General features: G+C 34.6%; 1 protein-coding gene across 8 annotated transcripts; it reads right to left on the bottom strand.

The window, feature by feature from the left end:
* Nucleotides 1-27177: 27177 nt before the first annotated feature.
* POT1 (protection of telomeres 1) lies at nucleotides 27178-107680 on the bottom strand. 8 transcript variants are annotated; one of them, XM_041728038.1, is made up of 20 exons: nucleotides 107633-107680; nucleotides 106649-106832; nucleotides 97225-97297; nucleotides 93918-94009; nucleotides 82486-82599; nucleotides 81651-81698; nucleotides 79416-79530; nucleotides 64050-64180; nucleotides 60334-60624; nucleotides 56048-56203; nucleotides 50848-51017; nucleotides 49690-49778; nucleotides 45065-45121; nucleotides 42564-42720; nucleotides 40825-41030; nucleotides 37327-37462; nucleotides 34060-34148; nucleotides 32107-32198; nucleotides 30323-30428; nucleotides 27178-28052 (listed from the first exon to the last, which is right to left on the bottom strand). In XM_041728038.1, exons 2-20 carry the CDS (start codon nucleotides 106769-106771, stop codon nucleotides 27940-27942), a joined length of 2358 nt encoding a protein of 785 aa, XP_041583972.1. In that variant the 5' UTR covers nucleotides 106772-106832; nucleotides 107633-107680; the 3' UTR covers nucleotides 27178-27939. The 8 variants fall into 8 exon arrangements, with proteins under 8 accessions (XP_041583972.1, XP_041583975.1, XP_041583973.1 ...); XM_041728041.1 differs by having other exon boundaries at nucleotides 106649-106829; nucleotides 107633-107672; XM_041728039.1 differs by having other exon boundaries at nucleotides 107566-107634.
* Between the last annotated feature and the right edge of the window lie 36499 nt (nucleotides 107681-144179).

Raw genomic sequence — 144179 nt, forward strand, 5'->3', positions numbered from 1 at the left:
GAACTGGAATCTATTTTTATAAGTCTAATAATGACCTTTTTTGTTTCCATTTACTCCATCCTTTAAAGGAAGGCGATACCCAAAATGAGGTCTATCAGACCTTGGTGCAGATCCCTGTTTGAATCTTTTGGGTGCAAAGGAAGAGGAAAGGGAGAAATTTTAGGTTATACATTTACTTGACCAGCTAAGAGATCCAACAGACTGAAGCAAATAAAGAGGTACATACTTCTTCTTTTAAGATACTGTTTTTCTGCTTTGTTTGATTGGAAACCAGCAATCAACTAGCATAAAGCTCTATTTTTGTGTGTACAATAAACCAGGACACATTAACTCTGGAGGATGCAGCATACTCATGGTGACTTAAGCACTGAATAATGCCACAGGCTCCCTAGATGGTGAGCATCAAGGGCTTCTTTGAGATGTTCTCCACTTATTCCCAGGTACACTTCATTATGAAGTGGCAGTCTACATTTGCCTTTCACTCTTCTTCTTGCTCTCAATGGAGAAAAATCTGTTTCTGGAGAGTAGCCCTCACTATTCTATTTTTAACTGCACTGGTGAAGGGGTCCTTTTCTTTTTTTACATTTATATATTTGCTTAAATAATCCACTGTTCATTTTAATGGCAATCTGCACAGAGGGAAATAGATACATGGTAATGTTACCATCTTAAATCTAAGACTCTTTTGAGGAGATTGCCTTCATACATTTTTAATAAAATTTAAGTCTTTCAAATCTAGCAAATGTATGTGGGAAATTCTGTGAGGGCTTTTTCTGTTGTTGTCATGTTTGAAAGCCTAGAGGATATCTCAAAGTACTTTTAAGTACATTGTATTACTGCAAGAATCAGACTGTAAGATCAGACTAGAGATCATGTGTTTTGGAGCTGTGCCTAAACATTCTCACAACTAATCTAACAGTCATGGACATACACTTATGACGGCACTTCCTTTCCTTTCTCAGGATTTCCAGCCCTCTTCTCGCCTTGAACTCCTTTGCTTTTGGATTTTCTCTTCCTCATCTCTATATACTTCTTGGATCTATTTTTTATTTTTTTCTTCAGTCTCTTAGTTTATCAAGCACTTTCATTGTGTGTTTCTCCCAGTCTTCCTTCCCTTTTATATTATCTGCATTTATCCTCTTATTTTCTTTTTGCTCATAATGCTACTTTCCTTTTGCATTTTCAAGCCTTATTGCCCACATTCCCTGTTTTCTCCTTCCTGACCTCAACTGCTCACTTTAGCCCTCTTCTTTTTTCCCCAAGAAGTAGTGCTATCATTTTACCTTACTTCCCATAATAAGTTTAATTTCTACTCTAGTTTTTTTTTGCTTTTATAGTTCTATTTTCTTTCCAATGAATAAAAAGGAATAAACATTGAATTCACAGGGAAGATTTATCATTTGCTTTCATATTAATTATCTTGGCATTTCCCCCTGATTTTCAATAAGAGAACAATACTTTATTTGACCATATAACATGCATTCAATTTATATGTTCCCGAGTGGATCTCCAAGTAAATTGCTGATGGGAAGCAATTTTTTTGTTATAATGTAAACTGCACTCTTCCTGGGAGGCACATATTATGTTTCCTTCACACAAGCCAACCTTCTTACACTACTGTCTTAGCTCTTGATCATACCTCCATGCTCATCAGACTAGATTCCTGTCTCATCCTTCGTGGCTCTAGCAGCCCCAGTATCACTCTGGGCTGACCTTACTCCTGGGAACTCTTACTGTTTACTCTGAGGAAGTCCTCACATCTTGTCTCTCTCAGAATTTGGCATCCTCCTGCTTCATGGTGAACTCAGAGGGCTTTCAAGTTCTATACCTTGAATGGACCTTTCAATGCCTACCTGACCTGGCACAAAATTGAGGAATAGAGTAAAAATCTGAAGTGAAAGCAAGAACATGAGGACATAAGTGACAAAGTTAGCTTTATTATCAGTGGTTTCTGACAACCCTTCCATAGGCCTGAGTAGAAGGAAATGGGAAGTAAAGCATGCTGCCTAAACAGTGTATGGACCCCAGTATACTAAACACTCGAAGTAAAGAAGAATGAGAACTATATCCTCTCTTTAGAAGACAAAAACAAAGAACTTAATGTCTTCATTGAGGATTTATAACCATTAGCAAGCTTTCACCTGAGCCTCTAGTCCGAGTTATCACTTTTGTTGTCTGAAGAAAGTCTGAATGGGATAATTTTCATTTGAAGCACTTCTGGGTTTAATTTAAAAAATAGAACTTTAAGAAATGGAAAAAGCAAATATTAAAGAAACCCAATAAAAGGATTATATAGCAGATTAATTGTTCAATGAATCCCAAGCAGAAAATGATAAATTGACATCTCTAAATTTTATAATACATGTAAAAGGTCCTGTCTTCCCCATTTTATAGCATTTATTTTTGGACTGAGAGGCCATCATGATAATTGTTTCTATAAATATAATTTTGCCCCTCCATCACACTTTTCTTTCTCCTATGTCCCTGTTAACAGAAAGATTAACTCCAGCAGAACTTTGGTTTCATTCTGGCTCCAGTAAAGTCCTAAAAATCCAGAACCTCAAGCATAGCAGTCTATTTAAAGCAAGGTAGAGACTAAGCACCTCTCTTCTCAAGGCTGTTCTTTGTGATTCTCTAACTTCCTATATTTTCAATCTTAGTGCTTATCTACATCCATCCTGACTACATTGTACTAATATGCAATTGTCTATACATCTTGACTACATCTGAATACCTAGCTGCTCTCTTCATCATGAATTCATCTTCTTACCTTCACAAAGAATCATCATTTCTATAAGCCAAAATTGGAACACAAAAACTATACAGGCAGAATGACCATTATCCCCTATCTCAGACCCCCCAACACACACACACACACACACACTCACAGAGGCACACATGCTTGAACAGATTTCCAATGATCTATACATGTTAAAATAGGGGAAAACAATAGAGTAGGACTCCAGGAGGACTGGGATTCAACAAGATCCTATAATGGTGAATCAGCAGAGGCTAAGTGAGGTAGCAATGTCAAAGATGTAACTAGGCAGTAAAAGCAACACTGCACTCATCAGCTTCCATCTGGGAGACTTGGCAAGCTAGAGAAAAAATGTCACTGAAGGACAAATTTTTCTGCCTGTTCTGAGTTATATAGACAGGCTTCCTTCCTACCATGTCATTCAGTCTATACTAACCTCTATGCCTCCTTACTTCTGTCATCTACAGACTTCCATGTAACTCCCTCTCATTCACTGAAGCCTTTAGTGTCTGACTCATGGTTTTCATCTAAGCCTCAATTTTCTTTTTAAAATTGAAAAGAAATGTGGAGATCTCTTCTAGTGCTACACCTACTGCTTCCTTGGCTCTCTGCCTCCCAAGACCTTCTCTTCCACTTAACTTCAGTCACAAGCTCCCAATGCCATATCCTGGGATTTATCATCACCTGACATTCCTCCATCTCTGAAATCTGGACTTGAAAGCCCCACTCTGAGCACCGTCTTACTCTCCCAGCTCTCTCAATCTGTTACTTTCCTTAAACATTAAGTTTTACTTCATAGTGACTTCTGTTCTCTTGAAACCACTTCTATGAACTCCTTTTGATATTCATTTCTTTTGTAACACTTTAGCTTCCAATGACTTTTTTTTTTTTTAATAGTACAAGTCCTACAAGTCTATCACTTACATAGTTTGGGAATCAGCACTCCTCTTTCCATCCGACTTCACCACCAGTGCATTTCAAGTCACCATTACCTTGCACACAGATTAACTAACAGTATCCACATAGGTCTTCCTGGCCCTGGTGCTTCCAAATTTCCCTCCAGCCCGTTCTCGAAACTGTAGCCAGAGTGATCTTTCTACAATACACATCTGATCATGTCAGTCCCCTCTTTAAACCACTGAATGAATTGTAGTTGCTTCAAGAATAAACTGTAGGGGCACCTGGGTGGCTCAGTGGTTGAGCGTCTGCCTTTGACTCAGGTCATGACACCAGGGTGCTGGGAGTCCCGCATTGGGCTCCCTGAGGGGAAGCCTACTTTCTCCCTCTGCCTATGTCTCTGCCTCTCTCTCTGTGTCTCTCATGAATATATATTTTTAAAAGAATAAACTACAAATTCCCAAGTATCACTTCTATCTACATTTTTCATGATCTAGAAACTACTTTTTTCACACCTTTCTCTCTCTAATTAACTAACTTTCTCACTCCACCTTACTCCATATTTCAGGTGGACTGAGTTATATTGGGTTTACTGAATTTGCCATGCCCTCTCCCATCTACAGGCTTTTGCGTGGCTGGCTTCTCTTCCTGGAACATTCCTCTGTACTTTATTCCCTTCCTCGGTTAAGTCTCAAATCCTAACCATTCTTCAAGTTTCACCTTAGATATCACATTTCTCAGGAAGCTTTCCCTGACCTCCCAAGTCTGAATTACACACCCTTTCTTATGTGCTTGTCCTTCCTTATCACAGCACTTAACACAGTATCTCAGGACTCTAGTTTGGCACATCCCATTACATTGAGAGAGGTAAAGATGGGATAGAATCCCCATGGCCTAGCAGAGTATGAAATCCATTAGCTATTGAATAAATATTAAGTGAATGAAAAATAATCCCAACTCAAAGAATCAGAAATGGAGACATAGAGACATTAAATCAAGTAAACATGACCCTAAATCAGGATATTAAATTAAGAAACTAAAGGATTCCTATGAGATCATGTACCTGGAAATAGAGAGTCTTATCTGCCATCCTTGAAGGTTACTGGAAAGAAATCAGTACTTCCAAAATGATTATTAAAATTAAAGAAGCATTTATAATCCCAGAATTCTACCCTTTTTAAAATCCATGTTGAGAATTGCATATGTAATCTCCCTGTTCAGCATGTGTACATTATTACCATTATAAATCACTCTCATGATTTCAAATCAGTATATTTCCTGAAGAGATTTCTTTTACATTTTTGCCTCAACATGATGGAAGGTGACATCTAGGGCACAAAAAATGGGCTTATATCAAATCTCTCATGACTTGCCTGATGATATACTGCAGGTCCCATTGGACTGTCTAGGATTTCTTTCTTTCTTTCTTTTTTTTAATAATAAATTTATTTTTTATTGGTGTTCAATTTGCCAACATACAGAATAACACCCAGTGCTCATCCCGTCAAGTGCCCCCCTCAGTGCCCGTCACCCATTCACCCCCACCCCCCACCCACCTCCCCTTCCACCACCCCAAGTTCGTTTCCCAGAGTCAAGAGGCTTCCATGTTCTGTCTCCCTTTCTGATATTTCCTACCCATTTCTTCTCCCTTCCCCTCTATTTCCTTTCACTATTATTTATATCCCCCAAATGAATGAGAACATATAATGTTTGTCCTTCTCTGAATGACTTATTTCACTCAGCATAATACCCCTCCAGTTCCATCCACGTCGAAGCAAATGGTGGGTATTTGTCGTTTCTAATGGCTGAGTAATATTCCATTGTATACATAGACCACATCTTCTTTATCCATTCATCTTTCGATGGACACCGAGGCTCCTTCCACAGTTTGGCTATTGTGGCCATTGCTGCTATAAACATCGGGGTACAGGTGTCCCAGCGCTTCATTGCATCTGTATCTTTGGGGTAAATCCCCAACAGTGCCATTGCTGGGTCAGAGGGCAGGTCTATTTTGAACTCTTTGAGGAACCTCCACACAGTTTTCCAGAGTGGCTGCACCAGTTCACATTCCCACCAACAGTGTAAGAGGGTTCCCCTTTCTCCGCATCCTCTCCAACATTTGTGGTTTCCTGCCTTGTTAATTTTCCCCATTCTCACTGGTGTGAGGTGGTATCTCATTGTGGTTTTGATTTGTATTTCCCTGATGGCAAGTGATGCAGAGCATTTTCTCATGTGCATGTTGGCCATGTCCATGTCTTCCTCTGTGAGATTTCTCTTCATGTCTTTTGCCCATTTCATGATTGGATTGTTTGTTTCTTTGGTGTTGAGTTTAATAAACTCTTTATAGATCTTGGAAACTAGCCCTTTATCTGATATGTCATTTGCAAATATCTTCTCCCATTCTGTAGGTTGTCTTTTAGTTTTGTTGACTGTATCCTTTGCTGTGCAAAAGCTTCTTATCTTGATGAAATCCCAATAGTTCATTTTTGCTTTTGTTTCTTTTGCTTTCGTGGTTGTATCTTGCAGGAAGTTACTGTGGCTGAGTTCAAAAAGGGTGTTGCCTGTGTTCTCCTCTAGGATTTTGATGGAATCTTGTCTCACATTTAGATCTTTCATCCATTTTGAGTTTATCTTTGTGTATGGTGAAAGAGAGTGGTCTAGTTTCCTTCTTCTGCATGTGGATGTCCAATTTTCCCAGCACCATTTATTGAAGAGACTGTCTTTCTTCCAATGGATAGTCTTTCCTCCTTTGTTGAATATTAGTTGACCATAAAGTTCAGGGTCCACTTCTGGGTTCTCTATTCTGTTCCACTGATCTATGTGTCTGTTTTTGTGCCAGTACCACACTGTCTTTCTGACCACAGCTTTGTAGTACAACCTGAAGTCTGGCGTTGTGATGCCCCCAGATATGGTTTTCTTTTGTAAAATTCCCCTGGCTATTCGGGGTCTTTTCTGATTCCACACAAATCTTAAAATAATTTGTTCTAACTCTCTGAAGAAAGTATATGGTATTTTGATAGGGATTTCATTAAACCTGTAAATTGCCCTGGGTAACATTGACATTTTCACAATATTAATTCTGCCAATCCATGAGCATGGAATATTTTTCCATCTCTTTGTGTCTTCCTCAATTTCTTTCAGAAGTGTTCTATAGTTTTTAGGGTATAGATCCTTTACCTCTTTGGTTAGGTTTATTCCTAGGTATCTTATGCTTTTGGGTGCAATTGTAAATGGGATTGACTCCTTAATTTCTCTTTCTTCAGTCTCATTGTTAGTGTATAGAAATGCCATTGATTTCTGGGCATTGATTTTGTATCCTGCCATGCTACCAAATTGCTGTATGAGTTCTAGCAATCTTGGGGTGGAGGCTTTTGGGTTTTCTATGTAGGGTATCATGTCATCGGTGAAGAGGGAGAGTTTGACATCTAGGATTTCTGACAGATTCTCAATCTTTCGCACAGCTTTGGTTTTATATAAGTGTAGTAAGTGCCACAGTCTTGTCTCTGTAAAGCCTCAATGCCAACCTGCTCAGGCCATAAATGTGTGAGTTGACAGAGAACACTGATATTCCCTTGCAGAGTCCTTTTCCTGCAAAAATGGAAGTGTCAGATTATGATAATTCTCTCTCCATCAAATGACTATAAAAGGAAGACAAATTGAGGGAAGATAAAAGTTAGCAAGCAGTATGTAAGAATAAAAGAGAAAATATCAAGCTGTTAAGCTCTCCAAGGCTGTCGTAACTGCTGTCATTTTGATAACATAGTTCTTGCAGACCATCAGGCCATATCCAGCTTCTTCCAGCTGACAAGTCTGAGGTTCCTGCTGCTCTTACAATTGAGAGATGTGTCTGTGTGTAGAGAATAGCCCAAAATGGCCTTGTCCTCTTATCATAATCACAAGTAGTTTGGGGAAGTCAATCGACATCAGTAGTTTCAAACACAAGAGATCATATTTGGGGGAAGTGGGTGTTATACAAGTTCCTGAATCCCACCCCCTAATTCTGAATCACTAGATCTATTTTTGTTCATTTTATTTTGTATTTCTCTAATGTTTTTATTAAAGTAAAATTTTATATAAAATGAAATGCATAAATTTCTTTCTTGCCCTCCTTTGGGTTAATTATTAATTATCATTCTATTTCAAATCTTTTCGTCTTTTGGCTTCACCTGTTTTTATTTTTTTAGTAATTTATATATAATTACCATATAAATCTTTATCAGTTGACTTTGAGTTAATCTTTTTCCATTTGAATTAAAATGCTAGAGCCTAACAGCATGACTCCATTTATCTCCACTTTATCTGTTATTGTTGACATATATTTCAAACCCATATACATTATAAGCCCCACAATGTAACCTTATAATATCTGTATCAAAATGTAGTGGTCTTTTTTTTTTTTAAAGGTTTTATTTATTTATTCATGAGAGACACGGAGAGAGAGGCAGAGACACAGGCAGAGGGAGAAGCTGGCTCCACGCAGGGAGCCTGATGTGGAATTTGATCCCAGGACCCTGGGATCACGCCCTGTGCCAAAGGCAGATGCTTAACCGCTGAGCCACTTAGGCATCCCGGCAGTGGTCTTTTAATACAAAGAAGTTAAAGGAGGAAGAAAAAGATATTCTTTCACATATATGGACATATTTATCTTTTCTGCTGCTCTTCCATCCTTCCTGAAGATCTGAGTTTGCTTGTTACTATTTTTCTTGAAACTGAAGAAAATCCTTTACCATTTCATGTAGTGCAAGTCTGTTGGTAAGACGTTATCAGCTTTTACTCATTCGAAGTCTTTGCCTTTATTTTTGAGAAATATTTTTCTGAAGACAGAATTCTGAGTTGAGAGAATTTCCTTTCAGCACTTTAAAGATTTTTGTTGCATTGTCTTCTAGCCTCCACTATTTTTGGTGGTATTTTAATCATCTTTGGGTCATTGTTTCCTTTTATATAATAATATTCCACCACCACCACCACCACCACCACCACCACCACCACACACACACACACACACACACACACACTACTGACTTCTTTCAACATTTTCTCTTTATTTTTGTTCTCAGCAGTTTGATTATGTTGTGTACACTTACAGTTTTCTATGTTTTAATTATACTAGGAATTCTTTAAAATTTTGAAACCTAAAGTATATGTTTTTCACCAAATTTGGAAAATTTCAGACATTATATTTTTCATACATACATATTCCTCCCCCTTATCTCTCTTCCTGTCAGCTGTGATTTCATGTATACATACAATAGATGACTTGATATTATCCCACATATGTCTGAATGTCTGTTTCTTGTCTTTAATCTTTTTTTCTCTTTGTTCTTTAAACTGGATAATTTTTAGTGATCATCCGCCATCTTTAATCTACTGCTTAATCCATCGTGTGTCATTTTTATTTTAGATATTTTAGTTTTCAGCTCTAAAATTTACAGTACATTCTGTCTTAGGGTCAGCATTTTTTTGCTGAGATTTTCCACATGTTCACTCAGTATGCCTATATTTTTCATTCAGCCCTTGAACATATTTATGAGTTTTAAAGGTGCTTTAAAGTTAATTAAAATTAAATTTTATTTAAATAAATTAAAATTATTAAAATAATTCCAGCATCTTATCTATCTCTGGGCCTGTTAGTCTGTTTCGATTGGCTGCTTTTCCTCTTGATTTAGTGTCATAATTTTATTTTGCATATATGGTTATATTTGTTATATTCTAAACATGGTGGATAACACATTGAGAAACTGGCTTCTATATTATTCTCTGAGTGCTACTTTTTACCCCCCTAGCAGTCACATTATTGGTTGCTCACCTTGCACTTGTAAATGCTTGCTTTTACATATTGTTAAGGTAGGCCTAATTTTAGATTGTTTATGTATCAGGGAAAATCCCAAAGGGAAAATCCTACAAAATACAGTTTTTATTCTGCAAGTATGGTGCTTGAATAAAAAAACCCAAGGTATTTACTAAACCTTTTAATTTGCCACCTGATTCTCACTCCAAATATTTGTCTTCCCTGTGGTAGGCAGCAGCTAACATCTCCACTGAGCCTTTCAAACTTCCAAGCTATTGCTTACCACTCATCTCCTTGGACTTCCCTTATGCTTACACAGTTACCAAGAATTTTAGAAAAGTTTATATTTATAATGTGGTGCTCCCTCCTTTATAACTCTTTCCTTACTGGGGGGACATTCTCAGACACACAGGCAGCCCTACATCCTGTCTCTTGACACACAAATCAAGACTATTGCAGCTCTCTGCTTGAGAGCTGTCTCTTGCTACCCTGTACTATGCAAAGTAGTGGAAAAGAATGACAAATACAGTCCCCTTATGTCAAGGGTCATATTCTGCTTTGGTCGTTCTCCAGTGGCTTCATCATTTTTCTTTAAGGTTTTGTAATTTATAACTCTGTGAGGTGATAGATATTAAGCAAAACTTATGGTGGTAATCATTTCACAATATATACATATATCAAATCATTCTGCTGTACATCTTAAACTTATATAATGTATTTAAATTATATTTCAAAAAACAGGAAAAAAAGATTTTATAATTGTTACACAAAGTGTGGTAGGGTGACTGTGAATCAAATACAACCTACTCTACCATTACCATATTCAATTGGTCAATTGGCTGGTTGGCTTTTCAATAAAGCTTCTCTTTTCTTCATTCATCAAACAAATTTTTATTCGCTGGGCACATCTTACATGCTGGTCACTCTTCCTGATTCTGCCCATGCAGCAGTGAACAAAATAGATAAATTCCCCATTTTGAAAGTTGAAATTCTAGTGAAGAAGGGAGACGCTGTATTTTCATTTTAGCTCAATTGCTCCATGTGTCACACATAAGTAAAACTGTGAGTACAAGAACCACTAAGAGAATAAATATATAGATTTCTTAATTAGAGAATTCTTTTGTACTACCATAGTCCAAAATTATTCCCTATGGCTATTGCTAAAGTGCATGATGAAGCAGTAATGTCTGTTTTGTTTTTGTTTTTTCAAAAATAAGCTATGGAAAATAAGTCACTTTCTATATGGCTTGGTTTGTGTGACAGGATGCAATATTAGATCGATGAGACAACTGTTATTGATTTAAGCTCCAAGGGGCTCTGCCATTATTGCTGCATTCCTCCCTTTTGTGTCCCACAGGATGAGAACAGCGAGGGTTAGGTACTCACAGGAGAAGCAGCATGGGCTACCCAGTGCAAATCCATCCCTACTTTTGGAAACAACTTGAATTGCATGCCCTTTGTGACTGCTCTGGTCATGTTTGCCCTTGTCCTTAGTTCTGCTTTGTATCCAGGGAGTCTGACCCCTGCAGTCTGCTTTTCTCAGACTCCAAGACCAACTGCAGAAGGAAGGGAAAAGCCAAGGAGCTCCACATATTGCTTGCCTAAATAAATTATGAGATTTTATATCATCAGCATTCCTTCCTTTGTAGATTCAATCACACAATGCCTGCCACATAGTAGGTGCTAAAAGGTGTATTACTATAAGTGATCCAATACATGAACTGACATGGCCTATCAGATACATGTTCTGCGTTCTCCTAAAATTGCTAGTAAAAACATTGCAAACAGTTCAGAATTGCAGTAAAACTATGTAAGAGCTTCCAATAGCTTTTAAGTTAACCCAAATCTAAAATTGAGGTTATAAATAGGAAAAGAAACAATGAATGGACTCATACACCCACTCAAGCTTACTAATGAGAGATAAAGACAAGAAGGCCTCATTCTTTCTTATCCATATTTTTAGCACACATTTGCCCTTGATTAAAGTATTAACTATAAGAAGCACAAGTTTTTATTTTTAAATTTGTAATTATTAAGGTAAAGTGAGTATTATAGATAGTCAAACACATTTTTAAAAATCTATTCCTATTTTTGGGTGGATTTTCGGTGATCCTACAGGACTTGAATGTTCAAGTAGTCCTATTAAGACCTGTTTTAGGAACAGATCAGAATTCATTATGTAGAAAGCTCACACAGGCTTATTTTAAGAGCCCCTCTTAGGTCTTCAAAACCAGTGCATGAAAACTTGGCAGACAAGCCATTTTTGCTTCCTATTCAGTCAATGCTCCCCTGAGGAAATGAAATGCAGAACTTGGATTTACTTAAATTGTGGATGATAAGTCAGTGGGGGGGAGGGGGCATAAATAAAAAAGAAACATAAATCATAACCTCAAAACATTATCCAGCTTCAAAAATATTTACTAAAACTAATGATTTGGGAATAATTAAATTTTGTTCTGCCGATTTACTGAGTTGTTTCCATTAGTTATAATAATTTTCCAGTTAATTCTTGGATTTTCTAATATAGAATTTTTTGTATGCATTTAAATTTTATATATTTTTTTATAAATTTATTTTATTGGTGTTCAATTTGCCAACATATAGAATAACACCCAGTGCTCATCCGATCAAGTTTCCCCCTCAGTGCCCATCACCCAGTCACCCCCACCCCCCGCCCACCTCCCCTTCCACCACCCCTAGTTCGTTTCCCAGAGTTAGGAGATAAATTTTATATTTTATTTCTCTATGTTTATACTACTGGATCTGCTTCATAACTTAATATATCAGCCACAATCACCAGAATCCTAAAATGCTATAGAATGATTTCATATATTTTTCCTAAATAAAAAGATTTCCTATAATTCTCTATTGGTTATGATGTTTATGATGTTAACTATAGTTATGAAAGAGAGAGTCTTTATTATAAGAGATCAATAGAAAGGAATAGAAACTTTGGTTACAGACAATATACAGGATTTTATTTTTGTTTTGGTTCAGTTTTACATACGCTAGGGGTGGCATTCTAGTAAACTGGGAAAATTGCAGTCTTAACTCAGGTCTTACACCAAAATATAGTCTAGGTAGATCAAAGATATAAAAGGAAAGGATTAGACTATCAAAGTCCTTAAATAAAATTATGGGATAAATACGCTTTTCTTAGAAGTCTAAGAAATTTCTAGATATGATATAATATCAAGTTATTTAATCCTAGATAAGTATTGGAAAAGATTATACGATGTAGCTTCTCATAATGAATTTTAACCTGATTTATTTTTAAAATGTATTATTCTTTTTTTTTTTTTAAGAGAGTCTTTTTTTTAAATTTTTTTTTAAATTTATTTATGATAGTCACAGAGAGAGAGAGAGGCAGAGACACAGGCAGAGGGAGAAGCGGGCTCCATGCACCGGGAGCCCGATGTGGGATTCGATCCCGGGTCTCCAGGATCGCGCCCTGGGCCAAAGGCAGGCGCCAAACCGCTGCGCCACCCAGGGATCCCCTAAAATGTATTATTCTAATTCCAGTATTAACATACACTATTAGTTTCAGGTGTAAATATAATGATTTAACAATTCTACAGAATTCTACACATTACTGAGTGCTCATCATGATAACTGTACTCTTAATCCTCTTCACCTATTTCACTCATCCCCCACCAATCTCCCCTCTGGGAAGCACCAGTTTGTTTTCTATAGTTAAGAGTTGAATTTTTGTTTGGGTCCATTGGAATTCCTTCTTTACTCCTCTCCCCTCCATATTTTAAGTATATGGTGTCATCTTTTACATCCTTTTGTTTTGTGAATTCCTTGACTTTTAAAGATTTATTTTTAGAGGTGGGGAAGAGCAGAGGGAGATGGAGATGGAGATAAAATTTCTGGTGAACTCACCACTGAGTGAGGAGTGCAATGCAGGGTTCTATCCCATCACCCTGAGATCACTACTGGAGCTGAAATTGAAAGTTGGATGCTTAACAGATTGAGCCAATGAGGTGCCCCTTCCTTGATCCATTTTTATAGGTATACTTAATTTTACTGCTTTTGTGTTTCCTACTTTTCTTATTCCTGCTTATGGTCTTTCCAAAGAATCTCCCTTAAACATTCCTTGTGAGGCTGGTTTAGTGGTGATGAATTCCTTCAACTTTTGTTTGAGACACTATATCTCTTCTTCTTTTCTGAATGAAACCTTGCTGGAGAGAGTATTTTTGGTTGTAGATTTCCTTTCAGCGCTTTGAACATTTTGTGCTGCTCCCTTCTGGCCTTCAGTTTGCTGAAAAATCAGCTGACACAATTACGGGATTTCCCTTGTATGTAACTGCTGCTTTCTCTTGCTGCTTTTAAATTTTTCTTAATCACTGTTTTTTGCCATTTTAATTTCTACATGTCTTGGTGTGGACCTCCTTGGATTGATTTTGTTGAGGGCTCTCTGCCTCCTGGATCTGGATTTCTGTTTTCTTGGTGTGGACCTCCTTGGATTGATTTTGTTGAGGGCTCTCTGCCTCCTGGATCTGGGTTTCCGTTTCCATCCCTATTTTTGGATAGTTTTCAGCTATTGTGTCTTTAAATACATTTTCTGCTCCCTTTTCTCTCTCTTCTGGGATTCCTACAATGGGAATATTAAGCTTAATGGTGTCACTGAGTTCTATTTTCATTTATTATTATTTTTTCTCTCCTGTTCAGCCTGGTTGCTCTCCATTACTCTCTTTTCAATGTTACTCATTCATTCTTCTGCTTCCTCTCGCCTATTTATTCCATCTAGTGTATTTTTAATTTCCCTTGAGTTCATCTTTTTTGTTTTCTTTTTGTTGAGGGTCTCACTGAGGTCCTCCACTCTTTTGTCAAGTCCAGTGAATTATCTTCATGACCAATACTTTAAATATTATCTGTGTTTTATTTAACTCTCATACTGTGATTCTTCCCTCTTTTTTCATTTGGTACATATTCCTCTGTCTCATTTTATTTAACCGTGTTTCTGTGTTAGGAGAGTCAGCTATGTCTCCTGATTTTGCAACTTAAGTGGCCTAATAAAGAATAGGCCCTATAGTGCCTTGCAGTGCAATGTCTCCTGATCATTAGAACCTGGTGATTCAGTGGTGTTTCATGTTCCTTGCTATTGAGGCTGATCTGTATTTGCCTTCAGCCCTGTCATCCAATGGTTCTGTTTATTGTGGGCAATAGTTTGGTCCCTGTGTTGTTAACGGGTCAATCTAGGGCCATCTTCGGCTTGAGTCAGATCAGGCACCTGCCAGAAATGCAGTATTACTGGATTTCAGGGAATTTTTCCTGTGTTGGCCCTTGAGAAACTTTTGTTGGTGGGTGGGGTCTGCAGTCAGACCAGATGTCTGTCCCCAGCCCACTGCTTTGGCCACAGTTGGACAACTGTCTGTGGTTATCTTTCCCTCACCACAAGGCAGGAGTCACTTTGGAGTTATGCTGGCCCTGTTAGGGCTGCTTGCTTTCAGCCAGATTTGTGACACTCCTTTTGATGGGCTCCAGCCAACAGTGTATCAGAGTGTATCACTGCTGGAGAACACAGGGGCAGGGCACATGTTGTGAGCAAGTTTTGTGCAGGTCCGTTGTGAGATGGGACCTCAAGCTGCTTTAGAAAACTCCTGCCCCAGGGTTGGAGGCGAGAGTCTTCAGGAGAATATGGGGGCAGGGCACAGAGTGCTAGCGAAGTCCTTGCTAGTTTGCTGTGTGAGGAGAAAACTCCCACCAGGTGCTGGATTGGAGAAGGCATATCCACGGGGCACACTGTTAGCAAGCTAGGTGGAGTTGTGGCACTGAGCTGCTTCCCATAGGTGTCTATTGCTAGGCTGGGGGGAAGGGGAGGGATATGTGACCCACCAGCTCCTTTGTTCCTCAAGTTTCCTAAAGTTCCCTGTTCCTCTGGCACATGCTCTGAGATTAGTAAACAAATCTACCTTCCATATAGCCCAGGTATTTTTCAGACTTCTATGCTGTTTTTCTGGGGGGGTATTTGTTGTGCTATTTCTTTAAGTGGGAACTCAGTTTCCTCTCACCTTCTAGGCTCTCCCAGAGCAGAGCCTGCTCATTTTTAAAGCTCCATGTGTTAAGCCCCATAGATGGTGGGGCTGCTTTTCAAAACCAAATGTTATAGATTTGTCTTCCCTGTACCTGGGGTGTCTGGCTTGAGAATCTGTCCTCTCCCCTCTCCAAGTCTGCAGCATCCCTCTGTTATTGACAGTCCCATGGGTCCCTTTTGCTCTTGACCACGTCTCCACCATTCCTACCCACTTTATGTGGCGTCTTCTCTACATTTAGCTGTGTAGAGTTTGTTCTGCCAGTCTAGGGCTGAAAGAAGAGAATAACATATTGGGGAGAATCAGAGTTTCAAATAAATACCTTGAGACAGGAGAGAGGTCTCATCAATTGTTATGTGTGGTGAGAAATACATAGAGTAATTGATATGATGAAGGTGATAACTAATGCTATGGAAGTAATCATTTTGTAATCACACATCAACACATTGTACACCTTAAATTTACATAATGTTATATGTCTGGACTTTAAAAAAGGATGACTAAAGAACAAATAGGCAACCATCAAACTAAATTAGACTATCTCTGCCTCTGCTCTTTTGAAATAGTCAGTATTAAACAAATTAACTTTTACACATTTTTTCTTATATGAAGGAACACATCTGTAAAATATTTTGCTATTTTGTTTTATTACTACAGAAGACCAAAATATGGTATTTAGGACAAAGTTGCAAATCATTTTTGTTATTTTGATTTAATTTGTGTGGGAAATTTAAAGACCAAATATATTTGCATGTGGGATCAGAAAATGAAGATTTCTAAAACCTTAAGAAGGGTTTTCTGCTGACCTTAATTAAAATGGTTTGCGCTAATTTTAGAAAGATACCCTGATCAGTTTTACAAAAGCATCTTTAATTCTTACAAAAGTTCACTGCAGAAGACAGGTAGTTAATAGTGCTTGAAAAGATGATAAATATATTTATACCCGAACCTGGAAAAAAATGCAGCCCTATGGAATCAAAAGTTCCTAAACTCATTTAAATTCATGCCTCGCTTTCAAATTTTAGACGAATACTGGCTTTCCAATAGACACAGTTTGTTGTTGTTTTAGACTACTTATCAGGATAAGAATGGGAAAGAACAAGGACAATTTGGTTTGTGTTTAGTGCAAGACTAATCTCATAGAACTTTAGATACTTTTACTCAGATTTACTTGGGATCAAAAGGAGTTGCTCTCTAAAAAGATATGGAGAATGGCTATATAGAAAAACTGGTTAGTATTCTGACATTCTTCATCATACTCATGGCTTGAATGTTATACATGTGATACAAAGTCAGTATGTTAGAGCTTGCAGTCTAAAACATATCTCTGTTACATGTACAGTAAGTTTTTATTTAACATCACAAGCCCAAATTCATCCCCTTTTCCTTGTGGAAAGCAATTTCAAATACATTTCATATGGAGGAATAAAGAAATCCAAAGTATACAACTCATATACATCTGCTCAGTATCAGTGAAACAGAAAAAATTGAGTATTGCAGAAAAGATCTATCTAATGGATTATTTTCTGCCTATCAAATTCAAAACTGCTAAAGTGAAGGCAATGACATATCAATTATCATAATTTTATGAGTAAGGCTTAAATGGCCTACTGCAAGCAAAAATTTGAATTTCTTTGGTTATTTCAAGTGTAAGTGTTATTTTCTCTGTAGCATGATTTTGCTATCTATTTAAGGGTGTAGCAAAATTTAATCACTGAAATCATGGCCCAATTCACATAAAAAAGGCAGCAAAAATTCCTGTCAAATCTCTTAAGATTAACTTGAACATCTATTCATCCACGAATTCCTAACAAAAATTAACCCTTTCACGACCAAGGACATAAGAAATAATAAATTCTGCTTAATGTTAATCTTATAAAAAACGTGTTTCTCATTTTACACAATTTTAACTTAAAATCAGCAATGGTTTCCTTGAATTATGCAGTACATATAGAAGCCCAGTGGAATCAAGAGTTTTTCTAATGATAATTGTGAATTGGTATTTCAACTATTTAATAACATCTTTAAATGGGATTTTCAGTATAATTAAAAATGATAGACTATACATAGTATTCTACTTTATTGAATAGATATTAAATTAGTGATCTTACATAAGTTCTGAAGAGCCAAAGCATTAGCAATATACTAGAGTTCTTGCATTTTCTTATCAATTCTCTCTGGAGACATTTGATTCATTTTAACATAATGCCTCTTGGTTGAAAAATGGAAATACCAAAAACCAGAGTGGTCTTTTTATTCATTTCTCTCTTTATCTTAGAGAGTAGCAATATGTGAAGACTACCATAAATGCTGATACATTAAGATTGCTTTTCTCAAGCTGCTTCAGAAAACTACTTTTATTCTGCTAGGGTCTCTTCTCAACTATGCATAAAGTCAGTAAAGTTACAATATGTTTATGCTTTAGTCTAAATATGAGTTGACACATGATCCTCCTAGGATTCTGAAAAATATAAACAGGTTCAAAAAAGGAAACAGAGACCAAAATCCAAACTGTTAGCATTCTGATTGGTTCTGCCTGTAATTTTTGGCATGTCTGTGATTTTGAGGGAAGAGACTGCTTTGTTTACTGCTGCATTCCCAATTTTCTTCTCATCACAGTGCTCTGAACAAAGTAAATGCTCAGTGAAATTTGCTCACTGAATAAATGCATTTGATTTACATACTGAGATGGGGCCAAACTCTTAATACACTTTTTTCATGTAATGAGAATGTTCTAAAACATGATCTTTGAAGGTTGTATTATATTCTTTTTTTTATGCGATCAGTAATTTATCTAATCAGTATTCTGGGGACTTCATAGTTGTTTCTATTTTTTTCAACATTATTTTTTGGATATTATAGTCATTCTCAATTTTTCATAGTTCATAAAAGAGGAAGAACTGACAGCAAAGGACAGTTTTTAAAAAGCTCTAAATTAGGACGTCTGGGTGGCTCAGTGGTTGAGCGTCTCATCTCCCCTGGCTAAGGGTGTGATCCCATGGTCCCAGGATCCAGTCCCACATTGGCTTCCCTGCATGGCGCCTGCTTCTCCCTCTGCCTACATCTCTGTGTCTCTCATGAATAAATAATTAAAATCTTAAAAAAAAATAAAAAGCTTTAAATTTGTGCCACTTAATAACTTTACAGAAAAAGTTCAACTCCTAACAATATATGAAGGTGTTTTTTAAAGCTATATCTTCAGAAAAAGAATTTCTAATACATACATGGGAACAAGTGAACACAGTACTTTTTATCTATTGTCACTAGGTGAAGGGCCTTTTGAAGGTTTCCTCATGACCCCCTAAACTGGAAAGAGGTATATTCTAAATAAATATTGTAACATATTTATCTCCTTATCTATTTAATTCATACCACCTACCACATACATAGAATCATATTTTTGAATTCTTTCTACAAACAGAGAAAATCAAATTAATTATTGTTCCAAGGCTAGACGAGGTACCTAAGAGAATCTGGAGCAGGTTAATATCACCATCTGGACACTATAGAAGTGCATTACAAATTGTAAAGGGTAATTCAAATATACATTATTTATTTAAGACTGCAATTTTCCAGGGACGCCTGGGTGGCTCAGTGGTTGGGCATCTGCCTTCAGCTCGGGGTGTGATCCTGGGATTCAGTATTGGGTCCCTGTATTGGGCTCCCCGCAGGGAGCCTGCTTCTCCCTCTGCCTGTGTCTCTGCCTATCTCTCTTGCTGTGTCTCTCATGAACAAATAAATAAATAAATCTTTAAAAAAAAGAAGACTGCAATTTCCATTTAAAGTATTGCCTGCTTCTTAAATGAACTGCCAGGAACTTAAACTTAATGATTACATTTTGGTTGGCCAGAATACTAGTGTTTGACCTACTAAGATTGAAATCAATAGAAAAACAAAACAAAAAAAACCTCCATTCAGATGAAGAAGGAGCTAAGTAATTGATTGTCTTCTTCCTTAAAACTGAAATGACTGTGAACAATTTAAAGTTCTCCAAGAAAGATCTTTCGGATGTAAACAGATATTCTCTTTTTGGAAAAATAAATAAATAATTTTACAAATCATGATTGACTGGTTTACAATCTGAATTTCTGAACTATTGGAGGACTTTCAAAAAGCAACAGGTAGAACGGGAGGTTTTTAAATTATGTTCAACATTTCAAAAAGCTTTAAAAATTGTACAATTTCCCATGAGAAATCTGATCTGACTCCTTGCTTTTGCTTAGGATTAGATGGATTTAATTAGTACTAGTTATATTAATCAGACCAAGAGGTACAAATCAGGTTACAAATGTTTGCAGAATTGGCTTCTCTTTATAAAAGAAATAACTGGATTGTACCATGTAGTTTAACGTCCTCTGCCATGATCCTGCAGGCATGGTCCTGTTTGAAAGATTTGTCTTATCACAGTCTTAGGATAACCAAATGTATCATAAAGCCTGAGGAATACATGGAAGCCAGGTTTCAGTAAATTTGAAGTACCTACCGTGTATCCTTATAAGAACCAAATCTTATTTTCTGAGGCAGATAAATTATGATATATGTGACATGCCCTTTCTGTGACCTTAGAGTAGAAAGTAATTTTGCACATTCAATATTGGAAATTCAGTGCTTTCAAATAGGTGTCAGTTATGGTCTGTAGAACCATAAAATAAGCATTAAAGTACTCACCAAATATCCTGGCATAAAAAATGCATCTTGATTTGCATTTAGATTTAACTAAAACCATAGGGACTCAACACTAGTAGTGTATTACATCATTATTCTTTGTTTAAATCTCTATTATAAGAAGAGACAGGTACACGGAGTCATATAAGCCTATTCTAAAATTAGATTCTACCAAATGTTAAGAAAAAACTTCCCTGATGCCTTTCTGAAAAACAGGTGATGGCTAGTAAATTACATTCAATATAATTGCTTTTGAATAATAAAAGCACTGGGAAATCCATAGCTTTATTTGTATTTTAGTTTTAAGCGACTCAAATAAAAATGAAGAGATTTTTTTTTTTGAAGAGATTTTTATAAACTGACGATACTGCCAAAGAATTTCCACGACATAAAATTTACACGTGACATTTTCTTCCTTTTTTACCATTGTTTGACTTGTTTTTTAATCAGAACAAAAATATTTTCATTCTTTTTTAGTGCTTGCACACTGTGCTATTTTCAGATTCTTCCACTTGTTACTCAGTCAAGCTATCCTCTACTTTAAAGTACTGGCACACAATGATGAATGTTTATCTTGAGTTTTTTTTTTATTTCTCTTCCTTTCCACAGTAAGAATGAGATATTGAGAAAATGGCATTTGAAAAAAAAAAAAAAAAAAACTATCCAAACTGACCACCTCAAGAGAGGATGCTTTGGTCAATTGGAAATGTAGCCATTTCCCTTGTCACTGCAGCAGCTAGGTTTGCTTGGATATTAAGAAATCAGCAAAATAGAATAAAATAAATCCCAAATCTTCTTTATAAGAGAGTAGCAGTAAAGATGATTTTTCTCACCGAAACTTAGTAATCCTATCTAAGCCTTTATGAGTGTCTCCTGTGTGCCAGAGTCTAAGTGTTTTACACATATAATTTCATTTCATCTACCTTGGACCCTCTATGGTCTTCTGAGGTAGGCACTATGAGTATTCACAGTTTCCCAGAGAGGATAACCAACTTGCCTAAGGTCAAAAAGCTATTAAGAGTGTAGCCAGAGATTGAATCTGTGCAGTCTCAAGCAAGAGCTGAGGGTGACATACCAGGATCTGCTACTTTGAAAGTTCCTTCTCAAGATGATTAGAATATGAAGCCAAGGTTAAGGAACCAATGGCTGATCCAGATGCTACATCAAGGTACTTCAACTCAAATGCTTTCAGGATCAGGCAGGTTAATATAATGTTTGAAGCACGCAGATACAGAATTCATACTCTGAACTTCCAGAATAATGGTACTAAATCTTTTACCTGCCAAAGAACCACCTGAGGAGATTGTTAAAAATGTAAATTATTAAACCTCAGCCCCATAAAATCTTTTTTCAGTCTGCAACAAAATTACCTTGGTTTTATTTTTAAATGCAGTTCTGGGTCTATGGTAACCACTGCTCTAAAATCACTTTACATGCTAATTACATTCTAGAATTCTCAGATTTTGATTCTGGGCTGTCTAATACGAGATGATCATTTTATTCATTCTAGAAATAGGCGCTGGGTAATAGCAAGGAATAAATCCAACTCCTTTCCCAAGGAGTTCATATGCTGCTGGGGAAGGGAAAAAGTATGAGCAAATAAATATGTATCACATGGGTAGGTATAATGGAGAAAAGTAAGTCAGGGGTAGGTTTTCTGATAAGGTCACATTGGTACAAAGGATGTGAGAGAGTGAACCTGCAACAGCTCAACAATGTTCAGGCTAAGGTAACAACAGAAAAGTCTGTGAAGGGAGACTTTGCCTGGTATATTGCAAAAACAAGGAGACCAGTGTTTGGACAAGAGTAAGAAAGGAGAAAAGTAATGGTATAGGATGACGGAGAAGTAGTAAGGAAGTAGATCACATGGAGTGCTAAAGGCCATATAATTTCAATTCCATGTGACACTGGAAAACAATGAAAAATTATATTATCTGCTTTATGTTTTAACAGATCAGCCTAGCTACAGTATAGAGGATATACTGTGTGAGGAAACTTTGTAGGAGCAGGAAGACCAATTGGGGAGCTATGGCTGTAGTTAAGGCAAGAAAAGATGGTAGTATGGCCAGCATGGTGGTAGAAGTATTAAGAAGTAGTCAAATTCTGGATATATTTTAATGAGTGCACCATGACAATTTTTCAAATGGATTGGATATGAGCCATGTATAAGAGGGATCAAGGATGCCTAGATCTAATGTTTGGGCATTCAGAGATTAATAAATTTGGCATAGGTAAAATACTCTCTCAGCAAATTCCTACCTGGGCACCAGTGTGAAGTTTGTTTTACGACTTAGGCAACACCTTCCATGGAGCACCGAAGGCAAAAGAGTATATTATCCTCTAAATAACCGTGATTCATTAAAACACAAATTCTTCCTGACAAGAAACATTGAAAATAAGACAATTATTTCATTATCAGTAATTAGAATAGGAAAAGGTAAGATTTTCTCAGTGATATTTATATGACTTTTAATACATATTTTGCACTCTGTACTTATTCCTAACTTCCATTCAAGCTTTGATCATTGTGTAGAAATATTTGTCAATGATTCCAAAATTTAAGTGCAAATTTATTGCTCCTAACCTAATCTAATGGGAATAAACATACAGGATTTCCTATCCAGCCAAATAAAATCACAACCATGCCTATCCACTGCAAGCTATGCTTTCATGTGACTCACAAGTTAATACTTTTTCTTTCTTTCTTTTTTTTTTTTTTTAATGCTTTTCATTTTAAAATATGTTGTCTTTCCTACTTCCTGTTCTGGAAGCTTGAGACAGAAAGTCATTTAAAGACAGCTAACTTGGTACAAAATTTTAAATTCTAGGACTGTGCCCTCAAATGCAGGACAAAAATCTGCTGAGGGATACAGTCATATATAAAAACAAACCAGCTTTTATCTGCGAGTTCATATTTCAAAGAAGGGAAAAATCATTCTGAAGATATAGGAGAAAAGAAAAAGAAAGTATATACCAGAGATTCAGGCTTGTATATAAAAACTCTTGTTTAGAAACTGTACAATATTTGATGGAATATATAGATAGATGATAAAGAGGTTTTTCAATGAACACATGCTCCAAATCTTCAGAATACTGTGAACAAATGAAATAAAAGAGAAGCTGAAAATGTCTCTCTTTGGTAGTTGTGGACTAGGTTGTCAGATAAATTCTAATATAATAACCTGCAAAGTGAATTCAAAGAGAATAAAGCAAGCACTTGCACTCACATACACATATATACACGCACCCTATGCCAATGTGCCTTTACGACCTAGACTTCAAGGGGAAAAAGATAGACATTCATTAAGATGCTGCTACAGTCTAGAAATAGCAGAAGAGTCCCTGAACTATCCATGTTTCACCAGCTGGCACATCTGAGGGAGAGCTCCCATATACATTAATGCATTATCCTTATCACTGTAATTGATACCTAACACTTCTCAACCCATCAAATGCAGTCCTGAATGGAAGGACATTTATCTCCATCTAAGATGACCATCACTTTGAAACCCTAAGTGATCTCAAATTTCTTAACAGCTTAAATCACAATACTGCAGAGAAAAATAATACATGGTGCTACTGATTCATTTCCCGGCTGCCAAATGAAGATGTGATCTCACATACCTGAGCACACTGGTGATGACTTCCTGTTTAGTGAGTTCTGATAACATTTCCAAGTATCAGAGGGAAGAGAAGAAAGATCACTAAGCCCAGATTTTACCTTCACAGACTACTACTAGCTCTTTTTCCTGGAGTGGGTAGGAAGCTTTGATGCCATCCAGTGATCTTGCAGGGCAAGCACAGGAAGAGATATCTTTATTTCCACTCAAATGATGTTTTACAACTTTAGGGTGACTCATCATGGCTGGTTCTATGACGTAATGAAAAGCATTATGGGACTCATTCTCCTTTCTTACATTAACATAAACTCATTTCTCTTACAATGACTCCTTTGAAGCATGAAAGAACATTTCAAGACGATTGTGTCATGGTAGAGTCCTAATCTGTACCAGGAGTTGGACAGGTCTTCAAAATTATGATCATCTAAGAACCTCCAGTAGATATAATGAAACCAGGTCCCAGGAGCTTCAGATTTACTTAAAGGGAAAATAACACCAGACAAAAGACTAAAAGTAATAATAATATTATTATGAATAATGATAAGGCAATAAAATCAACAAAACAAGTAATCTGAATGCACTCCTATAAAAATATAAAATTCCAAAATTGTTACAATAAGAAATAGAACACTTAAATAGGCCAAAAACCACAATAAAAATAGAAATGAAATCATCAGAGAATTCCTACTTATGCTGAATAATTACAAATAAGTTTGTCCTTCTCTGTGTATTTATATAAAATACAAAGTCTACTTTATAAAGTGACAAAAGCAAGTTGCAGAAATATATTTATAGCATGATGCTATTTTAAAAAGCATATATACATGTATTTACCCATTCATAGGGAAAATAGTCCGCAAAATTATATACCAAACGCCCTCTGCAGTACTAGTTAGAGTAAGAATTAATGTTCAACTTCATATGCTTTATATTGTTTCAATTCATACCAATACAATTACTTTTAGTTCAAGAAATTCTGGATACAATCAAAACTTAGTGAAATACATGGTCAAAATTCAAAACACTGAAAATAATCAGAAGAATCTAGCTATTTTCCCAGATAACAAGGAAAGGTGCCAAGAAAGTGTAGAAGAGAATCATCTGGCTTGAGAGTCACAAGTCATGACAAACTCATGCTTTGACTTTGGAAACACCAAAGCACAGCTGGTTAGATTCTGGCCTATATCTGGGACCTGCAAGTAGCTACAACATGGGAGCTACACGGACTCAAAAATTGTGCAGCCAGTACCCTATTGTGTGGAGATTGCTTTCTTAGGTAGACAGAGGTGTATTTAGCTTCTATTCCATTAACACCAGTCTTTCTATATTCATTCAGAAACAATTCCCAACATGCAACATGATCAGGGGTAAAAAAAAAGGGGTGGGGGGAAGAAGGAATGATGCATCTCATCTTGGCCTGTGTAGTTCCCTTAAATAAAGCAGTGTAAAGGAGGGTAGGGACAGAAAGAGCCTCAATGTCCATTGAAAGATGAATGGATAAAGATGTGGTCTATGTATACAATGGAATATTCCTCAGCCATTAGAAATGACAAATACCCACCATTTTCTTCGACGTGGATGGAACTGGAGGGTATTACGCTGAGTGAAATAAGTCAATCGGAGAAGGATAAACATTACATGGTCTCATTCATTTGGGGAATATAAAAAATAGTGAAAGGGAATAAACGGGAAAGGAGAAAAAATGAGTGGGAAATATCAGAAAGGGAGACAGAACATGAGAGACTCCTAACTCTGGAAAACAAACTAGGGGTGGTAGAAAGGGAGGTGGGCAGGGGGTGGGGGTGACTGGGTGATGGGCACTGAGGGGGGCACTTGATGGAATGACCACTGGGTGTTATTCTATATGTTGGCAAATTGAACATCAATAAAAAAAAATAAATTTATTAAAAAAAAAAAGCATGTGAGCAGTGCATTTTTCATTATTGTGTAATTGACTACCTCAGATTTTCTAAGCTACGCCGTCTCTTCCTCATATAGAACAGTGCAGGGGTGACAAGAGACAATCCAGTAGTAGCTAATGGATGCTGCAGAGACTGGAAATTGAGCAAGAAGTTGTGCACAAACTACATTCTTAAATTTATGTAATTTTAAATCTGACACGAAGACTACTGGTATTCACATGAACAGGAAAGAGGACATGGCTCAAATCAGAGCATAGTGAACTACCATCTACTTGTTCCAGAAATAGAATTCTCCTAGCATTCTGCGTTCCTGCTTCAGATAAGGTGCATACATCATCACTGTATAAACACTAGGTGTTGACAGACCAGTTCTTGTTCCAAGCTGAAAGGTTAAAAAACAAACAAATGATGACAATGTGGGGGAGTTTATTTAAAAAAAAAAAAAAAAAGAAAAGAAAGGAGATGGCACCGTGACCTGCTGTACCTTCTGACCCCTCCTCTTCTAGACTGGGTGTTTCCTGAAGAGGAAATGGCTCTCTCGCCTTTAGATCCCCTGCATACTGATACTGAAATCGATCTGTTCTTTTATACAGTTCCTAAAACTTTTCTCTGAAGATGTTTTGAACCAAAGTTTATATCCCCAAACCAGCAGCATCAGCCTCTTTTTCTACCATCTCCCACAAGCTGATAATTCAGTGATGAGAGATGGGTAATTAGGTCTGGGGATGGGCTAATGTACTCAGAAACTAGAATTTGGAGTTATTATGAGCAGAGGAAATCAGATGTTTGACCCTTTTTTGGCCAATAAAATGTTAAAAGCCTTTTGATAGTCTAAGAAAACATAACACGGACTCCTCTCATAATTTATTTCCAATGTTACTTCAAATTTAAGGAAGGTCTCATTTGTAGAAAATCCCATGCTAGCTTTTGCCCCAGAATCCTGGAGTGGTTAATAGTGCAGCCTCTGAACACATTACCTGAATTCGAGTACTGACTAGCATTTAATAACTGTGTGAACTTAGTGAAGTCAGCTCCTCAATCAAGCCTCAGTTTTATCAGGAAAATGATTGTTGTGAAACTCAAATATAGTTAAATGCTTTGCACAGTACCTAGTATATAGACAGTTTTAAATATCTTCTATATGGACACTCCTGTGTGATTCTTTGCCTCCAATCATGCTTCAACTCAACACAGAGCAAATAAAGAAAACAGGTGTAATATGTGCATTAATTTATTCTTCACTAATATTGAACTAGGTAGATCTGTATGTCTCAGTATTTACCAAATAATATACGCAAGTCTATACATATATACAAATATTTGTATATTTGTATAAAACTGAATATTCATGATTCTAAATTTCACAACCACTGTCATATAAAAAGTAGACTACCATATAAATATCTCATTCCATGTTCAATCTGAAATATAGATATATATTACACAAGACAATTTTAAAAAGGGTAATATAAGTAAGTCACTAACACTGTAAAATCTGACTGCTTTATTAGATCAAGGTAGACTGCAATACCTTCTAATACCATGTAGAGACGCAAGCAATCAGAAGTACATAATTCAGGTCCTAAAAAAAAACGGATTTATCCTAAATTGGTTTACAGCACTGAAAGAAAGCAATCCTGCCACATACACTAAAGTGAATCAGTCCTGTAAGCATGCTGTCATCAGTCAGAAGAGCACTTCTCAGCAAGAGTACTTCTTTAAGCAGATCCGTTGTACAAAACCAAATCAAACCACTAGCCGCTACATGCCTCGCACTCAGTAAAAGCTGAATGAGTTAATGTAAGGACATTTTCTAACCCCATATCCATGCTAAAATCATTAACACTGCTGATATAAAAATCAGGGCAGGAAAAGAAGGTCAAGTATAGATAGAGGCTGGCAGATAAATCACTGGCTGATGCGTGGAAAAACCAATAAGGAAAGTGATTTTTAGTGTAGGGTATCAGAACAATTTCTCTGAAAGGGCTACTAGGGGTAAACAAAGACAGTCCTACTTATTCCCCTTTCTCCTTTATGCCCCTAGCAACCACCATACTGGAAATTTTGAGCAAAAGAAACATTTTTAACTTACTCACAAGAAGGCAGTAAGATAACACAATGTCTATTTGTGGAAAAAAAAATTAAATGTGGTTAAAATGGAAAGATAAAGTATGTGTTTGATAACAATCTCACAGAAAATTATGTTTTCTAAAATTATAATATTTTACATATGCTAAGCTAAATGACAATATTAGATTATATCTTCTGCAACTGTGGTGTCAAAAATCTGATAGCAAATTTGCTGCTCCGTTCCACTTGTGACATTATACGACTTGATGAAGCATTCCAACCATGGATATGCATCTACAAATGAGAAAAATAATGTTATTTAACCATTAAAGTTAAACAAGTATCTCTGAAATATGTATCTAAGTATAATGCTTAGCTAGAAAAAATTTAATTTAATTTAGCTTGAAAAGTACATAAATACACTTTAAATTTAATATTATCTACTCTTCCAATACACACTGGGTTCTTGTTACTGTTTTGCAACAATCCTAACTAATTTGATTTTTTTTTTCCCAACAGAAAACAATAATTAAATGTGGGGTTTTCCAAATGTTTGATAGCAAAGGTAGCAGTCATCTCATTCTGAACTTTTCTTCCTGCTGCTTACTGACCTCCCCAGATTTTTGTTTTTTGCTTTTCCTTTTTTTTTCTTGGTTGACTGCAAAGAAACTGATTGCGAGATTCATATCAGCTGCTCAGGCTCTTAGACTTGTCTATCTGAAACTCCCATCAGGTACCAGGCTCTGAGTTCAGACAATGTTGGCACCTGAGGTGCTATTTCCAACCTTCGGTCATGACCACAGTAAATCTATTTAAAACTTCTAGAAAAGTTTCTTAATGCTTCTTCATATTCAAGTTTGAAAGACACTTAATATGTCAATACTGGCAAGAGTCAAGCAAGACAGGCATTCTCCTCTCCTTATACTTCTGGTAGAACTATAAATAGGTAGAATATTCTTGAAAAGCAACCTGGCAACATTTATCAAAAGCCTACCAAGCCTGTGCTCTTTGATATGAAAGTTTTATTTCCAGAAATTTATCTAAAAGAATTAAAACCAAAAATTAAAGCTGACATCAAATAAAGTATGTAAGTTAAACCTAGCTACAGATTTATATAAAAGCTATCTTTTTGGAATTGTTATAAAATGCAGACTGACCAGGGGATAATAAAGTCTGATTAAAAATAACCTAAACAGGGCAGCCCTGGTGGCCCAGCGGTTTAGCACCGCCTTAGCCCGGGGTGTGATCCTGGAGACCCGGGATTGAGTCCCACGTTGGGCTCCATGCATGGAGCCTGCTTCTCCCTCTGCCTGTGTCTCTGCCTCTCTCTTTCTCTCTGTGTCTATCGTGAATAAACAAATAAAATCTTTAAAAAAAAAATAACCTAATAAGTTAAAGTGACAGCAGCTAAATCTGCAGCTGGTGAAATTTGTTATTGATGAGAAATTGTTAGGGGAGTCAAGCTGTTTTTCTATGATGGAGGTCCGTAAATTAATTCCTCCCCTTTCCCCTTTCCTTTCCTAAGATTTTATTCATTTATTTGAGAGAGAGTGAGAGAGGTAGAAGCAGATTCCCTAACTCAGCAGGAAGCCTGAAACCATGACCTGAGCAGAAGGCAGATGCTTAACTGACTGAGTCACCCAGGTACCCCTAAGGTCTGCAAATTTCAAATAAACAGAAATGATAGCCACAAAAGGAAGTCAGTGGCAGTAAATGTTGTAATCAACATGCTTTGATCTGAAGATCTGTTTAATGCATAAGATGTTATCCAGAGAACAAGTAAAGCTGACAGAAAACAATAAAATAAAAATGTATAAAATCTATAACTAGTTCCTACTAAGCAGAAATTCATGAATGAATTAAACTGGCTAAATGAAGTGTTATAGAAAATGTCTCTTGCCCGGGATCGAATCCCACGTCGGGCTCCTGGTGCATGGAGCCTGCTTCTCCCTCTGCCTGTGTCTCTGCCTCTCTCTCTATCTCTCTGTGACTATCATAAATAAATAAAAATTAAAAAAAAAAAAAAAAAAAAAGAAAATGTCTCTTGTCAAAATTTCATCTCTTGGTATAATCTCAACAAAAATATTTGTATGCATAAACACAGTATCAAATGTGCTTGTGATCAAAACTACCTCCCTTTTATTATATTTCAAAAAATTTTAAAAATCTTTTCATTTCATGAATTCTGATTCTTACCTATTTTCTCCCTGCTGTCTTCATCAAAAGGTAAACCAGACAATAGATTATTTAGATCCAGACTTCAAGTTTTCATTCCTCTATTTTCTTCTAGTTAAACATTTTATTTATTCATGAGAGACACAGGGGGGGAGAGAGAGAGAGAGAGAGAGAGGCAGAGACACAGGCTGAGGGAGCAGCAGGCTCCATGCAGGGAGCCCCACATGGGACTTGGTCCCGGCACTCCACGATCACACACTCTGTCCCGAAGGCAGACGCTCAACCGCTGAGCCTCCCAGGCATCCCCTTTTCATGTCTCTAAATCTACATATTAGATACAGGTCAAGTACTGTTTCAAAAAAAGAATGAATGTTAAAAATATTGCCTACCAATTTTTATTCCTGAAGGACAAAACATATCCATGATCGTATCCATACTCTGCTGAAGGTCATCATTGATAAGGACTTCTGATGCTGGGATCTGGAAGAATTTGTCCTTGAAAAAATTTACAGAGGAAAAAAGGAAATTAATCTTTTTTATTTTTTTAAGATTTTATTTATTTGAGATAGACCACTGGGGTTGGGTGGAGGGAGAGGGAGAGGCAGGCTCTGCTGAGCAGGGAGCTGGACGAGGCCTTGATCCCAGGACCCTGAGATCATGATTCGAGCCAAAGGTAGAAGTTTAACTGACTCTGCTACCCAGACGCCCCAGAAGTTAATTTTTTAAAAAGTTATAATAAAAGTATTTCAATATTATCTAATTAAAATAATCTAGACTATTTTACTCTACCAATATTGTAGAATTCATAGAGTTCTTGTCTGAATTCTTAAAATCTGATTTACTACTGGAATCTAAAGACAGCATAGAGATGTGTGTGTGTGTGTGTGTGTGTGTGTGTATAATCCAATTAAACTGCACTGACTTAATGATAAGAATAATGGTATTTAGGAAAGAGTGGGGTCTATCATTCTCTTTGTGTATAGGAAAAAAATCTAGTGTTAAGTTTAAAAGAGTATAACACATGATGAGGTGTATTCATTTTTCCCTCCTCTATCAGATTATAAGATTATACTTTCTTAAAAGAAAGATTTTGTTTGCTTTGTTTTGTTCACTGTTATAACCTCATCACATATGACAGTACCTGGCACATAGCAAGTGCTCATTAAATATTCATTCAATAACTGGATAAATGAATTGTTTAAGTGGGAGGGAAAATTCTCTCAACGTTACCCCAGACTGTTTCCCAATGTGTGCAGTAAAAATATTCAACCTTACTGCTAACAGAAATCTGGCCTCTGCTGTTGGCTTCTGGAAATAATCTCTCAGCCTTAGAGCCTGTTAGGAATGTCCATGTTTGTTACACTAGAGGTTTAGGTTGGGAGTTTGGGGCATGTGGTATTTACTTGATCTTTGAGGGGCTGAAAACTGAGATCAGCCATATGGGCTATTAACCGTGAAGGACAGAGTCCCAATAAAAACTCTAGACACTAAGGCTCAGTGAGGCTTCTCTGCTGGCAAAACTCCATGTGTAACATTACACATCATATAAGGCTGGTAACACTGTCTACTACTCCATGGGAAGAGGACCACTAGACGCTTCATGTTTGGAACTTCCTGGACTCTGTCCTATGCACCTCTTCCCTTGGATTTTAATTTGTATCCTTTAGGTATAATAAACCATAATAGCACAATAACTTAGAGAAAGTACAGGAGTCTTTCTAGCACATTATCAAAACTTCAGGGTGGTCCTAGGAACCCCCAAACTTAGAACTGTTGTTAAAAATGAGGGAGGTCTGTGGATAGCTCCCTAGCTTCACACAATATAACCATCTCCCTTCTGAAGTAATTTAGTTCTTTCTAATATGGACATATGGAGACTTCAAAAACCTGGTAAAATGGTGCTAGATAATGTCTAGAAGTTGTGGTCATACTTCTGCCTCTGGCTCCTCCTGGAGTAAACCTGAAGACTCTCTCTTCAAATTCCTATTCTTCAATTTTTCATGATTTGAGCAAGACAGGATAAATATATAGACACTTCAAGATTTATGTGCTTGTATTTTATTTTTTTAAGTTGCCTTAATCCTCTCAGTAATAAAGTAGGTATGAATACATACATTAGAATTTAAAAAAAATTTTTTTTGTTATAAATACCTATACCAACTCTGTTACTTACAGAATCCATGAGATAAGCTTCCAATACTCCTGTTCCATCATCAAGAGTAAATGTCATTACAAACACATGTTGAAGGGGTACAATACCCAGTACTAGTGAAGGGAAAAAAAGATCAAACTATGTGAATCTTCTATTCCTTATACTCAAAGTGAAGTAAAAATTGTCTTATGCTGTTATGTTTTGTTTACTAAAATAATTTAAGGTAAAAAGTTATATATGTGACTTTCGTTCTTTAATAACAGTATATTATATTCATTTAGCAGGTCCAATTTAGAACATTACATTATACCTATGTAGGGACAATGACTCGTAAGCAATTGCTTCTTTTTTTTTTTTGATTAAATATTAACATAATATATCATTAAAATGAGTTGCTAACTTGATAGAAAACAAAAACTGATTCATGAACTACAATTCACTGTATGTCTGCCTCATGAAAGACAAAATTAAAATTCAGAATGTTCTAAAAAAATAGTATACAGTTTAATACTTATGATTCTGTAACATGTCTCTCCCCTCTGTATTATAAACATGGGGATCACTTATTTTTTAAGATATCATCTGGTTCAATGGACAAAAATATCAGAAGATGAGATTCCATAATTTGGTAAGATGAGGAAGAAGAAATTAAAGAGAGATACTAAATGATATGAAAATTCATAGGTTAAAATGGTACTTTGTATTTGGAGATAGACATTTAAAATTTATAAAATGAAATACTGTCTTCCATTTGTGGAATCCATATTTAAAAGGAGTAATTAATTAAGAATAAATTAGGATAGAGAGAAATGAATTACGGCATGCAGACATGACAAAAATTGTTACTATAGAAGAACTGATTTTTAGGATTCTAAAGGTCTCCATAGGTTAAAACTGAGCTAAAACCAAGAAGGGTGACCATAAAATCCACCCTGAGGGACCTACCTAAACAAAGAACTGCATTAAGAATGGGATAGGGAGACCACACTGTAAAGCAGGGAGCTCACATGAAAGTTACCTGGAATTGCATGGACCACAAACAAAATGTGAGGTAGAAATATCATATAGCTAGATTACAAAAGAAAGAAAATAAAACCAAGTATACAAATAAATATCTACACAATAAAATTTTCAGGCTAGTAGAAACAAAGTGTCCAATTTTAGAGAAATAAAGGTTTTCTTTATATGCTCAACTGGCCAACATTTGCAGCCCTATTTGCAGCTTTAAATGACAAACTTTGAGAAGAACAGTGGTAAAGTGAAATGTTTACTAAGGAGGAGAAATGAAATAGTAAGGAATGTGAGAAAATACCAAATGAAGTGAGGGTATGTACCTAGCTGGAGAAATAAAAACTTGGTGAAGGCTTGATGGGGATCTTTAAATGCACAAAGCCGGTTAATCTTATTGAAGACATGTACTCTAATTCTAGTTGACAGAACACGGTTTATATTAAAATTTTAAAGAGGCAGATTTTGCTTAAAAATTAAGGGCATATGTTGCTTTGCAATGTAATGAGTCCTCTGTCACTGAAAGAGTTTTACGCCACAGCTGGATGATCACAGTTGAAGAATATAAGAAGCTTTTGTTCCAGCTAAAAAATGTGTATTGGGTAAAGAGCTGTGTAATAGCCATCATTAAAACTGTTTTTAATCCTAAAATACTGTGAACTGAAGAGATTTTTCAGAATCTGTATCTGTAATTAATAATTAAAACTGAAAAAAATTATTGAACATTAAAATATAATGGCTAAAGATATTGGTAGATGCTTGAAAGCAAGTTTTCAAATATTTTAAACTTCACTTTATACTTTTATTATAATCACTGATAAAACTGGTTATAAAATCACCATAAAAATGGTTTTGCCTAAGTAAAGTTAAACTATAGCTCAGTCTTTGCTCTGGTTTTACTATACCCACAAACACTGAAATATAATCAGTGAGGTCACAGTTGCACGACACAGAAATTTAGCTCACCTTCAGCCACAGAAGATGGAATCCATTGTGTTTTATCAACCAAGGAATTTAGATTTTGAATTGGTCTCAAAGTAGAACATTGTTTACATCTGAAATTAATGACAGAAAAAAACCACAGGCTTTTAAAATTATTATAACTCATTTATTATACCTTATTTTTGTTGTTCAAACAAGCAATTTAAAAAGTTAAACAATAGTGTGGTACGTTCCCTACTGTAATGCACAGAGTATAAGCCGAATTATAAAAATATAAGCTTTTTACAGTAGAAGCAATTGAAAAGAAAGAATGGTTCAGAATAAGGAACTGGGTTGAGAATAAGAGAGAGGGTCCAGATCCAGATTGTTAATTTGGCTGATTTCTTTATTTGGTAAAATGAAAAAGTGTGAAAGAGACAATCTCTAAGGACTCCTTCATTTGATGGCTCTGTGATAATAGTTACGGTCTTAGGTAAATATAACCAATAGGAAAAAATCATTCTCACTAAAGAAGTCAGTGAGACTTTGGGTAATATATTCAGTGAGCACATATTTAGATTTAGAGGTTCACAGTTTCTAACACCTACTACAATACTTATCTTTCATAATAAAATCAATCTGAAATTACACAATCTACTAAAACTGCACATTATTTAGTACAGGTATTTTGCTTTATTTATATACAAACATACTTTAAGTACAAATAATTGTTTTTTTATTATATATCATCGTAAGATTAGGAGATGTTGATAAGAAAATATCCTTGAATAAAAATATAAAAATCAATGTCCAAAAGGTTCATGCAGACTTTTTTTTTTTTTTTTTTTGCAGACTCCTTTTCACTTGTAATCTAGGGAAAGGTAGAGGGTATTTATATTAAATATTATCTCCTCCCACCCTTCAAATACATAGATATTTCTTCAACAGAAAAAGGGAATATTGAATGAAGGCATATTATTTCCTAAAAAATGGGCTGTGATAATAACTTTAGACATTGATAAAGCAAGTATGCAAATTAAAAATTAAATATACAGATTAAAATATAAGGGTAACATAAAAATTAAGTACAGAATTCATTACTTCCAAAGTAATAAAAGAGGAAAAAGGGGAAAAATCAAGAACATTTTTATAAATAAATCTAACAGAATACTAGAGGGAAAAAAAAAGCTAAATAATAACAAAAAAAGGTGGGGAGGGGAAAGAGTAATAGTTTAAATAGACAACAACATAAAATGTAGAAACAAAACCTAAATATATCAAGTAATTAACATATTTTAAACTCATTTAAACATATTTTAAAATAACTAAAATCTAGTCCTAATTATTTATGAGACTTCCTAAAATATTACAAAGAAACATGAAAGCTAACCAGCAAAGAGCCCTGAAATCTACAAAACAAATCCTGATAAAAAAAAAGATCATAAACCTACAACCACTGAGGATATTAAGCAATCACTCTCTCAGAAGTGATTAAATAGACAGTTACAAAGGAAAAAGAAGTTTTAAATATGATTAACAAGCTTGTCTACTGGACATAACACTATTAAATACTAAACACAATTACTAAAAAATACATGTTCTTTTTAAAATATAGGCAATATATACAAAATCTGAACAAACATCCTGGGATACAGCAAAGCTAAGTGAAGCTCAAAGAATCATTATGAAATGTATCAAGCTATGTGGTTAAAAAGTAATCCAAGTAAAATACAAAAAAACAGAGCACCTAAAATGTGTGTGTAAAGATTTAAAAATACACAGCTAAATAATTAATGGGCCTAAGAAGAAATCACAATGAGAATTAGGAAACATTTAGAAGAGACAAAACACAACAAAAACACACAAAAAACTCAAATCCTGGGTTAAAGCTATGGCCATTTTCTCAGGGGAAATATTAGGGGCCTAAATGTAAATATTGAAAAATATACTAAAAATTAATGAGTTAACTGAGGTAAGCATTCAATTAAAAATGCTTGAAAAAGAAAAACTGAAGAAATCTTAAAAAAGCAAATGCAGAAAATAAAAATATGAACAATAATAAAACAATAGAGAGTGTCAACAAAACAAAAGCTATTTGCTTTGGCAAAAAAGGTCAAGAAAAAAAGGTGGCAATAATATTAAGTGGATTCAGGAACAAAGTGGAGATTTAAAAATCATCAAAAGCACTATGAACAATTTTATGTCAACAAATTTAAATTTACATGAGACAAAAACTTTCCTAAAAAAATTTCATTAGTAAAAGAGTCAAGAAATAAAAAACCATAAAAGATGTGTTACTGTTAAAGAAACTGAAGCATTAGTTTTTAAAAAATATTTCTATTTATTTTTTAAAGATTTTATTTATTTGAGAGTGAGAGAGCACATGAAAGTGAGCAGGAGCGGGCTGAGGGGCAGCGGGAGGAGGAGATGATGGGCTTGACATGGGGCTCAATCCCTGGACTTCAAGATCATGACCTGAGCCAAAGGCAGATGCTTAACCAACTGAGCAACCCAGATGACCATGAAGCAATTACTTTAAATTCTGCTTTTTTAAAAAGAATCAGGTCCAGAAATCTGAGTAAAGTAACTAAAACCTAAGTAAGTAAAACCTTTAAGGTTTCACAAACATTTTGATAAATATAATATTTTAAATTTGTAAAACAGAAGAAACTATAAAGTTAAAAAGGTACAAGACAGACTACAAATTACTTGAAATGCAGGCCTGTTTCTAGTTCCTAATATATCCTGATTATCTTCCAGTTCCTCAGTGGCAACTAATCTGGAACAGAAATTTTGGAATTCAATCACTTAAATTCTAGTAGGATACAGCTCTAAACCATTCTTTGCACGAGTATCTAAATCTTTGTGAAAGAAAACAAATGAATATTAGCCTCTGGGTTAGCCTTATACTTGGCACATTGTAGGTAATTGACGCATATGCTATCAAAAGAATAAATATGGGGATCCCTGGGTGGCCCAGCGGTTTGGCGCCTGCCTTTGGCCCAGGGCGCGATCCTGGAGACCCGGGATCGAATCCCATGTCAGGCTCCCGGTGCATGGAGCCTGCTTCTCCCTCTGCCTGTGTCTCTGCCTCTCTCTCTCTCTCTCTGTGACTATCATAAATAAATAAAAAAAAAAAAAAAAAAAAAAAAAAAAAAGAATAAATATGTACCATATACCAGAACAATCTAGTACCTATAAATTGGTATTCAAAGAGTATCCATTGAATATATAGCAACTAGTAGGATAAAGTAATAAAAGTTATTTCTATGCAGTTTTTAATTCTCAAAATTCTCAGATTTGAAAGCATACCCATAGTGATGAATTTTCCCTTGTATAAGGAATGGAGCTGAAAGATCAAGGACTTCCAGGTCTTCATGGCCAGATCTCACAGGAATTACACTATGAAACTTGTCTGCGAGTTTGCAGATTTCACTGAGTGTACCTCCTATTAAAAAAGAATAAATAAATCCTTTAAGTAGTACAAATACAATGAAGGCAAAGTTGAGTGTCTATTAAGTAACACATGAGGTATAGTAAAAGACTAAGGGGATTGCAAGAAAGAGACAATGAAGGTATGAATTTAGATAATTAATACATTCATACATTGTAAAATACAGTAATTTGTAAACTTAGTATACTGCCCTGATCACAGAAACCACTGCACAAAAATGCCAGGACTTGAGCAAAACACTTGGCTTGTGAAATTTTAACCATTTCCCTGATTTTTTTTTAAATTTTTAAAATTTATTCAAGAGAGACACACACACACACACACAGAGAGAGAGAGAGAGAGAGAGAGAGAAAGAGAGAGAGAGGGGCAGAGAAACAGGTAGAGGGAGAAGCAGGCTCCATGCAGGGAGCCTGATGTGGAACTTGATCCCGGGACTCCAGGACCACGCCCTGGGCCGAAGGCAGGCGTTAAACTGCTGAGCCACCCAGGGATCCCCCATTTCCCTAAATTTTTATACAAATTGCTCTTTTATGCCAGAACAGTTTGGTTCAAGTATTCAAAAGAAAATTGAGAGCTGAAGTTTAACAGGATTCTCATTATTAAATTTGCTATAATGTCTAAGTAAATCTAATATTGGGTTTGAAATAAATCTTTTAAACTTTTAGGTTGATATTATATTTAAATATAGATGCAAACAGTTTGTGTAATAAGGATTCATGTATAGTGTTTGTTTTTCCTGAAACATCCTCAAACTTCCATTAAAGCCATCATGTTGGCAGAGAAGAGTGAGCATGCCCAGTGGTGTACTACCACAAGGCACCGATATCTATAATAACTCAAACCTACTGGTATCTTTTCTGGGTGCACTTTTCACCTAGATTGATAATTCTTCCTCTCCAGGGAAAGAGAATATGATTTAAAAAATACTTTTGTGTATTTCCTAAAATCTGTAATGTTAAATTCAATTTTGAGGGGGAAGCACTTCCCGCACAGCAGAGTAAGGACATCCAAAAATACACTTCTCCAGAACAGGAAAAAGAACATTGGCAAAAACTGTCAAATTTGACTTTTTTAGAACCCCAGTAATTAACCAAATTCTTGAAACAATCCAAGAAGCGTTTATTCAGAGAAAAAGAGATAAATCTTGGTAAGGACAGCAAGGTCTGTGGTGTTTTAATGTGCCCAGGTCCCATTCTTCTTCCCACAGCGTTGTGAGGCTGGAAATGACAGTTCTGCTATGTCATACTGCAGTTAGGTAGGTCTTAGCCTATGATTAGGGTTATAATAAGATAAAATAAAAATTATTTTATTAAAGTGCTTTCAGATATATTTTCATTAGAATCTTATTAAAAAGCTCTGTAAGTTAAAGTGTTATTACTCTGAATATACCTATTTACTCACTATTTACTGAGAACCAGTTGCATACCTCTACTGTTGTACCCTCAGAGCTAAAGATCCATAGATTAAAATAAACACGTATCCTGTATTAGTTACATACTGATAAGCAAACAAGTCTATAAACAGATATAATGCAAATATAATACAAAAAGAAAAGTGATCCACTGAAAGGTCATACACCATGCAGTAAGAACCACTCAAATCTGCCTGGTGAATCAGAAGAGTGCTTGGTACGTGTAAGTGCTCATTAAATATTTCACATGAACTGATGAATAAAGGGAACTATTGCGTTACTTATGAACATGTAGTAGAGCATGGAGAATAGTGATGGAATGGCAAAGAGGCACAGAGAAATATCCTGGGTTTAGGAATTGCTACCAGTTTGATATAGCTGGAGGGTGGAATGAGGATCGAGAAATCGTAGGAGTTGAGATAGGTTGTGAGATGAGTGATAATTAAAGACAGGATCAGGAACTAAAGGTACTTCTTCATTCAAGCTTCTCTGGGACCCTCAAGTTTCATTTGGCTTCAACACAGAATTGTGGGAGGCCATATAACATAGGAGAACTCTAAGACACATGATATCCTCTTAGCCCTACAAGGAGAGTTCTTATAGAACCTGATAGATCCAGGGCTTTATTTTATTTTTAGGGCTTACAAATAGTCTTATCCATTTTTTTGAGTGTGCATGTGTTTGTGTGTTTTGTTTTTATATCTATTTCCTGGTAGAGATTAAAACATTGCTAATGGAATAAGATACCACATTTCACTCACTAAAGTAGACAAATTTTCTTAAGTGCTAGTGTATGATGATGTGGATGGGGAAACAGATAATCTCATATGCTACTAAATCATATGAACCAAGATAGCTTTATTGGAAAGTAACTAGGCCACATTTACTTTATTCCTTGTGTCCCCCTAATTACACTTCACCCAGAGGGAAGATAAAGTTCATCATAGAGTTACTATGTCAAAAAACACGGAAACAATTCAGTTCCACTTACTATCTGTACTGGGAAAGATCTAAAACTTCTCTATGATTCAGTTTTCTCATATATAAAACACAACTTTTAATAGTACCAACTGAATAGGATTATTGTGATGATTAAGTACATAGAAATTAAAATTATTTCTGGTACACTATAAACGTGTTAAAAATGTCACAAAAATAATACCAATGGTAATATTCATGTGTATTCATATATATATATACTAACACAATTTACATATTACTTTTATAAATAGAAAAATGTCAGTAACAAAAATGATCATAAGTAATAAAGATCAGTTCATTTATAAAATGAAACTAAAGATTTTCTGCAAATTAAAGATGATGTTTCCTTTTATTATAGAATATTCTCAAGGAAAATAATAAAACTTTAAATTTGGCATGGGAAAAGTATGTGTTGTGTGTGTGTATATATATATATATATGTATATATATATATATATATATATATATGAAATAAACATCAGATTAAAATTAGACAAAAGTGGAAAGGAAATGCAAAAACAAATGACTCGATTTCAGTCTTTTAAAACATGTCAAGTCTTCTTTACTCATTTCAAGGGTCCCTTCCTTGACTTACATATCAAGAGATGACTTTCTTCTACTTTTATGGAACAACAGTGACATCCAGAGGCTAAGACAGCAGCAACTGTACATAACAAGCAGCCTCTTGATTAACACTACTCAGCTTGAGAATGAGCTTGAATCTGTTTAAGATTATATCTAAAATCCAAGACGGACAAATGCAAACACTTGAGTTCAATGTATAATCTCAAAAGGTCATTCAGATTAATTTATATATGTGTGTGTGTGTATATTTAAATCTATCTGTTCTATATATTCCATTTTATCGAATTGTCCTAGGTTGCCCTAAAATATATTTAACGATCATTAATCAAAGAAAGACATAGACAAAAGCTGTATTCGAACAAAACAGTAACTTAAATACCTTCTATCAAAATCAGACAGTCACTTGAAAGTGGAAGAATACCATTATTTTTTACAAAATGAACAGCCACATTTCGTTCTCCTTGATCTGTAGTGGTCCACATTTTTGAATCATATAATGATGTATTTTGTAGTTTGGTATCTGGGGTCTTACTTGCACCCTCTTGTAAAATTATATCCATATCACCCTCATGTGGAACTTCTTGCCTAAAATCATCAATGACGAAATACAAACCAATTGGTATAAACTTAGAAATTCAAATTTAACAAATTATCCAATTAAAAAATTTTTGTTTATATGCTGATGAGCCAGCTACTTATTTTAAAATATGGAGATAATTCACTTTGCAGATTGAATGACTTATTCAACAAAAAAGATACATTTGATGATACTTCACATCTGAGTAGATCTATCATAATTACATTAACCACCAGCAATTTACTTATCTGGTTTAGTAATAACAAGGATCTTATAACTGTTTCTAACACCAATTCACTCTCCTTTTGTAAAGAATGTTAAACTTCTCTGTGGGGGGAAAAAAGACAGCTGCCCATTAAATATCCACTTACCTAAGTAATCCCCCTTTCGTAGGGCACCTACTTTACAAACCGATATTCCCTTCGATTACATTTAACCTAGAATAATAATTTTAAAAAGTTGCATGGTAAAGTATGTATGCGAAATAAATGACATGATCCAGAATCAAAAGGTCTGTCCTCATCCTGGTTCTGTCCCCAACCTGTTGTGTAACTTAAGGTAAGTTTAAGGTAACACCTTTAGCCTTTCTGAGATGATTTTATTTGTTTAAAAAAATGCTCAGAGAGGATGGCTTTGTTTGGCAAAGCTACACAACTTTACAGAATTTGACAAGCTTTAACTTAATATTTCAATAATTACCTAAAATCTGCATTTTAATTCCAACTACCATTTCAAGCTCAAATGGGTAGCAAATGGCCCCCCATTTTATATGAGGAAGTCTGATGATCAAAAATCTCTACAAATAGCAGTATTTTGTAATGTAATAGTAAATATATGTATATTAGTATTAGTGTACACAGATGCACACAAATATATATACAAATATGTACTTTAAAATGGAAATGTACTTTATTTACACATTATATATTTAGAGGGAAGACAAATTGCATGAAAAAGGAAAAGAGATTAAATATAATTTCAGAATATGTCTTGACCTAATAAGTACATATTCATTCTAATGTCTTATAAAGTTATTTATATATGTATAATAATTGATGTTTGGAATAAAGTCTGCTGCACTGAGAAGTTCTCAATGATTAGTAAAAATTTAAGTTATGAATACTATATTTAAGACAGAAATATTATCAACAAGGCTTTCTTTATCATTTATTTAGAAATTTCATCTAACCAGAATTCTTCTCTATTTAAGAGTTTTAGTTACTAAAGGTTTACTTTTAAGAAGTTCTTTTGTGAAAAATGAGAAAGTCTCCCCAAGTATTTTTATAGTTTGTTTGCATGAATCAGAACTACTAAATAGAATTTCAGATTTCAAAAAAGCACTCACTTTTATTTATCGTTACTAAGAAATATCAGAAGGATTTACTTTTTAAAAATTTAGTATTTTTTCTTAAAAATGTTACCAGTGTTTCAAAATACAATACACAGTCACAATTTACTCATTGCCAGGACTTAAAGTGATATATAAGAAAGCATAAATATTATGAAATAAAAACTTTTGTTTTATTACAGAAAATACTTACAGTGCATGACATTTAGGACAATGGAGTTTAACAGACTGAAAGAGTCTTCTGGGCTTATATGACCTTAATTTGGCTCGGATACGATACTGCTGAGGAGCTTTTTGTTTCAAAATGGTACATATTGGGGTTTTCTCCAAATACTGATGATCTGTAAGTACTTAAAAGAATTTTTAGATTAAATTAGAATAATCTACAAGAATAAGAATATTCAAAATATGAACTCCCCCCAAAACAGATACAAAAGTGATTTAAGGCATATTGTCAGCCTTGTTAATATTTTACCACATTTATCATCTCCACCTGTCTTTAGCTCTCTCTTCATATATAACTCCTTATAGATTTATATATACATATATGGATCATTGTAGATTAATTTCCAGATATCATGCTCCTTTATCTCTAAATATTTCAGTGTATATTTCACAAGCAATTTCACTGACCTATCACAGTGCAATTTTCAACCTAAGAACATATAACATTGATGTAATATTATCACTGAATCAACAGATATTATTCAAATTTCTTCAACGTCCCTATAATGTTGTTTAGAATTTTATTTTCAGGTCCAGAATTCAATCCTGAACCATGTATTGCATTTAATTTTCCTATCTCTTTGGACTTTTTTTTTTTTTTTAAAGATTTTATTTATTTATTCATGAGAGACAGAGAGAGAGAGAGAGAGAGAGAAGCAGAGACACAGGCAGAGGGAGAAGCAGGCTCCATGCAGGGAGCCAGATGTGGGACTCGATCCCGGATCTCCAGAATCACGCCCTGGGCTGAAGGCAGCACTAAACCACTGGGCCACTGGGGCTGCCCCTCTTTGGAATTTTTTAATGTAGAATGGTCCCTCAGTTTTTCTTGGTCTTTCATGACACTGATAGATTTGAGGAGCAGAGGCCATTTATTTGGGTGTGTCTGATTCTGCTCATGATCAGATGCAGACCACGCATTTTTGGCAGTATATTATACTGTAAGTAGTGATACAAACATCCTCTGAATTGTATCAAGAGGTGTGTGTGTGTGTGTATATATATATATATATATATATATATATATACACAATTATATATATATAATTGATGAATTGTATCAAGAGGTGTGTGTGTAGATATATATACAATTATATATATATAATTGATGTTTTCATTCCTGTGGATGTTAACTTTGCTCAGTTGGTTATGCTGGTGGTGTTCAACAGGTTTCTCCACTATAAATTCATTATTTTCCCCTTTATAATAAGAAAGTACTTGGGGAAGTATAAATATCCCATTCTTCAGTAAACATTTAGGATCCTGATAGTTTAGAATCCACTGATGATTTACAATTAAATCAATTATTACCATCATGGTTGCAAAATGATTTTCCCCCCAACTTCATCAGTCCTTTTACATTTATTAGTCGTCATTCTATTATAAGTAAGAGCTTTCCATTCAATCTCATTTAATTATTCATTTGTTCTTTTATTTACTATCCACATGGACTAATGGATTCCTACTTTATTCAGTTTTACTCCATTACTAGTATTTTTTATTTTGATGCTCCAATTGTATCAGATTTGACATGCTCCATCATTACCTGAGAACTTCTTTACCTTCTGGCACAAGATGTTCCAGACTCATAATTCTCCTGTCCCAATCCTGGAGTCTGCTATTTCTATAAGCAGCCCTGACTCCTTTTAAGGGAGAATATTATTTGTCAGCCAAGATTCATGCACTAGGTACATTCATTGCTACTGGGCCATGCCATTACTTTGAAGCCCTTTAGCTGGACAGAATTGGATGTATATGCACATGTGTTCATACCTATACTTATACACACGCACCTGTATATATATGAATATATATGTAAAAAGACACATTTATATCTACTTCTATATCTATAAAACCATGAATACATACTGACACTTCCTATTCCAATAACACCACCATAAGCTTCTTTCTTCTAGCTTTCCCGTTTCATAGCTGTATGTTCTTTCTCCAGTAATGAGAAACTCATATTTCTTAAGAGTATATTATACAGAATTTCACTTAATAGGCTTGTGCTTAAAATATTTTTTTCTTAAATTATTTTATCTTAGCTAAAGTAACAGAAAGAGGTATCTGACAGATTTACTATCATTGCTAACATTAAAGTTTTGGGTTATATTGTAAGGAGCTCCTTTATAGGCAGATGGCTAAATGAACAGCGTGAAAAGATAAAAATTATGTCATATTTTGCATTCTCAAAATAAAATAAGCCCCACTCTACTGTTAAATGGAATATGTTTTATAAAACTTACAGATACATGACTTAAAACATATAGTCAATGTAAAACCATGTATCTTTCTGGGTTCCCATGTTATGCCACTTAGGATGAAGGAGGGAAATAAAATATAAATAGGGATACATTTTTGCCCTCATGGATCTCTGCTCTCGATATTAGATAGGAACAAATTAGTTGGTAAGACAGATTTTATTATGCACACTATCACACTCATATTTCAAAAATGAACTGATCTTACTTGTAGCTGATAGTTGCTGACATCTTTCTACTTCATACAGTGATACTGATCCAGAGCCTACATGAAGGAGAAGGGAAAAAGAATTAATTTTAAAATCCGTTAAAAATTCCATGTAGCACTGAAAAATTGCTCACAGGAACTGAAGAAAATCTAAACAAGAGTAAAATATGCTATGCTCATGGACTGGAAGGCTCAAAACTGTTAAGACATCAATTCTCCCCAAATTGATCTATAGATTCAATACAATCCTAATCAAAATTGCAGAGGCTGTATTGCAGAAAAAGACAGGAGATTCTATCACTCAGGTATAAATGGGAAGAATCTAAAATATAAAATATAATCCTGAAAAAGAATAAAACTGAAGGACTTATTCTACTTGAATTCAAGACTTATTATAAAGCCATAGTAATCAAGGTAATATGATACTGGCATGAAGACTCACAAACCTATCAAGAGAATTACAAAGGAAGCCTAGAAATAATCCTGCATTTCATTTTTGATAAAGGCAGCAAAGCAATCCAAAGGGAGAGCAAAACTCTGGTACTGCAACAACTGGAAATTAGTATGAGGGAAACAAATGTTTACTTCACACCATACTACTGAGAACTTCTGACTGGAAAGCCCAGAAATAAATCCACATTTACACTCATTTGATTTTTGACAAAGACACCCAAGGCATTTTACAGAAAAAAAGGAAATTAATGGTGCTATAATGATTGGAAATTCATCTTTAAAAAAAAAGTCTACCTCTAATACATGCGATGTGTATGAATTTCAAAAACATATAGTACATAAAAGAGTATGTAACATATTATTCCATTTATTTGAAATTCTGGAAGAAGCAAAATTATCTATGGTGGAAAAAAATTAGAACTTGTGGGGTTCTAATGGGGATGACGATTGACTGGGAAGGAGCATGAGGAAACTTTCTGCAACAAGGGTGATGTTTTAGATTTTTAAAGGGATTTATTTTATTTTATTTTTTAAAGATTTATTTATTTATTCACGAGAGAGGCAGAGACACAGGCAGAGGGAGAAGCAGGCTCCATGCAGGGAGCCCAATGTGGGACTCGATCCCAGGTCCCAGGATCACTCCCTGAGCTGAAGGCAGACATTTAACAGCTGAGCCACCCAGGCGTCACTAAGGGGATTCAAGTTACACCACGAATTAGCCAAAGCTCATGGACTGGTACACTCAGGCTGTCCATTTCACTGCATATAACTTTACACCAAAAATAAAAAGGGTCAACAAATATTGAATTCTAGTTAACGATATTCATTGGGAAATGTTTAGGAGGTGTATTTATGCCTGCAACTTTGAATTGTATCAGAATATAAGACAGACTGATGGATTAAAAGACAGAAGGATAGAACAGAGGAAAGAGAATCCAGATAGAATGTATATGAGTATTCACTGTACAACTGTTTTGGTTTTTCTGTATGTTTGAAAATTTTTATTATTTTGGAAAAACACACTGTGAAAGAAATGAAAACAGAAATGGATAAGATAATAAACTTACTAAATTGAACAGGATGACTGGATGAAGACTGTAAGATAGGATTTTACTTTAACAAGAAAGTAGAAGTAATGAATGTAGCAATAGGTTTTAATAGTGCTTTCTAAAATGAAGAATTTGAGACTAAAAAGTACTCATATTTTGCAATTACTTTAGCTTACATTCTATTATATAGAACAGCATATTATGTTTCTATAATTTATGTGGCATCATATACAAACATGTGCATTAATAGTCCTTCTTTCTCAACATCACTAATAAATGGCATAAGAATCAATGACAAGAGAACCTGAATGGAATATTAAGCTGGCAAAATATAATTTCAATGAATCTGATTACTTAGCATCAGCTGTTCTGCATGAAGTGAAAATAATGGCAAAAACTTTAAAACATTCAAATAATATGAAAAATAGTGTAAAATATATATTCATGGTCTCCCACAAACTGATTAAAAAAAAAGGTTAAAAATTTTAAAACCAACAGAAAAATCAGATAAAGAATAAGAACAGATAAACCAAAAAAAAAAAGAGGAAGTAAAATGGCTGATGAATATATAGTATTTTCAAGTTTCCAAGTACTCAAGGAAACTAAATAAGATATCGCCTTATACCTGCCAAACTGTCAAAATTTACATACACTGCTGACCTCCAAAACCACTTGAGAATGTGAGGAAAGGACATTTTCCTACAGTGCTATTTGCATATGAATCCTATGACATTCTGTCATATAATCTGACAGCATCTCTTAAAATACAAAGATGTGCTTACCCCTTGATCTATCAATCCCTCTTTTAGGAGTTTATTTTAGAGAAAGAAAAGCAGGAATGTACAATTGTTCAAGGATGGTTTCTAAAGCATTGTTTGTAAGAGCAAAAAATTGCAAACAACCTGAATGTCCATCAAATGGAAAACAGCTGAATTTATAGATTCACATTATAAAATATGTAATTATTAAAAGAATGAGTTTGAGGAACATGGACTAGCCCATAAAAAGGTCTATGGTGTGTACTAATAAAGAAAGCAACTGTATAGTATGGTCCCATTTTTGTAAAAAAAAATTTTTTTTTAAAGCATGGGGCCCAACACAGGACTTGACTCACAACCCTGAGATCAAGGCCTGATATGTTAACTTTTTATTTATTTATGATAGTCACAGAGAGAGAGAGAGAGGCAGAGACACAGGCAGAGGGAGAAGCAGGCTCCATGCACCGGGAGCCCGACGTGGGATTTGATCCCGGGTCTCCAGGATCGCGCCCTGGGCCAAAGGCAGGCGCCAAACCGCTGCGCCACCCAGGGATCCCAAGGCCTGATATGAAACCAAGAGTCAGATGCTAAAACAACTGAGCCATCAGGCACCTCATTCTTTTTTTTTTTTCTTTTTTTTAAAGATTTTATTTATTTATTCATGAGAGATACAGAGAGAGAGAGAGAGAGAGAGAGAGAGAGAGAGAGCAGAGACACAGGCAGAGGGAGAAGCAGGCTCCATGCAGGGAGCCTGATGTGGAACTCGATCCCAGGACTCCAGGACCATGCCCCTGGGCTGAAGGCAGGCACTAAACTGCTGAGGCACCCAGGGATCCCCTGGGCACCTCATTTTGATATTTTAAAGAGGGGAAAGTCATGTCTGTTTATGTACAAGTGTATATATATTTGTATAAGCATGAAAGTATTGAAGAAACTACACTAAACTGTTAACGTGACCTCAGGAGTGGGCACAAGGGCATGGGGAAGCTGTGTAACTTGGTATCATGACACGTATTAACTTTATAATTTAAAAACAATTTAAAAATCTTTGTAAAAGGAGAAAAGAGATTTCATAAAGGATAATTACAAATTATGCTGTCCCCACATGACTGGCAGGTAAAGTAAATTAGCCTGCTAGTGGGAGTTTAAGTAATCACAGATCAGGCTAAATGCCATCACCAAGGCACTAAGAAATGTGGAGTTTTAAGGCAGGATAAAGAAATAAATTTAAAATATGTACAAAAAATTAAATAACCTGTTGTTGAATCTGACTTTGCCATCAGTTAATAGCTAAGTAACTCTGGGCAAATTACATGATTACTCAAAGCCTCAGGTACCTTTCTGTAAAAGGGACAAAATAATTTCAAGCTGAAAGGAATGCTGTTAGGATTAAATAATAATGCATGTAGGCACCTACACCAAGCAATACAGGTTAATTTTAATGCTTGTCATTACTGGTATAGAAAGAGAAAATACTCATAAAATAGTTTATATCATAATAGGGAAGGAGTTAAGATTGAAAAAAAATATGGGATAAAAATATGAGATAGATTCTAGGTCCCAAAATGTACAAGCAGATATTAAAGCAAAATGGTAAAGGAGAAAATCTTACAGATTTTTAAAATCTAGACTTGAACTGTCACCTTTCAGGTAGACAATAATATAAATACAGAACCAAATATTTAAGATCTTGTAACTAGGTCCTGATGAACTTGATAAAGATTGGAAATCAGGGATACCTGGGTGGCTCAGTGTTGAGCATCTGCCTTCAGCTCAGGGCATGATCCCAGAGTCCTGGGATTGAGTCCCACATTAGGTTCCCCACAGGGAGCCTGCATCTCCCTTTTGTCTCTGTCTCTGCCTCTCTGTGTCTTTCGTGAATAAATAAAATTAAAAAAAAAAAAAAAAAAAAAGACCGGGAACCATGTGTATATCTAAAATATGTGTAATCAAAAAATAATCTAGCTTTTTGAAATAAAACAGCAAAAACAATCACTGTTCATTTTAGAAACTGACAAAGTGGTTGCCTAGGAAATACAGAATTTTAATGAATATACAAACACACATATGTATCACACAAATGTATACATATATACACACATATAAACATATATACATAAATACTACATATACCACAAATCAGTACATATCATCCCAATTTGAAAATGCAATTAAATAATTAAGGGAGAAATAATGTTAACCTCTGCATAGGATACAGATAATAGATTTAGCCTGTTCCTTTACAACGAATATGGATTTAACAAAAAAAGCTAGGCAGGGATAGGAAAGTATTAAAAAAGAGAATACTGATAAAGCCATTTTACTTAGCAAAGATTAAACCGTTAACATTAAACACTGTCCTTACTCGAAAGAGTCCGAAAGCTGTCCTCATGTTCTGAATGACATATAGCATCAGAACACTGACTGGCTGTCAAATCTGCAGATTCTAAAACCCTGTAATTGAAAGAACATAATTTCACATCAAATTGCATAAAATAGTCAATATGACTAGTTTAATTCTATTCTTAGAAAACAAGAAATCACTAAAATTGTATAAAAAATTATGTGTGTGTATATCTTCTTCAGTAGAAGGTCTATAGCTTTCCTCAGACTATCTGAGGTTCTAAGGTCCCCCACGTTTAAAAAATCTGATCCTCGAAAGATAGGAGTAAAACAACATGATGATGAAATGCTGCAAACAAAAATAAACTGGGAATTTAATGATGGCATTCTGTCAAAACAATCTCATTCCAGAATCAAAAAGTGAAATATTGTGCTCTATATATGGCAATATGAGAAATAAAGAAGTAAAACTGATACAAGATTATAAAAATAGCTTATTGGTTTTAAAAGTCATACTGATTTCAACAAATAAAACTTAGAAATATTCCTTCATTTCAACTTACCAAATGGGTTTACTTAGTTACTTATCCAGAATATTGTACACAGTGAGCAGTAGAGATACTTTACAAAAATGAGAGCTGCATGTGTAGCAGGACTTAAGATACAATTCACTTCCTGGGCACATCTGTAAGTTTTTAAAATAGGATACTCCAAAACATTTCTGTCACCTGTTTTATCAGTCATAAGCACTTTAAAAAGGTAATATTCTTTCATGGCAGGATTAAGTATGTCTGGAATTCTAGATATGTATCAAGTTTTCCAAACTTTAGCTAAGCTCCAGTTTCAACTGTTTGTTGGTATACTTGGGAAATGTGCCAAATGGTGGAAAAAGAGCATAAGCACACTGTAGATATAAGTGCACAAGTCACTACTGGAAACCATACACCATACCCTGCCTGGCTCTGCTACTACTTATCTATTTGAACTTACAATCATTTAACTTCTGTTTTCATTTGGTTCATCTATTTAAACAAATGGATAACTGGCACAGTAGATTATGAGGATCAATTACAAAGAACTCATCGGATCCATCTGTCCCAATCTAGAACAACAGTATCTTGGAAATCAGCTTAATTAATACCTTATTAGAAATTTCTAAATAGGCATATGATATGCTTACTTTTTCAGTTGATCCACATCAGAGTTACTCTCTGGCAAGACTCTGATTCCCCGGCCGTAACTGGTACCCCCATGGAGATGAAACTCTAGAGCTAACAACGTTGCCTGGTTCTCTGAATTCAGTGACTGAAGTTTGCTATGGAGGCTATAAATTCTAAGAAAGCTTCCAACCTAAAAATACATTATTTATTGTTTAGAAAATGAAGAAAAATCAAACAATTTCTGATACATAAAATACTTAGCCAAAATGGGGCATAAGACCAATAATCAGGAGTCCTGACTAATCAGAAAGAATCCTGGTATGTTATCCTGGTGTGTACAGAGTATCACCCCAAGGACACTGTATCAAAACTAAAACATGTGTTCGTTCGTGTGTGATGTGCACACACACATGTATGTATACATACAAATGTACGCGTGTGTGTGTGTGTATATATATATATATATGCATGTATATATGTATGCCTAGACCCATGGATATACATCTACATTAACTATGTAAGTGCATATATATATATGCATATATATATATTCATCTATATATGTTTTTTTTCAAATGGAAGACATATATCCATGTCTGAGATATTCAAGTATGACATAAGATTGAGTCTTAGCATTGATAAAATACAGTAGTTAAGAAACCCACTACGTAAATCAAACTCAAGCCCTCTATTTGATTTAGAAAACTGAGTCTTCTGAAAATAACTTGTTTTAGCTACTTAAAGGTAAGATTTAATTAAATACGATTGCTAAAATACTCTCATTATGCAAATACTAGAAAATTTTTTAATGTAATATAAAAATATCCCCCTATTCCACAAGTAATAATAAATATCCCCCTAGTCCACAAGTTTTATGGAAAGAAAGCTTTTGTAATAAGCACTGTGTCTTTACACCATAACGTGAAACACATTCTAAAATGAGTTCAAATACAAGATTAAACCAATTATAATTTTAAACTAAATGTTCCGTAATTTTAGAGGTCTTGTTTAGTCTTAAAAATGTCTTTAATTATAGAGTATTTGATATTCTTTTAATGTAGAAGACTTAAAATGACAGATGCAGAATGTTTATCAAAGAAATTGACGCCTACTCAAAGGAAGAAGCTATATAACTTTTTTCCTCTCAGTCATGTTTTTGTGAGAAGGAGGTAGGGATTTAGGTCTTTTTGTCTCTGATTCTTCCACTGACATCTACCCTGCAGGGGAACAGGGTAAAAAGTCAGAGAAGGAAAATACAGAAAGCAAAAAATAAAAGAGAAAACTGATTTTCCTCATGGTCTCCAAAGTACGATACTGGAAAAAAAAAATCAGTCTACTTCTATTCACTTTTATCTCACTCTTTCCAACGTTTATTATTCTATGATTCTTTTTAAATATAGGTTATACACTAATACAGGACATGTTTATACAAAGCACTGAAAATGGGCCGAAACACATGCAGGTACGTGGCTGGCTCAGTCAGTATAGCTTGTGACTCTTAATCTTGGGGTCATGAGTTCCAGACCCAAGTTTTGGGAAGATATACTTAAAAAAAAAATTAAAAACCACCTCCCTCTAAATAAAATGCTCTGTATAGATATAAAAAAAAGTTTAGGGGCGCCTGGGTGGCTCAGTCTGTTAAGCGTCTGCCTTCAGCTCAGGTTATGATCCTGGGGTCCTGGGATCCGAGCCCTGCTTCCAACTCTCTGCTAAGGAGGGACCTGCTTCTTCCTGTCCCTGCCACTCCACCTGCTTGTGCTTTCTTTCTCTCTCTGTCAAATAAATAAAATCCCTAAACACGTGGAGAAAGATATCATATTCATAAATGAAAAGTTTCTACATTATAAAGATAGCAATCCTCCCCCAATGAATTAATCTTTAAAATCAGTGTAATTTCAATCAAAATCTCCACGGTCTTTAATGGAATTTGAAAAGCTGATCTGAAAATGTATATGGATATGAAGCACAAGTCAAGTTTGAAGACTACACTGGGGTGGGGAGGAAGTTTGCTTGATCTACAGAATATCATTTAAAGACTAAGCTATAAAAAATAAAAATAAAGCTGTAATAATTAAGACCCTGTGGTATTAATGCAAACACATATATGAACATGGATATAACATCAAAGAAAGAAAGCAAATTATAGAATAATACATATTCCATATGCATTTTTCAGAGATGAGTACATAAAAGCATAATAAACATGTGTACATACCTACATATTAGGATAAAAAGAAAGAAGATACTAGGGAGCAAAATTTAGAATGAACAGACATACAAAGAAGATTCAAAATGTAGAGATTTATGTCCTAAAAATTAAAAGTACCTGAAAATAGTGTGGCAAAAACATTTAAAAATGTTAAGTTTAGATGACATGCACATGGGTATTTATTGCATTAACTTTTCTACTACTGTCTTTCATAATAAAACAGTAAAGATTAAGAAAGAATTTATTTATATAAATAGCCTATCAAGATGACAAACTGTTATTTCCAGAAATTCCTTCTGGAGGCAGCATTGTATTTTTTTTTAAAGCTTGCTAAATATACTATGAAATGTGCCAGATGCTCTACTATAATAGACACATATTGCCTCATCTTGTCAGTAATGTGGTAAGATTCTAAAAATGTGAGTCATAATAAAAAATTATAAAAATATACTTTCAAAAATTGTGATAAAAGTCCATTTCAAAAAAAAAAAAAAAAAAAAGTCCATTTCAGTAAACACACAAAATAAAGCAAATATAGCTATCAGGAAATTGCTATCCCTTTAGAAATAATTTTAATCTTCCACAAACTATCAAGAAATTCCCTTTAAGTTTAATGTTTTAATTACCTGTGTATGTCTGAAAACAATAAGTCGAACTGAGAGTCAGCTCTTGGGACACTGAAGGCTAAAAAATATATATTTTTTATAATTACTTTTAAATTGTGTCAGGATAAGACTAATGATTGGGAATACACTGCTTTAATTTCTGGACAAAAACTTTGAATTGGAAGTTTGTGTGTGTGTGTGTGTGTGCGCGCGCGCACGCATGCATGTGTGCCCATATATATGTGGGTTTGTGCATGTATGCTTGTGTAACACTTTTAAAAAGCAAAATTTATGAGAAATGTTAAAGGCAATTACAATTATAAAATGTATTATATATAAAAGCCAATTATACTTTAAGATTGCCTTAACTATTTTCTTTATTAAAAAATATTTTTTCCCTGTTCCTATTCAATAAAAATCTGTTCCATGTATTTCAGTATCAATTTCAAACAGTTGTCACCAAGTGCTGATAAGAATTCATTTATATCAAAGTCATCTGACTCTGGGGATTTCTTAAGTTAATTTAATATCAAATGGTTCTTAGAACAAATAAAATGGGATGTCAATATACATTTAATAAAAGCCAACAGATGCATTACTTATACAGAGAAAATCCTTTTCATTCTCCTATTACATTGCAGATAAATAATATGATGTTACAATATCTTTTGAAAAAGATGAATTGTGTACTATATTTCTAATAATGTGTGCTCAGAGCACCCTCTAGTGGGTGAGATAAAGCAGACAAAAAGGGAGCTGAAAAAAAAATTGAAAATTCAGTGCTCACTGATTCATTCATTACTAGCAGATATTATTCACTTCATCCTTACTAAAAGGAAAGCACTGTGCTAGGCGGTATTCAATAACTTAGACAAGGAAATCAGGACAAGCAAGGGGGGGGATAACAGAAAGACCTATAAAAGCAGCATAAAGAGAGAAGGGAATTACATTGTGAAAGTAGAATTTAACAGAAAATGTAAACCTTTTTCATTCATAAGAACTCTATTATTTTTTTTTTAAGATTTTATTTATTTTATTTGAGACAGAGTGAGAACAAGGTGGTGGGTGGGGCGTAAGCAGAGGGAGAAACAGACTCCCTACTGAGCAGGGATCTACTGCAGGACCCTGAGATCCTGACCTGAGCCCAAGACAGATGTTTAACCAACTGAGCTGCCCAGGTGCCCCAGAACTCTATCTGCATTTAAAAGACTTTGAGTTAGCTTTATCATTACATTTATTTTTAAAATAAAGTAATCTGTGTAGAGAAAATCAGGGAAAAGCAGCAAAACATGTATTTTCAACAGCCAATTTTCTCTTGATATTTAGGTATGAAAACATGTACACACACACATACACAAAGGACAAGAAAGTTCAGTTATCACTTTCCTAGACCCTCACTTTAACCTAAATTTATTGACTTGAGTTGGATGGGCTTATTTGTAATGCAGAGTAGGAGGAACTATTTCCTTTTCCAAGAACATTTATTTACAAGGGAAAACAGGGCATAAAATTCAGATCTAAAACAACTGCAATTCACTTTTACTGTTTTCTTCCGATAAGCGGGCCATATAACTTTCTATAAGTAGGTTGTACAACTCCCTAAAGGTAGAATGGAAGCTATTTGCAATAAACAGAATCATTTCTTTATACTGCTTTAAAAGGACTGGCTCTGGATGCAAACACTAGATTCAAATACTGGCTTCATCCACATAGCCATGAAATCTTGGGCTTAAGATTGCCTTAACTATTCTTTATTAAAAAAACTTGCTTGGTTTTCTAATTTGTAAAATAGGAATGGTGACAATGGTGACCAACTACACAGGATAGTGCTAAATATATATGATGTGCTTACCAAACATTACTATTGTTATTAATGATGCCATTTGTTGCTAGAAAAGATATCTGCAAATAAAAAAATAAAATATTCCCAATAGTAATAATCAAGAAGTGCCATATCTGAAGTTTACTTTTACCTAAAAAATAACTCAGAAGCAGTGAGCAAATTCTAATAAACTGTACAGTACAAACATATAATTTATGATATATATTAGAAGTGGATTAACAGTTTATTAAAATAATGAGTACAAAGTTGTACGCTAGATTTTGAAAAACCAATTAATAAAGCTTAACATTTAAGCTTACACATTTTTTATACAATTTCGTACAATAAAATTTTTCCTATTTTTATAGTAAAACTGTGTACAGCTTTAAAATATTCAAGAAATATTCTTTATAATTTCAATAAGTTGTTTAAGACACTATAACTTAATGCATCTTCTAATAATTTATTTTCAATATATTTTACACATTAAAAATTAAAGTTAATTTCTAGACCTCAAATATCTGTAAATGTGATTTACCCATCTGTAAAAACAAAAAGAGCAAACATCTGCTACTCAACATCACCTTTAGAGATTTTGCCACTTGAACATGATTATCGTAGACTAAAATGTCCACTGTCAGATTCTGCAGCCGATGGATATGACTTAAATCTCCTTCAAGTACAAGGTCTTGTATTAAGACTCTCCATGATGGGAACGGGGTCCTGGTGCCATCCCATACCTGCCATAACAGAGTAGAGCAAAGTTTAAGGATCTTTTTGTGTAACTGTGGAGACTTTTAGAAGAATTTTATTTGCGATAACATAACTTAAAAGTAATTAAATGTATTCCCTCAAATATCTGCTAAACCTTAAATATGGTGTATGTTCTGATAACATGTATATAAAAGGACTATCTATGTAAAAGGACTACATAGATATAGGACATGTAGAAAATACAAAGAAGAAAGAAATTCACACTGCTTAGAAAAAAGTATTAACATATTGTTGAATTTATCTTTTTACCATCTTATATACAAACCTTTATGACTGTATCTGCTCATTTTCTTAAGTATGAATCCCTAACTTTTAGGAATGTATCCTAAACTTCGCTCATTTTTTCACTTTGTTCTATTTTGGAAAAGGCCTTTAAAAGTACAGATAGGAACATTCTGTTTATATCAGAGATTATGAATACAAATGAATGAAACTCATGGGTGCTGGAAAAGGAAAAGATATACTGAACTGCTACGTAAGCTATGCTGAGATAAGGATGCAACAGGGCACAGGATGAGTAAATATGCACCATGCCATCTTTTTTTTTTAATTTTTATTTATTTATGATAGTCACAGAGAGAGAGAGAGAGAGAGAGAGAGAGAGAGAGAGAGGCAGAGACACATGCAGAGGGAAAAGCAGGCTCCATGCACCGGGAGCCGACATGGGATTCGATCCCGGGTCTCCAGGATCGCGCCCCGGGGCCAAAGGCAGGCGCTAAACCACTGCGCCACCCAGGGATCCCCTGCACCATGCCATCCTTAAGATGCAAGCTAGCCTGTGCTGTGCTAGGCCCTTTGTTATAGAAGGGCATGACAAAAGACATCTGGCATGAGGTAAGAATCCCTCTGTATGTAAGAAATTTGGCTAGGCAAGAGAAACAGGCTTGCTAAACAGAAAACACTACATTTCTACAGAGTACTTGTCTGCCAGTGTCCACTTACAGAGGAAGTATTCAATAACACTGGTGACTAGGCCAAGTTTCAAATAAATAATCATTGAGTCTGGGTCACTCACTGTTCCCTAGATTATTCAAAGAACTAGGACAAACACTTTGGAACACTTACATGTCGCAAACATTTGTCTCCACTTGGAATTTGTTCTTTCATTTTATGTTACTGTTTTTATGACTTTAAAATAGTTTTACAGACAAATCTACCAGTCTTTTGGGGGAGGAGCTGAGAGAGCAGTGTAGCTACATTGCTTTTATGCTTCAGTTTTAATCACTTACAACCCAGTCTTGCTTTGTTTTTTAATGACTTCTGGAACTTTTGTAATTTTGTATCAAAACTTAATCTGTTAGAAATTGTGTATTATATATAGATCTGATTCTTTTTTCAAAACAGGTAATAATCACTATTTAACAACCTATCAATTTGAAATGATTTTTAATGTTATTTTTATCATGCATATATTATATGTATAATGTATAATGTAAGGTTCCCAATCTTTTCATCAGTTTTACTATAATCTTAATTAATGTAACTGAACAATATGCTTTGATATCTGATATGGTAGAAAACGACCGAGTTTCTTTGTCAAGTTTTTCTTGTCTTATTTTTGATCATTTAGTGTTTCTAATAAATTTCAGAACCACTGTCAATTCAATAAATACAGTTATAACAAAAATGGCATTTCATTAAAAAAAAAAAAAAACTTTAAAAAAGAATAAAAAATCTTTTAGTAGTCCTAACTTTTCTTTTATGCTCCTCAGTAAATCTTTTTAGTTTTCTTCACAGACGTTCAGGGATTTCTTGCTGTAACTGTCTTGTTTTACAGTCATTGTGATGTTGAAATAACTTTTGCTCAATTATATGTTCTATTTGTTACTTATATGGAACAAAGCTGTATTTCACTAATGTTTTAAATCAGCTATGTCACTGAATAATTTTATTAATCCAAATAGCTTTTCAGTTCATTGTTTGGGTTTTTACATCTTAAAAGTACTGATTTTTTTTTCATTCTTTTAAAGATAATTATAACTCTCATTTTTTTTATCTTAGTGAATTCTTGAGATTTCTTGAACAACGTAACAGAGAAATAGTGGGTATTTTTGTCTTGTTCCTGGCATTATTGACAGAATTTTACCACTAAACATTTTGATTAATTTACAGGAGAAATTGTTTATCGAGTTAAGGAGGTATACTTCTATTTTGCTAAACATTTTCACAAATATATTTAACATTCACAAAGAGGATTATAGTTTTCTTTAAAAATAATCATTTCTGATTTCTAAAAATAAACTGGATTACAGTATATAATCGTTTTAATGTGCTACTGGTAAAACATGTCTCTAAGAATAATTAAATTAGTATCATAGTTACTAATAAAGGAAACTGTACTACTATCATATCCAGGATGAGACAGGAAATAATTGTTACATTCCATACCTCACCTTGGAGTAATGTCTGGCTCTTTTTGTGTTTAAAACATAATTTAAAAAGTTATTTCTGGTATGTGATAGGAAAATCAATTTCAGAAAAAAAAAATCACTCAAAATTTGACTTCCCAGAGATAACATGAGTAAAAATATTGCTATATATTCTTCTTAATGTATTTTTACTATGCATATAATACATTTTAGTATGTAAATAAAATTGCATTAATTGCCAAGTAGAATTATGAATATCCATATTAATAACTATGTCTGTAATGTCATTTTATTGAAAGAGTATTACATAATACATTACTACTTCACATAATTAATTCTATTGTTAGTAATGAATTTTTCCAATTTTTATTACTGTAAGAAATATAAGAATATTCTTTTAAATGCAATTTTCCATATTTACAAAATAAACTTAGAAAACTTATAAAAATAAATTTAGAGAAAGAAAACTGTTGAGTCAAAGAGTATACAGACTTCTGAGATTTATTTTAATTGTCCTCAAGAAATTCACTTCTGAATGCTGTATTCTAAAATAACATCGACATGAAAGCTGTTTTCACTTACCTGAAAAGGCTATCTATAAAAATGGGATGCAGGCATATGTTTTGTTGCTTTAGAGTGAATGCAGATTCAGCCATGTCAGCTAAAAGGCTGCAGATTATATCTCAGAATTTAAGAATTTTCTAACACAGCAGTCAAAAGATGGGGGTATACTCTGCACAATAGATTACTTGTCATCAGAAACATTCAGTGATTAACAAAAGCTCATTTGTTAAGAATGTCACTTTGAGCAGAAACTATGACTGGCTGACCTATGATTCCTTCTAACTTTGGATGATTTTACTTTGCTTTAACTTCAGATGTCATACTTGACCTAACTTTTTTATAGCACGCAATTAATTTTTTTCAGAGTGCTTACAACTTTAAAAAACTTCGTCTTTTATTCAGGGATTTCTATCTTCCCCATTCCTTAATAAGAGCAAGCTATAAATGATAATTAAGGTAAACCCAATACTTGCCCAATACTTGTGCCTCTGTATTGTTTCTTTTCCTATTGTTTCAAAGAGTCAGAAGCTAAAGAAATAACCATAGGAGCAGAGGTGAAGCAGTGTTTGTTTAAATGCATCCTGCCTAGGATGAGTAGGTGAGGATTAACATCAGACAACTGTCTTTTTCAGAAGCCATTCATGAGTAAATTGGGGTATGTAAACAAAGATTATATGGTCTTATGTTACTTTTTAAAAATCATGATGATTTAAAAACAAAAGAGAACAAGAATAAAAATAAATACTTCAAAATCGTCTGTGATCTATCCAATGAAACAAGCAGTGAAATGACATGGGAAGAAAACCCAACATCCACGAGCCAAGAAAATAAATGAGAAGGAAGGATACCTTGACAGGGAAGCAAAAACATGCATATGTAGAACTGTAACTAAACTAAAACAGTAGAAAATAACTATATTTTATTAATTCTAAAATAAAAATAAAGCATAAACTATAAACTATTGTAATACTACTTTTCTCTGGAAGTATAAAGAAATTCAAGAGTAGAGTTGCATGAATATCTCAGCTCATCATAAATTGGTTAAGCTGGATTTAAAGTTCTTAATATAATAACACAATATGCATACTTATCCCATCAAAATGAAACATAAACTCTTATGTAGGTGGTGTTAACTTACAACTTAAAGTATTTAAAATACCTACCTTTAAAAGAAATGATGCTCCATCCACTTCTGCTTTGCCCAAGAGCTGACAAGTCAGGTCAAAATACTGCAATGGTTGAACATCACACAATTTTACTAATGTTGAAGAAGGTGAAATATGAGTAGATGCCCAAACACGTAAAGCTTCTACCATTTTCTGGTCCTCAGCAGTGAAGTTAAAATACTTGCTTGAAGTACGAGGTATGACAGGAGCTCCCAAAGTCCCTTCAAATGTCAAAGATGCAAAGCCAGAGCTGGTGATACCTTGAGTTTCATTTTTATATACTTGGATCTAAGAAAGTTGGGCAGAGCAGAAAACAAAACAGCTTACCTATGCAGAACCCAAGAACTGAAGAAATTTGAGAGATTATAAATTCTGCCAGCATAGTTGAGAGGATATAATTATTTAATATGTTCATTTAATTAACATACAAAATGATAAAATCAACTGGGCTGTATCAAGATCCACAAGCACCATACAAACCATAAAACACTATGTAATATTTATTGGTCTTTTTTTTTTTTTATTGGTCTTTTTTAAAGATCTAGATGATCCACTCCCTGACCCTATCAGGTTTGCACTTTTACATTTGTTACTTTTCTTTTTTTTTTTTTTTTTTTTTTTTTTTTTTTATGATAGTCACAGAGAGAGAGAGAGGCAGAGACACAGGCAGAGGGAGAAGCAGGCTCCATGCACCAGGAGCCCGACGTGGGATTCGATCCCGGGTCTCCGGGATCGCGCCCTGGGCCAAAGGCAGGCGCCAAACCACTGCGCCACCCAGGGATCCCCATTTGTTACTTTTCTTACTAAGGTATAATTTACAAAAGGAAAAAAGATGCTAAGTGACCATTACTTATGACTGTTACAAGGAAAACTAGAACACTTAAAGTATAAGACTTCAACTTGACTAAGATGCAGTGAGGCTATGATTTCAATGCAGTGAGGCTATGATTTCAGCAGACTGAGAGCCAAGATCATAAACAAAGACTCTGGCTTTCCAATTCTGAAGCTCAGCTAGTGGACTCATGTGTATGTCCATTTACCATGGTTGTATCTTCTTCACAAAGAAACCTTTTTGTCCTTATGAGATGCATCCCTTTTTAATCTCCTGTAATACTCTGATATTAAAACAGTGTTTTCATTTTCTTTATGCTATTGTTTGCTTGGTATAACTTTTCTACAGTTTTACTCACAACTTGTTTGTGTCTTCATTTCTTGTAGGGAGTGATATTTGTTTTAGCTTTTTAAATTCAGTCTACTTTTCCCATACAAAAGGGCTGCTTAGTCCATTTACATAAAAGTTATTGATATGGTTATATTTTACTATCTTATTTGTTTTCCTTTTGTGTCTCCATTTTTGCTTTTTAAAAATTTTGCTTTTCTATTTTTCCTTTTATCTTATTTTGAACTTATTAGTATTCTGTTTACTTCCTCTGAGCTATGAAAGAATCCTTATATCAAAGTCTACTTGGAATCAATATAGTTCTACTACATAATCCCTACTTTCCATATCACATTTCCCACATGTCCATATCTGTTTTACACTTTCTACCAAAAGTGTAATAACCTCTGAAGGTACTAACCTTTCAACAGTATGATTCCATTTAACCATACTACCATCCTTTGTGCTATCGTTCATATTCTTTTACATATTTTATAAACTCCATCTTCCTAAATGTTTTTGTTTTTCTTTAAAGCAGCCATTTATCTTTTAGTGAAATTATGGGAAGAACTACAAAACAATATCTTTTACCATTTATTCACCATTTCCTTTTTTTGTTTGTTTTTAATCATTTCCTAATCATGAAGTTTCTGATTAGTAGCATTCTTTTTTGTCCTGAATACCATCCTTTAGCATTTACTTGTAGTGAAGATACACTGGCCATGGATTCTCTCATTTTTGAAAAACATTTTCTCTGGATACAAAATTCCAGGTGAATAAATTATCTATCACCACTTTAAATTTATCATTGTTCTGTTCCTCTCAAGATGTCTGGTATTATGGTTTCCTATATGGAATGAATGTCTTATTTCTCTGCCAGCCCATATGAGGATCTTTTTTTCAGATCTTTTTCAGTGGTTTCACAGTGATTTGGTTAAGTGTTTTTCTTTGTTGTGCCATGCATGGGGTGCACTGAGTTTCTAAAATCTCTAGGTCCATGTTTTCTATCAAATTTGGAAAAGTTCTGGTTGTTTCTATTTATTTCTATAAATACTTTTGTTTCCCATTCACACGGCTTTCTTGTGCATCTCAAATGACATGTTTCACCATTTAATATTATTTCACAGGTCCCTAAGGCTCTGTCAATCTTTTATTTATCCTTATTCTTCAGAGCAGATAACTTCTATTGATCTTCAAGTAAACATGATATAGCTAATCTATTTAGTCTATCCCAGCAAATTTTCCATTAATAAATAAAATTAATATTAACATATATATTCAGTAAAAACCATGTATTAGACTATTTATAAGCAGCATAATATCCTCATACTTACTGAATGTCCCACAGATTATATAAATTCTGATGCATTCACACAATGGAATACCACTTACCAATGAAAATGAACAAAGTGAAACTATATGCAGTAATATGGTTGAATCACACAAGCATAAGCCAGACATTAGAAAACAAAACCTAGAGTCTATTCTCTTTAGAACAAATAGAACTGAGATGTATATTCTACTTCAATTAATAGCAATAACAACTAAAAACATTAGTAGGGAAGAGTGTACTGTCTGAAAAAAGTGTGTGTAGGAAATAAGTTATTTTTTGAAGTTGGGATAAACCTGAAATATAGTGCTACAAGACAATACTTCTATTTCTTTTTTAACTTTTCACAAATATTCTCTACTGTTCTCCTATTCTCGAGGAAAGACATAAGAGATTAAGAAAGGTAATTCCCACCAAAGCCAAGAAGAGAACACTTCCAGAATATTTTGCTCGCTTATGAGCATCGCACTGACCATGAGAGACACAGATAAACTGAAGCATTACAAAAAAAAAAAAAAAAAAAGACAACCAAGATAATGAAAGAGCTTCATGGAAACCCATGTAACAAGAGGAAAAGATGAAGGGATTAAAATGCTTAAAACCTAAACCTGAAAATATTAAAGTAATTTCTTTTTAAATTACATACTATTTAATAGTTCTACCTTCATATTAAAGGTTTTCTTACATATAATTGTTTGACAGCTAGCATAATTTTAAAAGTACCAAAGTATCTGTTCATGCTTTAATACATTTTTCATAAAAGATGATGAACTTACTGATTTTATACTTCTCAATGCTTTCACTGTACTTGAATTAATACAACAAACAGGGAAAATAGAACTTCTCAATTGTTGTTTATATACATACATGTATATATGTATGTGTGTGTGTGTGTATATGTATATGTTTGTTTTTTTAACCCAGTTCTACATGGAAAACCTCTAAAAGTATCAATCTATACTCAGAAGTGAGAAGACAATGCAACTAGTCTTAATCTTGGCATCTAACACACTTTCGGTAGAAAGAGGGCAGGGAATTTGTCCAAATGAAAAGGCTTCCTAATATTAATTATTTGAAGTCTGGTATTATTTACATTTCTTCTTATCTCTTGAAATGCTTGATGTCATGTTCTACCACAGTAACCACATAATTAGTGCTAACTAGTATTAGTGAAAAAATAGAGTTCTCTTCAAACAGATAAGTTCTAGATAGTATGAACTATACCTTCAGCCTGTGAAAGCGAACAATATCTCCATTTTTATAAATTATTGGAAGGGCTTCATAATTTCCACTAAAGAGCATGCAGGTTAGCTTTACATTTGTCTGGTCCACAATTGTTACAACCGAGCAATAATCTGGAAAACACAAAAATATTTTATCGTTTAGTATTTCAAACCATTTGACAAAATAACAATATAGTTGAATTCAAGACACCAAACAAATTCTTATCCCTCCTTTTAATTAAGCTTTCTGAGAACAGGATCAAAACACAGAGACAGTTTCTTGGCTCTTAAAATGCCCTGCCAAATTATTCTGTAAAAGTATTCCACAGAAATTAATTTTAGAAAGTTTGGTAAAACAAAAATAAAAGTCCTAATTAATATAAATTGTCTGGGGAGGCAGTAACTTTTTTTTATTATTTCAAAGTTTAGAAATCATGAAGCAGATAAACATGTTCAAATAAAAATAACTGATAAACAATTAAAATTAGGGTGAAAAGAAAAGACTAGGAGATATTTGAAGCAAATGTGCTAAAGACTCAATGTACTGCATAAAGATCCTATGAAAACTGCTTATAAGACCCAGGACTTCACAGTAACTATGTAATTCAAAGTAATCAACAATTCATAGAAAATTATATTAACATCAAACTCAAAAAAAAAATGAGAATTTGCTAATTTCTTATAGAAGATTACACATTAGAAAAAGAAACACACTTTAGCTGGCAAAAAAATTTAATAGTTGGGCTGCTATGAAAATGAAAATTTCAAATACTAGTGGTAGTAATATGATTGCATTAATGCAGTAATTAATTGCATTAATTGCAGTAATATGATTGATATGCATGTTCCAGAAAGTTGCACACTGAGAAAATGTGTTCACTTCCAGTACTCCCTAGTACCCTAGTAATTATAGTATCGAGACAGAAAAGCCTAAACCCACAACAGTGAAGGAAGAGAGGAGAGGAGAGTGAAGGAGCAGGAGAGAAGATAGCAACATGTTTCAAGAAAGGAAAATAAAGAGTTAGGAATAAAATCAACAGAGGAGACAACCCAGAAGACAGTATAAAGTGGTTACACTAAAGATGGGAGCCACTGAGATTAAGGGTGGCAGTGAAAAGTAGAGTCAAAATCAAGGTTGATTAAAAGATTACACACAGAACAACTGTTGCAATAACCACCCATCATGATCTGTATTGCCCAGGAAAATGATTTCAGGTTGGGAGGCAGAGTATTTAAACCTACCACTTCCATGAATACAGGCTGTTTTCCAAGAATATTTCACTGAATAACGGAAGTGCTAAGGCTTCCAGTGTGGGTGCTACCACCCAAAATGAATCCCTCCTCATTAACACATTAGGGAGCCCAGAGCCAGTTGGGCAGCTCTTTCCACCCACCCAACAGTGACAATGTCAGTTAACATGCCCTATCTTTATCAAATTTCCCATTCAAGGAGAAAATCAAAACAGAAAAGCAATCATGAAAAAGAACAAAGCTGGAGGTATCACAGTCTCAGACTTCAAGATGTATTACAAAGCTGTAGTAATCAAAACAGTATGGAAAAACAAAGTACTTACATAAAAAGCAAACAAGACAAATGTTTATAACCTAAAATAAACCATACCTAGTTTTAAATATAAAGATGATAAACAATTACCAGATATAGAGCAAAATTAGAAGGAAGGAGGGAAGAAAGGTAGGAAGGAGGGAAGAAAGGTAGGAAGGAAAAAAGGACTGATGGACAATGGAAAGAGAGGGGAAGAGTGGAGAAGAGAGCAGGAGTGAAGGGACAGGGAAAAGGAATGGGAGGGACAGGGAGGAAGAAGGGCAAGGAGAGAGTTAAGGAAGGAGGGAGGAAAAGAAATCTGATTCTATGAGGAAAGGGAAACTAAGAGAATTTAAAAAAAAAACAACCTTAAAAATAAAATCAAAACCTTGATAAGCATCTTCAAAAAGTAAAATATATTACATTCTCATTCTTAATACATCAGCAGAGTCTACTGGACCCAAATTTATATTCTGAAGTTTTTTTTCAGTTGCTCTCTTTGTGAGGAATATTGTTTCATGACATTTTTTTCTCTTAGCAGTCTTATAAAATATCAAAGGTCAATTTTATTTATCTTTTTAAAAGATTTTATTTATTTATTCATGAAAGACCAGAGAGAGAGAGAGAGAGAGAGAGAGAGAGAGAGAAAGGCAGAGGGAAAAGCAGGCTCCATGCAGGAAGCCTGATGTGGGACTCAATCCTGGGTCTCCAGGATCACACTTTGGGCTGAAGACGGGGCTTAACCGCTGACCCACCCGGGCTGCCCAATTTTACTTATTTTTAATAGAATCAAACACACAGCCTTTTTTTTCCCCAGTTATCATATGGCTTTCTTGCACCCTTGTATAAATCTAAGATGAATTATGGGATCTTAATCATCTGTATTCCTGTATCTTGAAATATTTTGCTATTTCATTACCCTAGTAATTATTTCGTCATTATTCCTATCTATGTAGTAAAGGACTAAATTGATTTTTAAAATGAAAAAATGAAACCTTGCTTAGAAGACAGATACAAGAGTAAAATGAAGCATCACTAGTGCACTGGATTGCTCAAGTATTGTAAAAAGAAGATAAAGAAGTTTGGAGACACTATCTTCGAGTTTCTTCTTTAGCTTTATGTAAACACTGTTAAGAATTAAGAAATGAGAAGTTTTTGCAGATAGTCACTGAGAAAAATTGACAGAGCAGTCCCTTCACCCTGATTAGATGAAATCAAAAGCTAAATGCAAAGACAGCCACACTTTAGATTCTACTGAAAATTCTACTGAAATTTGTTCAAAGTACAAATAAATGCTTTGAATAAAACACAAATGCTCTGAAGGTTTTCAGTTTCATAAAATTTCATGACAAACAAAACACAGGGCAAAGAAATTACTAGTCTATCAAAATCCAATTCAGGTATGCATCGTCAAACTTGACTTTTTCATATTTTTGTGTCTTGATAGCTTCTGCAAAATTACATATTGCAGATTCATTTGTAACAGAATGTGCAAACTTACACATCATATTTGTACTGGAGAACTATTTACTACTTATATTCATAATGTTATTTTAAGTTTTAGTAATCCTTTATTATTCTTCTTACTTTATATGGCTCGAAATGAGCCACTCTTATAAATTGGGGCTACAACACAAAAACAAAACTGCAAATTTAGCAGACATAAATAATAATAGCTAAATTTAAATCTTAGTTAAGGTGAAGTGACACAGTTGAGTCCTGTAGCACATATATAATATTAAAGAATAAGTGAAAAAAAATCATACTGGGATTTTGGCTTTAAAAAAAAAGGTTTAATCTGAATTTCAAAATATCGAAAACTATTTTGTTTTTCCTAAGAAAAGTGTCAGCTTTCCAAAAAATGACTCAATGGACAGCAAAGGATGCCAGGGGACACTGAAAATACTCCTACTATCTACAGGGCCTTTACTAGCTTTTGCAGTGCCTTTCTATAAATTAGAAAAAAGGTGCCCCTTTTTCAAATAGGAATATTGACAACCTGAAGATCTTTCCAGAGGAACTTTACTGAGTCCAAGAGAGTAGCAGTCATGGCTGCACACATACATGCATCTACATTCTGGCCTTTTCATATAAACCATCAGAAAGAGGGACATATGTGCTACTTGCAATGTACACATTCCTTCTCTGGGCCCTTCCACCCCCTCCCCACCCCCAGAAGTATCTGTGTCAGGTTCAGAGTTAGGACGGTTAGGGTCTTTGTCAGGTTCAGAGTTGAAGTGAGAATGGATCACCGAGAGACAACAGTAGCCTCAGGGGATGCCTAAAGATACACACAGCCGGTATGTATCTGCCAAGTGGGTAAGTATGTGCTCAGAACTGAGTCGGTAAATGGGATGGCTCCATGTGCTGGTACAGATTTATGCAGAAGAGGGCACTCCCCAGCTGCTTCGGGATGTGACTGCAAGGCCTGAAATCTCCACATTTGTATGTTTTCATGTAAGTGACTCTATGTAGATGAAAATGGCATATCCTTAGATGGAGCATATTTGCACACCACATATGTGAGCTATCATATGCTAATAAGTCCCTGTTCCTTACTCTTTTTCTCTTGGCTTATATTTTCTCCTTTGAAAGCATCATCCATGACTTCTATCAAGTTTAAACCAAACAGACCCACCTGTGTTCAAATCCTTTTGTATAATAAGATTTTATTAACAAAGAAAGAAGGAAATAAAAATTCAGATTCAGGAAAACAAGTGGCATTAAAACAAAACAAAAAAACTGTCATTGGCACTGCTTGGCATTCTCTCCCTCTGCTCCTCTCCCCCTGCTCATGCATGTGCATGCTCTAAAATAAATAAAATCTTAAAAAAAATCTTGTCCAATAATTCACTCTCAATAACAAAAACAAATAACAATCTAAATGAAATATTAAATAGCTTTCAGGTTCTTTCAACTAATATGATTCATGACCAGAAACTAAGCTACTCATCTTAACAAATACTAACAAGGTAAACTGCTAAATGTTTTACTGCTTCAAGGAAGTGAAATGTCTTACCAAATAAACAGTCCATCAAAAATGACTACATAAAATAATAAATATACTTACTTTCCCCATGCCTCATTTTTAACTCATTCCCAAATGGAGGAAAAATAACTTGTGAAATTACAAACAACTTCATATTTTAACAATGAAGTTTCAAAGCTAAAAGATAATAGTCCATTTTCTTGATAGCAAACACCAGTAGGAAAATTAGGAAGAGTAGAAAGAGCTTTCATAAATCAGTATTTTTACCTTACCTACCTAAATAGTACATTTAGGTGCTAATGTAATATAAAAATAAACATAAATTACTTTAAATACATTTTAAAATATATAAACTTGATTAAAGTCTTGACTTTAATGCTTTAATAAAACTTCATATGTAAACTGCTGACAAAGCATTTAGATTAACTCCTCATGTAATCTCATACAAATCTAGAAAAGATAACAAATGATAAATTAAGTCCTATATTCCGCAATCTTGAGTAATTCACCTAATTTCATCAGCATGATTAAGTGTAAATTGCCTTGGAGTTTTACTGTAAGGGAAAGCTGGTAATTCATCTAATCAAAGAAGCATGCATGTATAAATTATACAATCCACAAAAAATTCCTCCACAAAAGTTGTTTCACCTCCTTTTTTATCTATTACAGCACTGTCTATAAACCAATCAGCATTTCAATAAATTTCCATTTGTATATAAGTTTATTACTGAAACACCCAACTAAAGTTATGAAGGCAACTCACTGAATCAAGGCAATATTATCTTACTAATTTTATAAGAAAACTTTACTACATATAGTAGCATTCCTTTTATTATGCTGGTGTAAAATTAGGTAAATTTCTCCTCAGGTTTTAATCATACTGAAAAAAGTAATGAGGGATGCCTGGATGGTTCAGTGGTTAAGCATCTGCCTTCAGTGCAGAGTGTGATCCTGGGGTCCGGGATCAAGTCCTGCATTGGGCTCCTTGAGGGGAGCCTGCTTCTCCCTCTGCCTATGTCTCTCATGAATGAATAAATAAAATCTTTAAAAAAAACAAAAGAAAAAAGTAATGAAAGGCAGGAAAGAAAGCATAAATATTATGCTAGAGATGTATACACGAACATATATATTAGTATATATACAGATTAAACACAAATTAGAAGGGCGCATGCGTGGCTCGGTCAGTTAAATGTCCGACTTGTGATTTTGGCTCCAGTCATGTATGATCTCATGAGTCATGAGATCAAGCCCTGTGTCTTGCTCCACATTCCGAGGGAAGTCTGCTTAAGATCTCTCCCTCTGTCACTCCCCTCACTCATACTTGCATTCTCTCTAAAATAAATAAATCTTAAAAAAAAAAAACAACAACACACACACAGGACAGGTATGTAGGCTAATATTCTGTGACTTCATAAATGTTATTCTGGAATTATGTCTGGATTTAACATTTTACTCCACATACTAAGCAATCACAGTAGATGGTATTCCTAGATTTAAGGATTTATACTAAGCAATGATCTCTATCTTCACAGAGTTTGTATTGAAGGTAAGAAAGACAACACAATTAGAATAATTTGTTAAATAACTATAAAAGTATATTGATATTCAGCAATAAACATGAACACATGCTATACCATGACTATACATTTTGATACATGCTACATGAATAAACCTCAAAATCATTATGTTAAAGTGAAATAAGCCAGAAGCAAAAAGACCATGTTATATGACACTATATATGTGAAGTGTCCAAAAGGGTATAGAGCCAGAAAGCAAATTAGTATGAATATTGCATATACATGCAACATATTCCTGCAACTCTTAAAAAATACTAAAATGATAAACTAAAAAGCCTGAGATTAACAATAAGACTGTATTATTATATGAAAAATTAAAATTGAGATAAAGAATTTTATCAACCCATTATCTCCAAAAAGCTCATGTGGAGATTGTAGCAAATACTCTGCCTAATGATTAAAAATTGGACTACATCTGAATAGGCCTCCTCTTAACAAAGGAGAACTATCACAGGGTCACATACAGGAAGAAGAAAATTCATCTCAGGCTCTCTGTTAAGTGTTGCTCCATAGATCTTTATATACAGGTATGACTTTTACATCACATGATTTAATAAACGATTTTCAAATAAGTGAGTTAACAACAAAAAGATTATTTCATACTACATACAAAACAAAATTCCAGGTAGTATATACAATATGTTTTTAAAAATATAAAAGAATTTTAAGAAAATACAGACTAATATTTTTCAGATCTTGTAATGAATGGGTAAACCTTTCCAAACAAAATTATGACTCCAAAGGTATGTTAAACACTTGTATTTCAAAAACCATCAGCACTAAAATGCTAGAAAAGCATCTAAACACTTATGACAAAAAAGAGATTATCATTAATATATGAGAAGCTTCCAGAAATAGCTGAAAAAAGTCAACCAAACTGATAGAATATATTTTGATTTTCTACATCAGTAATGTGTAAAGTGGAGGAAAAGCAGTCCACTGAAAGAGAGGACCTTAAAAATGCAAATGGAAATCAAAGCAATTTGTAACCTGAAAGTAATTTTTGTGAACCTAAATATTAGAATACATTTGACCTGAGAAGTAATGTAGCAAGCCATTCCATTGATAGCTGCTTAAAACATTTTATCTGTAATAATTCTGAGTACATCATCTTTCAAAGACCAACTGCTAACTATATTACAGTTCTATCATATAAAGTTACTGATTACATAGATATTAGAAAATCAGTTTTACCATATATAGAAACTATAAATTAAATATAAAAATACTTTAAAATTATGGTCTAGAATATAAACAAAGTGTACACCACAAAGTATCAGAAGTCTTTAATAATGATCTCTGAAAAAGACTGCTTCAAGAGCATAAAATTATGCATCAATATCCTGCAGACATTTCATTGCTTAAAATTATAGCTAAGTCAACTTCTCCAGCAGTTAGCTTTTGAAATTAAAAAGTTCACATTTTCATTATAAAAATCTCAACTTTTGTTGCAATTCCAAAATCTGGAATGTTAGCCTATTCTTCCTCATCTATCAAAATCCAATTTATCCTCAAAAGTTTAGCTCAAATGCAGTATCTCTTAGAAGTCCTTCCCCTGTTAGCATTAATCTCTCCATTCTCACTCCCAAAGCACTCTGCTTGTTTCTGTAGTTATAGTATACAACTGTGCCTTAGCTAGTTGATTAAATGTAGGTCTTCCTCATCTCCCTCATGATAAACTCTCTGAGAGTCTATCACTTTATCACCATCGACAACTACTAAAGTCCAATACAATGCCATACGAGACTAGCAAAGAAATTTTTTAATTGAATGAATAAAAGCACATAAGTTTTAAGAAAGAATGAGGAAACAGTACTGATTTTTATGATCCATTAAAGTAATTGAAATTATAAACTAATGAAACCTAAGGGTAATTCTCTAAATTAGCAGGTAAATAATTTCTTAGAGGAAAAGGTCATAAAATACAGAGTCAATCCTAGGATATGGATATAAAGCCAGATGGAGATCTCAAGCGTCATCACAGTCATTCCTGAATGTAAGCAACCAAAGTAATACAAAGGTTCAGTGACAGGGGAAGGAAGATCTTTCTCCACCTTCATTTTCTAAGTGGAAATCAACTTCTTACTGGCATGGACAAAAAAGAAGGAAATAATAATGAAGAGAGGCTTAGCTCATCTCTCCAAAGCCTTAAGGAGACACATGATGATTAACCATGCACCCCTAGGTGCTTTCCATTCCTGAAATATAGCCGAACACTCTTACCTGAGTCAACTAGACATAATTTTTTAGCTCTTGGTAAATGGAAAACTCCATGCCTACCTAATCCACAACCTCCAGCCTTTAGAATAGGTAAAGCTATTGTTCAACTTTTTTTTATTCAACTTTAATAAACTCAAAAGGACAGTGCGTTTTACAATGAAAAGTCTATCTTACATAGCTGACAATAAGTGGACAAATAAAAGTGGAGTCTTATAAATTGAGGAAAGACTAAAAACAAAGTGAAATCACAAATAAATATATTCATTGTATCATAGTCTGTCTTAACTATTTCTTGAGAATAGAAACAATGACATATATCTTTGAGTTTCCTACATCTAATATAACACCTGGCATATAGAAAGTACTTAATACTTATTGAATAAATGAATAAATGAGTGAATGAAAAAAAAAACTCTATATATTTATTTATTTTAAAAACCACACATTAAACCAAAAATGTATGTGTGGCTTTGATATTAACTGAATATTCAGATTACATATATACATACCATAGATTAGTACTTTGCAGTCTGGTGTTCACAGGGTGGGGCACGAACTTTTGGTATGTTTAAGTCTTTAGGCACGTATGTGCATCCTGTGCAGCAAGCTCTATAACATTAACTATCATCACATTTTCTTAAGGATAAAGGACTGCTAAAGGGTTAAAACTTCCAAAGATGCAAAATTCCAGACTTCAACCTCTATTACAAAGCTGTAATCATCAAGACTGTATGGTTCTGGCACAAAAACAGACACAAAGATGACTGGAATAGAACAGAAACCCAGAAATGGACCCTCACCTCTATGGTCAACTAGTCTTCAACAAAGAAAGAAAAAAAATATCCAACAGAAAAAAAAGTCCCTTTAACATATGGTGTTGGGAAAACCAGACAGAATGAAATATGGCTCACTTTCTTACACATACACAAAAATAAATTTAAAATGGATGAAAAACTGAAATGTGAGACAGGAGTCCATCAAAATCCTAGAGGAGAACACAGGCAGCAACCTCTGTGACCTCACCCCCAGGAACTTCTTACTAGACATGTCTCCAGAGGCAAGGGAAACAAAAGCAAAACTGAACTATTGGGAAACTTCATCAAGATAAAAAGTTTCTGCACAGCAAAGGAAACAACCAACAAAACTAAAAGGCAACCTATGGAATGGCAGAAGATATTTGCAAATGACATATCAGATAAAGGATTAGTATCTAAAATTTATAAAGAACTTATCAAACTCCACACCCAAAAAATGAAAAATAATGGGCAGAAGACATAAACACACATTTTTTCCAAAGAAGACGTACAGATGGCCAACAGACACATGAAAAAATGCTCCACATCACTTGGCATCAGAGAAATACAAATCAAAACCACAATGAGATACCATCTCCTACCAGTCAGGATGACTAAAATTAACAAGTCAGGAAACAATAGATGTTGGGGAGGATGCAGAGAAAGTGGAACCCTCTTATACTGTTGGTGAGAACTCAATAACTAAATTATGGAAAAAGCCCAAATGTCCATCAACTGATGAATGGAGAAAGAAGCAACAGACACACACACACAGACACACAGACACACAGACACACACAGACACACACACACACACACACACACACAGAAACATTATTCAGCCCTCAAAAGAATGGAGTCTTGCCATTTGCAAGGATGTGGATAGAGCTAGAGAGTACTATGCTGAGCAAAATAAGTCAGTCAGAAAGACAAATACCATATGATTTCGCTCATATGTAAAATTTAAGAAGCAAAACAGATGAACATAGAGGAAAGAAGGAAAAAAAAAACAGAGAGGCAAACCATAAGAAACTCGTAGCTACAGAGAACAAACTGAGGGTTGCTGGAGGGACGGAGGGTGGGAAGATGGGGAAACTGGTGATGGGCATTAAGGAAGGTACTTGAACACTGGGTGTTATATTAAACTTGATGAATCACTAAATTCTATCCCCAAAACTAATAATACACACTATATATTAACTAACTTGAACTTAAATAAAATCTTAAAAAAAAACCCAAAATAACCCAAACAAAAAATCAAAGCAAACTTCCAAAGATGCATTATCAATTTTAAAATATTAAAAAATATATTTTAATATACATGTAATTTTACATTATAGTAGATGCTTTAATCTCTCTTTGATGAATCAGAAGTGTCATGGATCTTATGGAACGCCAATGAGTTATGAATTGTTCAGTAATTAATGAGTTCTCTTTTTTTACCATTTTAATATGGAGTTTGTTACACTTTAAAAAATTGTAAGACACTACATAATCATTTAATATGCAACTAATATTACCCGTGCAAAATGAAATATTCAAACAAGAAAGCTATGTATATTAATGTATAAATGTCAAATCATTCTCCTAAGTGAATATATTTTTACACAGCCAAATCATTCTCCTAAGTGAATATATTTTTACACAGCCAAATCATTCTCCTAAGTGAATATATTTTTACACAGCCAAATCATTCTCCTAAGTGAATATATTTTTACACAGCCAAAAATAGCATTCTAGTGTTAGATGGGATGTTATATAGACAGGAAAAGAAAAACTCCTAGGGAGGGCCCTATATCCTAGCATCCTACTCCAAGAACTAAAAGAAAACAAAATAGGGGCTCTCAGAAGTCCAATGTTTGGATACTGCTCTAAGAAATTTTATTATAATGCTCAGTTCGTGGCTAAAATAGATATCCTTTCATGATAATGAACAACAAACGATCTGCTTCTAGAAATACTCTAACATCCAGAACTGTTCAAGTTTAATCAAACTGCTTTCCCAAAATGGAGAATCTTAATGGGAGACAAGTATGGAAACCAAATAATTTCAGAACATAAAGCATTCCTGAGATAAGACTAGGGACCCACAGGTGATGTGCCACATAACGTGGCTGAGACCTATAGGGCCCCAAAATTTGAGGAAAGGAAAAAAAAAATGGGGGGAGACGTGGACAGTCAAAAAATGATATATCAAGTATTTTGGCTATCCTCTCCCTTCTTCCACACTCAAATATTAGAAAAGTAAGCACCTCTACTCCCGTTTGCTTCAAGAGCGAGCAGGCATTATGATATTAATAACAGCAAGTATGAGCCACATACTATTAAGTCTGCAAGTGTTTTATGGCCTGCATACATTTATCTTTACTTACCAAGAACAGACAATAAGGACAGAGTAAATGTGTCTCAAGCTTAAAGAAACTGTAGGCTATTTCTTAAAATCTGAGACAAAGTAAAATTAAACTTTTCATAGGCATTATCTAAAGAAAATATGATCAATGGTATCTGTGTAAGGCAAAAAGCTTATACACCAGTCTAACCAGCTCTCTGAAGCAAAAGTAAATGTGAGGCTTTCAAAAATAAATGCTATAAAATCTCAAAATCCTAAGAAGGCAGCAATGACCTTGTCTTCCTATATAAAAGAGGACATATTATGTACCCCGGATGAATCATTATCAAAAATCAATTTTGATGATACAATGATCTTTTAATAAATGTTGTTTCCATAATCTTTGAGAAATTCTCAGTTTTCATGATGAATCTTATCACAAATGAGTAAGAATGTAACTATCTATTTCCTTTAAACAACGGGACTGATAGACTTCTGCAAGAATAAAAAGCTACAGCTTCTCCAAGACTGAATATAAAGCTTGGGAAATAAAGCATTTGCTACCAGAAGTGAGACGGCAGCATGCTACAGGTCATATGCAATCACTATTACTGTGGAGAGAAAAGTCTTTAAGAAAAATTTTAGTCAATAAATACAAGTGCTAGAGTATACCAGTAGCCTCAGTAGCACTGAATTTAACATTTATAAAACAAATTTTAATGAAAAATTCCAGCTAATGATATATATAAGAGAAGAAACTTTTTTCCATTTACCTAAATTTGAGCTGCATAAAGGTAATCTTCCTCCACATAATTACTTATGTACATCTGGATGTAATATTTAAGATGGTGGTCTCATATTTGCAAAATAATATTGCTTTAAAATGTAATATAAAAAAGGCACAGCTGTGGATTGTTCCTGTACATTTGTTCTGGTACATCTCAGTGGTAACACTAATGAAGTTGATCCTTTCCTCAACACAAAAAGTGTTATTTGTCTGACTCTCTGACAGCATGTTGAAGGATGAGTTCTATCAATAGAAATAAAAAGTATAACTAAAGTTATGTAACAGATAATTTTAAAATTTACCATCTTGCTAGTAGTAAAGACATCTCACTATATTTTAAAATATACTTCAGAGTTTCAATGAATATGTTGTGATAAAATTTATGACATTCATTTTAATTTAGTATCTCAGAAAAAATAGAGAAACATATTATCATTGTAATAACAGATGGTTTATTACTACTCATGAATTTTTTTATTAAGGGACTGGATCCAACTAAACATATCTGATAGAGATATAAAATACATATGAATATATAATAAATATTACAGTTCCCCAAGGCTTTCATTATATACACATGATTTAGTAACACTGTCAGAAGAAAACATAATTATGCTGTCTAATAACAGCTTAAAATTAATACTGAGTCATCAATGTTTTAAAATCAGCTATCGGGGAGCCCAGGTGGCTCAGTGGTTTAGCGCCACCTTCAGCCCAGGGCCTGATCCTGGAGACCCGGAATCGAGTCCCACATCAGGCTCCCTGCATGGAACCTGCTTCTCCCTCTGCCTGTGTCTCTGCCTCTCTCTCTCTTTCTTTCGTGAATAAATAAATCTTAAAAAAAAAAAAAAAAAAAAAAAAACCAGCTATCAATTTATTCTATATTACTAACATGTTATTTTTGAATACATTTGTTGATTTAGTAAAACCTTACAGTGACAAGAATTAGCAACATATCAAGTGTGAAAAGTTTTTAAATTTTATCTTCTATCAAGTCAGACAGACATAATTGGCAGTAATGTAGTTTATTCCTAAATTCAGCAGCCAATTAGAGCTACCAGGTAACACTCGCAACTGGAAGAGGATCATATAGTTAGTGATCACACCTTTACAGTAAATTCACAGAATGTTAAGATTCAGAGAGGAGTAAACCTGATGATGAAAACAAACCACCAAGGTAAATATTCAAGTGTATTTTGAACAGTATTATGGAGTGGGGAATGTAGACTGTGGGAGAAAGTAAAGTCAAATGAAAACATTTGAGAAATAAATACTTAAACAATAACTTCTCTGCTTCAACCTGTTTAACATTCCCTTTCTGCTAAAACAGAAATTTTAATAGAACATCCCTCTGCAACCTCCAGACTTAGTTACCACCTATTTCAAATTTCTCTGGATTTCTTAGTTTTCATGCAGTCACTTTCATAGAGTAAGTCTTTATATTCTGCATTAACAAAATCCTCTGACCACATGAAAATAAGATGTTCTTCTCATCCCGCACTGAAGAGTACATTTCAAGTTCACTCAATAACAAAATTTGCATATGTATAATTTAATAAAATATTTTTTAAAATATGAACTCAATGAGAACATTGAGTTGTGTTTCTAGCAGGAACCACAGCAGCTGGCATGTAACAGATAAAGACAGTATTTCACCAACAACACTGTTTTGCGTTAACATATCTAAAACATGGCTACATCTTAAAATTTACAGTGAAGCATAACTTAATTGGCAGAGCTTTTCCCGATGATACATACATAATGGTGCCTTTTACAAACCTTGTTTCAGGTCAGATTAAATAGATTAGTAACTATTAAATTTAGTTGAACTGAATTAAACCAAAGTAAAGTTATATGGATTATTTACTATCAGAAAACTGAAATTCCTGTGTTCTGATTCTTTTCCACATCAGTCTGTTTAAAAGCTGGCATTATTATATAGAATTAGTATGTTATATATTAATTACCTTTAAAAAAGCCAAAGTACTATGCCTTTTGACTGAGGTTTAATTTTTTCTTTCTTTTTTTTTTTTTTTTTAAAGATTTTATTTATTTATTCATGAGAGACAGAGAGAGAGGCAGAAACACAGGCAGAGGGAGAAGCAGGCTCCCTGCAGGGAGCCCAATGCGGAACTTGATCCCAGGACCCTGGGATCACGCCCTTAGCCAAAGGCAGATGCTCAACTGCTGAGCCACGCAGGCATCCCTAATTTTTCTACATTTGAAGTCGTTATTGATCGGAAAGTACTACTGCCACTTGGTTAACTGTTTTCTGTCTTTTAGCAGTTTTGTTCTTCATATTTTGTCGATTTTCTTTATGTAGTGACATACTCTGATTCCTTTCTCATTTCCTTCCATATATATTCTGTAGGTATTTGTATTTTCTTTGGTCTACCATGGAGTTTACGTAAAGTTATAACAACTTATTTTACGCTGATAAACATTATACAAAAACTATACTCCTACTCCTCATACACACTTGATGTTGTTATAATTTGTATCTTTATATTGTGTATTCATTAACATGTGTTCAGATATTTTTTATACTTTAGTCATTTTAAAGTTCTATACCAGAAGTAAAAGCGATTTATAGATCACTGTTATAGTATTATTCTCTATTTGTCTATATATTAACCTTTTCTAGCCTATTTCATATTTTCACAGGCTGTCATGTTGCAGTTTAGCAACCCTTCCTTAATTTAGTCTTTGGAATATAAAGACCATACTTACTTTATAAATGAAAATGGTCAAAAAACATGCATCAGCATTGTTTGACAATTATAAATCAGAATTGAGGGGCATCTGGGTGGCTCAGTCAGTTACATGGCTAACTGACTTTCAGCTCAGGTCATGATTTCTGGGTCCTGGGATAGAGCCCTTCCTTGTGCTCTGTGCTCAGCAGGGAGTCTACTTGAGGAATCTCTCTCTGCAACCTCCTCTCCCCACTCACAGGCAACCATGCATGCATGCATGCATGCACTCTCTCTCTTTCTAAAACAAAGTTTCTAAAAAATTTAATTAATTAATCAAAATTGAGCCTTTAAGATTTACAGTATTGAAGGAGTACGTTTCTGAAACCAATAAATCAGTTCCAGCCCATTAAAATCTTTACCAATTTTAATACCTACCAGTTCCTTTGCTTAGATATGGAGGCTTAAAGAACTTCACAACACCATAGACATTGACGACTGTGCCACCCTTAAGTTGATTCAGGGGTGTATATATATAGTGTGTTGTTGGAACCTAAGAAAGAGAAGCCAGCGAATATATCAATACCTAGTATTTAGATTTTAGAATAATGTTATGATTAAATTTTTAAATTAATAATCAATCTAATTGCATTTTTTCCCCTGTTAAGTGTCTCAAAAGAGGCTGTAGCCTGAAAAAAAAGGAAATACACAACCTATAAAGGTTACTATACAAACCAGTTTTTCTGAGAAAGGATTTTGATTATAAATACTATAATTTGTATACAATTCTAAGAAATGCAATTTAAGAGATTTTGGTTCTGGATTTTAACCTTAAGTAACACCACTTCAAAATTTGTGGTATATATTTCTTTTTTTTTTTTTCCTATATTACTATAAAGATTTTACTAAAAAAAAAAAAAAAAAAAAAAGATTTTACTTAGGCCTAAAAAGCCAGGTTTTGATTATAAATGGTATAAAGACACTAAAAATGGTAAAAATAGAAAAGTTTTCTGAAATTATTGTACATAAGTTTGGAAAGAAAGGGGAAAGTGACTTATAAGGACATGTCTCATATTAGTCAAATAGACCTTAAAAGGGTTTAGACATCTGGCCCCAATACCCATCCATCCCATCCACATCGAAAATAAGGTTACTACCTACCACACTATGAGCTAAAATTTCAAAAATCAAACCAAAATGAGTTAATTGGCTTTTTCAAGGAGTCTGATCCTTTAGTTCAAATGCAAGAAAAGTAGGGCTTAGAAATCTCATCAATCCTTGATATAAAAAGTTGTAGCTCATAAATGATGAAAGAAAAATAATGGTCAGCATTATGGGACAGAAAAGAAAGATGTGTGATCAACTGACAAAATAACTAGATCCAAGATATTATAGTTATCTCTCTAATGTATAGGTAAATGGGGCAGGAAAGCACAGTTCAATGACACTAACTATTATGGTATTCCATGTAGATGAACAACAAACAACTTCTTGATTCTAATTTGACTTTCCATGTAAATAACCCAGTATATATGTGCACAGCATTTACGTTATATTCTAATAGTTCAGAATACCCCCTGGGCTCTCTGAAAAGACATTTTTGCCAATTTCATAGGCTTTGTTTACTTCTTCCTTAAATACAGCTTCATAGATGTATCAAATATTTGAAGCTGAGAATCTAAGAAAATTTTGAGAAAAACTAATACCTGGGGCTAATTCATGCTTTTAAAAAGTTTATCAATCCTTTTATTGGTTACAGTTTCTCTAGACAAACATGAATTATACTACCATACAGTATTATTCAGAATTTAAAATCAATATCCCATAGTCACTGTTAACTAAAACAAAGTTCCTGGACTCTGTCCATTAGAAACAAAAGGGTTAAGAATATAGGCAGAAGGAGGATGCCTGGGTGGCTCAGTGGTTGAGCATCTGCCTTTGGCTCAGGGTGTGATCCTAGAGCCTGGGATCCAGTCCCACATCACGCTCCCTTTGAAGAGCCTGCTCTCAAATGCCCTCTATGTCTCTGTTTCTGTGTCTCTCAGGAATAAATAAATAAAATCTTAAAAAAAAAAAAAAAGAATATAGGCAGAAGATAAACTTTATATTAAACTTCATCATATATATTACCTTTTTCCAATTCCACTCAGTTACATGTAGCTCACCTATAAAAATGGGAACCTTCCTATCACTATAACAAAATCTTAAAAAATATTGAAAAAAGATTAAAAAAAGAAAAATGTATCACAAATATAATAAACTTCTTAGGATCAAATAATTTGTCAAATCACAATCTGGCACATGATAATGTTTATAAATATAGTTGATGAAGAAACAAAAGTATCTGCTAGATGTTTAAATATAGTACTAATCCCAGTATCTTCACACAATTAAAACTTTTTTCCCTTTTAATTTTCTTGATATATAACTTATACAAAATATCAGCAGATATTCCAGGCAATAGAACAACCAGGTTTTAATTACTAGGTAAACATATGACTCAAATTTAACATTTTTAGATATAAAAAAGGTAGAGACTTTGTTTTCCCATTGTATTGATAGTATTTTAAAATGAGTCTATAAAGTGGATCAAATATATATGTATGTACATACATGTGTGTATCTTTACGTGTGTGCGTGTGTGCATATTTCCAATTAAAATTATCATCTTACCAAAGACATTGATTCTGCCGAAAAATCTCTTACAGATTTAACATAAACCTGAAAACAAATAAAGAGCATTAACTTTTATATAAACAACCTCCACTGTGATTACAGACCTTTAATTGCACCTAAACAATTTGAATATTCAAATTCAAGAGAATGGCATAGAAGTATGGCTTACAAATTAAGACTGACATGTTTAAAGTTGTCTAAGTTAAATTTTAGTCTAACCCATAAATTTAATATCACAGGACCATCCCCACCACATATAATGCCCTTTCAGATACCACAGAAAAACAGGCAGAAAGTGGTCTTAGAAACACATGGCTTAGCCCAACTTTACTTGTCTGACAGCCTAGACCAAACAAGTAGTCTCCACATGTGCGCATGTGCACACACACAGACACACACACACAGGGGCTGTGGGGGAAGGGGTTAAGACAGAGGCAGAGAATGAACATCTTTATAAAGAATAAAATAGAAGGAAATCAATTTTATGTAATAATGGGCACTTAATCAATTTAAAGTGAAATCAAGTAGACCATCAAAAGAGACTGCTGGTTTAAGTGCAAAGAATAAGATCAGGTCTAAAAATTCCATTAATAATTATCTTTAAGGGATCTTTTAAAAATTCTGTTAGTAAATAATTATCTGTGAGGGATCTTTTTTACCTGGAGTCATTCTAAACATAAAGCCAAAAAAAGAATTATGTTTTAAACTTAAAATATTTAATTAAAATAATTCAGTCAGACTAGTTTATCTGCAGCTTTACAGAAACACTACTCCTATTCCATCCCCTTAACTCATTAAAACCATATGATTGGACTAAAAGTTACATACTTACATAAACAGTTGATTTGAAGTCTTCAAATGCTTTCAAAAATAAACAGTGTTTACCATCTCTGCTTGTAGATGAAGATGCTGACAAGACAGCAAATCCAGCCACTGCAATGGTGTCCTACATAGGAAAAAGTGGTTTTAAATCATCAAAATATTTGTAATTCTGAATATCATATAAATTCTTATTTTTATTATTATTTAAAAACAGGAGTAATTCTACAAAATGGAAAACTGGTTACCCTAAATTTGTTTAATGCTTCCTGAACATAAGATTGAGACTCCTCCTTCCTCTAAAAGGTATCAACAATGTAGTCCTAGACAGGTATAATGTGTCATGTCATGAACCAGGAAAACATTAAATCACTCAAAAAATTTTATTTATTTAGTTGGAGTTCAAAAATCAATGTTTATCTCCATTTATATGAATAGGTTTGCAGAAATAAACAATGGAGACATAACAGATGATTCAATAGTATTAAGAATGAAATTTAAATGAAACTAAATGTCACAGTTGACAGACTACAGTGAGAAAGACATGTCATTAGTATAAAAACTCCATATTGTCACAAAGCTAATATATGTGCATATAAATCCAGGCTATGAGACATAAATAAGAAATTTCCATTTACATACTAATAAGAAAAAAATTGTCTTTCTACTTAGGTTTATAATAATAAGAAGCCAGTCTCCATTTATTCCTGCTTCTCTCATTCTTTCGTTAAATCTCATTCTCCAAATACTGGATCATATGCATTCACAAAATCTTGTCTTGCTGCACTCTACATACATAACATGTGATATATATAACATATATGAAATTATTACCCTATTCTTCTAATTTTAACACCAAAATCTTAAGATGCATAAAAATTCCTGGGCTTTAAGGCAGCTTCCTTCAATAATCTTACTTCCTATCAAATGGAAGTCTTCTGCATTATTGACTTCTGCTTTGCACATACAAGGAAGGAAGGGTCTGGTGTCAATGCCTGGAATTCTCTGTTTAGATCCATTAAAAAAGACTGTAAACACCTTAACAACAGGGGTCATGTCTTATTCTGCTCTGTATTTATAAGGTTTGGCACAAAGTGGGCCTTTTGTTAACAAACTGTGAACAAAATACGGATCTTACATCGCCTTTCTAAAATCTCTAGCCCTATCCAGAAATTTTAGCTCTGCAAATTTCTGCATTTTTTTTTCTTTCTTTATGGGAGACTGCAAACATAATTGTGTCTGTGCTGATAATGCTAAATAACCACAACTCTTCAAAGATAAACGGGAGACAATATTCCTTCTCACTGAATATTCTCTATGTTTTTACCATGTTTTTAGGCAGTTTTAAGGGGGAATAAAATAAACAGTAAGATCGCCTCTGGAATAAATTACTCTTATAAACTGAAAAATACACAATGCTTTCAACTTACCTCAGACTAAAAATTCTGATTTAAATGAAAACTTGAGATTTTAGTCAAAGATTTAAAGTTGTTTAATCAAATTAACACAGGAAGATAAACAGAAGTAAGGTAGTCAATGGTTTATCAGTTATAAATCCTCTTAAAAGCACACAAAAAAATAACCTATCTCATGTTATTTTCTATTTTACTTAAAAATGTCTTAAATATTATATGGAAAGAAATACACAAAATACAGGTGGTTAGTCATAGAGATGAACATTTTTCTATTTTTCTGTATAATCTAAATAATAAGTATTTATTTTATGATGGAGAAAACATTTTAAATAGAAAAGATCACTAAAAGCAGGACATCAGCATTCATAAGGAAAAAAAATTTCAAAAGTCTGATTCTAACATAACACTAGCAATACAATTCAGTAGAAGGTTACAGTAAAACTTTTTCTCCAACACAAATTCAACAATATAGAAATACCAAATATATTTAAGAAAACTATTGTGTTTATTATATTTATAAACCTGAACTTATATTTGAATACACATCTATAAATTGCATTAAAGGCTCTCAGTGATTCCATCCCAATCAACCTGGCCTGTCTTACTACCATATACATCTATTCAATACTTTACAGATCAGATTCTCTTATATGCCTAGTGCTTTTCCACATACATTTTTTGCTTATTCTGAGCCCTTGCTAACAGTATCATTTTTCTCTTTTGCATATATCTGATCCAATCTATCTTAAAACCTGGACTGTAAATGCTTCTTTCTTATGAGGTCTATTTAGATTGCTCTCTCTGAGAAAAAATAATTCTTCCTTCCTCTGAACTCTTCTTTGTAGTATTTTAATATTTTTCCCTTGTGTGAAAAATGCTTCTTAATGTTTTTAATGCTCTTGAAAGTCTGTAAGATCCCTAGGACCAAAAATGTCTTATCTATCTTTATACCACATACAAGTGACTGGAAGGGGCCTCTGTTCATAGTCAGTGCTCAACAAATATGTAGAATAAATTAATACTGGAAAATAAAATACATCTCTAAACAGGAGAGGCGAAAAATGAATGGCTCTTAGAATCTAGTTCCCATGAATTTACAAATCATAATAGTTTTTAAATTAATTCAAATGCACAGAGGATAAGATAAACATTTAATAAGCAGTATTAGTCTGTATAAACACTCATTAGACTGAGTTGAAAATGTGATTTAATATGCATTGTTCTAAGTTCTAAGCTTCTGAACAGAGCATACTGAAGCCATTCAAATAAGAACAGGAATGACACAATTCAGTGCTAAGACTGCATTCTGATATACAGAACAGGTATTTATCTCAATCTGCTGAAAAAAAGTATTAGGAAACCAGCCTGAGAAGAACACCACATTACTGAAAGTGATAAGGCTTTATTAATATCTGTGTATGAAAGTTCTAAAAAAAATTGACACATTTGGTATATCTTAAATCTTTGAACTCAGGATACTCAGATATCAGTATTGGGTCATTTTCCTTTTGTGTCCAACCTACACTTTCACAGTGTTTTTTAGAAGAAATGAAACTTTGTCATTAAACAATTTAATTTTTGGTTTAGCCAACAGGAATATTTCTGCCGCAAACCAGTTTCAGAGAAATATCATTGAAAACCGTATTGGTCTTTTTTAACATAAACAAGTGTTCTTGGGCAGCCCAGGTGGCTCAGTGGTTTAGCACCGCCTTCAGCCCAGGGCGTGATCCTGGAGACCCAGGATCCAGTCCCATGTAGGGCTCCCTGTATAGAGCCTGCTTCTCCCTCTGGCTGTATCTCTGCCTCTCTTTCTCTGTGTCTCTCATGAATAAAAAAAAAAATATTAAAACAAAACAAAAAAAGTGTTCTTAAAAATTAACAATAAACCTAAAAAGAAAAAAAAAGACCAGATAACTTATTTGCATATTAACAAATATGATTTTTACATGCTAATATCTCACAGTGTAGAATACAATCAGTGAGGGAATAAGAAAAAAATCAATATGTGACTAAGAAAAATGTAAACTACAAATATTAGTGTATTAACTTGCTAATTTTTAATTGATAGTGCATCCACAATTCTCAAGTTGTTACACTTTTAGTAAGCAGGAAAAGGACTCAGAAAACATGAAAAAAATTGATAATCCAAAAAGGGAAACACCTCACTTTAACAGGCATGTTAAAGTCTTGTTATCATATTTTAAAACAAGTCTTGCAAGTCTTGTTATCATATTTTAAAACACTGTTAAAGAGCGAAAGAGGACAGGAAGAAGCCAGGAATCTGATGTCATTGGTAATGTAGAGATTGATAGAAAATGTTTTTCCATTATAAAAAAAGTATTTTATGAATATTAACATCTATTCGGTCTTATAATATCAAGAACTTAACTAGAGGTATTATAGGTAATATTAGCATAAAATCTAAAATCTTGAAATCACTATACGATCTGATGTCCACCATCTCACCAGCCACCTACTGTGTGACACTGTCAGGAATCCTGCCTCTCTATAATTTTTTAGCATTCCAGGTTCTTCAATCAGGGCCTTCGTGTATGTTGTTCTCTTTTACTAATTCACTGTCCCAGTACCCATCCTCATTCTTTCTGCTACTTTTCTCATTCTACTACTCAATCTTAGTCATATCACATATGGATATAATAATTAATTAAATAACAGCCATTTAATACCCTCTGTTCCATTGAACATTGTCCAATGATGGCAAGGTCCATCACACTCTCTTATTCAGTTAAGAAGTATCTGATATCCAACACAGAAGACCAAAAACATTCAACAAGTGTTTGGACAACTAAACAAATAACCAAATATGTGAATCATACAATATATATATAATGCCTTCATTAAATCTTAAATAAACTGTACAAGTACTACAAAACTTACTTCATAGAATCTTAGCATTTCAAAACTGAAAACAGGACTTCAGAGATCATGTAATCAAACAATTTCATTTTTCACATAAGAAAATAAGGATGAGAGAGGGTAAATGAACAGTGTAAGGTCACATTCAACTAACTAGTTGTAGATCAAGACAAGAATAAAGATCTCCTAACTTCCAAGACAGGCATTATTCTACATCACCTCTCAAACTAAATCTCACAGGAAGGGAAAACAATGTATTAATAAACATCTATAATTCTGATGGTTTTGTGATAAAATGCTTTTTTAAACTTTCAAAAACCTTGAAAAAGTCTTTCCCCATATTGTATGTCCATATAGTAAATGTTAAATCTCCCTTTAAAGGAAAGCTAAAACTGAAAAATGTATCTCATAGAGAGGTTCAATTACAGCATGTGTATTTCTGCAAGTCTAGCAAAGCAAGGATTAAAATTTTATTAAAATTCATTTTAATGTTAGGATTTTATTTATTTTTTGTAATCAAATGTGGAGCTAACCTTAAGGGAATAAGCCAGTCACAAATAAAAAAGATTTAAGAATTGAATTAGAAAATCCATTCTTGGGCAGCCCATGTGGCCCAGCAGTTTAGCACCGCCTTCAGCCCAGGATGTGATCCTGGAGACCCGGGATCAAGTCCCACATTGGGCTCCCTGCGTGGAGCCTGCTTCTCCCTCTGCCTGTGTCTCTGCCTCTCTCTCTCTCTCTCGAATAAATAATAAAATATTTTTTAAAAAAAGAAAATCCATTCTCTTATATAAAAAGTTTTACCTCTGATTTTCAATAATTAACTTTACTTCTATAAACCCTAAAAAAATAGACTAATTAGACCTCCCCTATGATCAGCATTCATGGATTTTAAACCCAGAAAGATTTTAAAGTAAATTGTGACCTCAGTCTTTTACCATTATATTTTTAAAAAGGAAAAACTTTGACTTCCCATTATTAACATTCTCTGTTACCTGACAAGTACTAATTAGCCAGAGTAGTGCTATTCTGTTTTAATGAATACCTATTTAAAATATATTTCAAATGCAGAAAACACCTTTCATATGGCAGTAGGTAAAATATTAATATCTCATATATTGTGCATGTTTTATAGATGCACTCCACATGTTTTGGTAATTCACTGTATTGTAATCCTTTTATTTTTTTTCCAAATAAGAATTTTATATAAGAATCTTAAAGGGAAAAGATAAAAATGTATTTAAAATATAAACATCACTAATATTTAATACCATGTATTTATTTTTAAAACCTTTTTCTTGGGCAGCCCGGGTGGCTCAGCAGTTTAGTGCCGCCTTCAGCCCAGGGCCTGATCCTGGGGACCCGGGATTGAGTCTCACATCAGGCTCCCTGCATGGAGCCTGCTTCTCCCCTCTGCCTGTCTCTGCCTCCCTCCCTCCCTCCCTCCCTCTCTCTCTCTCTCTCTCTCTCTCTGTATCTCTCATGAATAAATAAAATCTTTAAAAAAAATAAAACCCTTCTTAAGATGTGCAAAATATGCTGTAAAATGAAGCAATTTACAAAGCATGAGTAGTATTGTCATATGATGGAAAATGTGCATATGAGCTTACCTACATGCATACATAGATACATACATACATATGGAAGTATATATAGATGCACACACATACATAAAAGCTGGAAAAATGCAAGGAAAAGAAATATAGCAGTGATTTTATCCAATAAAGGGACTAGGCTATGTGTGGCTTCTGAGGGAAAGGGGCAGCTTCCACTTTTCTGGTTACACCCTTCTATACCACTTGAATGTTTTTTTTTAAAACCAAGACCAAGCAAGAAGATCTTCTGGGATCCCTGGGTGGCGCAGCGGTTTGGCGCCTGCCTTTGGCCCAGGGCGCGATCCTGGAGACCTGGGATGGAGTCCCACGTCAGGCTCCCGGTGCATGGAGCCTGCTTCTCCCTCTGCCTGTGTCTCTGCCTCTCTCTCTCTCTCTGTGTGACTATCATAAATGAATGAATGAATGAAAGAAAGAAAGAAAGAAAGAAAGAAGAAAGAAAGAAAGAAAGAAAGAAAGAAAGAAAGAAAGAAAGAAAGAAGAAAAAGAAGAAGAAGATCTAAACCAAATTATTTACAAGATCTAATCTAAGTCCACACTATCTTCCTGAGGCAGGAAAAGAATACAGCTGTGGAGATAGAGTAGTATATCCACTTACTACAAGTTCTATAACAATACTTAGAATAGTATATTTGTAGGGAATTTTACAGATTATGTAATGCTTCTACACGTTTATCATTTGAGCCTTTAGGAACCCTCCGCAGTGATGGTCATTTGTAATTTTATGAAGATAGCCACTGTAAAGCTAAGGTTTGTTACAGGACTTCTCACTAAAAATAATACAAGATTTTTAGAAGATACTAATTTCTAATATCAAGTCATTATTATTTCTATATAACACCTCAACTATATACCATAATAGAACCATATAAAATCTGGCTCTTAAAAAGTAGTTCTTAATGATCATGGGTTCACAGATCTTTCTGAGAATGAGACAAGAATTACAAATGGCCTTCTCAGAGATGAAAAAATATACATTTACATACACATTTAATTGATTCAAGAATCTCTTCTGATGATCTGTACACTGCTGGGGTTCACTGGAGATCCCTGCACCCTAGGATACACCTAGAGCTACCGATTCCTACCCTACCTGAGTGGCCTAAAGCAGACCATCAGGTTACACCTATTTTTTTAGTCTATTTGCTTCTGGAACTTTGCTGAGCCATACCAACTAGATTAGAACTACATATCTCTAATTTAAAAATTAGTACCTAAAATTCCTCTAGTTATCATTTTGAGAGAAAGTCTGATGAAATGTTATAGGAGTTTTAGGAAATGAATCACAGAGCAAACACCTTATTTCCTTAAATCCTAAAGTAAGATTTTAAAATATACCAAGATTTAATAAACTTTTCACAGAAAGGAAAAATCACTATACTAATTCTCCTTTCCTTTATTCAAATTACAAATTAGGAAAAAATTAACTGGTTTACTGCTTCTTCACAGAAGCTTTAGCAAAAAAAAAAACAAAACAAAAAAACAAAACTTGAGTTTGGCACTCTATTCCCAAAATGCTTGTTAGAAGGAAAAAAAGGTAGATGTTCTGACAGTTTCCATGAAATAAATCTTTATTCTAGACTCCGCAAGACAGGTTTTATAAAAATAGTATCATTTCTCAAGTCCACTGAATTATTTATAAATGATCAGTTTCTGAAACCATTGTATGCCAGAATTATTCATAATTCTCAGCTAATCCAACATTCTTACTTTATATCTGATTAAATTTGCATCTGGAGATTATCAATGGTTACTCAAAATCCAGTAATTAACTGGAAGCCACACTCCTGGGCTCAAACCCAGTTGCCCTTTCTCTACCCTGCTTTTTCTGATTGGGGTTGCATCTAATTACAGTAAGATTAAAAAGAATCCTAACAATAACAACAGTTGCCAGATACTGAGTTCCCATGCAGTACCAGGAGTAAGTACATTTATCGTTAATCCTGACAACAATCCAGAAAAGGAGGTATTACTACTCCTATCTTACACTTTTTAAAAAGATTTTTAAAATTAATTTTTATTGATTTTAATCTAAAGTTTAATTTTTTAATCATTAAAAAATTTTTAAAGAATCTTTTAATCTTTAAAGATTAAAATTTGGGATCCCTGGGTGGCGCAGCGGTTTGGTGCCTGCCTTTGGCCCAGGGCGCGATCCTGGAGACCCGGGATCGAATCCCACATCAGGCTCCCGGTGCATGGAGCCTGCTTCTCCCTCCGCCTGTGTCTCTGCCTCTCTCTCTCTCTCTGTGACTATCATAAAAAAAAAAAAAGAAAAAAAAAAAGAATAAAGATTAAAATTTTAAAAAGGCTGAACAGAGTCAGGCATTTTGTCCCAGTTACATCTGCTGGGATTTAGACACTGACCCCCTGCTGTGTCTGGAGCATGCACTCATACTTCAGAGGCTTTGTACTTGCAAATTCGTGTTCTAGAACACTTTTACTTCACATACCTAAGGATCACTTTACTTCTTTCAAGTTTCTGCTCAAATGGCACCTTATCAGAGTCCTTCCTTCATATCTCTCTCTTCCACTACTTTTTCTCCACAGCATTGTCTGCCACTTGAAAAATTACATGTTTATCTGTTTACTATCTTTCTCCAACAGAAAGTATACTGTATAAGGACAAGAACTTTGAAGGACTCATGTTCTACTACATACCTCTAATGCCTAAATGTTACATTGAAAACATGTAAAACATGCCATTTTAACCATTTTTAAGTACATAACTCAGTGGTATTAATTACACTCACAGTATGTGCAACCATCACTACTATTGTCGCAATCTTTTCTTTACCCCAAGTAGAAATTCCTTAACCATTAATCAAAAACTCCCTATTTCCTCCCACCAACTCCAGCCCTTGGTAACCTCTAATCTACTTTTGGTCTCCATGAATTTGTCTGTTCCACATATTCACAGAGGTGGAATCATACAATAGTTGTCCTTTTGTGTTTGGCTACTTTCACTTAGTATGACGTTTTCATGGTTCATCCATGATATAGCATGTATCAGAACTTCATTCCTTTTTTATGGCTGAAGAATATTCCATTATAGGAGCATATCACATTCTTTATCCATTCATCTGCTAACGGACACTTGGGTTGTTGCCACCTTTTGACTGTTATAAATGAAGTAGTCCCCCCTCATTCATGGCTTTGCTTTCCAGTTTCAGTTCTCCACTGTCAACTGTGGGCCAGAAGCAGATGATCCTCCTGATGTACTGTCAGAGGGTCAATAGTAGCCTAACTCTACATCACAGTGCCTAAGCCATTCACCTCACTTTATCTCATCATGTATGCATTTTATCATTTCACATCATCAAAAGAAGAGTGCTATACAGCATTTTCAAAGAGAAAATGCATTCATATTAATTACAGTATATTGCTATAAATGTTCTAATGATTGTTGTCAATCTCCTACTGTGCCCAATTCATAAATTATATCTTATTATAAGCACATATGTAGAGGAAAAAACAGTGTATATAGGGTTCAGTACTATCTATGTTTTCAGGATTCCAGTGGGGGTCCTGGAACCTGTTCCCAAATATAAAAAGGGGAACTAAAAAAAAATAAAAATAAAAAAAAAATAAAAAATAAATAAAAAGGGGAACTACTATAATGCTGCAATGAACACTGGTATAATAATATCTGTTTAAGTGCTTGTTTCCAATTATTTTGTCTATATACCTAGTGGTGGGTTGCTGGGTCATTACCACGATTCTATAAAGAAATGCCAAACTGTTTTCCACAGTGGCTGTATCATTTTACACTAAGTGGACGTGGCACCTTTGTCAAAAATCAATTGCCCATAGATAAATGGGTTTATTTCTTGACCCTTAATTCTATTCTGTTGGTATTCATGTCTATCCTTGTAACAGAACAGTTCCACACCACTGATTACAGTATCTTTGTGGTCAGTTTTGAAATCATAAAGTGTGAGTCCTCTGACTGTTATTTTTTTCCTAGATTGTTTTCCTAGATTGTTCAGGGCCCCTTGAAACTCTTATGTGAATTTGAGGGTCAACCATTCCATTTCTAAAAATTGTTAGAAGTTTGACAGGCATTGCACTGAATCTATAGATCACTTTGGTTGATATTGATAGCTTAACAATACTGTCTTACTTCCCAAGAACATGGATGCCTTTCCATTTATTTAGGTCTTAATTAATTTCTTTTAACTTTCAGTGTAGAAATCTTTTACCTCATTGGTTACATATATTCATAGGATTATTATTCCTTCAGATGCTAACACATATTAAAAACTGTTTTCAGTTTCCTTTCCAGATCACTCGTTGTGGGTTTTATAGTAACAACAGATTTTTATGTGTCCATTTTGTATGCTGCATGTTGCTGAATTCATTTATTAATTCTAGTAGCTTTCTTTTGATTTTTGGGATTTTCAGATACAGAATCATGTCATCTGAGGATAGAGACAGTCATTCTCCTTTATAATTAGGCATTTTTTATTTCATTTTCTTATTTAACTACGCTGGTTAGAACTCTCAGTAGAATGTTGAAAAGCAGTGGTAAAGTAAGCATCTTTGTCTTGCTCCTAATCTCGGGGAGAAGCTTTCAGTCTTTCACCACTGAGTCTGATGTTACCTGTGGGTTTCCCATAATTGCCCTATATTGCGTTGAGCAAGTTCTCTTCTATTCCTAGTTTCTCGAGTGTTTTGATTACAAGAGTATAGGATTTTATCAAGTGCCTTTTGTGTATCAATTAAGAGGGCCACCTTTTTTTTCTTTTTTCCTTTTTCTATTAATGAGATATATAACAAGGATTGATTTTTTTTTTTTTTTGATTTTTTTTTTTTTAAATGCTGAACCAAACTATCCCAAACTCCGATAAATCTCACTTGGTCATAGTGTCTGCTCCTTTTTTTTTTTTTAAAGTATTTTTTTTTAATTTTTTTTTTTTTGTATTTATTTATGATAGTCACAGAGAGAGAGAGAGAGAGAGAGGCAGAGACACAGGCGGAGGGAGAAGCAGGCTCCATGCACCGGGAGCCTGATGTGGGATTCGATCCCGGGTCTCCAGGATCGCGCCCTGGGCCAAAGGCAGGCGCCAAACCGCTGCGCCACCCAGAGATCCCCAGTGTCTGCTCCTTTTAATATGCTATTGGGTTCATTTTGGTAGTATTTCGTTGGATTTAACAGGCATGCATTTTGAAACAATTATCAGAAAATAATACAAAAATAGTTATAGCCTATATTATTTTTAGTAAGAATTATTTTAATTAAGTGAGGAGAAAATATACATACCTTTAAGACTTTCTGTTAAATACTAAGCATTAAAATGATGTGAGCAGAAAATTGTCCCTTTCTATGTCAGTGATAAGTTTTACAACCTCTTAGGAATGTTGCAATTTTAAACCTGTAGCTTAAGTATCCTTTTTACATAGCTGCAAATATATAATGAATCTGTAAAAAAACCAAAAAAACAAAAAGCAAACAAACCAAACAAAAAAATATCTATAGGATGAATATAGCATCTATAATTTTAAATATACTCCTAAAACAAAGTAACATGAAAATAATTTACCCCTTCATAAAAAACTTTTGCACAGTCCTTTGCTAATTTTCCAAAGAATAGTACATTGACGGTGTTGGTGTCTGAATTTGAATTTTCTTGTTCTAGGAGAAAAAACACACATACAGAAAAACACTAATTAGATTCAGTTTAAGACACACAAAAGCATTGATGACAACTACATTCTAAAAACTAGTTACTTCAAAATGTAATTATGAAGAATAATTAAAATTTTTATTATAGTTCACTTTTAGTTTAATGTCAAGTATTGCAAAGATAATGCAATTATCTATTAGGTACTAAAACCAAAATTTTAACAAGCTTCAACTAGAATATATTGTATAAATTTCTATAAATATCACATTAACAGCACAAAATAACCATGTCTATTTATTTTCCGTGTTTATAATCAAAAGAAGTTGCATAATTATTGAATTTTTATACTATATATCACTCCCAAAGTAGTTCACCATTACTGAACTTCTAGTAATTTACAGCATCCATACATTGTTTTAATGTATGTAATGGGATTTTTCTGCTCCAACATGCACAAATTGAAGAGTAAAAGAATAGAGTGTGTGTAAAGACCAAACTGCCTATGATTTTGAAAATGAAATTTAATTGGAGGGGGAAAAAAGAATGTCCACAATCTTCACTCTCTAGAGGTCACCTACTATAACCAATCCAGCAGGGCCAAATGCTAAGAATTATATCATCTGAAGAAAGCCTCAATCGTATCAGCTTTCAAATATTCAACTACTCCAAGAAACTGCCATTATATCAGATTTTTATGCATCTATAGAGTATATGAAAGATCTTTCCCAAACTGACAGTCTTTTTTGTATGACTTAGAACTCTTGAATCTGCTACTGTCAGGTCAGGTGGTACTCAGCAGTGAAACAACTACCACATAACTGCCAAATGCCTCCTTTCATTTATCTCTTCAACTACTCAAAACAAGTATATACATAAAATGAAACATTAATGTTTCTCAAATCAAAAACATAGTAGTTTCTAATCAAAATATAACATACTGTTAATTTCTTAAATGATCTATCAGAAATCTATGTCTGGCCGTGATGGACTATTACAGACTAGGTTTATTCTCCAGTCTTAAAATGACTAGAAAACTAAGAAAAAATATATGAAACAACAGTTGTCAGATATCAGACCACAGGAAGTGCAGGAAAGTGATCTCTTTGAGAAGGAAAACAAGGCAATACCCCTAGCTTACTTCCTGGAGACCTTCTAGGCAGCAAAAAATGGAGCTAAAATCCAAACAAAACTCAGCAGCCTTCACTGAATTCAGAAGAGTTCAGATATGAGGATACCAAGGTGGCTAGAATTTGCAGGGCAGAGTGCCAAAAGGAGGACAGTAGCACAGGGAGTGCTCTGGTGATCTGAAGATGGGTGCCTTCAGGTCTTTGGCTGAATGGTGATCTCCAAGTGCGCGGAAGTCAAGTACCTCATGAAGATGAAGAACCACTTGAAAGGAATAGGCAAAACAATTCTGAAACGCACACAGGGCTAGGAATTGTTCTAGTTCCAACCAGACAGAATGGAATCCTCACACACAAGTCTCAAGAGTACAAGTGTCAGAAAGGTATTTCCTCAGTGAGAAGGCCAAACTAGCCTGAAAATAAAGGCTGTTCTATACCCATCCCAACAACACTCGTCAAACTGATTCCAAGAAAATTAAATGTATCCCCAAATAAAGACAAATAATATTTAAAGAATGGATAATAAATAAATCCAACACTTGCTAATATAAAATTATAAATGTTTGGTATCCAGTAAAAAAATTACCAGGAATGAACACAATGAGAAGAAATGGAAGATACTAAAAAAAATCTCAAAATGAACTTTCAGAGTTGAAAAATATAATATTAGAAGTTATAAAATAATATGTTATAAGAATATATATTAGAATAGTACACCAAATATACATCAAATAACAACATATTAATAAAAATGTTACAGAAAACTGAAAAATAGAGAAGAATCAATGAAAAGAAAAGCTGATTTTAAAGATCAATAAAATAAATATCTAGCCAGAATGATCAGGAGAAATGAGGCAGAGAACAGCCACAAATTATTAAATCAATGAAACAGGACATCCCTATAGATCCTACCAACATTAAAAGTATATCAAAGATATATTATGAGTAACTTTCTGCCAATATATTTGACAACTAAGATGAAATAAATTCCTTTGGAAACACAAACTGAAGCTTACTCAAGGAAAGAGATAAAAAAGAAAAGCTATATAACAAATGAAGACATTGAACTTAGGGTTTGAAACTTCGGAATTTTCCCATAAAGAAATTTCCAGGCACAGTTGGCTTCACTGATGAATTCTACAAACATTTCAGGAAGAAATAAAAGCAACTGTAGATAAACTTTTCCAGAAAATAGAAGAGAAGGAGGCACTTAACACCTCTTTTCAGGAGGACAGCATTACAGATACCAAAATCACTCAAAATCATTACAAAAAAAGAAAGATGGGAACAACGCTCTTCATAAATCTTAGATGTAAGAATCCTTAATCAAATATTTGTAAATCAAACCTAACAATATATCAAAAGGATGATTCGTCAGGCCTACTACCTTATCATGCTTTATTTTTCTTCAGATCACATTTCTACCTATGTTACTTACATAATTACTTACTGAATTTATTTACCCCCCTAAAATGTAAACTTCATGAAGTCAGGGGCTTTGTTTTGGTCACTGCTATATCTCTCATACCTAATGGTGTCTAATATGTAACCGGTTTTCAGTAGTTACAGAATGTTGTATTCAAAGTCTATTTCCCATTCACTGCTGCAGGCCATTCTTCAATCCAATTTCAAGCTTCAGATAAGATCTATTTTGGTCCTCAAATACATCATGGTAGCTCTTCCTAGCTTACCAGGATTATTTGAGGGTTACTAGGAAGAAGGAATAATCTTATATCACTATACCCAGGTAACAAATAACATGCTGAAAGGAATGCTTTAATAAAGTTAAGTTTGCTAAGCTGTTTAGGTCACACTAGTGTAACTAGAAATAGGGGGATCAGTTACCTATTATGAGAGTCTAGATGTAATATTAAAGGAATCTGAAGTAAAATAAAAAAAATGAGTGGGGGAAAAAGCATAGATGGTGTGGGAAAATTTAGTAAAAAAAATTTATTTCATTCTGTAGTTTTTTATACTATGGTGTGTGTATTACCCACCAGAAATCATTTTTGTATTATGGGTACATATACATATTAAGTCATCCATCTGTAGACTATAAGCAAAAGGTGAAGCAGAAATGGTCTTATTATATTGTATACCTTGTAGTGCAATCTTCAAAACAGCTGTTCTGTTGCCACCATAAGTTAAAGAAGAAATAAGTGAAAGTTTTCCCTAAAATGAGAGAAATATGGTTATACAGAAAACCCAAAAGAGCTCACAACACCAAGAGATAAGTTAAAATTGGAATAACTATTTTAAAAGCAATAAACTTTGATTAGTACTGTGTTCAAGTCACCATATTTAAGACACGAAAGTAATTTTACTGAAGAAATTTCAGAAGACTAATTATATAAATTCATAATTTAATTTTTAAACAATCATTAAATATTATCCAATTCCTCATTTTACAAATAAGATGAGCTGGCTCAACTTCAGTTTCATTTTAACCTATAAAGTTCTCCACTAAAGAAAAATGAAGAATTTGCTCCTAGAAGAAACAAATGCTAATTTAAAGAATAATTAAAAAACACAAAGTGGTAATCTCATAAATAAGGGCAGTGAAGACAAAGAAATGAACTACAGCATACATAAAGTCTTGTCCTCATTCTTCTGTAACTAACCAGGCTCTACCAATTTAAAAAGCTATTTAATCAGAGTCTCTCAGATAAGAATGAAGTATTTAATCTAGGTAGTTTCTATAATTTTTGCTGGTGCTAAAATTTAATAATCCTATGAATAAGTACATTATAGGTCTCTTTGAAAACTCCACACAGAAATAAAATGTACTTAATAAAATTTAAACATGGATCTGTAATACACATCTTCCACACTAATATTCCAGACTTTGATATAGCCAACAATAACAAAAAGCTATGTTTATATACCAATTTTACTTTTAAGATAGGAATCAAAAAAATTAAAATAAGGCTATCAGTCGTGCATGATTCCATCAAAAGTAAATAGTTTTGCTTAGGAGGTAGAAAGCTGGAAAGAATAACAAAAGGTTGGTCAATGTACACATTTCAACCTTTTCTTTTTCTTTTTGACCTTCCAGAGAATTGAAGTCAGAAGATAACCAACTAACCAGAAATCTAGGAAAAGAGAAGCACCTCCAGTAAGAGAGGGACAACAGTGAGATGAGGTCTCTCAGAAATATAAAGAAAAGGAAGATCTTTTATAGAGAGATGGGCAGTAAGTACTTGCTTACCTAATGTAAATGGCAAATGCTGCCTGACATCTGTCAGAAAATTCATCTAACATTTTTAATGAGTTACTAAAGGCCAACTGTAGGCTAGAAGACATGGAACTTGCGGGAACTGCAAACACAAATGGAATTCACACCTACTTACAAGCTCTTCTCCAAAAAGCTGACAAAGTTCAGGCCAGGAGTGAGGGCAAAGGTAGTAGCAGTTACTGTAGAAAACCCTGCCTAGACCTTCCCCATCTTTCTTTCAATACAAAGTCCTTAAACTGCCGGGAGAAGGGCAACAAACCGATGAATCTCATTAGAGCTTTGGTGAAAACCCACTTCAGAAAAAAAAAATGTTCTCCAGCTTTTCAAGGGATAAGGGGAAATAGGTATACAGGGATGAGGGCCAGAAGGACAGCTAGTGACAAGACAGAATCATGGGCTCAAAAAAAAAAAAAAAAAGACAGAATCATGGGGAAGACCTCACCCACAAGACCCAGGCCACCCAGTCTGACAAGACTGAGGCTAAGCCCGAACAAAGAACATCCACTTACCAAAAGACTAATGAGTGTCCAGTAGAAATTAATATGACCTACTGCTAGGACAGAGGATCAAGAGCTGGGAGAGAAACTTATTCACTAGAGACACAAAGAGAGGTAGGGACATAAGCAGGCTCCATGCCAAGAGCTGGATGTGGGACTCAATCCAGAAACCCTGGAATCAGGCCCTGGGTCAAAGGCAGGCGCTCAACCGCCGAGCCACTCAGGTGTCCCCTAAGAGCTAGGAGAGAAACTTGAACTGAAGGTAAGCACAAAGACCTAAAACTATAGGCAATGAGAAAAAGCCCTCTGGCCAACCAGCCAGCCTACATTCTAAATACAATGTAACTCTAAAGGATTTAAAGCTTATAGTGCACTGAAGTAACCAGAACAACAACAACAAATCCCAAATCTCAACTTCTAACTAGATTAACTCAATATACCAGACTAAATGCCTACCAGAAAGACCCACACATTTCCAGGTACAATCAAACAGGTGCTTTTGTTACTCCTGCACTTGATCCAACTGGATGAAAGCTCAAAGGAGAGTCTAGAATGATGGGAAAATGTGACATTATGGTTTCTGGAATGGGACACACAGATTTTAATAACAGAGAGTCAAAAACTCTGGCATCTAGGGAAAGATGCCTAGAACCTGGGGAGAAGTCCCTAAACCAGGGAAAGGAACTCCTTAAACATCAGGAAGTACAGGGGAAGGAAGGGATTTTAATATTTGTCTTTTATAACTATTCCAGAAGCCCTCCCCACCCCTCACTCCAAAGGAAAGGCACTAGAGCTGCTCTCATAAACTACAAGGGGCTCTGAAAGTTAACTAACTGCACCACACCCACCCCCAACCAGATGGCTCTAACCATGAGCCAAGCAGGGCATAGCCCAGCTCCTGTACCTTCCATGTAAGATACTTTCAAATGTTTCCACAATTTACAGAGTAAATGAAATGGCCAAGGCCAGATTTAACTGACTGCCCTCAAGTGGTCTCCCTGAAAACAAGGACTAAACTGAAGTACTAGAACTGAACCAGGGGCCTTACGGCTGGCAGACCATCAATCTGTGCTGCCTGACTCATCTATATCCTTTCTTGAGGGTCCTCAACAACTGTAAACTGTTTCCAAAGGGAGTATGTATGCCTTTAGCATGTGTGCTTCCTGTGTGAAAAGCAGAAATTAACCAAAAAACCTGTGATTTGCTCTTAGGGATAGTTAAAAGAAATACTCAAGTGTTTAAGGAAACACCCTGAGTTGATTATGTGGCCCTCAGGTATACACTAAGTAGGCAGTTTTACTCACAATAGAGTTATTCTATTAGAAAGGTAGTTTAGATTTTGTTCTGGTCTGTAGCTGAAGCAAGCAAAGAAAATGGAAGCTAAACTAAAGAATAAGCTTTGGAAGTTTAAGGATGACTAACAGTGAGAGACTTCCAGGGGGATTTAGGCCCCCAGAGACATGCTCTCTCAGATGGAGGAGAACTAGAGACATTCCTTTACACTGTAAATGACGTATTTACATTCAGGAGATGAGGCTTCTCTCCATCTCTCAGGAGGGGAGGGTGAAACTGGAGAGGTATCTTATATAAACTCCCAGATTCATAATTTCAAGGTTCCTTTTCTATAGTGCAAGAAATCCCCCCTACACACATGGGAAGACTTTTGATCCTCACTGTATTGCCTTGAAGGAGGAGATGGGGGATAGAAAACTGATGTAGTCATTGCTGACAGTAAAAATAATAGTTGGCCTATACTCCAGAAACTTCATGTTAGCTTTCAGGATAAAACTGAATATTAGATATTAAAAATGTATCATCTCCACTCTAAGAGTGGAGTTTTTCTAAAGTCAGTGCCTCTCAGATGGGATACAAATGCTTTTGTGCACAGTATGAACCTAAACTTTTTGGCTCCTTCTGACCAACCAAATCTACTGAACTGCAGCACCCCAACCTAGAGGTTGGATTATACACTGTTGCTTGAGAACTATTTGACCACTTGACATTTACCCAAATAAATACTTATGTTTACATAAAAAATTTGTACATTAAAGTTTATAGCTTCTTTATTCATCATTATAAAAAACTGGGAAAAATCCAAATGCTGATACACTGAGGAATGAAGAAATGGACTGTGATGGAATTCTAGTCACCAATAAAAAGGAAAAGTACTGACCAACATAACAACCTGGAAGAATCTCAAATGCATCATACTAAGTGAAAGAAGCCAGACTCAAAAGGCTTCACAGTGTAGGATTCCACTCACATGGTGTTCTTACAAGGCAAAAGCATATGGTCAGAAAATTGGTAAAAAGTGTTTGCCAGAGCCCGGGTGGCTCAGCGGTTTAGCACCTGCCTTCAGCCCAGGGTGTGATACTGGAGACCCGGGATCGAGTCCCACGTCAGGCTCCCTGCATGGAGCCTGCTTCTCCCTCTGCCTGCGTCTCTGCCTTCCTGCCTCTCTCTCTCTTTCTCTCTCTCTCTCTCTCTCTGTGTCTCTCATGAATAAATAAAGAAAATCTTAAAAAAAAAAAAAAAAGTGTTTGCCAGAGGTTGTAATTGGAGAAGCAGCTGACTATAACATTTGGGGGGTGGGGGGCCATGGGCTGTTCTACAGCCTAATTATGTTTGTGGTTATATGTTCTTATACATATGCCACATCTTACAGAATTGTACACTAAAAACAGTGAATTAAGCAGTAAAATGCATTTAACAAAATTCAAGAAACACAAATAAGAGGTATCTGCAGGTTAAAAAAGGATATGTAATTCAAATTGAGATCTGTAAAATAAGAGACTCAGATACATGAAAGGACAGAAATCATATACTTTGACATAACATTTTTTTTTAAAAAATGAGGATTGTTCATGAAAATGTGATAATCATGAGAAATAAGTAAAAGGTATCTCCTAGTTTTAACCCTACTGAATACTAACATGTTCACTTACAGCTAAAAGGAATTATTGCAATAAAAGGATTAAAACTGAAAAATATTTCACTAATATAAGTAGGAACAAAAATTAAAAAAAAACAAAAATAGGAAAATACGGTTAGTAGACTGCATAATCAGGAGAAAAGTATGAAATTAGCAAACAACTGCATTATTTAAATGCCTCTATATCAAGCACACAAAATAAAACTGCTACAATAGTACAACTCAGTAATAACTTGTATTAATGATTTGTTAGAAAGAAAACTGAATCACAGCACTTTATTAATAAAGTACATAAGAAACATCACACTAATCAGCCAAATGCAAAATAACTTTGACAATGCTAAGAAGTAGCTGATAAGACTTTAAATGCAATGAGGTAGAAAATCAACTGTAATCCCTAAAACTGTATTTCATATAAAAGAAAACACCAGGGAAATGGAGAATAAACAGAAGAATAAAATATGTAACAAATGTCTAAATGAAGAATATTGATTAGAAAAGTAAAACTAGGGGATTCCTGCATGGCTCAGTGGTTTAGTGCCTGCCTTTGGCTCAGAGAGTGATTCTGGAGTCCTTCCTGGGATTGAGTCCCACATCAGGCTCCCTGCGTGGAGCCTGCTTCTCCCTATGCCTGTGTCTCTGCCTCTCCCTCTCTCTCTCTCTGCGTTTCTCATGAATGAAAAAAATAAATTACTTAAAAAAGAAAAGAAAAGAAAAACTGAAATGTAACAATATTCTTTCTTTCACTATCAGACCCATTTCACTAATAAAGCCCCCACCTCCCTCCTGTTACATTCTCTCCTTAGTCCCTAACTTAGGTACAACAACTAAAATGAAAATTTCACTATCTATAACAGAATATTGGATATGACAGAAAAAACATTCAATGAACTTGAAGGCAGATCAATAGAAATTAATTGGAAAATTTCACTCAGCCAAAAACCAAAATAAAATAGAAGAAAATGGAACAATACCTCAGAGACCTATGGGACAATATCAAAAAGCTTAACATACAAATATACATGTAACTGATATCCTGAAAGGAGAAAAGAATAATCATATGGTAGAAAAAAATTCCAAGAAACACATCCAATAATTTCCTTAATTTGATGAAAAACACTGACTCACAGATACAAGAAGCTCAGTAATATACATAGAAAAATTCAAAGAAAAGTCATACACAGGCACAGGACAGTCCAGTCCAGTAATTGATAGAACAAGGAGAAATAAAATCAGTACGAACACAGAAGACCTGAAAACACAATCATACAAGTTTAAACAATTAACATTGACAGACCGCCAGATCTGACAATTACTAAAAATACATTTCTGTCAAGTACACATGGAAGGTTCAGGAAAGGAAACCACATGGTGACCTATTAAGTCCTAATAAATCTCAAAAAAACTGCAATCTTGCAGAAATCACAAATCAGTAACAATAACATATTTAGACATATCCCTAATATTAACTCTCCCCAATGTTGTTAATTCTTTAATCTTACATTTAAATGCATCCCTTCTCTTCATTCCTTTACAACAAATGTATTCTTTTTTTATAAAATGGAATATTTTTAAAAATCACAATTACTTTTGTTATTGATAGTTTACAGCAATTGTATTTACCTTCGCCACTCATTATTAATAGCCTCATGTAAATTTTTAGGACTGTGGTCAAGTTTGAAAAATTTCTATTAAGTTTCTTTCTTATATATAAGATACAAGATTTCTGGGATCCCTGGGTGGCGCCTGCCTTTGGCCCAGGGCACGATCCTGGAGACCTGGGATCGAGTCCCACGTCGGGCTCCCGGTGCATGGAGCCTGCTTCTCCCTCTGCCTATGTCTCTGACTCTCTCTCTCTCTCTCTGTGTGACTATCATAAATAAAAAATAAAAAATAAAAAATAATTATAAAAAAAAAATAAGATACAAGATTTCTAACAATTGTCCTTGAAGTAGCTTCAGATTTCTAGTTTTAGTACCTATTTTCATCCACTAAGTATATATACCCCATGCTCGGTGTTGACAGTATATATTCATGCCCTGGTACAACTTTTGACTCCATACTTTTCTTCCATGCTACCCAGTGAGTTGGAATGTCCCTGCAAACACTTCTACAGAACTGGTATATCCCAGCTATAAATGGCAGTAACTGCAAATCACACAAATATATCCCACTAAACCTATTGTACAAGTCAACTACCCCTTAACTACATATTGCAAAAATGTTCTCAGCCATTCCAATGCCACTTGATGAGACAGGAAATGTGATGGAGGGGGGATGTCAAAATGGAAAGAGACAGCAATCTTTAACCATGTTAGGTTAAAACATCCCACTTGTGTAAATTTTACAAATATGAAAATGTAAATTCATTTCTAAAACTCCGAACATGGTCTTAGGCTTGGTCAAGTAAAGTTTTTGAAGCTTGAGTTTCACTAACTGCAAAATAACTCTATCTTTAGTCAATGAGATTATGGTACATTATTTTCACTGAAACCTATGACACTAGGTAAATTCCTTGTCCAAAAACATGTTGTTAATGATAGCAATATCTTTACCACAATAACCAGCATTTACTGAAGGCTTAAAATTCATTAAGTAAGCGCTTTACATTTAATCTTCATTGCATTTTTATGAAGTAGGTTCTATTATAATTCCTAGCTTATAAATGAAAAAAATAAGGCATAGACAGGTAAAATCACTTCCCCAATCACATAGCTAGTAAATGGTGGATCTGTGCTTCAATCCAGCCAGCCTGTCTCCAGGGCTTCCATTCCATTTCAGGATGCTAAACTGCTACTGAAGAAAGTTTGCGACCATGGCCTGTGATTTTGAGTTTAAGTGTACTGGGGAAAGGGGGACAGAGTGAGTAGAAGAAAGGAAATGCAGATTAAATTTTAAAAAAACTGAATTTATTTCACTTTAGTGCAGTAGTTGTGAAATTGATTTTAGGTAGTATAAAAGTCAGTCACTGTTAACCAAATGCAAAACTGACTAGGCTAAAATTAAAAACCTTCTACTCCTATTTCAGGACTATGACTTCCATAATCAAAATATCAAAATGCCACAACATACTCCTTGAAAAACATTTTTTCTCACCCAACATTCAATCCTCAAACCACTAAAAAAGTCGACCCAGCAACCCTAGTCTTTCCAAGTGACCAATACTTTCTTGGTTATTAAATCTAACAGATAATTTTTCAGACCTTAGACTGGGTATCTAGCAGCAACATAATGCTTTGGTTAAGAGCCAAGCCAATGAAAATTCAAATAACAGCTCAGCCACTACAAGTAAAAGAGGGAACATATGTAAAGCACTTAGGAGAGTGCTTACCAAAGAGCGACTTATGTAAGAGTTACTGATACTACTCCTTGAAACTTACCTTATTAAATATACTAAAGACACCACTCTCTCCTGTTTTTTCTCCTACACCTCTGGATCATCTATCTCTTATTCATGCTATCTTCTTGACATCCTTCAACAAATCTCATTTTATTCTTTGGCCCAAATGTCCCTGAGTAGGAACTCTTTTGACTTCCAGAACCCCAAATCTATTTGCCTATGGGACACTGGCACCTGGATCCCTTCAAAAACCTCTGTAAGATAAACAGAACTCATCATCTTTCTTCCTAAACACATGCTTATTATCTTCCCAGGGTTGTTAGGACTTAAAAACATGTAAATTTCCTGAACTCTTTACCTCTTTAATTGTTTTCCAAGACCTGCTGCTTCTTATATTCTATCAGTTCCAAGCAGAATGTCTAGATTCTAACACCAAGTCAACTACTTATTAACTGTATCTCAGGCCACTTAACCTTTTGGAAATGCAGTATCCTCACAGTCAAAGAACAACAGGACCCAAGTTATAGGGTCTTGTGATGATTAAATGAGTTGATATATGCAAAGCACTTAAAATACTACCTAACTCATAGAAAGAGCTCAATGTTAACTTTTGTTATTATTATTACATTACTATTTTGTCTGTCTCCTTCCCATCATCTCCTCTTGACTCTGGTTCAGACCAGCATCACCTCTAAACTAAGATTACTGCAACTATCTTTTACCTAATTAAACATACTTCCTCTAATCTTGCCCTTTCTGATATATTCTTCACCCAGAAGGCAGAGTAATTTGAACACAGAGTGAATCATGTCTTCATCCTGCTTAAAATCTATGAAGGGTCTCCCGTAGTGTTTAGGATAACATCCAAATTCTTCAACATGCACATGAGGATTGCTTATACCCAAATTGGAAGGTATAATCTTAGTTATCTTTTAAGTTCCAGCTCCACTTTCCTGACCTAACTAGTCAGAACCAAAGGTTCTCTCCACTTTCCTAGCTAGTCAGAACCAAAGTGTTCACATACCACAATTCTAAAACCAATTCATTAATTATAATTAGAGAAGGTAACCTGTCCACCTAAAAGAATTCAGTCCCCTTTAGCTCAAGGACCGTATTATCTTTGTACCCTCAAAACTTACTACAGTGTATCACAAAGAATCCAATGTTTGCTAAATGAATGCTAAATAAGAATAACAGCATCAAAATAATCACAAACAGGGCAGCCCGGGTGGCTCAGCGGTTTAGTGCCACCTTCAGCCCAGGGCCTGATTCTGGAGACCTGGGATCGAGTCCCACGCCAGGCTTCCTGCATGGAGCCTGCTTCTCCCTCTGCCTCTCTCTCTCTCTCTCTCTCTCTGTCTCATGAAAAAAATAAATTAAAAATCTTAAAAAAATAGTCACAAACATTATGACACATGTAAAACTATACCTAAAACAACTCTTACAAATAAGCTCAACCTAAAAAATGAACATTTCTTTTGGAAGGAAAAAAAGCATTCGGAGTTATGAAAATTCTTACCTGGATGTATTTCTTGCTATAATCACAACCTGGTTGTAGAGACTTGAAATCTACTTTATTTAATTCACCTAGCAGCTCAACCTCAGGTACTCCATTCACTTCTTTTATTAATTCAAGTGGCATATCAGATCTGCTTCAAAATATTGTCGAAGGCAAATTCAATTAGGAAGTTGACTGCCTGCTGCTGAAAACACAAAGACCAGTGTTTTACCCAAAGTGTAGTCAATAATTTTAAGCTTTTTTTGACTTCGTTTTGCTTTTCCTTTCCTTTGAATTCATTAGTAATCCCCGTTGGGGTGGAGTGGATTATTCTACAATTTTATTATAAGGATCAATACACGTATTTCCCCTAAGACATCGAAACTCAGGCCTTTCCTATTTAGTTTCTTTTTAAAGAAGTCCCTCTAAACGCCAGTTTCAGAGTCTGTGAAAACTACACTAACAATGTCTTTTTACCAAAACCGTGCTTTAAAGTGTACAAGTTACTGGGGAAGGGAAGGGGGACAGAAACGTATAGGTTTTCTTTTTTAATCTCTTTGGCAGTCGTAATATTGTGTGCTCAAATTGGGCACCAGAGGCTTATGACTCCAAAGTATACCCGTGGCCTCCTCCCTCCAGCCTCTGTACAACCGAAAGGACTGCCGAACTGATACTAACCTGTGCTTTGCAGGTTCAGTCTTACTTCTCAAACCTTTTGGGCGGGACACGCACTAGTGTCGAAATTAAAATTTAATGTGTGCGCACCACCCTTCCGCAAGACAGCTGAGCTCCACGAGGGCGGGACTGGGACTAACTCAAGTCAGCTGCTCCCAAAGCACCCAGCAAGACACTGAACACGGCAGGCTCACGCTAAAGACAGGGTCTTTCTGCAATTACTACACATTTTGATCTAAGCTAAACCAGTCTCCTTATCATACCTGTTCACAACCCGAGTCCCTTTGCACCCCTGCAACGAACTCCAAACCGACTTAGAGATTCACTTACCCCAGCTCTAGAGAAAAACAAGGAAGTTTGGAAGGGCGCGCCCGTGACGTCACACGCACGCTGGCGGCCCAGGCCCCGCGCATGCGTACACGGTCTCCAGGGCTAAATTTACCGCTCCCGGGCCCGCGGAGGGCGAACTGCGTGCCGATTGCCAGGCCCAAGGGAACCTGGAAATTCCACGCCGTACGGAGACGGTGCGGGCCAGGAGCAGGACCCGGCCGTGGTACAGCCGCCGCTCGGGACCCGCGCTGCTCCCCTTAGCCCCGCGTCCTGTCAATCTCCCGCGGTCCCGGCTGTAGACCCGGGCCGGGAAGCTGGGACAGTCCGCTGGGAGATTCATAAATCCTGCAACCAGTAAAAAGCCTTTTTGAAAACCGCGGCGGAATTTGAGATTAGGAGCGCCTGTGGGCAGGGCACTTCCGGTAACTCCGGGTTTTCTACCTCAGAAGCAATCACCCCAACGAAGATTTTACAAAGAAATCATTCCATCCATGAGTAATGCTATTTTTAGATAGGTTGGCTTAGCCTCGTTGGTCTACAGGGCTATGGCTCCGGGGTGTAATTAATAAGACGTATTAGTAAATGAATCTTTGGCTCATTGCTATTTCTGGTCATTTGATGAAGGTGAAACCACCTCAATGCAAAGACAGGATGTAATAATTACATAAAGATTTCCAAGGCTAATTTGGACTAAAATATCTGCTGTGGATACTTGTTTGCAGGAGGAAATAGCTATGTTTGAAGTAACTACTTTTTTTTTTTTTTTTTAGCAGGAAGCATTCTGTTACCGCCTTCTCTTTCCCCTCACACCTCTGAATTCCCAGGCCATGCACAAACCAGCGGGGACCAGAGGCGAGCTGAGCTGAGCTGAGCTGAGCTGAGCTGCCCACTTCAAGGAAACAATCCCAAGGAGGGCCTAGATCCTCTCGTTCTTTACCCTGGCCTCGCCCGACTCAGAAATACTACGCCTTCTCCCTAAGTGAAGTCCACGTTGGCTCTGGATTCTGGCCGCTTTCATTTCCCCACCTGTCATTAGTTATGTATCTTCTCTCACCATATTTTCAGCTTCTCTTTATACTTTCCCATTGGTATTTAAATGTTTCTTCCACAGCCTAAGCTTATTAAGGGCAGGAAGAACTGTTTACTGCTAAACGCTTAGAGCCTGCGCGGTGGCAGGCATATCGTAGGAGCTAGTAGGAGCTGTGTATTTGTTGAATGAGTAAATGCTCAGGAGAGTATGTTCCTCTTTGCTCACCTTTGGCTTCCACCTCTCCATCTTGGCGCCATCCCCACACCATTATTACACTGAAACTGCCTTTACCAAGATCACTGAAGACCTCTTTGTTGCTAAGCCAAAAGGGCACTCTTCACTCTCTTTACTATTTCTTATTCATTTTTCTAAAACGCATTTTCATTTTGTTGCCACGTGTTTAGTTTGATTCTTTTCCTATATCAACGGAATCTTTTAAAGTTTTTCTCCTCCTCTAGTTAGGCTGTAAATGTCCATATTCTATTCTGATGAAGATATTGTAACTGCTTTTTTGGTTGTGATTTTTCTCAGCTTCTCTACAACCTAAATGCTTCATGTACATCCAAGTAACTTCCAATCTTGTTTCTCGCTCACTATTTCCCACTTAGTGGCAGAGCTGGGTGGATGCCTGTGACTCCAGAGCTGATACTGCTTTCTCTCACATTAGTAACTAGTTGTTCTATAAACAAAGAAAATTGAATGTGATTATCCGATACAACTTAAGTTCAATCAGAGAAAAAAGAGTGGATCAACTAGATAAGGCCCTGAAGTCATATATTAAAACAATTATTACTGTTTTTCTACGTGTTGTATTAAAACAGCATAAAAAGCTCCAAGACTGAAAAAATAAAATCCAAGACTAATAATGTATTATCTATTACAAGACGCCATTTTTTAAAGTGCAGTGAAGAAATTTTTTATACAAAAACTACTGTTAACTTGAAAATAAGAACCACAGTGAGAGGCAAATAAGTATTTTATTTGGGGATCAAAGAATTGCAATTCACAGAGCACAGAACCAGGTAGAAACTCAAAAAGTGTCCAGGGTGAAAGCAAGGGTTTTGATGAGGAAATGAAAGGGAGCCCATTACATGAGTTGAAAAGGGAAAAATGTTTTCTGTAGGTGTTAGGTTATCCTAGGTTATACATTGATTGACTACTAATTCTATCTTCAGGAAAGTTCAGGTCTTGTAATCAGGATATCTGTTCTCAAGCAGTTGCTTAGAACAATTGCTGTTTTGCCCAGTCCAAAGTTTATGGCCCAGTTCAAAGATAGATAAAGCAGTTTCTCTGCAGTGGCCACTCTGGCTCTATTTCTTTTTTTTTTTTTTAATTGTTTATTTATTTATGATAGTCACAGAGAGAGAGAGAAGCAGAGACATAGGCAGAGGGAGAAGCAGGCTCTATGCACTGAGAGCCCGATGTGGGATTCGATCCCGGGTCTCCAGGATCGCGCCCTGGGCCAAAGGCAGGCGCTAAACCACTGCGCCACCCAGGGATCCCTCTGGCTCTATTTCTAAATGGCTACAGTCATGTCAGTTTTTCATACTACAATATGAAATCCTCGATTTTTAAAAAGTTAAAATGACAGTCTCATTAGTAAAAAGTGGGTAAGTATTTTTATTAATAAAAGCATATACATAAAGATATGGTGCTGTTTATAAATAATTGTGCAGAGATAAAAGGAATTAAACTGCAAATGTCTGGGACTTCTGTAATGGAGACCGAACTCCTGTTCACGACACAGTAGGGCAGTAAGTTGAGAGGCAAGATGTTGGGGTAAGGAAAGCAACTTTATTTGGAAAGCCAGCAAACAGAGGAGATGCTGGACTGTGATCCCAAACAACCATCTCCCCTGGCATGAAATTCAGACTTGTGTTAGCAAAAGGAGAAAGTAGGGAAGGAATTTGGAGTCAAAAGGTAACGGACCTCTGTAGACATCCCAGGAAGGTTGTGTAACTTCTGTCTTTGGTCTCTTGATCTTTGTATAAAGGAATCTCATGATGCCATTTCTTAAACATAGCAAAGTCATTTCTATTACATTTCCTTATCTCCTTGGATGAGGTAGATTTGGGGTAAAAAGCAGTTTTTACAAATCTTAGCTGTAACATGCCCATATGCAGGGCTAAGCAGAAATTCTCAGCTTTAGGTCACAGCAGCAAAAGAAACAGAAGCACTATGGAGTCAGATATGCTAAGTTGCTCTCTGATACACTTCTCTCTTGTTAGCATTTTCACATTGCTCTTTACTATTTAGTTTTTAACCGGAAACTTTGAATTGAATTTTCTGGTCACCCAGCACTTCAAATTTATTTTCTTGGCAATAATTGCTGCATCATTAACCTCTTCCTATTGCGATTTACTGTCTTTCTCCAAGCTGTTGTCAGCATGCTGCATCCCTATAGTTTGACAATATCATCTTCTATTGTTTTCTGAGATTCTGTAGCAGATTTCCTAGCTAGGCTACACTGGTTAGAGTTCATTTCCTTGTAATCTAAGAGCATTTTGGTCCAATCCTATTGAATGTCTAGATCAATTTATAAAATCCTATTTCAATGAAGCATCAAATTTTTATATTGTTATATATTTGAAACAAGATAATTCAAACACAAATTTATAGCAAATTTATGTTTAAATTATAAATTTAAATGATGAGGTTTGTAATCAGTGCATATTAGGAAGGTAGCATAACAGGGAATTCAAGTGTGCAAAGCAAGGTCTGAACTAAGCAAGAAGGGCCAAGATTTTCACATGAAGAGGAAAGGGTCATTCATCTGTTTTGGATCATGCCATGTGGCATCTAGTGACTTATAGTACATAAAAGGGTTAAGATAGGCTGACTCAACAGGGATAGCCTTCTGTTGAGTTATACCAATGATATATGTTGACTTGGAAAAAACCCTGCATTTACAAAAATTAACATAAGTATTAATTGAGAAAAAGTTTCTCTGAGAAGCAGGCTTATAGAATAAAACCAAGACTTGCAGGTGCCAATGTAGGGGAAAAATGATGTTGCCTAAGAATATGGTTGGTTTTTCAGGTTTCTCTGTAGAGGTGGGAAAGAGAAAATGAAGAGAAGCTATCAAAAGGCTAGAAGGTGTGTATTCTCTGATGCTTGTTCTGTCTTCCATTCACCGATTCCAAAAAAAAAAAAAAGAAATAAAAGAAAAAAGTCTTTACTGAAGTTCCTGAGCTCACAGTAAGGAAGCAAGGAACTTGGTTTATGTTCAGATTGATTCAAGTATAATTGAGGCAGAACACACAGAAGGGAGATGAAGAAAAATAAGAGAAAAAGACCTGTTGGAAATTAACAGACATGAGGATAAATAAGATCTTTCAACTTCTTAACACTATAAAAGTAGGGGTCTATCTCTAGAGTTTAAAGTAACTCTTTTATACATACCCTTTATTTTATACCATGAGGATATGTCCTGGAAAATCCTGCAATAACACTCACATGTAGAACCTTATTTCTATGTAATCTTAGAATAAAAAATTGCATTGATGACTTGTTCATTTTGGAAAGTCAGTGGTCTTAAAGTTGGAAAGCACCATAGCAGGTAGATACTTATTAGCCTGATATTTTTCTCTTTTTTGAGTGACCCAAAATAGGCACACTTTTAAAACCTTTATAATGAAAGATTTTAAGTAATGGAAAATTGATAAGGATGTTGCCTATTTTTTAAATTCATCATGGTTATTTGAAATAATTGAGAACCATTTGCTTTAGATTCAAAATGCATTTTTAACACAAAAAGACATTTTGTAACTTTGTCAGATCCCCTATTAAATAGAATCTGCACTTATTCATTACACTCATACATTTTTTTCAGGAATCAAAAAGTCAACATCACAGAGTTCTCTTGATAATACTGAGGGTATTTTATTCATTTTTCACCTGTGTACAACAGCGAGACTTTCTATGGCTAAATGACAGTGTATCCTTTCTTCCCACAACTTGCTCATCAAAGATTATGTGTTAGAATGATAGGGTTGTAGCTACTGTATTAATTAGAGGATAAAATAACATTTGTGTTGGCCCTGCTTTTATCTAGTTCTCAATAGTAAAAAATTAGTCCAAGACATCTTTCCTATGATTAGAGCAGAATAGAAATGATTACCATATAATCACATTTGAAAAACTTCAGCTTAATTAGGGTACATTCAACCCAGAGTGCAGTGTCAGGGTCTGGCACAGCCAAAGCAATAAAACAGATGGAGAAAAACAAATACTCTGCCATTCCTACTTATTTTCTTATTAAGATGGTATAAATGGGTCCAAGGTCTAGAGGCATGTTTGTTATACAGTCTTGTAAGTGTGTTAGAATTTTTTTAAAAATATAGAAAGGAAATACATGGTTTTTTTTTTTTGTTTTGTCATTTATATCTATTAAGAGTTTTTTATGTGCTTCAAGTAATCTGCTAATTCTATTCATATTAGACTTCGAAATGCTAAAATATTAACCTTGATCAGTCTTATCCCTCATTTTTCCTTATCTTATAAAAGCCTCTTTTTTTCCATTTATGCCTGATTTTCTTTATGTCAAATTGTCTATTCCTCCATCAGAAAAAAATCCTATCTTCTCTACTACAGTTATAGATTCAGGAAGGAGCATGTAACCCAATGCAACCCAAGGAGAGATGAAGGGATATTTGCTGGGGACTACTGGGAGAGGGTTTTTTTTTTTTTTTTCTGTTTCTCCATGGAGATAACATGACACATAGCCTCCTGTCTTCCTGGACCAAGTGAGGACACCTGTAGACCAGTAACTCCTAGCATCCATTCCATGACCAAAAAGAAACCAAATTCGAGGTGAAGCCAGTCTATGGTGACTCTGCAGAATGTCAGATTTTTTTTTTTTTAATGCAGACTGGATAGTAGTGTTAAGCCCTTGAATATACTAACTCTGAAACCTGACATATCTCTGAATTTCTAGTCATATGAGCTAGCACATTTCCTTATTGTTTAAATTGTTTTGAATTTTCAGTTTTCTGTTACTAGCTGTCAAAACAGCCTTGTTTCAGGTGAACGGAGGGAATTCATAGGTACAAGACATATAACATCACTAGTAGTCTTCACTTAGCAAAATCCAATACTAAATGAGAGAATGAGAAAATAGACTCTAAGAATTCTGATTTTAACTTCTTATCCACCCACCATCCTACAACACCTTGACATTCTATCAGTGAATCACTCCCTTTCCACTCTCAAAGCATATAGTTATATGTTTATGGTTTCCCAATTTATATCTTCAACTCTTGATATGTTTCCAAAATTTTTTTTTCCCATGAATTCTAGACTTGTGTTTTTTTTTTTTTAAGATTTTATTTATTTGATACAGTGAGAGAGATCCCAGAAGGAGAGGAACAGGAAGGAACAGGCTTCCCACTGAACAGAAAGCCCAACCCCAGGGAGGTCATTCCAGGACCTTGAAACCATGACCCCAGCCAAAGTCAGACCCTTAACAGCCACCCAGTGCCTTGTTTTAAATGTGTGTGTGTGTGTGTGTGTGTGTGTGTGTGTGTGTGTGTTTTAACCACAGAAAAAATAATCTGCCTTCCACCACCTTCACCTTTGTATTTAAATATCCTCCTCAAACTCTCTGCTAAACAGAAATTGCCTTGAGCACAGATGTGACCTTCAGAGTAGGAGAGCAGCTGGCTTCAGGCCACCCCACAGGTCTACTACCAGGCCTACCATTGGCTGAAGCCAACCAGAAGCCAAAGGATATGGGATAGCAAGAATGTCTGTACATGTCAGCCTTCTCAAGCAGAGAGCAGGTCAAAGAAAGATGGCAAGAAGGTCTAGAAGGGCAAAGAGGATATATGGCATGCCCTTCTAGGAATTTTTATTCTACTTTTTGAAGACTAATTAAAACTATCTATTTTCAGGATATGGATTAGGAGGTAAAGCATTTACCATTTAGGGATTACTGAATAAAAAAGAACAAGTCCAGACAGTGAATGCCTCAAGGCAAAGCAAGCCTAATTCAAACTATTTGTTTTTTGAGGGTGAATAAGCAATCTGGGAGAAAACAGGAACCAAGACACTTTTCAGGACATAACTGGGATTTGTGATAAATTGTTAATCTAATTCCAGTTTCATAGGATCCTTTGGTAAATAACAGTTACCTATTACAAAAATTTAGCACTATTGTAAATCCTGGAAAGCCTGTTTTAAAAAGTCATAAAATATTAATGTAAGGTTAAAATATTAAAATTATAAGACTCTTACCAAAAATTTTACATGAGATAATTTCTATTAGCCTCTATAAACTTCACAATTTTCTAGCTTTCCCCAGAATAAAATAGTAAATACACACTATAGCTAGAGTAACAATTGTAGATTGGTGGTTTAAGCATTTTCCAATTATAATTGTGTAATATTCAGATTATATATTATATTCAAATAGCTCCAAGTTTTAATAGGACTTTCCAAGTTATCTTTGGCATATCCCCCATTTTTTAATGTAAGCAAATGGAGGGGAGCAAAATTTGCCACTCCAAAATGTGTCTCTTTGGCATGTGGTTATTTGGCTGCTTATTTTTAAGAAACAGAAAGCTCAGGGAAAAACTTCCTCCTCTCTAATTGCCTAAAAGAATTCAGATAGAGGACCTGTTCCAAGAAATGAGATATTACCATAAATAACCACAGTATAATATGAACTAGATGTGATAGAGAGGAATTTAGCAAAATCTGTTAAAATCCCTTTGTATGTCCCATTCTTTCAGAATGGCCCAGCAAACATTTGATTACCAAACAGTACTCTTTTTCATCTTCCTCTAATTGCTTTCCTTCCCTTTGAAGTCCTGAACCCCTACACCTTGTCCTTAGTTTAGAAGACACTGGTCATCTGGGTGGCTCAATTAGTTAAGCATCTGCCTTTGGCCTAGGTCATGGTCCTGGGGTCCTGGGATCAAGCCCCAATATCAGGCTCTTTGCTCAGTGGGGAGCCTGCTTCTCCCCCTGCCTGTAGTTCCTTCTACTCAATGCTTACTCTCTCTCTCTCTCTCTGTCAAATAAATAAAATCTTTGAGGAAAGAAAAAAGAGACATATATACCTCACTTTGCCTTACTGTCTTTGGAATCTCTCATGTTTATGTGTATTCTCATACATTCATAATTAAATTTTATTTTCTCCTGTTAATCTGTCTTTTGTCAATTTAATTCTTAGACCAGTCAAAAGAATCTTGAATTGTAGAGGAAAATTTTTCCTTTCCAACACAAACATAAAAACAGCAGCCATTTAAGTTGGAGTGTAAATATCCACTTTTTTCGTGGAATCATCTGTACTATGTCTGCACCTTGATATTTGCATTCTGTGGCGATGACTACCACAGAGATGAAAAACATGGGTACTACCAAATATGTAAAATCCCCCAAATAACCTAAATCAAAAGTTTAAAAAGGTCCCTGTGAATTAGGACTATTAGATAATAAAATATCTAATGATATTCTTCAGATCTTTGCACCATGAATTATGTATAAGGTGTAATCGGGTCCCTCTTCTATTATGGCCTTTATAAGCTGCCTCATCTTTTTTTTATATATTTACTTATTTGAAAGAGAGAGAGAGAGCACGAGCAGGGGAAGCAGCAGAAGGAGGATAAGCAGTCTCTCACTGAGCAGAGACTGAAATGGAGTTCAGTTCCAGGACCTTGAGATAATGATCTGAGCTGAAAGCTGATGCTTAACCCACTGAGCCATCCAGGTACCCCCCTCCCCATTTTTTTAAAGATGCTGCCTTATCTTTTAAATACATATGGGAAAAAATTCTGCAAGTGATAAATTCCTTCACAAAATATACCACTAAGACAAACCTCCAAATTTCTAGAAAAGATAAATCTACAAGATACTACATTATCTTCTTAGAAATGTTTAATCTAGGCCACAGAAAAAAACAGGTTTCAAATCAGTAATTGCAGAAGGTCTGAGCAAGGACATTGGATGAAGGTGGCTAACAAAACATAACTCTCTCCAACCCAAATCACTTTTAAATGGCCATATATATTACAAAATAATAAATCTAAAGTAGTGATGGAAACATAGAATATCTTTTATCAATAAGTCATGTAATTTGAGGAATCCATTAAATGCAGAAAACAGAAAAAAGAGACTCATGTAAACCACAGCCCCAAAGACTTAAGACAAGGATTGAGCAGCAGATGTGAAATGGTACCAAAGGATGCTTCAAGCCCAGAGCAACACATTCAAACAGTTGGAGAGACCTCCAGAGAAGGGATTATTTGGGTGAATTCATGTGGAATAGTTGGACAGAGTCCTCTCCTTCCCTGGCCATCAACTACATTTGCCCTTGAGGCAGAGTGGCAAGGGTGAATGCCTACATCATTGAAGCCAGACATAATCTTAGAAATTTCTGGCATAGTTAACCAGCATTTTGCTCCCACAGTCTCCTAAGGCCAGCTCTTATGTTAGAATGTACATCCACAGTTAGGCAAAACAAATCAAAAATATGAGGAGATAGCAAAAATATCACCAAAATTTTGAGGAAAATATGCTTTATTAATATGTCACTAAATCCAATTTTATAAGAAATTAATATTGTAGAGAACAAATAGACTTTAAAAGAAGTGTAGTTAACATCATCAAAGTGAGTCAAGATGTTACAAAAATTTCAGAAATAATAAAGGGACTTATAGATCTAGAATATTAGAAATTATATTATAATTTATAATTGGTAATTTATATTACCAATATAAAATAATTGGTATAGCAATATTTGGTAAACATGAAATACTTAATGTGTAAATATTAGCACATTATTGCAAGGGCAATGAGCCAAATATAAAAATATAAAATCAAAATATGTCTCAAAAGAAAAAGAAAACACAATATTCCAAAATCTATGGGATGCAGCAAAAGCAGATGTTAGAGTGAAATTTATGCTATAAATGCTTGTAATGAGAAAAAAGTTCAAATAACACTGCAAAAATTTGCACCAATAAAATTTAAAGGCTAAATGAAATGGATAATTGGGAGGGAATAAATTACCCAAATTCACTCTAGAGTGATAGGAACTGAATTAATAAACAACTATAGATGAAATGAAGAGATAGTAAAAAATCCACTCTTAAAAAATACACAATGGAGACATTTCATTTTAAGCTGGAGGAGAAACAAAATCTCTGTCCATTTCTAACAAAGAAAATGACAAATGGAAGTAGAAATTTTATATTAGATGATATTAGTACAGATAATCCCAAACTTTAAAACACTTTGATAAAGTATACCATATGTACTGAACAGGGGACCATTTTGAGAGAGAAGTCTAGGAGATAGATCACTGACCATGTCAGATCATAAGCAAATCTATCAGCAGCAGGTCTCCAAAGTGGTTGGAGTCAACTAGTGGAAAATTAACTCCTGTGTTAGACATAAGGCTCTAGTGTGTGCGCCGAAGCCTTTCTAATCCTTCTTTGTCCTCATGGAATGACAAGGGAGTAAGAGTTGAAGGAAAAAACCCTACATATATTCCATGTTTGAAACAAAGCTGTTTTCCATACTCTTCTTTTTTATTTTTATTTAAATTCATCATAGAAAACCCAAAAGCCTCCACCCCAAGATTGCTAGAACTCATACAGCAATTTGGTAGCGTGGCAGGATACAAAATCAATGCCCAGAAATCAATGGCATTTCTATACACTAACAATGAGACTGAAGAAAGAGAAATTAAGAAGTCAATCCCATTTACAATTGCACCCAAAAGCATAAGATACCTAGGAAAAACCTAACCAAAGAGGTAAAGGATCTATACCCTAAAAACTATAGAACACTTCTGAAAGAAATTGAGGAACACAGAAAGAGATGGAAAAATATTCCATGCTCATGGATTGGCAGAATTAATATTGTGAAAATATCAATGTTACCCAGGGCAATTTACACGTTTAATGCAAACCCTATCAAAATACCATGGACTTTCTTCAGAGAGTTAGAAAAAATATTTTAAGATTTGTGTGGAATCAGAAAAGACCCCGAATAGCCAGGGGGAATTTTAAAAAAGAAAACCATAGCTGGGGGCATCCCAATGCCAGATTTCAGGTTGTACTACAAAGCTTTGGTCATCAAGACAGTGTGGTACTGGCACAAAAACAGACACATAGATCAGTGGAACAGAACAGAGAACCCAGAAGTGGACCCTGAACTTTAAGGTCAACTAATATTCGACAAAGGAGGAAAGACTATCCACTGGAAGAAAGACAATGTCTTCAATAAATGGTGCTGGGAAAATTGGACATCCACTTGCAGAAGAATGAAACTGGACCACTTTCTTTCACCATACACAAAGATAAACTCAAAATGGATGAAAGATCTAAATGTGAGACAAGATTTCATCAAAATCCTAGAGGAGAACACAGGCAACACCCCTCTGAACTCGGCCACAGTAACTTCTTGCAAGATACATCCACGAAGGCAAAAGAAACAAAAGCAAAAATGAACTATTGGGACTTCATCAAGATAAGAAGCTTTTGCACAGCAAAGGAAACAGTCAACAAAACTCAAAGACAACCTACAGAATGGGAGAAGATATTTGCAAATGACGTATCAGATAAAGGGCTAGTTTCCAAGTTTCCAAGGCATAAAGAACTTCTTAAACTCAAGAGCAAAGAAACAAACAATCCAATCATGAAATGGGCAAAAGACATGAACAGAAGTCTCACAGAGGAAGACATAGACATGGCCAACATGCACATGAGAAAATGCTCCGCATCACTTGCCATCAGTGAAATACAAATCAAAACCACAATGAGATACCACCTCACACCAGTGAGAATGGGGAAAATTAACAAGGCAGGAAACCACAAATGTTAGAGAGGATGTGGAGAAAAGGGAACCGTCTTACACTGTTGGTGGGAATGTGAACTGGTGCAGCCACTCTGGAAAACTGTGTGGGGATTCCTCAGAGTTCAAAATAGACCTGCCCTACAACCCAGCAATGGTACTGTTGGGGATTTACCCCAAAGATGCAGATGTAATGAAACGCCGGGACACCTGCACCCTAATGTGTAGGCAGCAATGTCCACAATAGCCAAACTGTGGAAGGAGCCTCGGTGTCCATCGAAAGATGAATGGATAAAGAAGATGTGGTTTATGTATACAATGGAATATTACTCAGCCATTAGAAATGACAAATACCCACCATTTACTTCAACATGGATGGAACTGGAGGGTATTATGCTGAGTGAAATAAGTCAATCGGAGAAGGACGAACATTATATGGTCTCACTCATTTGGGGAATATAAATAATAGTGAAAGGGATTAGAGGGGAAGGGAGAAGAAATGGGTAGGAAATATCAGAAAGGGAGACAGAACATAAAGACTCCTAACTCTGGGAAACGAACTAGGGGTGGTGGAAGGGGAGGAGGGCGGGGGGTGGGGGTGAATGGGTGACGGGCACTGAGGGGGGCACTTGATGGGATGAGCACTAGGTGTTATTCTGTATGTTGGCAAATTGAACACCAATAAAAAATAAATTTATTATTAAAAAAATAAATTCATCATTAGTTTCAGTTGTAGTGCTCAATAGTTTATCAGTTGCATGTAACTCCTAGTGCGCATCACATCATGTGCCCTCCTTAATGCCCATCACTCAGTCTTCTTTATGTTAGCCCAAAGTGCGAATCTGGTCTCTTCCCAGATCAAATTCTGTTAATTACTGGGGCCAGAAAGAACTCCAGTTCACAGGTGTGCAGCATTGTAGAAGGAACATATAAAGCCAAAAGTCATAAAAAAAAGAAAAGCTAAAAACAAAGATAACCAACAAAATATTTCAACACAGAGCAAATAAATACTTTGATGAAGTATTTTTCTGTGGAATCAAATAGCTTGATTAAAGAAAAAAGTTCTCTATGCGTGAAGATGTCAAGACATAAATACAGGAACTCAAGGGGGAAATAATAACAAAACTAAAGAAATGGGAACAAAGATAAAACCATATGAGTGATGCAACAGTTGAAGCATCCCCACCATTGAAAAGAAATCTACCTAAGTGAAGGACAAATTTCAGTATATTGAATTGTGTAATTAAAAAAAAAGCATTTAAATAATTAGGAAGAAAGAGATGTGAAAACTTGCCAAAAAAGTTTATACATGTATCTGGGGTCCAAGTAAAAAAGAAAAGAACAATTAGGAAGTAGACTTAAAAATATAAATTAAAAAACCTATAAATCAAGAAAACAAATCCTAAAATTAAGAAAACACTTGACTCAACAAATTGAAGATGGATATGGTACTCTAATTAAAATGGACTCAGTCTTATTAAAACTGTGACATTTTCACATAAATTTCCTGGACAAATTTTAAAAAAAGGTCTCTAAGGCATATACACCACTAAGTAAAATAAAAGGTAAACTCACTTTGAGGTGGTCATAAGATTGGTTTTAACCTTGTCTACAGCATTTTCCAATGTGAGAGGAAAGTAAAGTAATTCTAGGAAATCTTCAAGTATAAGTGTGACTCAAATATTTTGTACTGCTCTGAATTTTTGTATCTGTAAAGGCAACACAACTGATAGTGGCTGACTCTCTGATATATCCAGATCTAAAAAAATAGGCTGTTTGCTCTCATTGGGTAGCCTATGTTATTTATACAAAATTTTAAAGGACTTTTTAAAAGCTTCTTAGAAGCTTTAATATTGGAATATGCTTTGTGAACCTCCAATACGAGAAGGTAAAAGAAATGTTTCTCCTACTTATTCTCTTCTTATTCTATGCATTCTTCTTTTCTCAGAGCATATTCCCAAGAATGGGTTTGTGGTAATGTTGTACAAGTGTTCCCTATACAATTCTTTTTAGCTTGTCCGTTGCCTTTCTGGGAAAATAAATAATGAAGGCTGGACACAGATGAAAAAAGTTTTCTTTTCTCCCCCTGACATTTGTAAGCATAATTTTACTGGGCTGAACTTATATTAGATATAAATGGTAAATATTTCTAATAATTTCAAGTTATATTACAATATATATCTCTATTCTTAATGAATGGAAATGCCTTCATATCACTCATTTTTTATAAGTAGTTAAAAACCAAATATCTTTGATTTCTTTCTTTAGCGACTTATATTTTCTGCCTCTTAAATCTAATGATATATGGAAGAGACTCTCTGCTTTTTCTCTTCATTTCAAATTTCTCTCTTCTACTGCAAAGGCAAATGTAAATTAAAAATAAGAGACTTAATTCTCCATGTTGAAAATAAGAGACTCTGCCTCAACCATTTCTTAGAGAACTTTAGAAAACGTGTTAGTTCTTTCTCTCTTTTGAAATGTATGTAAATCTTTTTAGAAGGAAAATAGATCTCTTACCAGCTTTATGACCCAAGTATATCTCTTTCAAGAATCTGTGAGCCATCTCTTTGAAATATAATTATCAAGAGAGATAGCGTCCTGATCTCTTCCCATTTCTGAAGCTTCACTTAAGTGGCTGCCTTTTTCCAAGTTGCAAAACAGCCTCCTATCATAAAGATATAAGAAGTTTGTCTTTCCATTGGATAAAGCCAATTAACTAACACAGATGGTCATGTCAGTTACCAGGAAATTTAATGAACTATGTGTGATGACAAATAGTGCTGTCAAGCTCTCTTTCTTGGTAAACTAAATTCCTCTATTCTAGACTTGGCATTTAATTTTAAAAATCTAAACATAGAATTATATATTTTTTTGCTTCAACTTTATCTGGCTATAATAAGCTCATTTTTTTCTAGTAGGTTTTTTTGAATGTCAAGGTGTTCTTCAAAGTATTACAGATTTGATAAGTTTATCTTTTATTTTCCGTTAGGTGAGAAATTTACTAGTATTAATTATTTTCTAGAACAATCCAATATCCAGAGAGATAATAGACACCGCAGAATTGAAAATGCATGTCATCCAACACATGGTATTTTAATGACACACTATTAGACTGAGTATGTCTTGAACTCATCTATAATGTTTACATATGCCAGGCACTGTTCTAAGAAGAAATATGAACCCAGTTCATCTGTATCACAGCTCTGTAAGGTAGTACCATTATCATTCCATTTACAGATGACTAAACTGAGGTACAGAGTGGTTATATTATTTACCCCCAAAATTGGCTTAGGTAGTAAATAGTAGAGCCAAGATCTTAAACCAGAAAAATCTCATCCAGACTCATTGTTTTAAAACGAAGCTCAATTCTTGTTCAATGCCAATGTATTACTCTGTAGTAACATTGCAGTTTTATCACATGATAGATAAATTCAATGTTATTTTTATTATTGATAAAATCTTTGGCAGTATTGTAAAATGCTTTTTGTGTTTATGCTCAGAAATTTATTTTACCATTTTTTTCTTTAGTTCTAAGAACCCTTTTTGAAATAATAGTAGTTAAATAGCAGAACCTAAGAAAGACACTAGGAAATGAAGTTATTTAATTAAGTTTCCAAAACTGAATCTGAGCATTTTTATTTTGGAATATAACTGAAAGTACTGAAATACTCTGAAGTTAACACTTTATTAAGATAAATGAGGAAATTCACACCTCTCTTGGTGTTAAATTGTTCCAGGCTGTCTGGCTTCATAGCAGTTTACAAGAAGCTAGTGCATTGATTTATAGCATGAAGGCTATCTCTGCAGCCAGAGAGGCTAACTGTTTATTATTTGGTAACTGGAACCTTAGATTGTGAAAACACAGCAAAATCCATAGTGAGAAGAGTATGCTCTAACAATCTGTTGTTTGTATATAGAGCTCATGTGAAACCTAAAGTAAATCATCTGAAAAATATAGGTGTTTTAAAATGGAAACAGTCATATTTCCTCTTAATTCGTATGGTTAGCTATTATCTTATACTGATCTTCAAAATCTTTCTATGAACACATATATCAAGAAACTACTAGGTGAACTATAACACCAATGAGAATCTCTATAGAAAATTTAAATATAACAAGTGACAAAAACTTATTCATTATATTTATACTTGACATTATTTTTGTAGTTCTGCTAGTTCAAAATATTTAAGAATTATTTTAGGACTAATTTTTAATGTCTAGGAAATAAAGTCATAATTTTCAAATTCTCTATTGGGATGGGCCAGAAATTTCACTTTTACTGTGAATTTTTATCTATCAAATATGAGTAATGCAGGCAGTCATATCTTTTCCCTTCATTGTAACAGAAAAAGTTCTGAGATTAATATAATGAGGCTTTTCTTCCTAGTATTTTGGGGCGAATGAAGTTTTTATTTATCAATAACTCAATAACGAATTGAGGGACTATTAGATGTTATATATATTTAATAAAAACTCTATATTTATTTTATGGAACTATTATTATTTGACATCAAACAACCAGACAGAAACATTTATTTTTTAAAATATTTTATTTATTTATTTTAGAGAGGGAGCATGAGCAGGGGGGAGGGATAGATGGAGAGAGAGAGAGAGAGAGAGAGAGAGAGAGAATCTCAAGCAGACTCTGTGCTGAGTGGGAGCCCAATATGGGGCTCAATCTCATGACCCTGAGATCATGACCTGAGACAAATGAAGAGTGGGTCACTTAACCAATTGAGTCATGCAGGTGCCCCCTCAAGGGATACTTTTAAATAATGAGTGATATAAAAGCAAATAAGCTACAAAAATAGATACGCTAAAAATAAAGATCTTATACTTTTACCTGAAAGTGAGTAGATTATTTCTACAGGGGAAGAAATATTCTTTAGAAATTAATTAACATAATCATAAAATAGCACTTCTATAGATTTTAAAATATTAAATTATGAGAAAATGAGATTGGCATCAAGTGGGAAATGCAACTGAGCAAAACAGTTATTTATGAAGTAAATTCACATAGCTAATGCAAAATCATATTGAGAAAGCATAATCAAGGCTTCATTCTACATCAAACATATAGAAAGCCAAATATCTATTTTAATAAATAGGAAGTGTGCTTAAATTAGATTAATTTTCATCCAAAGCACAAGTTCAAAAATATGTGAAATAATTTTAGCATGTGTATAAAATCAGCTTAACATTCTGTAGACCTGTCCATCTGCTCCTGTAAAATCTGTGTTGAAGCTAAGAAAAATTATGGTTATACAATGTGTGCATACAGTTATGAAGTGTACAGCTTAGCAATTGTTTTAATTGATGGAGGAAGCCATATTGGCAAATTTACACATCCTAAGTACATTTTATATCTTTGTTTTTGCTCATCTTTCCTGAATAAACTAGTAGAAATTTAATGCAGATACTGAACTTACTAGCTCTTCAACCAGGTTAAGATAGAAGTAGTCAAAGTTGTATGACTAGAAAATATTTTGGGGGGCTATGGGAATTCACTGTGTTTTATAAGAAGACCTCTGGTTTGTAATTAATGTATTGTTAAATTTTTATTAGGAAAAAATAAGTGTTGGCAAAATGCTGATTTATTACTTCTTGAAATGTATTTGACAACATACAACACAGGAATAGCTTTCCTAAAACAAAGACATTTTGACAAGAAAACACTTCACTGTTTAAAATCTTAGTTTAAAAATATATTTCATAGATTACTTTAGAATAACATCAGTATTAATAAAATCAGAAGTAAAAATATTTGAAGTAAAAATATTGAAGTAAAAATATTAGAAATAAGTTTATTTTATTATCCCTTTACTAGAAATGAAAGATAAATAGTCCATCATAAGAATTATAGGTAAATGTTCTCAAGATTATTGTGGTTTGTTCTATCATTTCTATGCATTAATAATTAAGTTAGAAAGTTTCCCATAGCTAATTATTTTTTTTTCAGTAAAATAGTTAAAATTTTCTCTGGAACCTGTGTTCTGAGACCTTAAAAATCAATTATTCAAATCATGCATCTCCCTGAATGTTTCACTGCAGTGAGGGAAAAGCAACATTTAGAAATTACATGCTCCACTACAATATAATCTGCCTTTATATTTGACTAAATGATTCCAACTTCAAGTAAATACAGTCATACATAATGTATAATGACAGACACCAATTTCTTTTTTTTCAAAATCAGTTTGTAAATTAGTTATTTGAAACTCAGAATGAATGTTTTCCTATGAAGAAAGAAATATTACAATATTAAGTCCCAAGGTAAATCAGACACACATGTAATCCAGTGTGTAACTAAATAATAACAAAAAATTAATCTAATAATTCCATTTATTGAGTGGCAACTGACTTATTCTAATTACTAATACATTGCTGAGCTCAGATTATCTCATTTAACCTGATAATAGCTTAATTTATTCAATATATAAATAAGTTAGAGTATTCATGTTAATAGAATTTAAAATGCTTATTTTTTTGTTTCTACAGGAGAATATAATCCATATTTGAACTTTTTCAACTATACTTGAATTTTTAGTGTGGACCCTTGAAGTTGTCAAACAAAAATAATATATTTGAATTCTACTTCCAGCAAATATTTTAATCAAAATATCTCTGCTCTCATATACTTAGAAGACATAATAAATTGTAACTCAAAGTAATATCATATATATATAAAATATATAAACATATATCTATATGTATATTTGCAATGAATGAATGCAAATCTTGAAGTGTTAAAAATAAAGATCAATTAAGAACAGAAGTTGCTATACATCTAGAAGGTGATTATCAAATTCAGAGATCAGTTACAATGACCAAAGTCTTGAGTTTAATAGCCATGTAGAAACAAAAAGTAAGACTTTGGTAGGCAATTAAGACATGAAATTGGAGTGAAGGGACCTGCAAAAATCTGGAGTCCTCTGATTTTTTTTTAACCTTTTGTGATAAAGGGATAACAAAATGTTTCCAGTGATCCAATATGAATCATATGTGTGTTCAGTTCTCTGGGGAGAAAATATTTTGAAATATCTCAGAAGAATTCAAAACCAAGTGTTTGCCATGTATGGGTTTGAAATATGATCCTAAACTACCATTTATATGCATGAATCCTATATTTGTGAATCCTGAAATAGAAACATAAGTATTAAAATTGGTAGTTCCATGGAAGACTCCTAACTCTGAGAAACGAACTAGGGGTGGTGGAAGGGGAGGTGGGTGGGGGGTGGGGGTGACTGGGTGGCAGGCACTGAGGTGGGCACTTGATGAGATGAGCACTGGGTGTTATTCTGTATGTTGGCAAATTGAATACCAATAAAAATAAAGTATTAAAAAATAAATAAATAAAATAAAATAAAATTGGTAGTTCCAGTTATAAGGATAGACTTATAGATAAATGGAATAGAAGGAAGTAAATTGAAAATCCAGAAATAAATCCTTACAATTAAAGCCAATTGAGTTGTGACAATGATGCTATAATAGGGTTTTCAGGGTGCTCCAGAGAAATAGGCCCAATAAGATGGATGTGTGTGTGTGTAGATACATAGATATCTATAGATACATCCATAGATAGATAGATTTTAAAGAATTCACTTACACAGTTGTAGAGGCATGACAAGTCCAAATCTTTAAGGTAGGCTTACAGACTGGAAATCCATGAAAAAGTTGCAGTTTGAGTCCAAAGCAGTCTGTTAGAGTCCCCTTCTTGCTAGGGGGATATCTTGGTTCTATTAAGGCCTTCAACTGATTGGGTGAGGTTACCCCACATTATGGAGGATAATCTGCTTTACTCAAAGTCTACCAGTTTATTTATTTATTTATTTATTTATTTATTTTTTAAAGTCTACCAGTTTAAATGTTAATCTCATTTATTTTATTTTTTTAAGACTTATTTATTTATTCATGAGAGACACAGAGAGAGAGAGAGGCAGAGAAACAAGCAGAGGGAGAAGCAGGCTCCACGCAGGGAGCCCGATGCAGAACTTGATTCCGGATCCTGGGATCACCACCTGAGCTGAAGGCAGGTGCTCAACCGCTGAGCCACCTAGGCATCCCTAAATGTTAATCTCATTTAAAAACTCTTTCACAGAAAAATTAAAAATGTTTGACCAAATAGCTGGCTACTGTGGTCCAGCCAAGTGGACACGTAGAATTCACCATGATAGGTGCCAAGACAAGTCAATAGCAAACATTATCTTTTCACGAAATTGTGCTAAAAAACCTCAGATATCCACAGGCAAAAGAATGAAATGGGACCCCTTCCTTAAACCATACATAAAAATAAACTCAAAGTGGATCATAGATTTAAAAGTAAGAGTTAACTGTAAAATTCCTAAATGAAAGCATGAGAGTAAAGACATAAATCTTCATGAACTTGGGTTAAGTAAGAATTTATTAGATTTGACACCAAAAATAACGTGGACAAAGGAAAAACAATAGGTAAATTGGACTACATCAAAATTAAATTGCTTTTGCTGAAAGTAATACCATCAAGAAAGTGAAAGGACAACTTACTGAACGGGAGAAGACATTTGCAAATCATTTATCTGATAAGGGACTGGCATCCAGAATATACAAACACTTATAACTCAATAATAAAAAGACAACATACTAAAAAAAATGGGAAAAGCCATCTAAATAGACACACCTCTAGAAAATATATACAAAATTCCAATAGGTGCATAAAAAGATGCTCAATATCATTAGCCATTAAAGAAATTCAAATCAAAATTATAATGAGATACCACTTCATAATGAATGGTTTATAATAAAAACACTAGATCATAACAAATGTTGATGAGGATGTGGAGAAATCAGACACTGCTGGTGGACATGTACAATGCTGTAAACATGATAGAAAACATTTTGGCAATTCCTTAACATGTGAAACATAGAGTTACTCTATGGCATAGTAATAATACTCCTGGGGATATACTCAAAGAGAAATGAAAACATACATCCATGCTAAAACTTATATATGAATATTCATAAAAACATTATTCATAATAAAAAAGTGAAAACTACCCAGATGTCATTAACTAATGAATGAATAAGCAACATGTAGTATAGCTATAGTATGGGACATTATTTGCCAATAAAAAAGAAATAAGTAGTGATACATGATTCTACATAGATGGACTTTGAAATTACTATGCTCAATGAAAGGAGTCAAAACACCACATATTACATGATTCTATTTATATGAAAAAAATTCCAGAATGGGTAAATCCTTAGGGACAGACAGTATTTTAGCAGTTGCTTGGAGAAGGGGAAGAGATGACCAACTTCCAATGGGTACATCTTTCTTTTTGGAGTGATAACTTTTTCTAAATTTAGATTGTGATGATGGTTGCAGAATTCTGTAAATATACTGAAGCCATTGGTTTGTGAGCTTTAAACTCATGAATTTTATGATACGTGAACTGTATCTCAATAAAGATGCTTAAAAAAATGATTCCTGGGTGAGTGTTTCTCCTGACACACTTGGAAATAATAAATGTTAAACTACTTTGAAGAGATATTTTTATAATTTATGCTGCACAACATGCCAATGGAATAAATAATTGATTTGCAAGGTAAGATCACAATAAAATAATTTAAAAAATCACAAGGAAATGATCTACCTGAGACCCAGCATATATATAAGAAATATGTTTAAAATATATAAAAGAATAACAAAACAGTTTGAGACAGAAAATAAAATAAGTTTATTTAATATAATTAAAGCCATATATGGATGGAAACCATAAGAAAATAATTAGGCACTAGAAAAAAATACAGACTGATTTGAGAAATCATCACTTAAAACTTTTAAAAATTAAAAAATTTTAAAGATTCTTGAAATAAAAGTGATCACTGAGTGGGCCAAGTAGCAGATGAAATAAAGTGAAAAGAAAATATTGAATTGGTTGGCTGGTGAAATTTCTCAGGATGTAACCCAGAGAGGTACAAAGATTAAACAAATGAAAAAGACTAAGACATATAGGAAACCAACATTTATATTAATATAAATTAAAGAAGTAGAATAGGAGAAGGGCAATATTTGAAATTATAATGATTAAAAGTTTTTCCATGTTTAGGAAAAATAAGAATCCTTACAGTCCAGAAGCAAAATGATTTCTAACCAGGATAAATGAAAATAAAGTTATATCAGTAATATCTAGTTGAAACTGTTGGACAGCAGAGACAATAAAAAAAATAAAGATGGTCAGGAGAAAGATGATTACCAGGAAAGAAAAGGTGAGAGAAAGGAAGAGATTAACTACACAGCAATAACATTTTGACTATTTTGCAGCAGATATATCAAAAACAATAAGAAAGCTTAGAAAATGAAGAATAAATAATAGTTTCACAATGCTTGGAGAAAATAACTACCAGTTTAGAGTTCTATACCCCACTAAATAATTCTTCAAGAGTTGTGGGTGGAGAGTGGAGATATTTTCAGACAGACGACTTTTTGTTTGCTGGATTTTTTTTTTTAAGTGACTAGAGACTTTATATCACTTAAAGTATCACTCAGTAATTTACTGTTGGAAGAAGAAAATTATACCCAAAAGGTAGGAGCAGGATTCATAAATGGGTGATAAGGATGGATGTTGATAAATATGAGGTAAATCTAAATGAAAATTAATGAAAAAATAAAGACTAATTATTGTGGTTTAAAAATAAGACAATGAAAACACTAGACATGAATGATAGGGAAGGTGTTAGAAGTTTACTTATATCACAGGTGTGGAGTATAAGGATATTGATTAATGTTAGACTGTCAGATTAGGTTACACATAATAGAAATTTAAGAGGAACCACTAAATTAACAGAAAAATAATGTATAACTTCCAATTATTTAGAGAAAAAAATGGAATAAAGACAGTTGGTTAGTGCAATTGGAGACTATAAAGAAGGAAAAAAGAACATAAAAATGCAAAATACAAAGTAAGTTGGCAGAAATAAAATACTAAGAAACATGGTAAAGGAAAAGAGAGACAAAAGGTGAAAACTTGGGACACCTGCGTGGCTCAGCGGTTGAGCACTTGCCTTTGGCTTGGGTCCTGATCCTGCGGTCCCGGGATCGAGCCCCACTTCGGGTTCTCTGTGTGAAGCCAGCTTCTCCCTCTGCCTCTGTCTCTGCTTCTCTCTCTGTGTGTGTGTCTCTCATGAATAAATCAATAAAATCTTTTAAAAAATTAAATAAAAGGTGAAAACTTGATAGCTGAATTCCAAATTCAACTATATGCTATTTTTGGTGGGGGAGGACAAAGGGAGAGGAAGAGAGAATCTTAAGCAAGTTCCACACCCAGCATGGAGCCCCACATGGGGCTCCCTCTCACAAGCCTGAGATCATGACCCAAGTTGAAATCAAGAGTCCAACACTTAACCGACTGAGCCACCCAGGCGCCCTAGCTATATCCTATTTTAAAAGGCACATCTTAAACATAGTAACTTGGTAAAATTAAAAGTAAGAGGAACAAAAATTATATACCTGACAAATATTAACCATAAGAAGCTGGTGTAGCTATACAATTCCCAGGGAAAACAGTTTAAGGCGGAAAACATTAGTAAGGTTAAAGAGTGTCATTGTAAAATGATAACTTTGAAAAAAACTTCTCTAAGACAATGTAATAAGAAAAAAAGATATAAAAATCCATTTTCCTATTACTTATGCATGTATAATTCTCAAAGGGCTTAAAACTAGATTAGTCCTACTTGAACACACTTCCTTTTATTCCTTGACATCTCTCCTTGAAAGCTTAGAACACATTTCTTTCACTAAGCCTTCCAGTATTGATTTTTTTCCAACCTTTTCTGTCTCCCCTTTTGCTCTTGCATAGCGTATTGTATATCGAGTTAGCTGGGAAACCTCACAGGAGCTTTGTCTTTTATGTGTTTGTAAGTGCCATGTACCCTTACAACTATTATAAATAAATCATCATCATCATCTTGGGATAAAAATGAAACATAAAAGTGTCAACCTTTCAAACAAAATGAGTTACCTTTCTCTCTTTAACTACACCTTAGAGATGCATTCTTGTAAAATTCTAAAAACTCTTTCAAGTATATTATTAAGTTAAAAAAATATTATTTCAGTCTAGGTTGAACAACCATCCTGTTTTGCCTGATTTTAGCAAAGTCTTATAACTCAGGAAACTCTTTGGGCACCTGGGATACTTGGTTGCTGAATAATATCACTATTCTTTTAAGAAAGCTAAAGCACATACATCTTATACTTTTTATTGAAAATTTATCTAAATAAATATTTAGGCAAAAAGACTGAAAGTAAATATCTATAATGAAGAAAAATATTAAGTTTTCCTTAATATGAGTCTTCTATTGTCAAAACAAAGTCCACACTTTTGTGGCCTATCTCTTTCTAATTTGATTAAATGTAGGGCATCTTATTCACTGAAAAGTTTACAAAGCAGTGGAAAATGACTTTTCTTTCTTTCTTTTTTTTTTTTTAAAGCCATGATCACCTCTACTGCTCGCATCTTGTTTTTTTTTTTGTTGTTGTTGTTGTTGTTTTTATAATAGGCACACAGTGAGAGAGAGAGGCGGAGACACAGACAGAGGGAGAAGCAGGCTCCATGCACCAGGAGCCCGATGTGGGATTCGATCCCGGGTCGCCAGGATCGCGCCCTGGGCCAAAGGCAGGCGCTAAACCACTGCGCCACCCAGGGATCCCAGAAAATGACTTTTCATTTAAACTAACATCTGTTGTAAAGAAGTCTCTGGTATTCTTGGAATTTTCATTATGTATGCTAGAGAAAGTCAATTATTTTCGAGCATCACAGCATCTAATAAGTTGGAGAAGGTGAAGGAATATAAGGCTAGTAACCAGTTCTTAAAAAATAATACATCAGAAATGTTTCTTAGCCTTGCATTTGCCTATTTTAAATAGATTTTGTGTGTTTGTTTTTGTTTTTTTGTTGTAGCCAACGAAGTGGATGAAACTGACCAGAATTTACAGGCAAGGAGAAAATGCAGAGTTAGATTATGATGCATTTCCATAAGCAAATAATATAAACCTCTCTACTATCTGAATTCCAAAAAAACTATATTTTCCACATCTGATAACTTACAAAATTTAAACTTTCTCATGTGGTCATAATGGCTTTGGAAACCTAATAATATTTTCTCAAAAGTGTTTATCCACTTACAAAACTATATACTAAGTGGTTGGGAGTTCCAATAGGTATAATACATGACCCAATCTTTAGGGCACTTATATTTTATTAGATACCAAAAGTAAACAATGAGTTTATTAAAGTAGAATACAACTGTATAAGGGGGTGCCATCATTATAACAAGAAAGGAATTACTGAGGTGTATAGCAAAAAATTCACAAAGGATGTGATACTTGAAATGGATCTTGAATTCATTCATTCATCCATTTGTGCATGCATGCATTTATCAAAATCATTAAGCATCAGTTTTGTGTCAGGCACTGTGCTCAGGGCTGGCTCTCATTGTGTGTTTATTTTTCTTTCAAGATTTTATTTAAATTCAAGTTAGTTAGCATAAGTGTGGTATTGGTTTCAGAAGTAGAATTTAGTGATTTTTTTTAAAGATTTTTTTTTTATATGAGAGAGGGAGAGCACAGAGAGAGAGAGTGAAAGGGAGAAGCAGACCCCAAACTGAACAGAGAGACTGATGTGGAGTTCGATCCCAGGACCCTGGGATTATGAACTGAGTCAAAGGCAGATGCTTAATTGAGCCACCAAGGTGCTCCAAATTTAGTGATTCGTCACTTGAATATAACACCCAGTGCTCATCACAACACATGGCCTCCTTAATGAGTTCTGGCTATAGCTGTAAACAAGAAAGAAAGGCTCCTAATATCACATAGCATACCCTATTAGAAAAGAGAGATGATAAACATTCACATATTAATAAAATACATTAATTTCAGATGGCAGCAAACATTAACGAAGAAATAAGCTGATGATATGAGAGATACTGCTGGAGAAAGCTGAGAAACGGATAGTTGTTCAGGCAGATGGGGTGGGGGTAAAGAAGGACATTTCCAGGGACAGGTCCTTTTAAGTTGTCTGGCACCTCTCTACAACATAAAGTTGGCATTTCACATAAGTGGACACCAACATCCTTTTCTTGTATCTCTTAACGAGTAAATCCTAACATTACATCCATCACATTCTAATTTGTCTTTAATCTTTCACTCTTTGACCTCACATCTTTTTTCTCTCTTTATTGCCTTACCAGACTGTGATTTAACACCATTTTCTTGCTTGCAAACTTTTCATGATTCTGATTCCTGTTCTTTCCCTGACATGACCAGAGGTAAAGGGAGTTGGAGAACAAGAGAAGAATACTAAACCAGAAAGCCATTATCTTCTGTAATTTCCAGGGCAAGACATGTAAGATCAGGAAGAGCCAAATAAAATCAAGAATATATCCATAGGGAGTGGAATGATGTAGAAAAAAGAAAAGGAGGTCCCGATATTTTGCCATTAACAGGGATGAAAGAACTAAAATTCTACCTCATTAGATACAAGTATGAGAGTGAACCAGTGTCAGATGAAAGTCCAGGGTTTTTAGAAACCTGCCAACCTTTTGGCACCAACTGATACTGTTATGAACTTAGGGACCAATTCCTGGCTATATAATGAACTGTAGGGTTGATGAGCCAAAGCAACATATACCACTAGAAATGCTCAATCACTGTAGGTCTGCACTTCCTTGCTAACTAGTCTTCTGTCCCCCAAGACATTTATGATCTGTTCCAACACTAAAAACTGGGGAGTTAGAGTACACAGTATATGAGGGCTTGTATTCCTTCTGCCATAAGTGTCTACTTTAGAACCAAGATCTGAAGGGAATAATTATCTTTCACTTCTACCCTGCTTGGGTCTACTTTGGCCCTATATTGAGCAAATTCCATTGATAACAGTCACTTTGATGGAAGACTGTAGCAGTTTACAACAATAATTAGACAACTATTATGTTTATGTCTTACGTTATTAAAAAATTAATAATTATGTCAAGTTATTAAAAAATGGCCTTACAATCAGAAAAACACAGCAACTTAAACAGAAATGCTAAAAGATCCATGATCTCACTGATACTTGCAATCCTTCTTTACTGTTTTCACTGTTAGTGTCTTAACTTACAAGGTAGGTGAGAAATTCATTTGGAGATTGTAATTTCCTTTACATACTTTAAAAGAAGGCAGAAGAGTCTGTTTAAAATGAGATATTTTGGTTTAGCACCCAACTATGACTTCTTTTCATTTAGTGTTACACTAATTAGTTCAGCACTACCATCCAACTGTCAGATCACATTTACCTCAGTCAATTTCATTTACCCCCAATGTTTTTCCATGAAAGTGAACAATAGCTTATTGTTTGTTTCCATCAATAATTTGTCATAGTGACTGGACTGTATTCAGGTATAATATTCCTTACCTTGGAAGATAAAAATTCTGTACACATACACAGAGATGTAAATACCAGTTTGCTGATAAATTCCAACAAAAAAAATGGACTTACTCTCCTAATGAACTACTTCATAAACAAGGAGTTTTTGTTATGTAACTTTGTATGTGTCTTCAGGGAGATTTCATTTTAATTTTCTAAGTGAAGGAGGACAGTATAGGCACATGCCTTTTTAAAATACAAACCTAAAATTATTTTTAATACATTTTCACTAAGCTTTTAACATTATAATATTTGCCCTGAATATTTCTTTATAAGATACTTAAAAATTACATGTGGCTGTATAATCTGTGACATGACAGGTAAGTAGCAAATTAAATTTTAAAAGTTGGTCTTCTTTTAAAAGTGAAAAAAACAGACACAAAATAAACATTCTGTACTGAGCAATTATGAGTAGGATGTTTTTAAGGATGCAAAAAGTTATTTTTGTAAATGCAATTTTACTTCCAACTGCTGGCAAAATTATTTATGTATCTGTCTATGTAAAAAAGAGATTCATATTTGAAAACATTATCAGATTTTTCCCTGTATGGTACAAATTTGTTCCCAAATGTGTCCTAATTCTCTCAGTGCATCTGGATTTGCCAAGAAGATAAGCAGACATGACTCTTAAGATGACTAACTTTTGGTCCAGAGAGCAACGAGGTTTGTTAATCTCCCAGCCACTTTTTCTTTGCGTGAATTCTTGTTTCTTCTTGGTTGATATAAACATGCACTCAGGATTGGCTTCACATGAAGGGAATGTGTAAATCTCCCTAGTCTGTATGATTTCAAGGCATTATCTCTGGTCTAGATTTAAATTTCAAGGATTGGGAAAGCAGTCCTTTGTGTCTTCCTGAGAAGGAAGGCGAACTCCATGACAATGGGATTGGAGGTACAGCTTCAATGGGAGGTGAGGAGCACCAGGACACCTAAGATAGAGAGGCAGGTTGACCATAGAGGAGGAACTTAAGATTTGCTATAGATTTTTATTTTTATATATTTTTTAAAGATTTTAAAAAGATTTTATTTATTTATTCATGAGAGACATAGGGAGAGAGAGGCAGGGAGCCTGATGTGGGACTCAATCCTGGGTCTCCAGGATCACAACCCAGGCTGAAGGCAGCGCTAAACTGCTGAGCCACCTGGGCTGCCCATTATTCTTAGAATTAATGTTTAATTTTTACAAATTTTGACAAGATTTCCTATATCTTAGTATTCATTGGGGTAAAATTACATTCATAAGGAACACTTCAGATCTCAATGCCATAAGAAGTAAAATATAACTTTGAAAGATAAATTGCAGCTTTTGCTTTGAATGATTTACCATGTTCCATTCCAATATGCTCTCATTGTTAGGGGAGTTGGGGGAAAAAAGTGTGATTAGTAGTTTGTGCTGGTAGGAAAGAGCAAGTCTAAGGTGAATATTATTAAATATTTCTAATGTTCATAATTCATGGTATAATTATTCATAAGAGTAAAAATAATGAATATAACTCAAATGCTCAGCTATGAAATACCTGTTGTAGGTATCATGAGTATTAGAAATTAAGAAATATGCAGGCCTTTGGGAAATGTTCAAAATACTTTGTATGAAAAAATGAAGTTATAAAAGAATAATCCATAAATAATGTCTTAAATACATTATGTAGGTGACATGGACATGCCCCACAGATCCCCCCTTCAAGGATGATTTCTTGCTCAGCCACAGGAAGTGTGGTAGGCAGATAATTCCTTTTGGGTCAGCCACAGCTTCAGAGAACTGCTTTGCCTGACCTCACTCCCTCCTGGGGCAACCCACACCCAGCAATTGATGCAGTTTGGGGTATAAGGATTTGACAATTTGGACCTGACATAAACCACTCTGAAAGGTCAGGCTTGTTCTAGAATTCCTCCTTGGGTTGGCTGCGGTTTTCAGACCTGACAAAGTTTGATTTCTTCCTCCATCCAAGCCTGTTTTTCCCTTCCCTTTCACAGATGAAATCCAGAAAAACATCTTCCATTCAAAACTCTGTCTCAGCATCTGTTTCTAGAGAACCCATTTGTGGAAGAATTTCCCCCCAGAGATATCCATGTTATAATTCCAGAATCCTGTGAATATGTTACCCTACATGGCAGAGGGGACTTTGCAGGTATAAGTAAGTTAAGAATCTTGCAGTGAGTAGAGCTTATTTGGTGGTCCCACCAAATGTGTGTACACACAGTGGTAAGAAGGAATATCAGACTCAGAGGAGGAGATGTGATTAAACCAAGATGCTAGTTTGCTGGCTTTGAAAATAGAGAAAAGAGACAAGAGCCAAGGAGACTAGGCAGTCTATAGACATTGGAAAATGTGAGGAGATGGATTCTTCCTCAGGGCCTCTAGAAGGGGCAGACAATTTGATTTCAACTTAGTGAAATCCATCTGAGATTTCTGACTTTCAGAACCATGAAATTGGAAATTTGTCTTAAGCCTCTATTTGTGATAATTTGTTACAACAGCAATAAAAACTAATTTATCACCCAACATCTCTTTTGTATGAAATCACTTTAGTGAAAAATATTTTTCAAAGGAAAATATCCTGGACAATATATACTGAAAGGTATATAATATTTATCAATGAGTAAGATTTTTCCTTATTTGGCTTATACCATTTCCTAGATTTCATATAATAAATGTGTTTCTTCTGTAATAAATGAGTTTTAAGGGGAGAAAAAGAATTGTCTTCAAGATTGTTCTGCAAACATGCTACAATTTAAATTTTTACTAGAAATACATAGGCACTACTCATTCCCCAGAGTGCTCTTTTAGATTTTTTCAAACTCAGACACAAATTACATGGCTGGGCTTAGGAAGCAGGCAGAACCTGGAGTAAAGGTGACCTGAAACTTAACTCAAGGTTTTTGACTGGGAAATATTTATATATCTCTTATTTCTAAAAGAGATTGGTCCTGAGAGCAGGAGGCTGAACTGTTGCTATTGGCAACTAGCTTGGGTCATACATGGCCCACCTTTCCAGTCTCATCTCTGGTTAGTTCCCTTAGCTCTATCCAAGCACACTGAGATTTACTCTCCTTGCCCTCCTTTCATTATTTACAGTTTGATTTTCTTCTGCCTGGAATGTTGCCCATTACCAATCTATTTTCATATTTGTGAAATGATGGAATCAAAGAAGTTCAGAATTTGGTGGGGCAAGATCTACACATTTCCATCTAATCCAGTATTCATTGCTCTTCTCCTAATTTATCATTTAACATCTAAACCTAAAACTGTGCTAGTGGGAACTTTCCTTCGTTCCCTCAGCTGATGTCATCTTCACCTCCATTGGAATTTTTATGATGTTTAGTTTGTACTTTTTTTAGACATTTAATACAGTAAGTACCTTGAAATTTAAATAGTCTTCTTCTAAATTAAAATTTAGGTAGTCTTCTTCTAAATTAACACATCCCTGAAGGAATGAGTTGCCCTTATATTTTCTTATAAATCCCTCTTGCTCCTAAAACAGTATCTTATAATGAGTAGAGATATAAATACTTATTGAATAAAATGTATGCATATTTATAGTACAGATGTGAAACTATTTGCAGTTATGGCAAACAAAATAAACAAGAACAAAATCCCTAAATCCCACTAATATGCATAAGACAAAGACTTTGGGGAGTTTTCTTCTCAAAGAAAACCATATCTGAGGCAGAGAAACCATACCTGTAGAAGCTAGGATATACTCATCTGTAGTCAGAAATTTTAATAATTTGGAACAGTCCTAAATTTCTGCTAACAAATGTCACCAGGCAGCCTATTGTCATTTGTTGTGGATTTAAAATAACATGTTGAAATTCTACTCCACTATCTCAAAATGTGACTTTATTTGGGCAAAGGGTTGTTGCAGATGTAATTAGTTGAGATGTGGTCATACTAGTGAAGTGTGGGCTCTCAATCCAGTATAAATAGTGTCTTTATAAGAAGAAGAGAGGAGACATAAAGACAAAGGCACAAAGGGAGAACACCATGTAACGATAAAAGCAGAAGTTGCATCTACAAACCAGGATCACCGAGGATTGTCAGCAACCGCCAAAGGCTAAGAGAGAAATGTGGAGCAGAGTGTCTCCCTCAGAGTCCCCAGTTGGAACCAACCTTGTCAAGAACTTGGTTTTGGACTTCTAGCCTCCACATTGTGGGAGAGTAAAAAAAAAAAATTTTTTTTTTGAGATCCTTCAGTTTGTGGTAATTTGTTATGCAGCCCTGGAAAACTAATATACCATTCTTCTCATCCTTTCCTCCCAGTAAAAATTTAAATCCAATGTTTTTAACAAGCTGATGGCCACCTGGTGTTTGAGAAAAGCTGAGAAGGTGAAAACTGTTATTTGTTATTACCTCTTCAGGCAGTGGGCAGAGAAGCCCCTGGAAGAACTGTAATGAGGGAAGCCAAACACACATGGACATGCTATGTTTAGGCAAAGGAAGTATCCAAGGGCCAGGTAGTGGATAAAAGAGACAAAGCAGAGCAGGAGGTCTAAGGTGCATGTATTAATCAGCATCAGGGAGATCTGAAGAAACTGAAGCAACAGTAGGAGATGGGTTAGTTCCAACACTGATGGATCAGAAGGCTTCATCAACTGAAGGAAGAAGGGCAATGTAACTGGAGAACAGAGACATGGAACCAGAGGAAGGAGAAAGAAAAGGAATAATTCTAAAGCTGAGGCTGTTTGTTTCCCTAAACCTCAACTTCCTTTGTTCTTGTCTCACAAAGACAAGTTTCAGTGATAAGGAACTCTCGCCTGGATGCCTATAGAGGTTTTACAGTCTAAAAACAAATAGCTGAGTACTGCAGGATTGCCAGAGCAGGGGTGGAGACACGATGTTTCCGGCGGAGGTAGTTCTTACACTGATCATTTCATCCAGTCTCTTCATAAAATATTAACATTACAAGGCTTAGTTAGAAGGTGTTAACTGCTGAGAGCTCTGGTGAGGTCTGAGTTTATGTTGGACTGTAACTCCAACATAACATTTTTCTTTTAAATCAGTAAACACAAAGACAGGTTTCCTTTTCGTTACATAGGAAACCTCAGAATGTCACTGTGGCACGTCGGGCATTTATTGCACCATGAAGAAATAGTCCTCATTGTCGTCCAGCATTGGAAACTCCACATAGATATAAAAGTACATACAAATGATTGTCAACATCTCAGGCCTCCAAATCTAATTTTCAGCCTTCAGAGTACAGTCAGCGTGATGCTTTGCCCGTAGACTGTTGGTACCCCAAATGAGAAGGAATGTGTGAGGTACTATTATAAACGAATACGTCAAGCTATAGTCAGGCATTAGGAGATAAATGAGGGAAATATGACAATTTTTCAAAGATATTTCATTGCTCTAGAATAATACTTGGATACTCAAATGGCAAAGGAGACATGTGGCAGAGGACCCCAGAGGATTTTTCCCCCCGTTTATGTAAAATGGCAAATCAAGGTCTGTGAAGACCTTTTGAGATGTTTTTTTTTTAAATACAGAATATTTAAATGAAACGTTTGTGATCTTTTAATCTGCCATTTAATTCATTGACAACCCTTGAACAACATGGGGATTAGAGGTGCTGATGCCCCCCACACAGTCAAAAATCCTCTTATAACTTGATTCCCCCAAAGCTATTAATAGCCTACTGTTGAGTGGAGGAAGCATTACTAATAGCATAGACGATTAACACATATTTTTCATGTTATATGTTTTACACACTGTATTCTTACAATAAATAAGCTAGAGAAATGTTATTGAGAAAATACATTTACAGTACTGTACTGTATTTATACATTTAAAAAATCTACCTATAAGTGGACCCCTACAGTACAAACACATCTTGTTCAAGAGTCAACTGTAGTCAAATTCCACAAAATCTTCCAAATATAAATGGGATACAAAGTGACTAATATAGTTCCTGTTCTCTAACACTATATATAGGGAAGAGACAGATGTATAAAATTAACCATAATTTATGGCAGAATGTGATGAATCAATTATAGAGTCAAATCAAAGTCTGTATGTACACAAGACAGCATAATTCTCACCAGGAAATCAGAGGAATTTTCTTGAAAGATATGAGATATGAGTATTTGAACAGAATTTTACAAGTTAGGTAGGGTTTCAGTAGTCAGAGGTAGAGAGAATAGAATTCAGACAGACTATCAGTGAAGGCTTGTAGGCAGTAAATGTAGAGATCAGGTAAGAGGTCTAGTGCAGCTGGAATGTAGGAAATGAGGACCATCACGTGACATTGAGATCAGAGAGGGCCTAGAATGCCAAAGTTAAAGTAGTTGCATGATATTTCCTGAGAAATGGGAAGTCATAAAAATATTTTAATGAGTGATAGTTATTTTTTTTAAAATCACCTTCCACTCAACATGTCTACTATACAAATCTTTCTTGATCTCATTACCCGGATGACAGATTGCAGGTTTTAATTTGTTTTCAGAGAATTACCCTCCTTTTCCTATACCCTGACAGCTCTTCAGATGCTAACTTTTGACATTTAATACATAAGCCTCTGAATTCCAGTGTGTGTTGAATTATTTGATCAAGCCATAAGTTTGTATTTGTATATTATCAATATTTGTTTTAAGTATTGGTAAAGCTGAACTTACCCTGTAACAAAATTTTGGCATGAATGTTAACATTAGCTAAATGCTTCTAAATCAGTCTGACTCACTTTACTTTAACCTGATTTTTAACATGAGATTCACAGAGATTACTCATCTAACATCAAAATATGATGTAGAAATAAGATAACTGAATTGACATGTATTCCTTAGAGCAACTCTATCCACTCTTTCTCCAAAAGAGTTTTGGCAGCTTGTCAAACATTTTCTTACAAAGAGTCATCATATGACTACCTTTATCAAACTACCCGTCAGTTCACACCCATTCAGGCTTAAAACAGAATCAGTGCACACCCGTTTGTTTCTAGCATTGTGAATAAGAATTGCTCAATTCAACACGTCCTGAGAGATAACATGGTCTAATGGATTGAGCAACAGAGAGAAAGTTTAGGTTTAGGTATCTATTTCTGGTGGGTTTTTATTTTTATTTATTTTTTTAAATGAATTTGTCATATATTTGAGAGGAGTTTACTTCGCTTCTGTCTATATTCTCTTGTCCAGCTCCTAAACTTCCTTGGTGGTATTTGTCATCTGTCATTAAGGAGATGATGCTGATCTACAAGATATAATCTGTAGCAGAGAGCATTATTTCTACAAGCTCTTGGGAAGATATTTATTAAGGAAACACTGTTCTCCTATCCAGTTATAAGTTTTTGCATCCTGATTCAATGTGCAGCTCCAAATTAAAAAGAGTTCTCATTCACTTGTTACAATTCCTGTCACATTTTGCCTTTGTTTTTAAGAGTTAGTTCTGTCAGAATGAAATGTTCCATATTACACTTCTACTTCTTTGGGACAAAGATGAAATATAAGCTATTTCCAAGGGAAAAAAATAATTAGTTCCACTGGATGCTTGTGTGCTTTCTCTCTCTCTCTCTCCCCCTACTTCTTTCTCTGATTCTCTCTTTTATTCTTGAGAATGATTACAGAAAAGTGTACTTTCATGAAATACCCTTACCCATTTTGGGAGCTTGTATTTTTTTAATATTAATTTTTGTTTTGATAAACTTATTTAGCAGTTCAATTTAATTTTACTTTTTGAGTAGGTGTGAAAAGTGGAAGATGCTCCACTTAATCTGAACACAACTTAGTCCTCACTATGATGAAAGCTACTTCATTTAAGTTCTACATGCCTCTCAGCCTATCTTTAAGAAACAAAATAGTGTATGATATATCAATAAAGACTTAAACAGGATATCTGAAAATAAAATGTTCAGTGCAATATTATTTTTCAATTGCATGATGCCATACATGTTTTCATTATTAACTATTATTTTAAATTATTTTCTTGCAAGTTGTTAAGGCCCATGTCTGAAAGATTTCTGCCTATGTTCTCCTTGAGGAAACCTTGGTGTTTTCCTGTCTCACATTAAGATCTTTCATCTATTTTTATTTTATTTCTGTGTATGGTGTAAAAAAGTGGCCCAGTTAATTTTTCTGCATGTGGCTGTCCAGTTTTCCCAACACTATTTGTTGAAGAGACTATCTTTTTTCCATTGGATATTTTTTCCTGCTTTGTTGAAGTTTAGTTGGCCCTGATATGTGGGTCCATTTCTGGGTTTTCTGATCTGTTTCAATGATCTATGGGTCTGTTTTTGTGCCAGTTCCATACTGTCTTGATGACTACAACTTTGTAATATAACTTGAAGTCAGAATTGTGATGCCTTCAGCTTTGCTTTTTCTCTTTCAGGATTGCTTTAGCTATTTAGGGCCTTTTGTGGTTCCATACAAATTTTAGGATTGCTTGTTCTAGCTCTGTGAATACTTGTAACAATCTTAGACTACAGTTGACATTTATATCGCTATTGAAAAATAGCATCACTTTTGATAGATTTGGCCTGTCTTTCTCAATGTCAGTTTTAAAACCTAAAAAAAAATTCAATTGCTATCTGGCGAGTGGGCTCTAAAAAGGTTAGACAGTGAGTTCTTCAGAATATATTGAAGTCTCAGTAACAGGGAGGCTCCTTATTTTCTTCGGATTTGAAGCAACTACTGTAAAATAAATGGATTGTTCACAGTATTTTTGAGCATTTCTTTTTCTGTAAGTATTTTCTTATATTGTATTATACTTGTATACTTGCCTGAAAACTTGATAACTTGTTCAGATTTCCAGACTCATCACTATTCTCTTTCAGGGATGAAAATACATTTCTTCTCTCAGTAAGTAAAAGAGTCTATGGCAAAAACGTTTGTCACCTTTGAGTATGATTTACTGTCATCCTTTTTTCAAAATCTATGAAAATTCATCATAAAAGATATTATTCTTTAGGCGATGACATAATTCATACAATGATTCACCTGTATGTATTTGAAACCTGCTTATTTTTCTGCATCCTAGAATGAAAATAATTTGGTTGGTGGGATTCTTTGTGATATATAATACTATTCACTTAAAATGATCTTTAGTTAAAAGATTTCTCTATCCTTACATTTTTCTGAAGTTCCAAAGAATCGAAAGTTCTTAGGGAATAGAAAGATGCTGTTAGATGTAGAAAGATTAGCATATCATAAAGACCAAATAAGAATACAAAGAAACTGAGATTACTTATTTTCCTCTCAAATATTCACCTAATGTTATGTGAAGACTTTAATGCATTTAGCAATGCTGCATACACATCAGACAGTCGATTAAACCTTGTTCAATAAATGA

Source organism: Vulpes lagopus, chromosome 13 (assembly GCF_018345385.1).
Source record: "Vulpes lagopus strain Blue_001 chromosome 13, ASM1834538v1, whole genome shotgun sequence".
NCBI lineage: Eukaryota > Metazoa > Chordata > Mammalia > Carnivora > Canidae > Vulpes > Vulpes lagopus.

What these genes read in the sequence shown, in the direction of transcription:
- POT1 (XM_041728038.1), bottom strand. Translation starts at nt 106,771, where the DNA reads ATGCCACTTGAATTAATAAAAGAAGTGAATGGAGTACCTGAGGTTGAG. An exon ending in CGGCAGAATCAATGTCTTTG is followed by an intron (nt 79,531 to 81,650) that starts GTAAGATGATAA and finishes TCTCTTTCTTAG; the next exon opens with GTTCCAACAACACACTATAT. An exon ending in AAGCTTATCTCATGGATTCT is followed by an intron (nt 30,429 to 32,106) that starts GTAAGTAACAGA and finishes AATTTTTTCAAG; the next exon opens with GACAAATTCTTCCAGATCCC.